The sequence below is a fragment of the Mobula birostris genome, chromosome 9 (genome assembly GCF_030028105.1).
Source record: "Mobula birostris isolate sMobBir1 chromosome 9, sMobBir1.hap1, whole genome shotgun sequence".
Lineage (NCBI taxonomy): Eukaryota > Metazoa > Chordata > Chondrichthyes > Myliobatiformes > Myliobatidae > Mobula > Mobula birostris.
Window position 1 is genome coordinate 113,564,580 of NC_092378.1, and position 111,817 is coordinate 113,676,396.

At 40.2% G+C, this 111,817-nt stretch overlaps 2 protein-coding genes across 6 annotated transcripts; one reads left to right on the forward strand and one right to left on the reverse strand.

Moving 5' to 3' along the window:
• Nucleotides 1-2,375: 2,375 nt before the first annotated feature.
• On the forward strand, nucleotides 2,376-14,427 carry LOC140202436 (NADPH oxidase organizer 1-like). The gene is made up of 9 exons (XM_072267302.1): nucleotides 2,376-2,416; nucleotides 8,869-8,947; nucleotides 9,090-9,170; nucleotides 9,259-9,334; nucleotides 9,579-9,759; nucleotides 9,909-10,111; nucleotides 11,371-11,469; nucleotides 12,447-12,579; nucleotides 13,047-14,427. The coding sequence occupies exons 1-9, from the start codon at nucleotides 2,376-2,378 to the stop codon at nucleotides 13,687-13,689; spliced, it is 1,536 nt and encodes a 511-aa protein (XP_072123403.1). The 3' UTR covers nucleotides 13,690-14,427.
• On the reverse strand, nucleotides 11,921-107,232 carry tbl3 (transducin beta like 3). Of its 5 annotated transcripts, XR_011887247.1 has the most exons (26): nucleotides 107,102-107,232; nucleotides 102,526-102,577; nucleotides 101,499-101,594; nucleotides 95,999-96,046; nucleotides 94,057-94,198; nucleotides 91,112-91,196; nucleotides 90,480-90,650; nucleotides 90,012-90,087; nucleotides 87,684-87,780; nucleotides 82,613-82,821; nucleotides 80,975-81,116; nucleotides 64,554-64,612; nucleotides 64,351-64,457; nucleotides 62,731-62,878; nucleotides 60,819-61,049; nucleotides 58,426-58,496; nucleotides 56,405-56,561; nucleotides 55,753-55,811; nucleotides 54,239-54,342; nucleotides 38,550-38,621; nucleotides 26,453-26,611; nucleotides 25,643-25,733; nucleotides 24,475-24,884; nucleotides 23,639-23,658; nucleotides 19,783-19,853; nucleotides 15,309-15,749 (listed from the first exon to the last, which is right to left on the reverse strand). XR_011887247.1 is itself a non-coding variant. In XM_072268636.1 (24 exons), exons 1-23 carry the CDS (start codon nucleotides 107,131-107,133, stop codon nucleotides 24,518-24,520), a joined length of 2,775 nt encoding a protein of 924 aa, XP_072124737.1. In that variant the 5' UTR covers nucleotides 107,134-107,232; the 3' UTR covers nucleotides 23,512-23,658; nucleotides 24,475-24,517. The 5 variants fall into 5 exon arrangements, 2 of the variants coding, with proteins under 2 accessions (XP_072124737.1, XP_072124736.1); XR_011887249.1 differs by lacking the exons at nucleotides 15,309-15,749; nucleotides 19,783-19,853 and adding an exon at nucleotides 11,921-12,186; XR_011887248.1 differs by lacking the exon at nucleotides 19,783-19,853 and having other exon boundaries at nucleotides 15,310-15,749.
• Between the last annotated feature and the right edge of the window lie 4,585 nt (nucleotides 107,233-111,817).

Below are 111,817 nucleotides of genomic sequence, written 5' to 3' on the forward strand. Positions count from 1 at the left end.
GCCGTATCATGAGCCCGCAATGCTGCACCGTGTCCGTGTGGATAAAACTCTCTGTGCTGCCTGTGTCAAACAGGCAGCTTGCCCTGTGCCCCTCCACCAGGATGTCTATCATTGACCTTACGAGCTGGTGGGGAGTGCTTTGGTCGAGGGTCACGGAGGCCAAGGTTGAGTCGCTGTCTTAGTCTGGTGCGGTGGGGTGCCCCGTGATCACCCTTTGGTGGTAGGCGGTGGGAGATGGCGCCGACCCAGATGGCCGCCCCCATGCCTCGCAGGTGGTGGCGGCGTGCAGGGAAGATGGTGGCAAGCAAGATGGCAACCCCCATGTCTCGCACACGGTGCTGCTCAATCCCGCTTGCTGTTTGGACTTACAGACCTTGACGAAGTGGCTCTTCTTTCCGCACCTGGACCTGGTAGCTTCTCCAGACGGGCAGCGTTTCCGGGGGTGCTTCTCGAGTCCACCAAGTGCTACTTCTGCGGACTCACGACTGCCAGCAGCCAAGGTCAATTCACCGGCGGGTTTCGAGGTCTGTGGCGCCCACGAGGCCATCTGGGGATCGCGTGCCTGGAGAGCCTCAAAGTTGTGCAGAGCGGCCTCCAGCGTGTCGGCCAGCTCAATCGCTGAACGCAAGGTGAGATCAGTTTTTTCCTGCAGCCGCTGGCACACATACACTGACCTGGTCCCTGTGACGAAGGCATCTCTCACTAGGAGCTCCGCATGCTGCTCTGCTGTCAGTTCTTGGCAGCCACAGGTCCGCACAAGCGTCTGTAGTGCCCGGACAAACTCAGCACTCGACTCCCTGGGCCGCTGGTGCTGTGTCGCTAAGCAATGCTGCGCGTAGACGGTGTTTACCAGCTGCAGGTACTGTCCTTTGAGGGCGCTCATTGCGCTGTCATAGCTTGGCTGGTCTCTGATCATCGAGTAGACCTGTGTACTGACCCTGGAAAGGAGAACTCTGCGCTTTGCTACGGGGTCAGTCACTTCAATTTCCTTGAGGTATGATTCGAAGCAGGCCAGCCAGAGTTCAAAAGCGTTTCCAGCTTCAGGTGTTTGCGGATCGCGGTCCAACTTGTCGGGTCTCAGGACATGTTCCATGCTTTAAAATTACTGCTAATAAAATTGATGCACCATTAATAACTCCAAAAGACTGGAAGTAGAGTAAATACTGAAAGGCTTTTATTCGCAGTAAAATGTGACCTCCATGCTGAGTGTCTGCCCCTGGACTGAGAGGGGGAGCCATGGCCCAACTGCCATTATTCAGGGGTCTGTGGGAGGACCCACAGGGGCAGTCAGCAGAGCGGCGTGTCCAGACAGGTAACCCAGTTACAACATATAAATATGGTTTACCACAGAGATTCAAGGCCTTTTAAAGCCTTCATCAACAAAATCCATTGTACTGACGAGAACAAATTCACCCGGATGTCAAGTGTATCACAAAAAGCATTTATATCTTTCAGTCAGTCAGTCAGTGGGTGCTGTCCCGAATCCGGGGTTGGCGGCTATGCTCTTCCATCTTCTTCAATCTTGCGACAGCACCGAGTACAGCCTCTCCTCCAATTCGTTCTCGCTGGCCGCCTTAGCACCCCCCGCCGCCACCCCAGCCAAACTCGAGCCCAAGGCTGTGTCGACCTCCAGCCACGGCCACTTCTTCCAGCTCGGCCCTTCCTTAGGCAGAGGCCCCGGGCAGGTCCAGACACACGGTGCAGTGCCCAACTTCATGATGTTTATATTTTTGGAAAGGCATAATTTAAGATGTATTGCGTCATCTTGTGGTGTTCTGGATGTTTTATTAATATGACCATATTAAATCAGCTTCATGTGAAATAGGGCTAGGTATATTCACTGACCAATAATTAAGATGACAGTAGTATGAATTTCTATATAATTTATTCTTTTTGTCATCTGTATACATTCATTGACTTGGAAAACGTCGTCAATAAAAACGTTTCCTTGCAAAAGTATTTTATTGTCACGAGGTTGTAACTCTGTTTCCTCTTCCACAGGTGCTGCCTGAACTGCTGAACATTTCCAGCACTTTTGACTGTTATTTCACATTTCCAACATGTGCCGAGTATTACTATTTGATTTTGTTTCGTATCTGCTTTTCCTGAGGAAACAGAACAGTTCTTGACAATGATCAGAAGCAGGACCAGAATCAGGTTTATTGTCACTGTCTTCTACGAGATGAAATTTACTGTTTTGCAGAAGCAGTCCAGTGCAAAGACAAAAGCTTGACTGCCAGTAAGAAGAACCATTGGGACTGGACCAGCAGTAGTTAGTTGCAGAATAAAATCTCGATCTCCAAAAGTGCGGGTTGACACTCTGCCCTCTTGGGATGTGACCAGTGCCAGACCACAGAAATTGCCCCATGTTAACAATGGCTCACCCCAAGGCTTGCTGGTTCACTCTGTACAAACCGTAAGTGGCTTCCTGTAAGTGGATTTTTCTTGGTAACTTGTGAATTATGAACACAGGAGCAGAAGTAGGTTCTTCGGCTACTCGAGTTTGTGCTATTTTAATAAGGTCATGGATGAGTTGATTTCAACCAAAATTCCCCATTCCCATCTGTCTGTAGTAATCTTTAATATCCTTCCTCCTCAAATATCTATTTACTCTACCTTGAAGTCTTGAAAAGTCAGTGATACTGCCCTTCAAAGAAGGAAGATGCATCAATATCATGAAGTGCATATGGAGGCTGGTCATGGCACACATTGACTCCAGTTTTCCAGAAGACCTTGACCCAATGCAATGTGCCTACTGCCAAAAGAGGTCTATGGTGGACACCATCTCCCTGGTCCTACTAGTCTCTGAAGCATCTGGACCGTAAAGACACCTACATTACTCTATTGTTGACTGACTACAATTTGGCCTCCTGTCGTACTGCAAGCAAACTTTTCTCTGAACTCTGGACCCTGGAAGTTAATGCCGCCCTCTACAACTGGATGCTTGACTTGCTGACCCCCCTCTGATCAGATTCTGCTGTAAGTTTATCTACCAATTTGCACTGACGGGCCGCATGAAATATCAATGAGCTGGACTACAAGAAGGAGATCAGAGTCTAATGAAGTACCATCATGACAACAGCCTTTCCCTCAATATCAACAAGAGCTGATCGTTGACTTCAGAAGATGGGGTGGGGAAGAGTGGTGCACATACTCCTGCCTATATTGACGGTGTTGAGGTTAAAAGTTTCAAGTTTCTAGGTGTGACCATCATCAATGGCCTGTCCCGGTCCAACCACATAGGTGTCATGGGCGAGAAATCTCATCAATGCCTCTAATTCCTCAGGAAGTTAGAGAAATTCAACATGTTCCCATCAACACTTACCAATTTTTATCAATGTACCATAGAGACTATTCTGTCTGGACGTAGAATGGCTTGGAATGGCACCTGCTCTGCCAGTGACCACAGGAAACTACAGCGATTTATGGACACAGCTCAGCACATCACGGAAACCAGCCTCCCTTCTATGGACTTTGTCTATATTCTATGGACTTTGTCTATACTTCTCGCTGCCTCAGTAAAGCAGCCAAAATAAGCAAAGACTCCACCAACCTCGGACATTGTCTCTTCTCTTCTTCCCCACACCCCCTCTCTCATTGGGCAGAAGATACAAAAGCCTGAAAGCACATACCACCAGGCTCAAGGACACCTTCTATCCCACTGTTACCAGACTCGAATGGACCTCTTGTACATTAGGATAGACTCTGAGCTTCACAATCTAACTCGTTATGATCTTGCAATTTATCAGTTACCTCCACTGCACTTTTTCAGTAGCTTTTATACTTTATTATTGTACTCATTGTTATTGTTGTACTCTATTCTAGCTCAATGTTCTGTGTGATCCTTTGATCCTTATGAACGGCACGCACAACTATCTTTTCACTATATCTTGGCACTTGTGACAATAAGAAACCGATACAGATACCAATACCAAAAGTTCCAAAGGCTCATAACCCCATTCATTCTTTGGAGCACACCTCTGTTTGCATAGATATCTGCAAAGAAAAAGAATTTCTGGATGTATATTGTATACATTTCTCTGACATTAAATGTACCTATGGGTGGGGTGGGGTGGGGTGGGGGGGGGGGGGCTTCATCTCACTTCTCCCTGAAATGGACAAACCTTCTTTCTACAACAGTAATCTCACTGTCCAGATTCATTTACAAAACACAACGTCTTGACAGGACCCCTCACAATATTATCTTTAAAAAAATGTCCCTCTTCATTTTTAATGATAGGTTCTGACACATAAGGAGCTTTTAAATGTCAATAGTACTCGACGTGCAATCTCATTAGAGCCCTATATAACCGAAGCATAACTGCTCTACATTTCATTTAATATCTTCAGCAATAAACGATAACATTCTACTAGTTTTCCTATGTACCGCCTATGTCAGCATGCTAGCCTTTTGCAAATCATTACCTATGATTGCTCTGCAATCTCTCATCATTTAGATAATATGCGTAATTTTTTAGCTTTCCTGGGAAAACATACAATTTCACATTTTCTTTTGCTAAATTATTGCCCACTCAGTTACCATGTTGACATTTCTTTGTTCCCTCCTTAGGCTTCCTTCAAATCTTTGTTTCCAGTCTTTCCTGGTGTCATGAGTAAATTTAGCACCCATGCCTTTTCTGCCTTTTCCTGATCATTTATAGAAATTGTAAAAATGATGAATCCAGCATTAAGACCTGTGGTACACCACTTGTCAACCATAATGAAATCCCTTTACAGGTTTTCCCTAGGCTATAAGAGCCTGACCACAAACAACTGAATGCCTACAATATTATTACATTTAGTAGTCCAATACCTTTCAACGGCAGAAATTGTTTCCTCTCTCTGTTCTTATAACTGCTTTCTTATCAGTTTTATTTGATTCTGATACCATTCATTACAATATTGCAGAGGTATGATTACCACTTGTGTATTTTCATGCTATGAACAAGATCAACTAATTTGCTGCTGTACAAACACAACCTGCTCATTACCCAGGGCTGGCCTGTACACTGGATTTCTGTTTCCTGTTGAGCAACCAATCTTCTCTCCACACTGTTACCTGTTACACTAACTATTTCCCACAAAAGCTCTTGGTACAGCACTGTAAGGAAGGCCTTCTATAATTCTAAGTGCATAGCTGCCCCAGGAAATCAGCCAACATATCATGGACCGTTCCCCCACCGCTTTGGTCACTCTGTCGTGTCCACCCCCCACTTCCCAATGGGCAGAGGAAGCAAAAGCTTGAGAATAACTCCCACCAGGCTCCAGGACAGCTTCTACTCTGTTGTGATAAGACTCTTGGATAGATCCCCTGTGAACATCTCTCTATCTATCTCAGCACGGCTCATGCTCTGTATTCGTCTACACGCTCTGCACTTTCTCTGTAACTGTAATACTATATTCTGCATTCTCTTTGTCCTTTTGTGCTCCCTCAATGTATTTCATAGGGAATGATCTATCTGGAAGGCATGCAGTCAGAAACTACGTACCAAGATAATAACAGCCTTCATTTCCTGTAGTAGATTAAGGAGACACAGGTTATATTTGTAACTTACAGTGTAGTATTAACAGAAAATTCCCATGACATATTTATGGTTATGACTGATCTAAATGCCCCTACTTCAGTAAAGGCAGATCAAAATAAATTAAAGCAGCCATTTCAATTTTGTAAAATGGTTGCTAGTGAATAAAACATTTTTGTTCTCCCTTTCACTCAAAGATGCATAACTTCGTGTACTGAAATATTGCTGAGTTGAGATATGTGAGAGAAAAAATGATTTGCTGTACTGTGGATTGGAAAACTGGAATTTTTTTATATTACAAAAACAAGCAAATTGTTAATCAGGAAAATAAAACAATGGTAACCTATCAGCTGCAGACAGAACTGAAGTGAAGGGTGTTGCAAGTACTAACCTAAACCAGATAGATATCCACGGGGACTGTCAGCAAAGGTTTACAAACAACTGATCACTAATACATTGAACTGAATTGTTGAGGTTACAAGAGTGGGTGATTTTGGAAAGATGTACCTACATAGAAAATATTTGCAGATTTCATGGAAATGGTGATAAATTAAAATCAGTTGGTTAATTAAATAAGTAAGGCAACAACGGAGGAGAAAATTATTATTTATGTATCTGTCATAAAGCCCATTCTTATTTCTTCTTTTGGAAATAAACCGGATTGGAGATAGCTTTGTGGCAAATGAGGCCAATATGCGAACTGCAGGCGCATCGCGAGATGGGAAGGTGGTGGTTGATGAAAGCAGGAAGCTTTCCTGCTAGTTTGTGCCGTGGTCCACTCTGTCCACTACTAACACAAAGGCATTTTGTGTTCTGTATGTATGGCCTTCAGGTTCTCAATACTATCTGGAATGCTCAATCGCCACTTCTTGTAATCATCTGTCTCAGGGGTCAGTGGAGTGGTAGCATTTCTTCAAGATGCCTTCGATGAAAGTTTTAAATCTTCTCCCAGACTACCTAATGACAGCTCAGAAGAGAATTCTCTCCTGTTCATACTACTTATTAAAGAAAAATCTGTATCATTGTTCTCACATTATCATATCAAGAAACCAAGTGGAACAATAAGTCATGTTCACAAAATTCCAGGTTACCAAATCAATAGACTAAGGAAAGTTACATTATTCCTTACAATTATTGAAGGTTGTTAGAATCAGAATCCAGTTTAATATCACTGCCATACTGTTTGTCATGGAACTTGTTGTATTGCAATACATAATAATAACCATAAACTACAATAATATATATATATATATATATATATATATATATATATATATATGAAAATTAAATTAAACAGAGTGCAAAAAGAGAGGGAGAAGTACAGAGGGAGTGTTCATGGATTCATTGTCCATTCAGAAAGCTGATGAAGCAGAAGAAACTGTTCCTGAAACATGGACTGTAAGTCTTCAGGCTCCTGTACTTCCTTATTGATTCTCCTTCTTGGCAGCAATGAGAACGGGACATGTCCTGGATGATGCCTGTCCTTAATGATGGATACCACCTTTCGAAGCATTGCCTTTTGAAAATGTCCTCAAGGTTGGGCAGGCTAGGGCCCATGATGGAGCCGGTTGAATTTACAACTTTCTGCAGCTTTTTCCGATCCTTTGCTGTGGCCACCTCTATACAAGATAGTGATGCAACCAGTTAGAATGCTCTCCACAGTACATCTGTTGAAACTTGTGAGTGGCTTTGGTGATGTTCCACTTCTCCTCAGACTCCTCACGAAATATAGCCACTGTTGTGACTTTTTTTAATTGCATCAATATGTTGGGCCCAGGCTAGATCTTCAGAGATGTTGACACTCAGGAAATTGAAAATGCTCACCCTTTCCACTGTTGATCCCCCAATGAATATTAGTATGGTACCTCAACTTCCCCTTCCTTAAGTCCACAAGCAATTTCTTCGCCTTACTGACGTTAAGCGCAAGGTTGTTGCTGTAACACCACTCAATCAGCTGTCCCACCTCGCTCCTGCCCACTTATGCATCACCACATGAAAATCTGCCAACAATAGTTGTGTCATCAGTAAATTTATAGATGGTGTTTCAGTCATGGGTGTAGAGAGAGCAGGGCAGTGGGCTAAGCATGCATCCTTGAGGTGCGTCAGTGTTGATTCTCAGCCAGGAGGAGATGTTATTTCTGATCTGCACAGACTGTGGTCTCCAGATGAGGAAGTCAAGGATCCAGTTGCAGATGATGGTATAGAAGCCCAGGTTTTAGAGTTTGCTGATTAGTCATGAGGGTATATTTGTGCTGAAGGCTGAGTTGTAAACAATAAACAGCAGCCTGGCATAGGTATTACTATGGTCCAAGGGATCCAAGGCCAGGTGGAGAACCAGTGAGACTGCATCTGCTGTAGACCTATTGTGGCAATAGGCAAATTCCAGCAGGTCCAAGTCCTTGCTTAGGCTGGAATTAATTTTAGCTATGATAAACTTCTCAAAGCACTTCATCACAGTAGATACAAGTGCCATTGGTCAATACACGTTGAGGCAGCTCACACAACTCTTCTTAAGCACTGGCATTTTTTTAAACTAATAAAGTTGAAATTTCTTCCTTTGAAGTATACAATAAGGCATGTTATATACATTTAAAATGCCAAGAGGTTTAATTTGTTCTTTGCCTGGAATGGAATTGTGAAAACAAATTTAGTTTAGGATTAAAATGATTTACAGTACATGAAATCGGGGTTTGGAAAAATCTTTCCAACCCTTAATTAGCTGGATGGCTTTCCGACTATCTTGGGAGATCTGCAGTTAAAGAGAACATTCTCTGGGAATGCAGTGTTTCACTTGCACTCTGGTAAGGTCACAGAGTCGGTAGGGCTGCCTTGTGTTAGTAACTGCCAAGAGTCACTCACAAGCAACGACATGAGCTGCTGAAATCACCGGGGTTGGCAGAGTGTCGGTCTCCAACCAGAGCAGAAAACTGCCAAGTTACTTCTTCGCAAAGGGCGCACAGGGTCATGTGCATCTCAGAGATCATTTGGCAGGGCATGGGGCGGAGGAATAACTGGACCATGTCAATGTCCGCCATTCCAGTGTTCCAATACTTCATCTCACACTGGTCCACAGCAACACAAGCCTACAGAACGGTCTCGGCCCGAAATGTCTTTTCCTTGGATGCTGCCTGACCTGCTGAGTTTCTAAGTAGTTATCGTCACTGTAGAACTTCCTTCCAGTTAACAACAGTAGACAAGAACTTCAGCACATGACTACGCAACGGGAGTGGAATGAGCATTGAGACTGTCGGCGGTAACGTCACTTTGCTGGGAAAGAGGGAGGAACAGGTGTCCCTATAAATACTCAGTAATCAGTCACAAACTCAGAGCTCTGCTGAAGCAACAGACTACTCGGAGTAAAGATGTACAGAAGATTTCCGCTCAATGTTCGAATCATTGGATTAATACGACACAAAAAGCAAAAGGTAATCTATTTCATAATTATCCCGTCCTGTATTATTCGAGTATCACGTTAAAATGTTGTCCTCCTCCCCGGCGATCTCTAATAGTTCTATCAGCTGTATGTTAGTATTTATACATAACTTACCTTTTTTTAATCATTGACAGTGTTACCTTGCCTCCGTTCTGTGGTCGGATCGAAATGATGTTATAGTGTATAGAACGTTTGACGAGTTTCAGAAACTCCATGTAAGTATTCCAAAGCTAGATGAATTTTAAACAACCCCTCTTCCGTTGTGCTGGCATATTTATCTATTTTACTTCTTCTGAATGACAGAAAACGGTTGTAAAGAAGTACCCGTTGGAGGCAGGGCGCATTAAAAAGTCGGATCGAATTATTCCAAAATTCCAAGGTAAGATCAATGTAACCTTGAGATCAAAACACAAGATTAAACTACGGAATTATGTGTCTTGGTTTTGGTAAATATTAATAAAACTATAAGAAATCATATTAATTCTTGAGATAAACTGTACATGCCTCGCGTTACTTTAAAACAATCTACGCGTAAATTTGTTCAGTAACTATCGCCAAAAGTGCTTTACTTATTAGACTGCTGACCTAAGTTCAGGATGTGAAGTATTCTGCTTACCTTGCAGATGTTTCCTGGAAGGAAAAACGACGGACCCAAATAGGTAAATCGATCCTCAGAATGGGCTTACTGGAGAATTACTGCTCGGAGCTATTGCGAAGCAGTGTTAAAATCTCAGAGGATCAAGATGTTATCCAATTCTTCCTCCCCACCGAAAGTGACTTGGCGCCTTCTTTCCCCTCGGACAGGTGAGCTTAAGTACAAATCAGTCCATCCAAAGAGTTATTAGGGGTTACTTGAATTTGAACCTGGTTACCCCTGTATCAGATCTCTAAAGATTATTCCCCAATGATCAGTTGGCCGGTTGTATTGATACAAACCTTCTCTTTGACTGTAGTGTTATCAACATGCCATCTGCAACTGGACGGAGAAGAAGCACATGGAGGCATACAGGCGCGAAATGTATCGAAAACATCACGCGGCCGATGGCCTCGGAGAGTTACAAATGCATTGCTACTTATGAAGGAAAAGATACCAGGAACAATCCGTTTAAGGTGTTGGAGGACGAAGTAGTTGATGTCATTACCAAGAACTCATCAGGTATTCTTCTTTTAAACAAACCCAGACATTCTCTTTGTAGTCACATCACGGGAGGAGATAGGAAATCGATCATTTAGTTCGAGGAACACACACACACAATGCTGGAGGAACTCAGCGGGACTACTGAAGGGTTTCAGCCCGAAACGGCGACTGTGCTCTTTTCCAGAGATGCTGCCTGGCCTGCTGAGCTCCCCCAGCATTTTTGTGTGTGTTGCTCCGATTTCCAGCATCTGCAGATTTTCTCCTGTTTGTGATTCAGTTTGAGGACCCATTGTGATACAAAGTGGTTTGGTTTGGGATGAGGAGACTCGATCAGCTCTTCTACTGGAGGGTTCCAATTCTGCAGTTTCAATGAAATGTATTTTGGAGAAGGATCTTAAAATTCCATCAGAAAATATTAATGATATAAAACAGCCCTGATTACGTGTGGTGTGGCAGAAACAATGTTATGTGGCACTATAGCTCACTCTAGTAATTATATAGAAGTTTCTAGAAAAAAACAAATCCAAATGATTTTTAGTGGATGGTTCCTACTAACCATTTGTGTAGCTGTTCAACATTTTAGCAAATGCGAGAACTAGTATGTTTTGTAATTCATTTTATTAAAATGACAGTGATAATTACCACCAAAGCAGTTAAGAAGTTTGATGGGAAAAAACCAGAATACAATGGAATTGTTCATCAGACCAGGCAGCACATGTAGGGAAAAGCAGAGCTAACATTGAAGGTTGATGACCACTCATCAGAAACTCTGTCTCCCTCTGCAGATCAAGTATCCAAGATAAAGTTAACTTTATTTGACACATGTACGTTGAAACATTCAGTGAAATGTGGTGTTTCATCAAATCAAACCAGTGAGGATTGTGCCAGGCAGCTGGCTGGTGTCACCACACTTCCAACACCAACTCAGCATGCCCACAATTCACTAATGCTAAGCGTACATCTTTTTGGAATATGGGAGGAAACTGGAGCCTCCGGCGCCCCCGGAAGAAACCCACGCAATCATGGGGAGAACGTTGAAACTCCTTACAGACAGTGGCAGGAATTGAACTCCAATCGGCAATTGCAAGTGGTACAAAGGGAAGCACTAACTGCTGGATTACTATGTATCTGCAGCTGTAGAGAATATTTCCAGAATCTTCTCTATAATTCCACTCCCTCCTCACTGTCTGTATTATTTGATCACAACAATACATGTTTGATGTAGATATTCACATGAAAACTTCTTGATCTAAAATGTCACAACATTTGTTTTGTAGGCTGGTGGCTCGTGGAAAATGAAAGGAAGCAGTTAGCCTGGTTTCCAGCTCCTTATCTCAGGAGTCTCTTGTCTAGGCCATTGGAGAGTGAGGTAGATGGTAAGTTCACTATGTCTAGGCATCTCTTTGAGTACTGGAGTGTCACCCAGAAGCAACAGAAGATTCTGGAGCAGTGAGTCAGGGACGACCTAAAGGGGAAACGGATAGCGGACATTTCATGTCTGCACTCTTCAGCTGCCCAGCTGACCATCCATTTCCCTCCATGTAGGCTGCTCTACTCTCTGAAATCTTCCAGTATTTTGCATTACTTCAGATTCCAGCATCTGCAGTCTCCTGTCTCCATGTAACACGGAAACTAGATTTAACAAAAGCAGCATGGCGCAATTTGGGATGAAATCAATTCCAAAGGACTGTAGGGACATCATTTATATACGATCTCTGCAGTATAATATCCAAATCTCTTGACAATTTCTAATTTGTATTCTAGAAAACTTTCATTATTTTGCATATTAACTAGAATCAGGTTTATTATCTCCAGCATGTGTCGTGAAATTTGTTAACAGCAGCAGTTCAATGTAGTACATAATATAGAAAAAAATAAAATAACAGTAATAATAAGTAAATAATGAAGTTACTGTGATAATATTTAAGGCAAGTAGACAGTTTGTAATTGCACACTTGTTAACTTGTAGACTTTATCTCTTCTCCTGAACCTTAATCACCTCTTCTATCTTTTTCTTAATTTGGCATTGTTTGGCATCTATGAAAGCAATCACGCTGTTAAATTCCAGAGTCTGATTCCGTGCTACATCCAGGCTGAAATAAAATGCAGAATTCAGACCCACATTTTGAGACATTAAACCAAAATATCAATTGCATTCTAGAAAATTGTCTTAAGTTGTCAAGATGTGCTTATTCTCTCCTCTTTTACCTTTATAATTGACAAGTGAAAGCCAATTAAGATCCCTGTATATTTTGTAGTTCTTATTTAAGCAGAAGGCAATGTCTTATTATATTTCAAATAATTATTTAGCAATGTCAACATGTTTGAAAAAAGTAATTTTGGTCTTTTTTAGTTTCTGTAGATTATGAATCTCCGTATTACGCTACTGAAAGCTATGATGCAAAGAATGAAGATGAACTATCCATACATGTTGGAGGCATGGTTGAAGTCTTAAAGAAATCTACTGATGGATGGTGGCTTGCCAGGTTTGTCTTACTTTCTTCTTAATTCTTCACCAATAGTGTCTGCGATTAATTGTGAATTACATCTAATCAACAAGATTTGTACTTGATTTGAAATTATTAATAACTATGTAGCTTCTAAATGTAGCAAAAACCTTTGATTTAAATTTGTGACAAAGTAAAATAGCTTTTTAAAAAGTTTATCATCATCCCATTCAGGATACCTCAAAATGCTTCATAGCAATTAATGTTATAAAATATAGTTCCCACTGTTGTTGTTTCAAGTGTTAATACTCAGTCTTAAAAACACCTTCATTATATCAAGGCTTAGCTAAATAGGAAAAGGCATCATGACTTTTGGAGTCTGGGAGAAATTCTAAATGTGCTCTAATTAGTATCAACAAGTTACAAAGCATTAAATTTACCACTGTGCATTTTGAAAACTGTGAAGCATCTTAAAGACTAATTTTCATGATTTTATTGATAAACAGGTATAATGGACGGTCTGGATATGTCCCATCTGTCTACCTTCAGCTGTACAGAAACCCGCATTCAAAATTCCAGTTCCTCACCAAGGCAACCATGTACAATTCTACCCCAAACCTCAGTCTTCCCGACAAAGATCCAGATATTCAATCAAGAAATGCAGATCCAGACAATGCTAGACATTATTTGACAACTACAAATACCAAAAATGCCAGAAAAAGACTGTATCGGCAAAAATCAATATCTATGAACTCTTTGAATGATGAAAACATATTTGACAATGAGTTAAACCTTCATGATGCAGATGAGTCAGAAAATTTGAGTGATGATGGTAGCTTGTCCACTGTAAGGTCAAACAGGTCACATTTATCTCAAGACAGCAGTTCAGACAGTCTCAACAGCTCTCAAAGTTCTGCTAGCATATCGGAACTGCTTGAAAAGAACCAAAATGGAGTTTCTCAGCTCACAAATAAAAATTTGAATGATTCTGGTGAGAAGGGGGGTGATTTAAGAAACATCCCTGAACCTTCAACAAGTGAGAATAACTCTACTACAAATCCAATACCCAAGATACCTCCAAGACCACAGAGAGAAGAAATATTGTTAAGATGTACAACATTAACCAAGAACATAATTATGGAACCCTAAAATCATTTTGCCATTAAACATTCCAAAAGAGTTGAAATCACTCATTGAGAGTTTCAGTGAGAAAAGAACTATTTCTATTCAAACAGTATGCAAGTTAACAAAAGTATGCAGAAGCTGCAGTTTTTATATATTCATTTGGAAAATTGGTAGCCAGATTTTCCATTATTAGTTTGAAGATTTGTTTCGGTTAATGTGCCATTTTTTATTTAAACAATTTAATATTTCAATCCTTAAATTCTATCACAAAGAACACTAACTACCATATTATTTTTTTAAAATTCTTCAACTGCTTTGCAGTCTTTATCTTGTACTAGGGAAGTGTAGTGGTTAGTGTGACACTATTAGAGCTCGGAACATCGGGGATCAATCCTGGCGTCCTCTGTAAGGAGTCTGTACGCCCTCCCCATGAAATGCCTGGGCTTTCTCTGGGTACACCAATTTCCTCCCACAGTTCAAAAACGAATTGGGTAAGTTAATTGGTCACTTCAAATTGTCCTGTGATTAGGTAGGATCAGAGTTGTTGGGCGTTGCTGGGTTGTGTGGCTCAATGGACCGGAAGGCTCTATTCTGTGCTATATTTCTAAATAGATAAATAAACTGAGATGGTATTTACATACTAGTGTAACTTCAATGAATATGATTATGTAACTCTAGAATTATTAAATAATAATTAAATAATTCTAGAAAATCATATAGTGAACTGAACTGGAATAATTTTAATAGATTAATCATAATGACTAAATGTACATAAATTTAATTACTTAATTGAGTAATTTAATTAATACAAGTTGTTCAATGAATTAAATTAGTTCTCAGTTAGAGATACCATATACAAGTTTGAGAATCAAAAAAAAACTCCAGACTCCAGAAATATGACATAAAAACTGAAAATACTCAGCAGATCAGGCAGCATCTGTGGAGCTGGAGACAGAGCCAGCACTCAAGATCAAAGACCCTCTGTCAGAACTTCCTTTGATCAAGATATGTGAGGGAAATACAATGGTGTTTCAATGAAGCTTAAATGTAAACAAGTGTTCAATTGGAAGCCTGCAGTTGCTGTAATTTTTTTTAGAAATGTGGATCTACCATCAGATACTTCTAAAAGGCAGCACACCATTACAATGTTTGTCAATGCTAGTGTGTAAACAACATAGTTCTTTTACTGCTCCCGAAACAGTCAAATATGCCATTTTACTGCATCAAAATTGTTAAAAGTTAGTTCAATAATGTCAACCAATACACTGTTAATGGATGACTGTCAATTGACAAAAAGCTACAGGATTTGACTACAATTCCCTCGTATGCTTTTTCTTTCAAAATGAATTAACAAAATATTGAGTATCCAGTAAGGGTTATACTAAACTTTCAGTAACTGTAACTTGTGCCTTCACCTGTAAAATTTTGTGGTACCTTCACTTTGTGCAGAAATCGGGCATATGAACAAACATTGTGTACAATTTACAGATTGCAAGAACACTACGTTGTCACCTATTGAAAGGAAAATCAATAGCGCTATTTATATCTGAATGCAGTCGTTAGACAATTGTTGAATTAAAATTTGAATGTATTGTATTTTCCATAATGGAAAAAAGACACTTTTTTATTATCTATCACCTACTTATATTAAGTCATGTTACCATGGAGGATAAATATTTTGTTTTGCTTCTTCTGTCTTCTATGTTTAGGTATTACTGGTTCCTTTGTTCCATTGTATACTTTCTTTACAAATATGTTAAATTTACCACGTATATTATATTTTCAAGTACAAGTATGTGTTATGTGTAAATATACTTCATTTATTGTCTAAAGGAACTTGTTTGACTTATCTTGGACAAGAAAACAACATCTCGTCTGCACACAGCGTTGGTTATTTAAATTATTGTAATACAATCAAAAGCTACTGCTCCGTCCCCATTTTCGATTCACGGCACATTCAGATTTTTGATTTTCAAAATCCCAGGTAAATGACCCATTAGCTTGGCCAGGGTTTAGAGCAGCTGTTTGTAGCCATGGATCCACAGCAAAATGTCTGTAGGCAGTATTGCATGCATCACAGAAACCTACAGTGTTAAAGACACATTTGATTTGTCAATGTTCATTCTGCTATTAAATGGTATATTAAATTCAACAGTAAATTAAGTGGGATGAAAATTAATTGCCCGAACTGAAACAAAATTTTTATCAGACACTTAATATTAAAATTTTGCTGCGGATCTTAGTCCAGTTTCCCTGTAGACTATTTCACACACCTTTTTCACTTTATGAACAACACACACAACTGGAAGAAGAACTCAGCAAGTCGGGCAGTCTTCATATGAACATGGCCAGAATCTCAGGGCAACCTATACATTGGTATTAAATTTACTTTGAACTTTAAACAGATCTGTATAGCCTTGAGCGGACTATTTATTCTTCTCTATTGATACTGCCTGAATTGCTTAGTTCCTCTGGCATTTTTGTGTGTTGCTTGAGATTTTCAGCCTCTGCAGAATCTCTTGTGTTCATTTATAAAGAGTAAATATCTCCTCATAGTATTGTGATTGTACATGAAGTCAACATACGTGCAGGCATTGGCAAAGTTGAAACCATACTTCTTTCAAAGTCTTTGTGAAATTTATTTTATTCCGAGGCAACACATTTGCCAATGTCCAATAATTTATTACTGTGTAAAATTTCTACGGCAAGCCATTCTTAGTTCTACCAATCACCTTCATTCTACACTTAGTGTCCACTTATCAGGTACAACTGTACACATTCTCACTAATGCAAATATCTAATCTGCCAATCATGTGGCAGCAACTCAATGCATAAAAGCATGTAGATATAGTCAAGCTGCTCAATTGTTATTCAGACCAAACATCAGAATGGGAAAGAAATGTGATCAAAGTGACTTTGACCATGGAATGATTGTGTTGGCGCTAGGCGGAGTGGTTGGAGTATCTCAGAACCTGCTGATCTCCTCAGATTCTCACACACAACAGTTTCTGGAGTTTACAGAGAATGGCATTAAAATCAAACAAAAAAATCTAGGGAGCATTATTTCTATGGGCAAAAATGTCTTGTTAATGAGAAAGGTCAGAGGAGAACAACCAGACTGGTTCAAGCTGGCAGTAATTCAGATAATCATACATTACAACAGTGGTGTGTAAAAGAGCATCCCTGAGTGCAAGACATGTTAAATCTTAAAGTGCATGGGCTACAACTGTAGAAGGCCAACAACATATGTAAATACACTTAGTGGCCACTTTATTAGGTACATCTTGTCCCTAATAAAGTGGCCACTGGGTGTTTGAACCCTGGTTCTTTATTGCCTTTAAAACAGTCTATTCCTCTGCTCATTTCATCCATTACTTAAAATAACTCTAAAACATTTTTTATGCCATGGACCCCTACAATTAACCAAGGGACCTGTGGACCCCTGGTTAGGAACTCCTGATCCAAGAGATCTCTTTGCCATCTCCACTACTCAAAAGATAGTTGTAGCTTCCCCAGTCCACCAACATAACTAAAATCCTAGAATTATTTTTATGCCTCAACCTTTCCAAGGTCTTCACACCTTTCACATCAACTGTGCTGTCCAGAATTGGACTTAATTCTCCTGTTCGCGCAGTTGTTTCATAAAGACTCAGTTTGGCTCCATTAATCTTACTTTATGCCATTATTTATAAAGTTAAAATCAAATACATTAGCCACTTTTTCAAATTGCCTTGAAGCTTACTAAGCACATATTGTGCATTCTCAATTGGCTCATTTAGAATTGTACCCTCAAACCTGATGGGTCAGGTATCTGGGATTTTGAAAACAAAACCTGTAGATGGTGGAAATCTGAAATCAGAATTTGGGGTAGGAGTGTAGCTTATGCATTTTATTACAGAATTTAAATTACAAAAGCTGTGCAGTTGAAGAGAAGTTATTTCTTCTCTTTTAGCATTGCACCCAGCACTTTGTACTTTCTTATAAATCCATACTTGTCTCAGATTTGGCAGATACCGTCTATTATTGACAGAAAATTGCCCAAAACTAATTCCCAGAAATTAGCTTAGTAAAACTTTGACGTAACACCTCCAAGACCAGTATATCTTTCATTTGATAAGATTAAAATTGCATGATGTACTCCAATCTTCAGGGAAGCCTTGTACCATTACAGCACATTTTGTACTCCATCCTTATAAAGGTCAACATTCCATTCCCTTTGTTACTTGCTGTATCTGCACACTAACTTTCTGTACTTCTTGTACAAACAAGGATCCTCAGCTCTCTGAACACCAATGTCTAATAGTATAAATCTATCAGTAATATTCTGCCTGCATTCTTCCTACCAAAGTGAATAGCTTCACATTTCTCCACATTATACTCTATCTGCCAACTTTTGTCCACTCTCTTGAAATCCTGTTGTATCCTTTTCCAAATTCTTTGTATCCTTACAACTTAAAAACTTTTGCCATTTATTGTTGTTTTGTTGGCAAACATAGAAACTTTAGTCATTTATGTAATTGAAAATGACTACGGTTCTAGCACTGATCATTCAGGCATTCCATTAACTACAAGTTGAAAATAACCTGTTGATCCCAATTCACTGTTTCCTATGCAATACCTATCACTGGCATATGTTAACTTCTCTGTATCTTCCTTATTCCCATAAATAATATTCTTGTTTATCTCTTACATTCTTTTTCAAACTCCGAGATTTTCCTTCATTTTATGTCAGCTCTTCGATTTTCATCAATCATCTTTGTAGGTTTCTAATACAGCACTTGCCCGTCCCCCAGGCTTACTTCTACGCTTTTAATTTTATTTTCCTTGCTCTCATACCACCCAAACCGCTTTTAACTGGCCAACTGGAAATGATATGACCTGTGGCGTTTTTATTTCTCAAGGGAATGTATATTCCTCAAAAATCATAAAACCTTTCCTTGAATATCTATTACTTTTAAAATATACCAATTCACACGAAGCATTAGGCAAAGTTTAATTACTTAATGTCTGAAACTGTCACCAGTATTGTGATGGGCCAGGAAATGCTTCACCTATACCCTCCGTATCTTATCCCCATGGTGACCAAATTCTTCACTTATTAGTACAATGTACTTTAACTGATATATTTAGAGCTACCACAGCACAGAACACACCCTTCTGGCTGTGCCACCCCACAACCTCCGACAACCCCAACTTAACCCTATTCTAATCACGGGACAATTTACAATGACTAATTAATGTACACAGTAGATGTTTGGACTTTGGAAGGAAACCAGTGTACCCAGAGAAAACTCATGCATTCCACAGGGAGGATGTACAGAGACTCCTTACAGAGGACGCCAGGTTTGAACTCAGAACCCCAAGCTGTTATAGTATCCTGCTAACCTCTACCATGGCACCCGTTTATCTCTAGTTTACATATCTGGAATTTGTTAAACATTGGCATCTCACTTCAAGTGATAAACTGTTTTTAAGAAATACTGATAATGTAGTTCACTTAACTTTTCTCTTTTTTTAAAAAAAACTTCTTTCTCTATTCTTCCTATTTTTCTTTTACTACTGCCTTGAGTCATAACCACAGCCACTACTTACTCTTGGTCACACTGCACCAAGAGAGGTGGATCCCAGATTGGACTCCACAGCCACCCGAGGACCCACCAATAGACAACTCCTTAGGAGAACATCACGCTCAACCCGAGTAGACTCTATATAAGATCACATCTTTCTGGTTTTGAGACGGCAGAACCTGATAAATTAGATAATCATTTAAGATCATGTTTAGGGACAGAACACATCATCGCCTATTTGTATGGCATCATAGACTACATAGACTACATTACTCAAAAGTAAGGATTCATAAAATATTCCCAGAGGTGTCCCCAATGTGTGAGAAATGCAAGTCCTCGGAGGCAAATTTGTTACATAGTTATGCTTTATGTCCCAGGATACAAGAGTGTTGGAAGCAAATATTTGAGGTCCTATCAAAGGTACTAAAGGTTCAGATAATACCAGACCCCACTTTAATAAATTTTGGAACTTCTGCGAGGTCAGATAAATTCCAGGCTACCCAGCAACAACTCCGGACCTATGGCATATTTAATGGAAAGAAACTCATACCGATGTTCTGGAAAAAGGAGGAAACTCCATCACTCAGACAATGGCTGGCTGTATTAATGGATACTCTGCATCTAGAGGGGATAAGATACGTTAACAAGGACAGACTCAAGGAATTTGAAAAAATCTGGCAACCATTACTGTTGTATTTAGAAGAGACTGACAGCTGAACTAAGTGTGGGGGTGGTTCGACCTAAACAGCACGAATGGGAGGGCTGAGGGGAGGGTAGGGCTGGGAAGGGGAAAGGAGACAGGGTGGTAGAGATTCCTTTGCTTTTTGCTTGTTTACTGTACATACATTCATTTGACTTTCATTATGTTGTTTTAAGAAAGAAAAGAAAAAAGAAGCATCGTACTTTAGGACATAGTCGGTTGCAGTTAAGCTGATGTTGCTTCACAATAAAAACATTTGAAAGCACACTTAACCCGAGTGATCGCACTACTTTCCTTTTGAAAACTACTACAGAATCTGTTTACACAATACTTTCAAGGCAGTGGTTTCCAGTTTGTAATAATTCACTAGGATTAGAAAGAGATCCTTATTCTCATCAGGATTGTTTTGCCAACTATATTTAGATGTATAACCTCTGGTTATTAATTTTCCTGCTAGTGCCCACTGCTTCACCTTATCTCTAAAAGCCAACATAATTTGAAAAGAAGTATTAAGCTTTTTGTTCTCTAAGGAAAACAATCCCTTCTTCTCCGATCTTGCAATGTTACTCAAGTCCCTCATCCTAGTAGTCTTCCAACCTTCACTAAAGAAGGGATATTCCAAAAGTTGCAGTGGTAAGGGAGATAGATGGGTGGGCTGAAAATTGAAAAGGATGAGATACTGGAAAAGTTACCAATGTTAAGCTTAAAGAATGCATCCCAGGTTGGAGGATGGCACTGCAGAAGTGGCTCAGGGTCATGTTTCTCAAGGTGGCACAGAGGTACAGCTAGTAATGCCACTGTCTCACAGCTCCAGAGACAGGCTTCAAATGTTAGCAAAGCCAGCTCTGACCCTGGCCCGGAAGAATAGATCAGGGACCTGCAACAATGGGTAAACACAAAAGGAAGACTGGACAAGGCTTAAACTACACAGGTAACCTCTACTACAGGTAACCTAAAGCACATTAAAGCTGTGCAACAATTTCATAGAGTGCTACAGCACAGGAACTGGCTCTCCACGATGGAAATGGCAATGCAAAGCGAGTGATCCGAGGCCCTATGCAAGCTGTAGAAGACACAGACTACCTTTCAAATTACTCAACTGGCATTATTGGTGTCAAGAGTCTGTGGTTCCCATACTGGGCTTATTAACCACTTCAGAATACACAAATTTTTTATCCTGAGAGATTGTCCACAAATGAAAACATATTAAGGCTCTCTGTGCACAACCCACAGAAGAAACAAGGAACTGCAATGTAATTTTGAAGCAAGCAAAGAAAGAGCTGTATAAGTTTTATAACTGGCTTCCAGTTGCATTATTCTTTAAAAATCTCTAAAAATCATTATAGCTTTTATGGTTTGAGAAGTCAGAATTACAGCTAAGACTCCAGCTCTCTCCTAATCAGCTCATCATTGTCTACACTCGGGGGCAGAACAAAAGAACATAAGAAATAGGAGCAGGAGTAGGCTACCTGACCTGTTGAGCCTGCTTGCCATCATAGCTGACCTGACCATGGACTCACCTCCACCTACCTGCCTCTTCCCCTTCCCCATAACCCTTAATTCCCCAACTACGCAAAAATTTATCCAGCCTTGCCTTAAATATATTTACTGAGGTAGCCTCCACTGCTTCATTGGGCAGAGAATTCCACAGATTCACCACTCTTTGGGAAAAGCAATTCCTCCTCATCATCGTCCTAAATTTACTCCCCCGAATCTTGAGGCTATGCCCCCTAGTTCTAGTCTCACCTACCAGTGGAATGCTCAGGAGATGAAAAATGTAAATTGCTTATTTGAAAAAAATATGAAAGTGACACATCTAATCATCAAGTAACATGAATCAGGATTACTGTAATGCTAAGGAATTCTGGTCAGCCCCACCAAGAACCACATTCAGATCTTCTGCAGGGGTTTGTGGATCAACTTTGCTTTTAAATGTATTGAGTTTGTAACATTATCTATTTAGTAGTTTAAACTAAGTAACGTGATTTAATGATGAGCAAAATCATCAACGTGAAACATTTTTTTGCAAATTACAAAGGTCATTTAAAGTCTTTCTATACCCGTAATTCATAAGGTTAGGAGGTCATTTGGCTCACTGAGCAATCCTGTTCTCTCTATATCGATATCAACTCTCTTCAGATTCTACCATTGAACTACACACTAGGAGCAAGCCATCTGTTCTTGGTTAAGAGCATTGCTTCTATTAGTTATGGGTTTCCTCACCAAAGTTTAGGGTGATAACCAAATGTGGAGATTTACTTGAGCTTTAAATTTCAAACATTTATTTGGTTGATACTCCTGGTTACCACTTTTGTATGGCAGTGTACTTGGTCAGGTCATGAGACTACAGCATGAGGTAGTCTGAATCTTAATACAAGTGATGGTTTGGGAGTCTCATCTGCTCCAGCACAATGTCCAGAAAGGTGTTTATGATGCTCATGCTTTTAAAGACAATTCTGATTCGTTATCTTGAAACCAGATGAAGACTCCTTTCTTTCTCACCCACTTTGCTTTTTGGTAATCCTGCTAAATTTTAATCATGGCTTTCCATGCAGATGGCTTGGAAGCTGCCTTGTCCTTGGGCACTTTCATGAGACTGTGGGTACATTTCAGTGTACCAGAGAGTAACAGGAGGGGAGGAGAAGATGGTGGCGCGACGCAGTGCGCGCGGCCGCTCCAAAATGATATCGTATTTGTAAGTAGGTACTGTGTACAATCCTGATTTGATGGAGACAGATGTGAGAAGCACGGAGGAACATCTGGAGAAACTTCTGAAATGCCTGCTTCGCTGCCGGTGCTACTGTGCGATCCAGAATCTCTGGAGGGGAAGGCCCCAAATCCTCGGCTTTGCCTATTGCCTGCTGTCGGGGCCGGTGTCGAAGCGCTCGGCAGAGATGGTGCTTGGTGCTGGAGGGCTGGTCGGAGGCTCTAAGTTTTCGGATGGACTCAAGAGTCGGCTGTGGTCGGGTGCTTCCAGGGTGCTGCATCGGCAAGTTTGCAGCGCTGGAAGCTCATGGCAGGGAGAGTTTTTCTTCCTTCTACCATCTGCGTGAGATGATGGGACTTTCGAGAGTCTTTGAGACTTTTTTTTACCGTGCCCATGGTCTGTTCTTTATCAAATTACAGTATTGTTTTGCACTGTTGTAACTATATGTTATAATTACGTGGTTTTTGTCAGTTTTTCAGTCTTGGTTTGTCTTGTTTTCTGTGATATCATTCTGGAGGAACATTGTATCATTTCTTAATGTATGCATTACTAAATGACAATAAAAGAAGACTGCATGTCCTCATAATCTAATCTAAAGACTTGCTCACAAGCCTATGGGAATCTTTCTGGTGGGGGGGGAAGAAATGATTGAATCACATTCTTCTCTGAAGAATCATGTTTCAGACCCTCCAAATCTTGGACATCTTACACGTATGCATGCAATTTACTCAGGCTCTAATGAACTCGTGGCAGAACTCACCATGATGGTCACATCTGAAAGTTACTGGTGTACTATCTAATCCCAAATGAGTCACAGAAAACTGCAAAATATATTTCAATTCCCATTCATCAGGGAACATCACAAATTTTTTTTTTTAAATTTCTCATTTACTGGAATTGGCATCTACACAAATTCATGGAGCCAACTGGATGCAAGATAGTGAACACACAACAATATGGTCTTACTCTGGACACAACTGATTGCTTCTCTGTACTTACTTGCAATTGCAACCTCTGCCCTGCAAAAAAAAAAAATGATGGGAATTAAAAACCATTACAAAGGCCAGAAATGTAAAATCTGAATCCAATTTCATGACAGTATGAAATTTGTTGATCAGAAAGAAACATTTTAGCTGGGACTGTAGTATTATTTCTCAATTAATGCCCAATGGTTCAAATTCTTGGAATGGTATCATTCAATAACAGAAGTAACTGTTAACATTCCACTGGCTTTTGATATTAACTTTTAATTACTCCATTTTAGCAGAACATCAAGATTATTCAAACTGAATTACCCCAATTTGATTACTCACCCTGTGGCCCGTGGAAAAGTTTTTTATAAGCTGAAGATAGAAAATGACCAGGAGAAGGTGATTCAACATTCACAAGGTACGTTTTTGATAACATTTAAGTGAATTCAAATGGATTCTTCATTATTTTAGAAATACTAACATTCAGCATGCCAATACACAAAACATACATATGGACAATTTATATTGTAGTTATATGGAGAAATTTTTGAATCCTTTTTACCATCGCTAAGGTTAAAATGAGCTGTGACAATACTCCACGCAGATACCCTTTGTAACATGAAAACCAACGTTTTGCCCAGTGATGATCATAATCATTAAAAAAATTGTGCTTTACATTCTGGAAACTTTATTGTAAATTTTTGGCATAGAAAATATAAAATTAAAATTGTCCTTTTTGAAGATCACATGCTTATGTTCATATGAAGGAAAGAAATTCACAAATTATATGGATTAAAACTCCAAATGCATACGTATTGCAAAGGTGGAACAAAATACAAATCAGTTAATATTAAGGAATCTTACAGTGCGCCACGAAGATTGCAGCATTTTGGAAGTTGATGGAGCATCAGTTCTTTTTGGCAGATTTTGATTTCTTTCTGATATTAGGTCGCTTTTGTTTCACTTTTACTACAGTTATTTTTTCTATTTGATCACCAATACTCTCATCTTCCTCCAATTCACTCTCACTTTCCTTTTGAGGCTCTAGATTCTCTTTGAAGTACTCCCCACGAGGCGGGAGACACTTTGGCTTGTTGCAACTTCCTTTGTCTGATGCAATAAAGTTAGTACCATCGTCGTCATCTTCTTCAGATTCGTACCTCTGGGTACAAACATTTGTTGGTATCATCATAGCCTTTTTACTCTCATTAGCTGTTTTGTCAAATGGAAATGATGGCGTGATCTCCATTGCGTCAGTTTGTAGATCAGTATCACTGGGGGTAAAATACCAAAGTGGCAACTCAATGACAAGATTATCTTTAGTTGATCAACAGTTCTAATTTCCTTAGTTGTTGTACTTTTGACAACTGTTGCTTACTCTCAAACTATCAGTTGTAAACATGCTACACACTCTGTTACACGCTGGCAGCATTGCTTAGCTGGAATAACATCAAGAATTGGTGGTAGAACTCAAAAGCACTGGTGGCTGTGGCTGGAGAACACTAGGGACTTAAATAAGGAATGTGATATAATTATTTCTGAAATTTATCTGCAGTAAGAGAAGAGAATGGGTGCAATGTCCACACAGAATTGTTGACAGCTTGTAGTGTGCAATGAGAAAGTACAAATGATAGGGGTGTGCAAAGGTAAAAGAATGGCAGTAAGAAGTCTTGAAAATGTTGCACTTACAATTAGTGAGGAAATAAGAGAAAAGAAAGAGATCTCATTTCAGCTAGGCAACACTAGAGATATGTTAGTCAAGCAGTTTCGTCATAAGTGATAAAGACTGCAAGGCAATTGAAGACCAACATTCAGAAATCAACTGCAGGTTTGGTTTGTTGTCTTGATGTCGTAATAAAGCAGAAACCCTTTGTGAGAAATTCAAAGTAGTTGGCGGTTATACAGGATATGTCCTTGGTCCCATTTACATTGAAATTAACAGTATCAATGGAATTTACAATTTACTGCAACTCCCTGATAAGTTCAAACGCTGCCATGACACACTTTACAGTTATATATGGTGTATACGTACTTGGCTTTCCCAGTCAGTCTCATATTCTGCCACATATAGTCCAAGAACATAGAAGCCTGCAACATCCTGCTGACTCTTTGGAAATGGCGCTCTGTAAGCATTCAATAAAAGGCAAATCAACTCAAGAAAGAAGAGTCAGTTCAAGCTAATTATCATCTATCCAAAATTGATGTAAAGTAATGAACATTTCAAGATCACTTGAGATTCAATAATGGAAATAATCACTATAGCATGACTCTGGGCTTTTCTGACTGCTAGTTTTAGATATGCATATACTGGTGCTAAGCAGTAAAAGTTTACAAGCATGGTAATTGCATACAACAAAACCATCATAAATTGAAAGAAACATTAACCGTTCTTTACAGCTCTGGGGCTAGGCAGTAACTAAAGCACAATCCATAAATCTGATTTGAATCTGAACTCATTAACTTAGATAACATTTCAGATAACGTTTCTCAGAAATAAAACATCTTGCACAATAAAATGAAATTAGTCATATGATAAAGCATGATAACAAAAATCAGAAGTAAAAACAATCATGAGCAATAAAATACCAAATGCTCTTCCTCTTGACCTTTCATACAGTCCTTGCTAAAATGATTTGCATGAAGTTTAATACCTTATGGGAATCTATGTCAATGACAGAAGTGACACATGATGGGAAGGGATGAAATTAATGGATTAATCACTCATATTTTATGCACTATCTAACTCTTCAATCTAGTAATACTGAACAGCAATGACAGCTACACCCAGTGAGACTGACTGAAATCAAACTAAATTACGTCAATGATACAATAGCAGAATTACCAGTATAGGGAATCAGTGCCTCCAGACCAGCCTTAATTCCACTGTACTGAAGAAGATGCTCAGGAGTTTCATTCCTTAGGAGGATCTGGATGACATGCTGAGCTTCATGGCAGTTTTTAGAGTTTGTGTTCCATACCATGCAGAACTTTAAAACAGACTCTAAGGAAAATAAGCACACTAGTTAATTTTTCAGATGCATTTACAGCATGCAACTTACAGTATATACAACATATACAGTGGAACACAGCTTTAGAAAAAATGACTGCAATAGTCAATCTTATCAGAGGAGACAATGCAACAAAATTTGTAAGAGCTTATAACTGCACATAGACATGCTGTCTCCAAAATTTATCTGTCTGAATTTAGCCAAATCAGTGCATAATATTAAACATAAGATCAGGTATAAATTTCACTCTATGGAAATTGCATTTAAACATTTTATGTTACTGTTAGATATTATTTTTGATTAAGTAATTAATTATAATATACCAACATAACCATCAGGTGGTCCAATGGAGTTCTTATAAATGCAATTTTCAAGTACTTAAAATCTTGTTATTGGTAGATGCTGGCTTAACACAGTAAAGATGGTGATGTTTGTGATCCATTTCTAGCTGCATTAATAAAACAGAACCAAGTTTTTAATAGAGCTTGAAAATGATAAAATGGTGTTACTAACGCTGAATGGTGGAACACCTTACACTTGGTGACATACAAAATAGTTTGATTGATGCCGGCTCCTGACCTGAAATGTCAGTTATCCTCTTGCCTCCCCAGATGCTGCTCGACCCACTGAGTTTGTTCGTTTTTCACCCCAGATTCCTGCATCTACAGTTTATTATGTCACCATATGATTGCAGCAAGATGTCTTTACTCTTGTTCTCTAATCTTTTTTGGAATAATGGCCAATAGATTGTTTGTCTTCCTAATTACCTGCTGCACCACATCACACTGATAAATGCACATTATTCCTGAGGTTCAGTGAGTAAAGATTCTACACAGCTCAGGAATCCATTCTCCGTAACATAAAAGCCAATAAACCTTTGTGACAACTTTTCTTTTACCTGTGGTCTATTGATGTGCATATGGAACAATGAAGCTCAAAAGGATTAAGGTAACCACGTCTCCCAATATCAAGAGAAAAAAAAAATTCTGATTTGACCTTCTCCCATCAAATTCGTACCTGAGGAGCTTTGGTTAGTTTATTACCAGCTTCTCCTCTATGGTCTCTGTCTACAGTTCTCACTTCCTCAATAAAGCAGCCAATGACACCATCCACTCTGGACAATCTCACTTCTCCCTCTCCTATCAGGCAGAAGATCCTATCTTAGAAAGGATGTACTGATGTTGGAGAGAGTTCAGAGAAGATTTACGAGGATGATTCCTGGAATGCAGGGGCTAACATATGAGGAGCGTTTGTTGGCTCTTGGATTGTATTCATTAGAGTATTGAAGAATGAGAGGGGATCTCATAGAAACATTTTGAATGTTGAAAGGGTTGGACAGAGTAGACGTGGAAAGGTTGTTTCCCTTGGTGGGCGAGTCCAGGACAAGAGGCCATAGTCTTAGAATTAGAGGGTACTCAGTTAAAACAGAGATGAGGAGAAATTTTTTTTAGCCAGAGGGTCGTGGATTTGTGGAATTCGTTGCCACATACAGCTGTGGAGGCCCGATCATTGAGGGTGTTTAAGGAGGAGATTGACAGGTATCTAATTAGTCAGGGTATCAAGGGATATGGGGAAAAAACCGGAAATTGGAACTAGATGGGTGAATAGTTTAGCTCATGGGGGAGCTGTGGAGCAGACTCGATGGGCCGAATGGCCTACTTCTGCTCCTTTGCCTTGTGATAAAAACCTGAAAACCATCAGGCTCAAGAACAACTTATACCCCACTGTTATAAGATTCTTGAATGGACATCTTTTACGACAAGATGGACTCTTGGCCTGACGATCTTCCTTGTTTCGATCCTGGGCTTTATCGCTTACCTGTACTGTACTTTTTCAGCAGCTTTTATACTATATTATGCATTTTTTTTCTAACCCAATCCACTGTGTAATGATTTATATGAACAGTATGCAAGACATGCTTTTCACTGTATCTTTTCACATGTAACAATAATAAACAAATACCAGTTTTATAACGGTAAAAAATAATTATCTACGCTTCAGCTCCAGCTTCTCCTACAGAAAATACAGTTGCAAGAAAAGGTGTGAACCCTTTGCAATTACTGATTTTCTGCATTAATTACCTAAAATGTGGTCTGATTTTCATCTGTCACAATAGACAAACACAATCTGCCTAAACTAATAACAATTGTACAAACCCCATTTCCAGAAAAGTTGGGATATTTTCCAAAATGCAATAAAAACAAAAATTTGTGATATGTTAATTCACGTGAACCTTTATTTAACTGACGAAAGTACAAAGAAAAGATTTTCAATAGTTTTACTGACCAACATAATTGTATTTTGTAAATATACACAAATTTAGAATTTGATGGCTGCAACACACTCAACAAAAATTGGGACAGAGTTAAAATAAGATTGAAAAGTGCACAGAATATTCAAGTAACACCGGTTTGGAAGACTCCATATTAAACAGGCTAATTGGTAGCAGGTGAGGTATCATGACTGGGTATAAAAGTAGCGCCCGAAGACTGCCCCTGTCTGCCAATGGAGTAGCAGTATTTTTCTGCTGCTCTTAGTTTTCTTTCTTTCCCCCTAGTTTAAGCTTTGAATTTAAAATTTTTACTTGTTGATTCTTGAGGGTGATCGATATGTCTATGTCTACAAGAAGTGGGAAGAATTTACCTGAACCTAGTGACAAAGGTAATGGGAAAGGAAAGGTGCAAAAGGAAAGATCTGATGAAATGCCATCGTGGGCTGAAGACATCATTCGGACACTGAATTCAATTAAGGATCAGAATGGATCAATTAAACACCAACTGGAAAAGAATAGTAATGAAATTAAGTCATTTCTGGGAAAACTTAAAGACCTGGAAACCCAAGTTATTTCACACAAAGAGGAATTGAAGATAACTAAGCAAAAGCTGTCTGAAGCTACAACTCATTTGGAAAGATATCAAAATAAGATTATAGACCTGGAAACTAGGTCTCAACGAAGGAATATAAGAATTGTTGGGCTGCAGGAAGGAGCTGAAGATGGAGATCTCACGACTTACTTTGGTAAGCTTTTCCACACTTTATTTCCTACCATTCTATCAAAGCCGCCTGCTATAGAAAGGGCACACAGGGCGTTTATCTCGAAATCGAAGGACTCTAGTAAACCAAGATCTGTTCTGGTTTGCTTTCATCACTTTAAAATTAAAGATCAAATAATACAACAGACAAGAAAACAGAGAGTTTTTAGATTTATGGAATCTGAGCTCCGCTTCTACGAAGATTATCCAAGAGAGATAATGGAACAAAGACCAAACTTTGCCCTGGTAATGAAACAAGCATATCATAAGAATCTTTTCCCGTCTCTGAGCTATCCAACAAGACTTAAAATTTTCCCTCCTAATTCTCCTCCTCGTACTTTTTTTGATCCAAAAGCTGCACTGGATTTTATTCAGGCTTTGCCTGCCGCTGTCACCAACACCGCTGTTGAATGATCCATCTGATAAACGCCCTGTGTGCGCTTTCTATGGTAGGCGGCTTTGATAGAATGGTAGGAAATAAAGTGTGGAAAAGCTTACCAAAGTAAGCCGTTAGATCTCCATCTTCAGCTCCTTCCTGCAGCCCAACAATTCTTATTGGCTATTTGTATATTATTCCCATTTTGGAAAGAAGATTTATGAAGGTCACTTGTATATTTCATCAAGAGACTAATTAAAGAACACGGGGAGTTGTTCTTTATTGCATATTATTGGTTTTCCTTTGGAAAGATTTATGGTTTAAGTATCTCTGCTCAAATGATCTCTGGACATTTTATGATTGAGGGAAGAAGATGAGGCGATTTGTTCCTTTAATTTAATACTTCGTAGCTAATTGGTAGTTTTTCCTACTAATAGGGCTTTTTATATATTTTTCTGTTCTATTATAACATTTTATAATTGAATTTAAAGCTTTTTTAGGGAATTAATATTAAACTTAAACATGGCACTGGTTTTTCTCTCTAACAGATAACATTATTTTGGTTCTTTCTTGTTTATCAGTCGATGGAATGTAAATACCTTTTTTTCCTGAGACTTTACTGTCTTTTTCACAAGGTCACTCTGCTTTTTTACTAACTGGGGGGAGGGAAAGAAAACACAGACAGTCAGCAGCTTTGAATTCTATCGTAGATCGCTTGCCTTTTTCAGGTTTCTGGGTGTGGGTGGGTGGGTTTAGAGTTAGTTTTTTTTCCACTGGGTGGTTCCGGAGCAAGCGTGTTTTTTATTTGGTTGTATACTTCATCACCGCCACCTTTGATCATCCTGTATTGGTATGCGCTTTGTGCATGTATAAAGTAGAATGAAATTATAGTATGCTGTTCAAACAGATTAATATAATAAGTTGGAATGTACGTGGTTGGAATCATCCTATTAAACGAAAGAAGACTTTTAAAATTATTAACCGATTCCAACCTGATATAATTTTTGCTCAAGAGACACATATCAGGGCGGGAGATCAAAGTAGATTTTTTTAGATGGTGGAATGGTTTGCAATTCCACTCTACTTCTCAGAGTAAAACAACAGGCGTGTCTATTTTCATTAAACCTAATATATTTATTCAAGAGGATATTGAATCAGATTCTAATGGTAGATTTTTAATTGTTAAAGGAACAATCTGTAATAGAAAAGTTGTTTTGGTTAATTTGTACGGTTCTAACTTAGATGATCCTTTTTTTTAAAAAGCTATTCGCTTTACTGCCTGATTTAAATGAATATATGCTCATAATGGGTGGGGATTTTAATTGTTGTTTAAATCCTATGATTGATAAGAGCTCAACCAATCAGCGACTCCCAAATCCATCCGCGTCATTTATTAATTCCTTTTTGATTGATTTTGGGTTGATTGATTTGTGGATGTACCTTCATCCCCACAATAGAGAATATTCTTTCTTCTCACACGTTTATAAAAAATATTCCAAGATCGATTATATTATAATCGATCCCCATTTCTTGCCTAGTGTTAAAACCTCACTTTCATTGAAACCCAGATAAAAGAATTTTTTCTTTTTAATGATATAGGGGTATGTCTAAATTAGTTATATGGAATACATTTAAAGCATTTTTACGCAGTCAGATTATTTCTTATTCAGCTAAACTTAAAAAACAAACTAAAGCAGAATTAGATAGAATTTCAAAACAAATTAAAGATTTAGATAATATTTATGCAATTTCCCCCAATACTGATTTATTTAAACAAAGGGTGGAAGTTCAATCACAATATAACCTGTTATTAACTCATCCCATTGAAGGTTATTTGCTTAAGTTAAAGAGCCAATTTTATATGTCTGGAGATCAAGATAATAAACTGCTAGAATCTCAATTAAAAATGGCTGCAGCCAAAAGGCAAATCATGAAAGTTCGTAGGAAAGATGGTACCTTAGCTCAGGAATATGAGGAAATTAATAAGATTTTTCAAGACTTTTATGCTGAGCTATATAAATCTCAATGTCCGTTAGATTCCTCTAAAATGAATGCTTTTTTATGAAAGACTGTTTTTCCTAAAATCTCGGCTGAGGATCAAAAGATTCTCAATGCTCAAATTACTGAAGCCGAAATTCATAAAGCTATTTTTTCAATGCAATCTGGTAAGTCCCCAGGACTTGATGGCTATCCCGTAGAATTTTATAAAAAAATTTGGAAAGTTGCTTTCTCCGTATATGTTGGAAATGTTTAAGGATTCTTTTGTGAAAGGTGACTTACCCTCTACTTTTTATGAGGCCTCTATTTCTTTAATTCTTAAAAAAGATAAAGATCCTACTGACTGTGCTTCATATAGACCTATTTCATTACTGAATGTTGACGCTAAGATTTTGTCAAAGATAATGGCCAATTGGTTGGACAATATTTTGGGTAAAATTATTTGTAAAGATCAAACAGGCTTTATAAAGGGTCGCTATTCCTTTTCAAATGTTCGGAGACTACTTAATATTATATATTCATCCTCTTCTAAAATTCCACAATGTGTTGTATCTTTGCATGCTGAAAAAGCGTTCAACCGAGTCGAATGGAAATATTTATTCAATGTTTTAGAGAAATTTGGCTTTGGTGTTAATTTTAATAATTGGATTAAAATGATATATAAAGCCCCTATTGCTACCGTTGTTACTAACAATGTAGGTCTCCTTTTTTTCAGCTTTCATGGGGGACAAGGCAAGGCTGTCCATTAAGTCCTTTGTTGTTTAATTTAATATTAGAACCCCTTGCTATTGCTCTTCGTGAGGCTAAAAATATGCATGGGATATTTGTGAATGAGACCATGCATAAGGTCTCTCTTTATGCTGATGATTTATTGGTTTATATATCTAACCCTGATGAATCCATTCCTGCCCTGTTAAAATTATTTAATGAATTCGAAGGTTTTTCAGGATATAAAATTAATTTTAGTAAAAGTGAATTGTTTCCCTTAAATGATTCTGTTTCCATATATGATAATACTCCTTTTAAAGTTTCAGACTCTTTTAGATACTTAGGTATTGTAATTACTAAAAAATATAAGGATCTTTATAAAGCTAATTTTGTTCCCTCAGTAGACTCTATGAAGTATTTATTTAGTAGATGGAGTCCACTTATATTTTAACTTGTTGGTCGTATTCATATAGTTAAAATGATGATTCTACCAAAATTTTCATATTTATTTCAGAATATTCCTGTTTTTTTGACTAGGAAGTTTTTTGATTGGATTGATTCTATTATTTTATCTTTTATTTGGAATAATAAAAGACCAAGAATTAGTAAATGTCATTTACAAAAATTGAAAAAGGATGGAGGTCTTGCTTTGCCTAATTTTAGAATGTAATATTGGGCTGTTAATCTGCGATATATGTCTTTTTGGTTATACTGGGTTGATAAGTGTGATTGGCCAATTTGGGTAGACCTGGAACTAAAAGTTGTAAAACAGTTTTATTTAACCTCGTTATTGGGGGCTCCTTTACCTATGCAATTAGGTAAAGTTGTTAATTTAAACTTATCTCCTGTGATTAAGTATTCTTTACAAATTTGGCTCCAGTTCCGCAATTTTTTTTAATCTTAAAAAATTTAAACTTTGTAGTTTAATTTACCGAAATTACTTTTTTAAGCCTTCTTTGAATGATCCAATTTTTCTACTTTGGAAAAATAAAGGTATTAATTCTTTTTTGGATTTATTTAAAGAAGATAGATTGATGTCCTTTGAACAATTAATTGATAAATATTCTCTTTCATACTCACACTTTCTGCAATACCTTCAAGTTAGACATTTTTTACAAAAATATTTAAGTAATTTCCCTTACATATTGGAGGCTGATCTGTTAGATACTATTATGAGTATGAATCTTTTGATTAAGGGTTCTGTTGGAAGAATTTATAATTTACTATTACAATGGGATAAGCGTACTTTGTCTAAGATTAAACAGGATTGGGTAAAGGAACTTAATTTGACTTTTATGACGGAGGATTGGATGTGGATATTGAAATTGGTTAACTCTTCAATTTGTGCTAGCCATTCATTGATTCAATTTAAAATTGTACATCGTTATCATTTGACAAAGGAGAGACTTTCTAAAATCTTTCTTAATGTTGATAGTCATTGTGATAGATGTAAAACTGAGATAGCTACACTGACACATATGTTTTGGTCTAGTTCTATATTGGAACAGTTCTGGAAGTCGGTTTTCTCAACAATTTCTAAAGCACTTAAAATTAATTTACAACCTAATAAATTAACTGTGCTTTTTGGAATAGTTCCTCAAAATAGTCATGGTATTTCTGTGTCTGACCAACATGTTATTGCATTTGTTACATTGATAGCTAGGAGGGCCATTTTGTTGAAGTGGAAGGATACATCAGCTCCCACTTTGTCACAATGGTTCTCTCAAGTGGTGCTATGTCTTAGTTTGGAGAAAATTAGAAGTCGAACCTTTGAACCTTTATTTGATTTTGAGAAAAGATGGGGCTCATTTGCTCGTTATCATCATTTGAGTTAATTGATATAATTTTTCCATGATCTAATTGTAAATTCTTTTAGTATATTTTCTTCTTTTGCTGGCGGTTTGATGTTTATTTTTAGAAGCTTTTTGTATGACGCATGGCTCCGGGGCTGTACACCTAATGGGTTCTCTTCTTTTATTCTCACTTTCCTGCTCAGGTTTTTTTTTGTTTTCACAAAATTTTGTTTTCAATCTTTAAGATGATGGTTTTTTTTGAGGCATTGTAAGTGTTGTTACTTTGATGTACTCATGTTATTTTTCCTATATATACAATAAAAAGATTTGAAAAGAAAAAAAGTAGCGTCCATCAAAGGCTCAGTCTTTGCAAGCAAGGATGGGTCGCGGCTCACCCCTTTGTGCCAAAATTCGTAAGAGAATTGTTAGTCAGTTCAAAAGGAACATTTCTCAGTTCAAGATTGCAAAGAATTTAGATCTTTCAACATCTACAGTACATAATATTGTGAAAAGATTCAGAGACATCTCAGTGCGTAAGGGGAAAGGTTGGAAACCACTGTTGAATGCGCATGATCTTCAAGCCCTCAGGTGGCACTGCCTAAGAAACCATCATGCTACTGTGACAATTATAGCCACCTGGGATCGGGAGTACTTCGGAAAACCATTGTCACTCAATACAGTCCGTCGCTGCATCCAGAAATGCAACGTGAAACTGTATTGCGCAAGGAGGAAGCCATACATCAACTCTACGCAGAAACGCCGGCCAGTTCTCTGGGCCCGAGCTCATCTCAGATGGACCGAAAGACTGTGGAACCGTGTGCTGTGGTCAGATGAGTCCACATTGCAGCTAGTTTTCGGAAAAAATGGGCGTCGAGTTCTCCATGCCAAAGATGAAATCGACCATCCAGATTGTTATCAGCGAAAAGTGCAAAAGCCAGCATCTGTGATGATATGGGGGTGCATCAGTGCCCATGGCATGGGTGAGTTGCATGTATGTCAAGGTACCATTGACTCTGAGGCGTATATTAGGATTTTAGAGAGACATATGTTGCCATCAAGTCAACGTCTCTTCCCGGGATGTCCATGCTTATTTCAGCAGGACAATGCCAGACCACGTTCTGCACGGGCTACAACAGTGTGTCTTTGTAGAAACAGAGTGCGTGTGCTTGACTGGCCTGCTGCCAGTCCAGATCTATCTCCTATTGAAAATGTATGGTGCATCATGAAGAGGAGAATCAGACAATGGAGACCACGGACTGTTGAGCAGATGAAGTCTTATATCAAGCAAGAATGGACAAAATTTCCAATTGCAAATCTACTACAATTAGTATCCTCAGTTCCAAAATGATTAAAAAGTGTTATTAAAAGGAAAGGTGATGTAACACAATGGTAAACATGCCTCTGTCCCAACTTTTGCTGAGTGTGTTGCAGCTATCAAAAACTAAATTTGTGTCTGTTTACAAAATACAATTAAGTTGGTCAGTAAAACTATTGAAAATCTTTTCTTTGTACTTTTGTCAGTTAAATAAAGGTTCACGTGAATTAACATATCACAGATTTTTGTTTTTATTGCATTTTGGAAAATATCCCAACTTTTCTCGAAATGGGGTTTGTACTCCTTCTCGTCAATAATCATTTCATCATTTCAACAATCACAGACTATGTTAAAAAAAAAGCATGTGAATCTCTGGGTAGTGCCTTCTACAAAAGCTATTTGGAGTCAGGTGTTCCAATCAATGAGATGAGATTGGAGGTGTGGGTTGCAGAGGTGCCCTGCTCAATAAAAAAGACACACAAAGTCAGGTTCCTGACACAGCCTGCTCTTTTCAAGAAGGATCTGCTTATGTACACTATGCTTCAATGCAAGCAACTTTTGGAGAAACTTAGAAGAATCGTAGAAATGTATCAAGCGGTAAAAGGCTATCAGAGCATTTCTAAAGACCTGAGTGTTCATCAGTCCACAGTAAGAGAAAATATCTACAAATGGAGGAAATTCAGTACTGTTGCCACACTCCCGAACTGCGGGCATCCAGCAATGCTGAAGGAGGTGAAAAACAAACTCAGGGGTAACAGCAAAAGACCTGCAAAAATCCCTAGAACTTGCTAAAGTCTCTGTTTATGTGTCCATTATAAGAAAAACACTGAACAAGGATGGTGTTCATGGAAGGACACCACGAAGGAAACCACTGCTCTCCAAAAAAAAAAAAACGCTGCCGCACGTCTCAAGTTTGCAAAAGACCACAACACTTCTGGGACAATGTTCTGTGAACAGATGAGACAAAAGTTGAACCTTTTGGCAGAAGTCCACACCGCTATGTTTGGAGGGAAAAGGACACTGCACAGTAAACCAAAACCTCATCCCAACTGTGAAGCGTGGCGGAAGGAGCATCATGGTTTGGCACCGCATTCCTGTCTCAGGGCCTGGACTTGGCCTCCATTGCAGTTTGTGGCAAAGCATTCCACAGATTCACTATTCCCTATCTAAAAAAAATCCTCCTTAAATCTGTTCTAAAAGGTCGCCCGTCAATCTTGAAGCTGTGCCCTCTAGTTCTGGATACCCCCACCATAGGAAACATCCTCCCCACATCCACCTTATCTAGTCCTTTCAACATTCGATAGGTTTCAATAAGATCCCCCAAATGTTCTGACAAATGTTCCTCATATGTTAACCCCTTCATTCGTGAAGTCATCCCCCTGAATCTCTTCAGATTCTCTCCAATGACAACACATCCTTTCTGAGATATAGGGCCCAAAACTGTTGGCGGTACTCCATGTGCGGCCTGATCAGTGTCTTACAAAGCCTCATCATTTTCTCCTTGCTTTGATATTCTATTCCCCTTGAAATAAATACCAACATTGCATATGCCTTATTTACCACAGACTCAACCTGTAAAACTAATCTTCTGGGAGTCTTGCACAAGGATTCCTAAGTTCCTTTGCACCTCGGATGTTTGAATTTTTTCCCCATTTAGATAACAGATTGCACTATTATTCCTTTTACCAAAATACATTTCCCAACACTGTATTCCATCTGCCACTTCTTGGTCCATTCTTCCAATTTGTCCACGTCTTGCTGCAATCGCTTTGCTTACTCAGCACTATCTCCCCCTCCAGCAATCTTCGTGTCATCCATAAACTTTGCCACAAATTCATCAATGCCATTATATATATCGTTGACAAATAATGTGAAAAGTAGTGGTCCCAATACTGATCCCTGAGGAACACCACTAGTCAATGGCAGCTAACCAGAAAAGGCACCCTTTAATCTCACTCGTCTTCTCCGGCCTACAGCCATTCTTCTCTCCATGCCAATTTCTTCCCTGTAACACCATAGGATTTTATCTTGTTAAGCAGCCTCATGTGTGCTACCTTATCAAATGCCTTCTGAAAATCCAAGTAAATGACATCCACTGCCTCTTTGCCCACTCTGCTTGTAACTTTTTTGAAGAACTCTAACAGATTTGTCAGGCAAGATCTCCTTTTACAGAAACCATGCTGGCTTTTGAGTAATTTTTATCATTAGTCTCCAAGTACCCTGAAACCTTATCCTTAATAACAAACTCAAACACTTTCCCAACCACTGTGGTTAGGCTAACTGGCCTATAATTTCCTTTCTCTTGCCTTCCTCCCTTTTTGAAGAGTGGAGTGACACTTGCAGAATTAATGCAGAAAACCAGGTTCACAAACTTTTTCATGCAACTGCAGGTGTTGTAAGTGGGAGAGTTGTGAGCAAAGATAAGGGGCCCTTTACTTAAAACTAAAGTAAAAAGAAATTATACTTCTTGCAATGGATGGTAAATCTGTGGAATTCTCTGCCTTGTTAGGTAGTGGGTTCTGATTAACTACAACTGGAGATGGATCAATATTCAACAGATTAAGGGATACAGCAATAAGCAGAAATAGCACAGAAGAGGTAGCTGAGGCCAGCACAGATTCAGCATGATCATAGTAAGTGTTTGAAGGATTGATGGCCTACTCCTTCAGCAACTTCCTTGTGCTCTTGTGTATCATGATACATCCATACCTTTCTGATCCTGTCGCAACTTGAGGATTGTTGACTCCAGTTTTTCTTTTCCATTACATTCAGCAAGAAGAGCTATAAGAAAATGTACCAGGAATTAATATTTAGTTTAATTATGTTTTATGTGCAAACAAGTTTATTTTATTGTTCAATTATTATTGACCATTGGATGGGTGTCAGCTGCATTTAGTTCAACTGTTATATAAGAAGCTATATTCATAATCATAGCTCTTTCCTGCAGTCCATTGAATTAATACCAGTTCCCCATGGAGGAATTCAGTCCATCCCATTCCCCTGCCTGACATTTACTTTCAAATGCCCATTCACTTCCCTTTTAAAATTCGTATAGTCTGAGAAAACTACAGCACAAAAACAGCCCTTTTAGCCCATCTAGACCATGCAGACTCATTTAAACTGCCTAGTCCCATCAACCTGCACCTGGACCATAGCCCCTCCATTCCCCTCCCATAACTGTACGTATCCAAACTTCTCTCAATGTTGAAATAGAAAACCCATCCACCACTTGCGGTGGCAGCATGTTCCACACTCATCAGCCTCTAAGTGAAGATGTTTCTCCTCAAGTTCCCCTTAAATGTTTTGCCTTTCACCCTTACGCTACGATCTCTAGTTGAAGAACCTTTTTCTAAAAATCTGACAGGGAACAAATTTCAGATGATACTCTAAATACTTTTATCATATTTGCACTATATATTTTTCCATTACTTTCAAATTACATCCAAACCATCAACCATCTGCTAACAGCATCATCCTTCTCTACTTACCCTGTCAACACATCATGATCCCACGCACATCCATCAAATCTCCTCTAAACCTTCTTTGCTTCATGCCAAGTAGGCCTACTTTATCCATTCTAACCTGAATCACTCCTCCATGGAACAGAACAATCAAGTACTTCATCATAGTTTCAAAAACTCTATGATAATTAATCTCATTTTTAGGCCTTTAACTGTTCTACCTGATTCAAATCTCTTATTTAATATCACTGATGTAATAATACATTTATGTAGTTAAATTAACAACAGGCAAGTTGCCATAACCATATAAAATGCTGAAATTTGTATTTTCAAGGAGACATAATGGTGTAAAAATTATGATTTTTATTAGTAGCTCTGAGAGGTCTAGACTCAGGAGGCCACTCAACAGTAACAGTTAATCACTAATGAGCTTAAGCACTCAATAAAAGGAGGGAGGAGGGAACATCGACTCAGACCATGCTCAGAGGCCTGTGTCGGACATTTTCATGCCTTACAAGCCGCAGATTGGAAGTCTGTGTCGGGCGCCACTCCTCGCACAGACACTAGAGCAATGTGTGATTAAGTGCCTTGCTCAAGGACACAAACATGCTGCCACAGCTGAGGATTGAACTAGCGATCTTCAGATCACTAGACGAACGCCTTAACCACTTGGCCATGAGCCCAACACAGTAAAACATGCCTATTTATTGCTAGTAGTTCAATAATTTACACTTAACTGAGCAGCATATTTTTTCCATGTCAAGAATCGTGTAGTTTCAATTTAAAGTTTATGATAATTAAGCTCAAGCAAATTAACTTGGTTTGCACTCTCTCTGACTAAAATGCAGACCGGGCAAACAGACCCAAAAAATTTCTAAATTAAACAGATCCTGAAGGATCTATACTGGGTCCAATGTTATTTGTCATATACATTAATGATCTGGATGATGGGGTGGTAAATTGGATGAGTAAGTATGCAGATGATACTAAGATAGGTGGAGTTGTGGATAATGAAGTAGGTTTTCAAAGCTTGCAGAGAGATTTAGGTCAGTTAGAAGAGTGGGCTGAAAGATGGCAGATGGAGTTTAATGCTGATAATTATGAGGTGCTACATTTTGGTAGAACTAATCAAAATAGTGCATACATGGTAAATGGTAGGGCATTGAACAATGCAGTAGAACAGAGGGATCTAGGAATAATGGTGCATAGTTCACTGAAAGTGGAATCTCATGTGGATAGGGTGGTGAAGAAAGCTTTTGGTATGCTGGCCTTTATAAATCAGAGCATTGAGTATAGGAGTTGGGATGTAATGTTGAAATTGTACAAGGCATTGGGAGGCCAAATTTGGAGTATTGTGTACAGTTCTGGTCACCGAATCATAGGAATGATGTCAACAAAATAGAGAGAGTACAGAAAAGATTTACTAGAATGTTACCTGGGTTTCATCACCTAAGTTACAGAGAAAGGTTGAACAAGTTGGGTCTTTATTCTTTGGAACGTAGAAGGTTGAGGGGAGACTTGATAGAGGCATTTAAAATTATGAGGAGGATAGATAGAGTTGACGTGGATAGGCTTTTTCCATTGAGAGTGGGGGAGATTCAAACAAGAGGACATGAGTTGAGAGTTAAAGGGCAAAAGTTTAGGGGTAACATGAGGGGGAACTTCTTTACTCAGAGAGTGGTAGCTGTGTGGAACGAGCTTCCAGCAGAAGTGGTTGAGGCAGGTTCGATATAGTCGTTTAAAGTTAAATTGGACAGCTATATGGACAGGAAAGGAATGGAGGGTAATGGGCTGAGTGCAGGTCGGTGGGACTAGGTGAGAGTAAGAGTTCGGCACGGACTAGAAGGGCTGAGATGGCCTGTTGCCATGCTGTAATTGTTATATGGTTAAAGACCAGATACATTTAATCTGGCTAACTGAAAATACTAGCCTCTAATCTGTGGCTGCACTTTATATGACTGGTCTAGGGAGTTACCTGGTGTGGGGAGTGGGGGATTTCAGTGATCATAAACCACCGATGTCAAGGGAATTTGTTTCAACTATTTCTGATTGTCCACTGAGAGGTTCAAACATTACCTGCTACTTATCAGAGCACACAGCTGCAGTTCTCACTGGTTACTAATCAAGATTTTGCAAGTCAGCTACAACACAGTAAAACTACCAAACTGGAAAGCTGCCAAGTACAGCACAGTGAAGGCGGGTTCCATCAAAGTCTTTGTGACACTTACCAAGGAATAGGGGCACTGACGTATGATTTGGACTCCAGATTACATTACAACCAATTTAGATTTTGGCTGGTTCGTGAGAAGTAATAACCATGGCATATAACCGCCAGTCAATGACCTTAAGAATGCCTTACCTTGAAACCTCCCCTTGGTATTTAATTGAGTTACCATTATCAAAAGCCTTATCGTCAACTGAGCAAACTCACCGTCAACGTGAAATTAACTAGATATATAAATGCTTTTGTTACAAGTTGATGTCAAAAACTGGGCACATATGCTGTGGGGTCCCAAGCCCCGTTCTCCCCTCCAAGTTGTGTGAATGATAAAATCTGGCCAACATTTCCAGAGGAGGAGAAAACACTCAAAGTTCATCACATTGCATGAATGAATTCATAAAAAACCACAATCAAGGTGAAAACAAAGGTCTGTAACAGCCTTTATGATACCTTCACTGTACCCAGTTAAATTCTGGGGTAGGGTATAGCAATTTGATAAAAAGATGGTTGCTGAGAAAGGGCTTCTGACACTCCCACATAATTGCCGATTAACACTGTACAGATTTACCAAAGCATGATTTAATTTCCTTAGAACTATACACAAAGTACACTTTAAGCACACAAGGTCAAAGCGCTATTCCCTAGAACAATTAACAGCCTCATTCCACAGGGATGAGTGAATGAATATCTGATACAAGTGTTTAAAATGAGAGATGGGAAAAGACGTGCCTACTGGTATGTCAAGAAACACTTCTGCCTCTGGCACTCCCATAACTATGTAATTCTCTGGGAGGGGCAAGCACTAGGAAATTGTTAATTCCCTAACCCATAAAGGGAATAATATAGCTTTGAATTAAGCTGTGATCTATCCACACATGTATCCTCCTAAATGGTCCTGTCATTTACTAGCGTTCAATGGCACACAAATTAATATACATTACACATGGTGACAACCTAAACATATCTGTGCCATCACCTGCTTCAGTGTACAGACTGCAAAGAGTTTGTTAATCAATTACGGTTTCTAATCTCAACTAAAGAGCATTTGTTACACTAAATATTTCAATTATGATGACTGATCTTGATCACAACTGACTGTTCCTTGCTCCAAACTAAACTGTTGAGGAATCTCTAAGTACATTACCAGATCTTTTTCATTGCCAGATCGATGATCATTTAAAGAAAATGAGCTTTGAGCTCAACTAACTCTTTCCTATTCGGATTGGAATTACGAGTTTGATATGCAGACCTTGTAGCTCCCATAAATCATACTTCAGTTGTTTGCTTGGGATAATATTTAGTAGGACTTAATCAAATTTGATTAGAATTTAGATATTTTCAGCTGTTTCTGTTTTATATTTTCATACTGCCAGGGTCAAATTGGTTGTAGACTAGATTTTACAAGGTGGTGACCCCACCAAAAGCCCAAGATTGATAATTAATTCAGCAATTCCAACTGAAAAAAAATCACTGCACAAATTGTCTTCTGCACTATAATGGATAGGGATACATACACACAATAAACCCCCACCCTACCTGTTTAATTGCTCACCACCTACCACCAGTAAATGTATTGGGATTATAGAGATTAGATGTCTGTAGAAAGCTGCACAGTTGATGAGTACATAAGGTCCAGCATTCTAAGAATCAGGCTTGATGTGAAGGGCACGTGAGGAATTTGCCAGTCCATGACATCAAGAATGATTGGCATATATAGCTTTGCTTCTTCTGCTTTTGAAGGCCATTGTCATCTTATAGGAGCCCAGTCTTTTCTTCTCATGCATCCATATTTCAAAATGGCGCCATGCATCGTTGCAGAGGCTTCAAACTCTCCCAATCAGGCAAACGTTCTACAATATAGCTGACAAGAACTTCTGAATATCAATATCAAATGTATTAAGAGTATTGATAGCTCTCAGCTCAGTATCACAGAACATATACCGCCAGAGATCGCCATTAACACCGAGGCAAGCCAGGCACCAGCCCCAGCTAGGAGACACTAGAGACAGCGCAGTAGATTGAGCAGCACTGCAATCTAGTTGTCCATAGCAATGACAATAAAGCTCTAGCTAACTAACTCTAAATACCAGTTATGAAGATATAACTTAGTTCATATTTCCTTCAGTACTGATGATTACTGGGTGATCTAAAGGCAGCCATTAAGATCACTAGCCAGTCTCTTAAGTTTGACTTTGTTAAAGGGGCCAGAACAGGGAGCATGATCTTAAAATAAGACCTGATCAATCAGGGATGACGTCAGGAAATACATCTTCATACCACGGAAAATGCTAATTTGGTATATACTCTTAAGCTGTTAAAGCTAGAACTTCGACCATCTGTGACTTTAATGGAGATACCAAAAGTAATGTAGCTAAGTTGCTAATGTCACAAAGGTAGTAGGAATTATAAATTTCAAAAATAGGATTGATAAATATTCACATGACAATGGTATTAAGGATTACAGAAGTAAGGATCATAAACTGTAGTTAAGATATCCATCAACCAAGATACAATCAAATGGCAGATCAGATTTCAGAAAGAGCAGTCTACGTTTAATACTCGCTTGCATGCTCCAGTTAATCACTGAATTATGGTTGAATCCATCACATCATCTGCACATGTACTTACAGTTGCATGATCAGAATTTGGCTGACCTTTTAAGAAATGTATTTGACTTGCTTTCAAGCATGGAACAGTTCTACTCCACCCAACTATACTGTGAGCAAGAACAATAGCTGGCTAACTCAAGCTGACAGACTACTGATGGTTGGGGAAATCTGCAGCTGCTAATTGTTTACACCCAGTTCATCTTGTGCCTGTATGGAAGTCTAATACTTCCAACCCATTGCTAACCTGATTCTTTATTAATTCTTGCAAGGTATCTTTAATGAAACATTTCTCTATATTACTTTATTTTATAACTTATTTAAATCTATTTGAATAGATTTTCAATGTCTCTGACCAGCAGTTGCATTTGAAACCAATTGAAAGGACTTTGACTGTATTAGGCTATCAATAGTTGTCAGGGTGTTTCAGAAAATGGGCCCAGGATTCAAGGCCTGAACAATACGCATCTCTCAGAGCCTACTCCGCCAGGCCACTAACTGTTTAGCTATGGAGGAGCAGCTCACTTAGCCACCTGAACCTGGAAAAGACTGAAAGCAAGACACTGTGGGCTGTGAATCTGTTAGATATCAATGAAATAATGCCCTGAGCCAAATGGATGTAAGAAAGATAGAAATCCCATTGTTTTGCACTGAGACCCTTCTTCACGACAGTGAAGGAAAGGGGAAGATGCTAGAAAATTCTACTTTTGTTTCTGTTGACTGTACTCACTCACTGATGATATATCCCATACAAAGTTCACTATTTTTCCAGTCCTCTCCCCCCCTCCACTTTTTTTTATCCAGACTGAGAAATGTTGAATGAACTAATGTAAATTGTTCCCAGCTTACACAGCTGCTAAAGCCATCAATCCTCAATAGACCACATTATTGTCGCTACACCTTCAATACCTTTTTTTTTCTTTTCCCAAAGGTTAAACGTAAAACGAAGCTCAATTTCTCCAAATACAAGCACCACATCATCAGTAATCAAGTGCAATGAAAGATAACCAAGTGCAATGAAAGATAACCAAGAATGTTCCAATTTTGCTAGGGAATACTGAACAAAGTTTCAGAACACAAAGGTCACATAAATCAACAAAGTCCAGGTAATTGAAGTTGAAAGATTGATAGGTTGGAGCCTCCACATATGGTAAAAGTGCCACATGAATAACAATATACTCAAGTGGGATTGTGCATGATTCTAACAGTGGGATTAGATATCTCCTATGTGAAGCTTTTATGGGCTCCAGTCCCTTGTGCTGGTTCCCCTTAGATTTAGAAATGGATGAGGACCGATACAAGTTAACAACACAAGTGTTAGTTGCACTATATTATGTAGTAAACAGGAACTTAAAAGATCAAGGATTACAGTGAGTTCCAACTGATTAGACGTGCAGGCCACAAAAAGAGTAATGAGGTGTTGTTCATGGACCATTCAGAAAGCTGTTGGAGGGGAAGTTCTTCCTAAACCCATTGAGTGTGGGTCTTCAGGCTGCTGCACCTCTTCCCTGATGGTGGTAACCAGAACACAGTATGCTCCAGATGATGAGGGTCCTTAATAATGGATGCTGCCTTCTTGAGGTGCTGCCTCTTGAAGATGCGGAGGGTCGTGCCTGTGATGAAGCTGGCTTAGTCTACAACCCTCTGTAGCTTCTTGTGATCCTATGCAATGGACAACCTAGACCGGGCTGTGATGCAACCAGTCAAATGCTCTCCACTCTCCACCTATAGAAATTTGCTGCTGTCTTGGATGACATACCAAATCTCCTCAAAGTCGTAATGGAGTAGAGCCACAAACGTCCATTCATTGAGAATGCACCAATGCATTGGGTCCGGGATAGATCCTCGGAGGTGTTGACACCCAGGAACTCAACACTGCTCACATTTCCACTGCTGACCTCTTGCAGAGGATGGGTGTGTGTTCTCCCGACTTCTTCCTGAAGCCCACAATCAACTCGTTGGCCATGCTGATGACACCGCTAAAGTAGTTGATCTAATTCGTTCATGTGCACCCTCTCGTTGGCACCTGAGATTTTACCAGCAGTTGCCATCTGAAAATTTACAGTTGGTGTTTGAGCTGTGCTTAGCCACACAGTCTTGAGCACAGAGAGGGTAGAACACACATCCTTGGAGTGTGTGTGTGTTGATTGTCAGTGAGGATCTATACTGACTGTGGTCTTATAATGAGGAGGTAAAGGATTCAGTTGAAGAAGGATGTTTAGAGATGCAGATTTAGAAGTTTGTGATTGACAATGAGAAGATAATGTTCTTGAATGCTGAGCTGTAATTGATAAAACAGCAGTCTGATGTACAGTGGCATGCAAAAGGTTGGGCACCCATGGTCAAAATTTCTGTTACTGTGAATAACTAAGCGAGTAAAAGATGAACTGATTTCCAAAAGGCATAAAGTTAAACATGACACATTTCTTTAATATTTTAAGAAAACTTTTTTTATTTCCATCTTTTACAGTTTCAAAATAACAGAAAAGGAAAAGGGTCCAAAGCAAAAGTTTGGGCACCCTGCATGGTCAGTACTTTGTAACACCCCCTTTGGCAAGTATCACAGCTTGTAAACGCTTTTTATAGCCAGCTAAGAGTCTTTCAATTCTTGTCTGGGGAATTTTCGCCCATTCTTCCTTGCAAAAGGCTTCTAGTTATGTGAGGTTCTTGGGCCGTCTTGCATGTACTGCTCTTTTGAGGTCTATGCACAGATTTTCGATGATGTTTAGGTCAGGGGACTGTGAGGGCCATGGCAAAACCTTCAGCTTGCGCCTCTTACGTTAGTCCATTGTGGATTTTGAGGTGTGTTTAGGTTCATTATCCTGTTGTAGAAGCCATCCTCTTTTCATCTTTTTTTTTTTTTTACAGATGGTGTAATGTTTGCTTCCAGAATTTGCTGGTATTTAATTGAATTCATTCTTCCCTCTACCAGTAAATGTTCCCGTGCCACTGGCTGCAACACAAGCCCAAAGCATGATCAGTCCACCCCTGTGCTTAACAGTTGGAGAGGGGTTCTTTTCATGAAATACTGCACCCTTTTTTCTCCAAACATCTTTGCTCATTGCAGCCAAAATGTTCTATTTAAAAGGTTCAAAGGAACATCTAAACAAGCCTGATGCATTTTGGAAACAAGTCCTGTGGACTGATGAAGTTAAAATGGAACTTTTTAGCCGCAATGAGCAAAGGTATGTTTACCTTTATTCCAGCAGGTTTACAGTCATTCAACGTTGGACTTTGGATGGAAACTTCCACGTATTGTTGGTAGTTTCCAGGTCTTGATATCAGCGGCTTCCAGCTCATACCTTGGCCAGCACACTATTATGGCTGGGTATCTGATGACTGATAGGGCGAATGTATTGATGGCTCTGATCTTGTTCTTCCCTTTTAGCTGGCTTTTCAGTATTGTCTCGCTCTTTCAAGGTACTTGGATGGTGCAGCCTTCCTTGTGTCCTCAGCGTGGCTTCCATGCACCTGCAGGATCCCCAGGTATTTGTAGCCATCCTATACATCTGGGATGTGGCCTTTGGGTAACTCGACTCCTTCAGTCTTGATGAGTTTGCCCCTCTTTACTATCATCCAGCTGCAATTTTCCAGTCCAAATGACATCCCGATGTCTCTGATGTACACCCTTGTCAGGTGGATGAGCGAGTCAGTGTCTCACTTATTTCTGGTAAACAGCCCAATGTCATCCATGTACAGGAGGTGGCTGATGGCCACTCCACTCTTGAACCTGTACCCATATCCACTCCTTGAGAAGATATGCTTAAGGGGGTTCAAGCCTGTGCAATATAGTAGTGGGGATAGAGCATCACCCTGTATATTCCATATCTGATGATCACTTGTGCTTTTGGCTTTGAATTAACGTCTAGCATTGTCCTCCAATGCCCCATTGAGTTACAGATGAAGCACCTTAGTGTCTTGTTGACCTTGTACAGACACAGGCACTCCAGGATCCATGCGTCAGGCACTGAGTCGTATACTTTCTGGTAGTCGATCATTATGTGCTTAGGTTAGTTTGCCTGATCACAGAGTCTTGAATGACTGCTTTGTCTACTGGCAGTTGGTGCATGGAGCCTCTGGCTTCATTACTAATCCCTCTCTGAGCAGGGCTCAGGAACTTACACCCGTCCTTTCAGCATTGTGGCTATGATGCCTGACAGGAGCTTCCACATTGTTGACGGGCAGGTTATAGGCCGGTAGTTTGTTGGTTTGATGTTCCTTTCTGAGGATCCTTCATTCTGAGTATTGTCCTTCCTTGAGTTTGTCAGTCAGGGTGGGAGCCTGCTTCAAGTAGCTGGTTCATTTGAGCTGCCAGATGTGTATGCAATGCTGTTAGTTTCTTTAGCCAATAGGCATCGATCATGTCAGGCCCTAGTGATGTTCAGTTTTTCATACTTGCTACCCATCTACTGCTGAGATGATGACTGGTTCTTCCTCAGATATTTCAGAGGCTTGCTTGTAGGATTTTCAGCCATTGGGCACGGCTGTTATGGGATATTTCTTTCTCCGATATATTCTTCCAGTACTCCCCGAACTGTGCTAATTACTTTTCTTGGTTCTTTGGAGAAAAGTGCATTTATTCACTTAGCCTCTGTGTCCTTAGTGTACCTCTGTAGTTTTGTAGGCAAAGCTGTTAACATTACTTCACAGTTTCCAGGGCTTCTGCTATAGGCAGTGAAGGGGACTGGACCTACTCTTGGAATGTGAGGGCTGTCCTTGCTGGTTTTGGAACATAACCTTATCAAAACAAAGTTGCTGATATGCTCGTTGCAGAGAAGCCCAAGAGTCTAGCACTAAATGTTTGTTCTCAAGATAAAACAGTTAACCATTTGAAACCAAAAAGAACAGAGTGTTATAAACACGAGAGAAAATCAGCAGATGCTGAGAACATTAGAGCATTAAATGCCTTTGTCATTCTCTACCCCTGCAGCATGCCCTGTCAAGGGGTGAGATAGATATATTTTTGGGGACTAAGAAAAACAAGGAACAGGACAGGGTGGGACAGTTTTGAGACAAGTTAACCATACAGGTTTGAAAGTTGAAGTACAAACTTGAGCAGTGGTTAGGTGTACTCCTCTTGTAAAATGACTGAGTACTTTCAGTTAGGATTTGGACAGATTTGGAGGTTGTATCACAGCTCCTGAAAATGAAGGGGATCAATAACTTTCATGGTGTGACAAAAAGCACAACTAGTAGTCAAATTTTAACTTGGAGGGAGGAATGGAATTACACATGTACAAGTTTATTTCACTCCCATGGTTGGCAACCTACAGAAACAGCATTCCAGCACAGGTTGATCTACATGCCACTTTTCAAGATAACATCACATACATTTTTCGCTAACTATTAGACCATGCTGAAGGAAGGTATATTTTGGGAAATACATTGATTTGTGGCTTCCTTGAGTTGGGTTGAGTGTTTTTAAGAAATATTGGACAGAGATATTTTGAACTAACCACAAATTTCTTTCTACAGGTGCAATTTGGTAGAAGTTATTGAACATATATACTGCCATGATAATCTTTCCTCATATAAACGATCCGAAGATATATATGTTTGACACAAAAATGTGCATTTTCTTGACAGCAAGAGGCAAAAATATTTACAGAGTAACCTCAGGTGATATTTGAGTATTGCTGCAAAGAAAGAAAAGTTTCAGAGAATTTGTGCAAACCTCCTCCCAAGACCTGCAATGTAATAATAGCCCAACTCATTTTGGAAATCTATTTTAACCAAGCACAGCGGCATCTCCACTTTCTGAGGAGATTTAGGCAGCGAAGATTCCACTCTGTCCCCTTCTAACCGATGATCACAGGAGTGTCCTGTCCAGCTGCAATATTGTTTGGTGTGGGAATTGCAAGGCATCTGACCACAAGTCCTTGCAGAGGATGGTGAGGACTGCTGAGAGAATCATCAGGGTCCCTTTTCCACCCATCCAAGACACTTATTAGGAGCCTTGTGTACGCAGGGCCCTTAACATTGTCAAAAATTCCTCCCATCCATCCCACATTCTCTGACTCCCTGCCATCAGGCAGGAGGTACTGTAGCATTAGGACAAGGACTGTTAGGATGGGAAACAACTTCTTCCCCCAGGCCATGAACTCCCTACCACCACGCAGGTCTCATTACATATGACGTGCCATACAGTTATACTGTTGACTTCTAATCTTGTGTTGTAAATGCACTTTATGCTAAATGTCAAACTTATGGAATATATATTATTTGTTAATTTATTTGTGATAACATTGTGTTGCGTGCTATATGTACTGTGTTGTGCACCTTGGTCTGGAAGAATGTTGTTTTGTTTGGCAGTGTACATGTATATGGTTGAATGACAAACTTGAACTTAATAATATTGGCTGAAGGGAACAGTGTGGCCAGCACAACAAGGTAAAATGCCTGGTATTGCATCCTCAGACCACCCCCCCCCCCATACTCCCCTTACTCCCCCTACAGTCATGTCAAGCTTACAAAGCAAGGCGCATTGCTGAAGCACAACATAAGCGCGAGCTGAGCAAGTCCAGAGCCACCAGTGCAAAAACTGCAGTGCCTACACATCTGCCCAACATGTGCCAGGACATTTCGTGCTCGAATTGGCCTGACCAGTCATCTTCGGACACACCGCATCCAGTCTCAAAGTGACTAACGGTGTCGAGCTCTTCATCGACGACGACGACAATGGACGAACTCTCCCTACAGCCATGGCTGCCATGCCTGATTCTGTTCTAACAAATGATACTGCCATAGAGGGTCACACCATAAATAAAGATGAATTGGAGTACTGGAAGGAGATAAGGAGCTTAGTAGCAGTGTCATGAAAACAACCTTTCCCTTGTACGCCAACAAAACAAGAACTGGTCATTGTCTTCAGGAAGGGGACAGTGCACATTCTCCTGTCTTCATCAACGGTGTTGAGGTTGAGAGAATTGAGAGCTTCAAGTTTCTAGGAATGAACATCACCAATAGCCTGTCCTGCTGCCAGCACGCAGACGCCACAGCCAAGAACACCTCCACTTCCTCAGGAATCTAAGGAAATGTGGCATGTCCCCATCGACTCTTACCAATTTGTATTGAAGCACCACAGAAAGCATTCTATCTTGGAAGCTCAATGGCTCGGCATGGCAAATGTTCTGCATGTGACAGCAAGAAATTGTACAGATACAGAGAATGATGGTAGCCAGAGGATGGGGTGAGGGCAGATGTATGGGAAATGGAGGAGATGCAGGCAACGGCAGCATTGATGGTGGTGGGGAAGAAAGGACATCTGCGAACAGGTGTGGCAGAGATGGAGGATGGTGTGACAGATTGGCAAAGGTATAGACAGGATACTGTAATTGTGAAAGTAGGTTTGTAAAAGATGTCAAGGGATAGTTTGCCGCCAGTGATGGAGACAAGGAGAGAAGGGTCAGAGATGGACCAAGTAAATTCATGGGAAAGGTGGTAAATGGAGGCAAAGTTTATGAAATTGATGAACTCAGGACGGGTGCAGAAAGCAACAGTAATGCAGTTGTTAATGTAATGGAGCATTACCAGTGTAGGCTTGGAAAATGGACTGCTTCACATAGCTGACAAATAGACAGGCTTAACCAGGGCCTATGCAAGTGCCCACGGCTACATCTATTGTTTGGAGAAAGTGGGAGGAGCCAAAAGACAAATTTCCGTCAGGGTGGTGGTGAGGTTGGGATTGGTACGGAGAGTGGAGGGCAGAGTGTTCAGTAGGGGTGAGGTTAGAATAGGAGAGAGGAGTGGTGAAGTTGAAGATTAGAATGGGAGAGAGTTGTCTCATCAGTAGTTAGAGGTGAAAAGACCCAGAACAGCTAAAAAAAAAAAAAAAAAAAAAGCAGAGCAGGGTGTCCAAGAGAGGAGGAGGGTTGAAGATGGGAGAAGGGGTTATCGGTGGGGAGGGGCAATGCAGAGTCCATGTCAAAGAAGTCGATTGATAGAGGTGGCGGAAGAAGAACTTGGCATCATGGCAGGCACAGATCTCCGAGGTGAGGGCACAGGGGACAAGGGCAAGTCCCTTGCTGAGGACAGAACCTTCCATTTCGGGCCACAGACAGTCCTTTCAGGTAACGTGACACTTCATCACCTGCAAGTCTGTTGGGATCATTTATATACCTGGTGCTTCCAGTGCAGTCTCCGCTACATCAGTGAGACCTGACACAGATTGGGCAACTTTGCTTTGTTGAGCGCCTCCGCTCTGTCCGCCAAAAAGGGCAGGATCTCCCAGTGGCTACTATTTCACTTCAACTTCCCATTCCCATACAGACATGTCTGGCCATGGCCTCTTCTACCAGTAGAATGAAGCCAAATTCAGGTTGGAGGAGCAACATTTCGTATTTTGTCTGGGTAACCTCCAACCTGACAGCATGAACAGTGATTTCTCGAACTTCCGGTGATTTTCCACACCCCACTTCTCTTTTTCCATTCCCATTCTGGTTACCCTCTCAACCCTTCTCTTCCCACCTGCGTATCACCACCCTTTGCTTCCCCTCCACCTTCCTTTTCTTCCATGGTGCATTGTCCTCTCCTATTGGATTCCTTCTTCTTTACCACTTTATTTCTTCCACCTATCCCCTCCCAGCTTCTTACTTCATCACCCCTTCCCTACCCACCCTAATCTTACCTATCATCTGCTAGATTCTGTCCCCCACCTTCTTATTCTGGTTTCTACCCGCTTTCTTTCTAGTGCTAATGAAGGGTCATGCCTCAAAATGTGAACTGATTATTCCCCTGCATCGATGTTGCCTAATTTGCGGAATTCCTCCAGAATTTTGTCTGTCTTCAAGATTTACAGTATCTGCAGAATCTTGAGATTAGAAACTGCAGACGGTTATTGACATAGCTAAACATGTTATGGAAACCAGCCTCCCCTTCATGGCCTCTCTATACTTCTTGCTGCCTCAGTAAAGTAGCCAGCACAATCAAAGACCCAACCAACTTTGGATATTCTCTCTCCTCCTCTCTTCCATCAGATAGAAGATTCAAAAGCCTGAAAGCACATACTAACCAGTTCAAGGGCAGCTCGTACTCAGCTGTTACAAAAATCAAAAGAGACTCTTTGCCTCACATTCGAATTTATTATGATCTTACACCTTACTGTCTGCCTGCACTACACCACCTCTGTAACTGATAGTTTATTCTGTATTCTGTTAATATTTCACCTTGTTCTATTTCAATGTATTGTGTAGTGATTTGATCTGTATGAACAGTACGCAAGACAAGATTTTCACTACCTCGGTACAAGTGACAATAATAAACCAATTCCATTCATGCCACAGGAACTTAGGTCAATCCAAATGACCAATTGAGGCCTCAGTTTGGTGCTGTACAAGGGGTGATTGATAAGTTAGTGGCCCAAGGTAGAAGGAGTCAATTTTAGAAAACCTAGCACAGTTATTTTTCAACATAGTCCCCTCCTACATGTACACACTTAGTCCAGTGGTCGTGGAGCATACGGATCTTGGACCTCCAGAAAGTGCCCACAGCGGGGTTGATTGATAAGTTCGTGGCCTAAGGTAGAAGGAGATGAGTTGTACAGTTCTCGTTACATCCACATGCAGTTCAACTCTTTGAGTGATTATGCAGAAGGTTTGAAGTTAATAATTCATCCGTCTACCTTAGGCCACGAACTTATCAATCACCCCTGATGAGTCATTAACCTAATGTGCTAGGTTTTCTAAAATTCACTCTTTCTACCTTGGGCCACAAACGTATCAATCACCCCTCATATAGTATTCACTCAATACTGTTAATGTTGTCAATGGAAGACTTTTATGCTTATAGTGAACTCACAATCTTCTGACAAGTGTTAGCTTTGGCTTAATTAGAAATCCTGGCCATTTTTCAAATAAACAATACTGAGACTAATTATGCATCTTCCGCACTGCAAATTATCTAACGTCCCTCTCAGTGATATTCCTTCAAAAATAATTCATTGACTGCAAGGCATTTTATGGGAATCAAAAAAGTGAAAGGCTTTGAACTGTGAGGTCTGGAGTATAAGAATTGAAAGAGGATTACTAATTACATTAGTTACAATCATTCATTTTCTGTTTAAATACATAGCAATTAAGCAAAAATCTGTGATGAAAAAAGCATCATATTTACCTTTAATCACAACCAGTACTGTCTGGGGCTGGTCCAAGGAGATGGCTAATCCTAAAGCTTTCAAGTATTTTCGCTCATGCAATAAATTAGATAATTCTTGTTGTCTGGAATAGAAAGATTCATTTTGATTAATCAAAGAACTATTGTAACACTAAGAAGAGCACCCAAGCTTAGTGTTCTAGTAAAAAGAATAAACAGAATAGAAAAAGTACACATTAGGACAGTATCATTTAAAGGATCTCATACCTGTTATCACTTCCAATAGAAACAACACCAAAAGTGAATACTTTCATCTTTGCTGTTTTCTATAATTTCAGACCAAAGAATTGATGGACCAATTCAACTATCTTTCTCAGACTTGGTTAGTATGCTCTATTAATGTTAAGTTTAATAAGGCTCCTTATTTGGAGCAAAAATCACTTTGACAAACATAGCATTTGGGATTTTTTAATAATACCACAATTTGTGCCAATTTTTAATCCAAGTTTAAAAGATACCTCCTATATAATAATGAATGCTACAGAATCACATTTTACTTTTATGCAGTAATATTTGATGACAAAATTTAGGTCTCCTCCCTTGTCACACTGCACTTTAAACAACAGATTAGATGACTTTTGTAGAACACCTTCATGCATTGTTTAAGTCATCTAGTCACTTAATTTTAATCCTTCGTTCTGTAACTGCATCTTCAGCATTCCACAGTAGGTCACAGTTATATAGCACTTGTGCCAGGGCCTTTGGCCCATGGAGTCTGTACCAATCACCAAACACCCTTTTATATAAAACCTACACTACGTTCTCTTTTTACCCTCCTGCTGAAAGGGACAAGAGAAACATCTCACTTTCAGTCAGACATAAAATAGCCTTCTAAACCAAATCACTGAGCTTAGAATCATTGCATTTCCAGTTTTACTTTCTCTGAACCTTTTTCTCGTTTCCTATCTTTTATTATTACACCCTGTTGTCTTGAACAGTAGACCCCTTTGTCAATTAATAAACTACTTCCCAGAAAGTTCTTTCTTCTCCTAACCCATTTCTCTGCATCATTAAATGTCTTTTTCCCACAAATTTTGCCGATTCAAGTTGACAGCCTTTCATCAGAAATGTTAACTCCATTTCCCTCTGCACTGATGTTGCCCAGTATTTCCTTTCAACATTTTATTAGTTTCTGCATAGAAGAATACAGAGTGCAAGAAGATATACAAGTCAAATGAAAAAAATAAAACAGTACCAAATACATTGTATTAAAAATGCAGTTACAATCACAAAACCCTGTATTCATAAAAATTAAATCGTAATATTGAAATATAATAATTTTGTTATACAGAAAAAAATCTAAACCCACTACCAAAGTCAGAGCTGTTAGGAAAAGAAAAAAGAAAAAAATCCTTATCATATAGTAAAGTATATTATTAGCCACCATCTGTACTTTTACAACAAAGGTTTTGAAAATAACTCAAAATTGCCCAGTAGTTCCACCGCCTTTGTTTTTAGTTACTTAAACAACATACTTTAAAACTTGCTCTTCCTGTTTGGCGTGCTCTTCAGCAAGCTCAATCTCTGTAACATCCTGAAACACACAAAAGAAACATTTTAATATACTTAAAGCAGCCAACATACAAAAAGCTACAGAAGCTTTATCTTTTGTCTCCCACAATGCCCTTCAGTTACAGGCTTGCTTGGCTGATAGAAAAGTTGCTGCTTTCAGAGATGTCAACAAAATGTGCCTAAACAGGTTTTGTTTGAGTCATGCAGTCATACATCACTTGTATAGCATAAAGGGGAAGATGAGTAAAGTTGAAGAATAGGGGGTGGGGAAAAATACTTCCCATGCTCAGCATCTAGTGCATGATATTAAACATTCCTGTCCATTCCAGCAAGACAAAGCACAATATAAAGCTTTGACCCAGCAACTTTGGAAGTGATACTGCAGAATCATTCTACTTCAAAAGATGTTTCTCCAAGGCCAGGTACAGCCTAGTACCAACAACTATTAAAACAGATTTTTCTTCACTCTGTCTCTCGCGGATTCAAGCAAAGGCCCAAAGGTAATAGTCTAGTGCCTAAGTGCAAAAATCTGAACAAAAGAACTCCTGAAAACACACTGTCTAGTTAATTGAAAAAGATGATAAAGCAGAACATCAGTGATTTCATTTATTGTACCTTCCAGATAATTATGCATGAATCTCCTGATCCAGTGACAACCAAGTCATCTTTCTTGTTACAGTGCAAACCCCACACTTTATCCTCATGAGCATCTAATGTTTTTACACACTCATTGGTTTTAATGGTCCAAAGCTTCAGTAAACCATCAGACCCACTGTGGGGAAAAAAGAAAATAAACTTAATGATTAAGAACTGTCAATTTACAATAGAATTGTTTAAATTATTTAATCAGAGATTAAAAATTGATGTAGTCAGATTTTACAGCATACATCTCTTGCACTGCAAACTTACTCCTCTTATTACTGCAATTTAAAAGGTAAATAAACTCCCCTCCAGAGTTCATAAAATCAAGAGATTTAGACCAAGGCAGGAAAAAGAATAAGGTTGGTTGGGTTAAAAAAAAAGGTTAAGATGAAGAAGAAAATTGGGGAGATGGGTGGAAAGAAGTGCAAGTAAGTTACAGGGAATCCGAAGGGAAGAATGTAAAGCAGGAATTTGGATGGCAGAGATGGAGAAGAAACATAGACAATCTTACAATTGTCAGAAGTATCCACCTTATAAAAAGAAAGATGCCTCTGTCTGCTGTTAATGTTTTTTTTTGTTCTGAAGGGCAGTGACTTCTCCAAATTCATCTTTAAGATATAATTAACTGCACACCAGGGATTGCACATAATTATGGCACTTTTGCAAATCAAACTAACCCTGAAGATGACACATTTTGCATTTTCACCAGAATAGTCTATGAAATTTCATAGACATCATCAATAGGAATCACAGTCAATTGCATTCCTGGGTAAGAAGACACAAGGGGACATGGACAGAGCTAACAAAAGGACAAATTTATAATAGATGAAGCTCAATGTGGAAAAACTGCACAGGCATCTACTTCTGAGATGAGAAAGACAAATTAAAGCTTATTTTTTCAAAAAATATGCTGTGGAAGAGTGAAAGGATTTGAGGGTCTATGTGCAACAATAAATATCAGCTTAAATAATATATAGTTTGAAAATTCAGTTGTAAATCTTGTGAATTGAGCGTGGATTTTTCCAAATTCCTTTCCAGGAACGTCAAGAAACAAACATCAATTTTCTTTCGTAAATGCTCTTGAAATGATGGCAGTGAGCCACCATTTGCTGCCCTTCCAGTGACCACACACCAACAAGGTTGTTGGGTTGGAGCCTCAGAAATGCCACTAAATGTTAAGGGGAGATAGTTAAATCCTCCCTTGGTGGAGATGACAAATGTCTGGCCCTCATGTGGAACAAATGTTGCTTCATAATGTTACTTCAAGTGCCTGAACGTGATGATACTGTAGCTTAAAAGGTTTAACTTATGGAAACAGGTTGTACAATTTTGTTGTGGGTTCCCATGTTTAGAGAGTTTTATTTTATTTTATTTAGAGATGCAGTGAAGAACAGGCCCTACCAGCCCAACAAGCCGCACAGACCAGCAATCCATCTATTTAACCCTAGCCTAATCACAAAACAATTTACAATGACCAATTAACATACTAACCAGTACGTTTTTGGGCTGTGGAAGGAAACTGGAACACCTAGAGTAAACCCACACACTGACAAGAAGGACACACAAACTTCTTATTGAGGATGCTTGAACTCTGAACTCCAATGCCCCGAGCTGTAATAGTATCACTGTCACTGAGCGACAATCTAATTAGGTTTCTAATCAGGGGCTCTGCAGGGTGGATACAAGACTATTTCCTCTTTTTAAAACTAGGCCAGAGGATGAACATTCTGTGTAAGACACTAGAAATCAGGAATTTAGTTCCCCACTCTGTGGATGCTGGGTCACTAGAAATTACGATTGAAAGGGATTTTTGTTAGATAAGTTATCAAAGAATATTTAGCACAAGCAGGAAAAAAAGTGGAGGTAGGGTAAGTCAGGTTGGAGGGGCACTAAAGCTTTATTTTTTAAACTTTTCTTCTATTTTAAATGCACCTTGAAAAAGAATGGTGAAACCCAATTATAATATTAATACCAATCTATTTTATAGACTGTACCTTGTTAGCAGCTGAGTTCCATGACTGACAAAAATAATCTTCAGTACCGATGCATCATGGCCTTCAAATGTCTGAGAATGCAAACATTTAGTTCAATGAAACGGGATAAAATGGAAACTATACCATGCAGTAAACTGGGGATTTGTTACATGACAGCAAAAAAAATACTATTCCGTTCATTGTTAACCTTCGCCATGTTTGTGGCCATTCCTTCATCTCAATTAAACTGCCTGTCTACTAAGCTAATGGACTACACTTGGAGCCGATTACAATTGAAGAACTGGATGACTACATCGTGATACTCCTGCATACTGTCTGCAAGAATGATCCTGAATTTCCAGTTGAGGTACTTTATTTCCTTGTTGAGGTATCTACATATTGCATCAAAAAGTTCTCCTGGACACACCTCAAAAATTCAGCTTTTAACACCACAATAATCTCATGTAACATTTAAGGAACTTATTATATCCCAGTTCAATTATTTTATTTTTATTGCATTGTTCTGTTATCTGCCCACATATCTGTTCCTGCTTCTCTTGTTTACTATTGGGAGGTCTGTAATACACTCCTAGCAAAATGACAAAACCCAAATGGCTTAATTTGAGGAGCCTCGTAGGACAGGGTCCATGGCATAAAAAAGGTTTGGAACTCCTGTCCTACGAGTCCATGGACGCTGGGTTGGGATTCCCTGTTCTAAGATACTCTCCCTCAATAATGAAGTAGTGCAATATCCTCCTCCCCTTTTAACATCATTCTGACTCACCTGAATATTCCATACCTGGAATATTCAGTTTCCAGTCCTGGCTGTCCTTCAACCATCTTAGTGATAGCAACAATATGGTAAACCCCAATGTTAATTAATGCTTTGAGTCTATTTTACTAGTGATTCCCCTTTATTAAAAGAGCTTTGAATTCCTTTGACAGACACACTGACTCTCTTGCTGTGCCTTTTGGTATTACTATTTCTCTTCTAGATGATTGTACCTTTCCACCTGGAGAGCTACTCCAGAGCCCCTCCCCCCGCCATCTCACGGAGACAAGGATGGAAGAAACGAGTGTGGTCAACGGTGCAGCTGACCAATGAGCTTGCACAATGGAAGACCTGCCTAATGTCTACAAGACTGTAAACAGTTTAGTCAGAAGATGAAGAGTAATCTCGAGTTTATGCCTTTTGTTGCTACAGCAAGGGGTCTAGAGACTGTTAAAGAGTGGACAAATACCTATCATGACAAATCATCAAAACTTCAGAGCCACGCTTGTTGACTGAATGAAGGTACTCCATGAAGTGGCCAAGATCCGTGTGACTGTAGTTTTTTCTTCTAGTATAGGGGTTCTCAAACTTCTTTATGCCATGAACCCCCGACCACTAACCGAGAGGGTCCATGGACCCCAGGCTGGGAACTCGTGATTGAGGAGAAGATTTCAGGAGCAGCAAATATATTACACTAACATACTGATTTATCCAGGGAGCTTTTCAGCACAGGACAGGAAGAATGCAGGCAAAGGGACGGGTGTTACATCTCTTGTGCTTTGGTGAAAAACTGCTACGCAGCCTGTGCGAGGCAAGAGAAGGAAGTAAATAAGCTCCCCTGTTCAGTTTTGCAGTATTTTGAGATTTTGAGGCATAAAATATTTCAAAAAAAGGCCCACTATTGGATCCAGAGGAACACACAAAAATGCCTGGAGGCATCTATGGAGACGAATAAACAGTTAACCCTTTAGGCTGAGACCCATCATTGGGACTGGAAAGTAGGGGAACAAAGCCAGAATAAGGTTGGGGGTGGGGGGAGAGAAGGTGGGTGGATGGAGGGGGGGGAATGAAGCAAAAAGCTAGGAAATGTGAAAAAGTAAAGGGCTGAAGGAGGAATCTGATAGGAGAGAAAAATAGACCTCCTATCGCTAAGAGAGAGGAGACCGTTGGACTCGTGTGATGATAAAAGTAATTTTATCAAAAGCATGATATACTGGCTATTGGATATTAGTGAAAGATCTCAGATTTAATCAGGAAGAGGGGCAAAGATTGGAGATGTTACTTCTAGAACTTTAATGATAAGAGTTTCCTGCTCAGCTGCCTGCTCCAAAAAATGTTAACAGTGAATTCTTCGTCCCACTTCTTGATGAATCATTTCGTGGAGCAATCCTTGAAACAACAGCTGATTGAAACAAAGCAACTAATATGAGCAAGAGCAACTGGATCAAAATTCTTCTTGACCACCCATCCTAAACCTTCCAATTCCTGCCCTGGATTTAAACTGGTGTAAAGGAATCTCATTGTGCTATGATACCTAATTACCATTGCCAGCATTGCTGATAAGGAAGCCAGATGGCCTTTATTCCACCTAACCACTACACACAAAGATATGCCTTCCTTCTCTTCAATTTAAACCTTGCACCTTTAAACAGTTGAAGTCCTTAAGTCCCCACAGTTTGACAGTGCCATCTGCTGATGAGGTAGCAAGGATTTGATCCATTGGCGAAAACTGGACAGACCAAATCCCACGTTTGTGGCCTCGAAATACTCCCAGGAGTGAGAAATTGGAAGATGACCAGAGCTTTGCTGTCCTATCCTGGGAGCCTGTTGCTATCAGCTTGTCATTTGGAGAAATGACCACACTGTTTATATCCTACAAAATAACAAAGAGGAAACATTTTTTAAAAATCAGCTTTGGTCATAACTAATTAAAAATTTCATTCAATATAGTTCATCATTACAAATGCATTTATATGGTATTCTGAAGGTCACTGTAAATTGAAAAAAAGTATTACAGTGTTGTACACTAAGCGAGAGATAGAGAAATAATGCACGTTGAAACCCTGGAGGGAAGTGGTTTTGAGGAGGGATTAAAGAAGATAAACGGGAGAGACAAAACTTCAGGGAGAGTGGATTCCAGAGCCTCGGCTGGCTGGTGGAGTTGGGGGTGGGGGAGGGGTAAGGAGAGAAAATGTAGAAATTAAATGGTGGGGATGCAGAAAAATGTGGGTGGGGAGTCTATGGAATGAAGTAGTCTTGAGGGATAGTGCTGTAGGAGGAGGTTACAAAGACAGGGAAGTGTTAACCTCATGAGGAGGTTTAGCTTAGCAATGAAAACTTTAGTCTTTGAGGCACCAGGGGGTCAAGAACCAATGCAATGAAGACAGCCATGATGTTTAAGCAAGTAATGCAGAATATAACATGAGCTACAAATCTAATGCCAAGCTAAAGGAAACAGAAGGGTGGAATTGGCCAAGTGGGAAGTGAAGCAGCTGACACTGAAGATACAAATGGAAGGATAGTTGGACTCATATAGCGCAGAACCAACATTTCAACCAGTCACACAAATACCATTTGTTAAAATTTTCCCCACAGTCCTGTCAACTTTTCCAAGATTCTACCGCTCGCCCACACACAGGGGGCAATTTACAGTGCCCAATTAACCTATCAACTACACATCTTTGCGGTGTTAAGAGGAAAATGTAGAATCCAGATGTACCCAAGTAGTGACTAAATGAACAAATTCTTGAGGTCAAAATTTAACCCGTCTCTGGAGCTGAAGTTGTCTCTCCCATTTATCTTTTCTAAATCCCTCATCACAACCACCTCTTTCCAGGATTTCAACATTCATTACTTCTCTACCTTCAGCTTAGCTTACAACTCCATGATACTTATTTCAATTTACAGCGATCTTTAATAGGTGCACTGCCCTTCAAATAGGAGTTTTAGTAGCAAAAGTATTGTCAAAGGTTAAAGGGATGTAATGGACATGGAAGTTAACTGCTCGCAATGAAATGGATATTGGCTCCAACATTTAGCTCCTAGTCAGAGTGGGCAAATTGAGTCAATTTGCAATGAGATGGATGGAATCGGTGGTGTGGATATGCAGAATCCAAATCCAATTGTTTTTCAACCTTCCCAACACTTAGTGGGGTGGAAACTGCTGCCTATCCAAGTAAAGAGAATAAGTAAGCAGTCTGACATCATTAGCAACAGATGAAGTGAGACAACTGGGATAGTAAAGTTAGTTATGTCGTTCCCAAGTCTGTGAAGGTTGTTTTCAAACAACAGTCAGAGAACACAGAAGCATTCTGAGGGACTTGATAGTAATATTTGGCTGCAGGAAGAAAATATGACTGTTGGTCTTGCCTTTCCAAAATAAACATGGAACCAATTGAGAAATTAGTAGGTTGTGTAAATTATTATAGATCAACCCAGAATCACCAGTCCCATCCACCACATTTCCTTGTTTCCCTCTTAAACACAGTCGTTTGGTGCAATTGTTCACTGTTGCTCTAGCATTAATCAAAAGACAAGAATATGCAATCTCTTACTTTGTCATGCGCCTTCTCTGTCAAACTAGCACGAAGAACTTCAAGTTCTGCAGATTTATCATCTTTCCTAGCGGCTTGGCATTTTGTAAGCTTCCACAGCTTTAAGGTGCAATCCTGGCTACCACTAACTATGAAATTTTCCTTCAATCTGTAATTAGGAAATAGTACACACATTCATCAGGTTGTAATGTAGAGAGATCTCTGAATCAGTAGACAGATGATGAGCACTTTATCAACTGGAGGTAACAACAGTCTTCTTCTAACTTTCAAATACGACACGATACATCTGCAAGTTTCCACATAAAGAAAAGCTGGAATACGGAAATTGTGCTACACAAAAAGGTGTGCTGCATCGTCAAGAAATAAAGTCTGAAAGCAATGGTCACACTACATGGAAGGCAGTAAAAGCCTATTGGCAGGAGGGAGCCCTAATTCAGTGCACAACAACCGCTATTTCAATTGCTGTAAATATTTAAATTTATATAATATGTTTAATGTAATAAAAACTTTTTAAATAATTTCACAGCACTTTGTCAAATAAAACTTCTAGGCACAAAATGAGCTGTTACGGCAGGTGTCAAATAGGAAAGCTCGAAGTTTTAGGAAGCATTTTAACAGGGGTATTAAGGTGGCAATTGTTCACAAGGTTTAAGGAGGGAGCTTTAGACGCACCAAGTGAAATTAAACTTCAGTCACGGCAGTAAGTATAGAGTGTGGACATTATATTGCAGAGGTGAGACTGTTTAAGGAGGGAGCTTTAGCGTCACCAAGTGAAATTAAACCAGGATGTAGACACTGTGGTGAAACAAAGGGCTAAGAACATTGGCCTTCAGTCAGGGAAGTAAGTATAGAGCTTGGACAGCATATACTTTATACTTTATTGCAGAGGTGAGGCTGCACTGGAAGTACCTGTATAGTTTTCGTCATCCTGCTGTACGAAAGACATGGTAAATTGGAAAATACTGCAGAAAGGTTTTATGCAGATGTTGCCAGGACTAGAAGGCTTGAGTTACAGGGAGAAGTTCGGGTGAATGAAGGGCAACCTTACAGAAATGTTTAAAATTATGATAGGCATAGATAGGCGGATGGTCTATTCCCATGATAGGGGAGTCCTAAACTAGACAGCGTAGGGTTAGGCTGAGAGGGAAAAGATTTAAAAAGAATCCGAAGGCAACTTTGTCCCGCAGAGACTGGTGAGTATTTGGAAAGAGTTCCCAGAGGAAGTGGTGCAGAAAGGTGCAATACTATCATGTAAAAGGCACTTGGACAGGTACATGGTGGGATAGGGCTTAGAATTCGGACCAATTACAGGAAATTGGAGATACCATGGTTGGCATGGATTCGTTGGGCCAAAGGGCCTGATTTCATGCTATACTGCTCGATGACTCAGTGTGCAAGAGTCTAGATTTGCAGAAATCATCCAGTGAGTTGGAGTTTGATGAGATTGCTAAATTAGAGCAGACACAGGTCTAGAGGGATGCGGAAACGAGGATGATAATTTTAAGATAGAACTAATTTAGTATAGGTTTCTTTATCTCAGTTCCAAACAAAGGCAAGTTACAGCAAAAGTAATTTTGAAACTAATGACAAATAATTGAAAGCTTTTGACAAAATTCTTACCGAGAACAAGAAATGATACCAACAGAGTTGGCGTGCCCTAACCCTTGCGCAACACATTTCACTTTGCCAGTCTTTTCATTCATTCGCCAGACTCGAATTGTTTTGTCCTGAAACATGGAGGAAAAAATTTAGAGGTGTTTATTGTACTGATTAATAACCTGTCAAATCCTTACAATTTTATTTTTTAAGAAAATAGATCATACCTTTGAACAACTGGCAAATGCGGCAGCATGTTCAAAAACATCCAGAGCTAATACTGTGTCTAAAAATAAAAACAAAAACAAAAACAAAGTGTTCTATGATTCACAGAACAGGTTTAGCAGACGTTACTTACTTATCATAATACAGTACACGAAAAGGCCTTATGACTCACTTGGTACAAGTCAGCTCCCAGCAGAGCAAATCCAATCAAACTCATTCATCATCTCCAGATTTTCTTTTACCTGTACAATTTATGCTCTCACATGCCCAACAACTCCCTCTGATTCTTTCTACCACTTGTACCAGGGGACTATTTGCAGTCACAGATTAATTCATCAGCACATGAGAAGATGCTGACCGCACAGATGAGCAATCTAACAGAAAACCATACAGTCATGGGGAGAATATACAGACTCCAACATCCAAAATCAGGATTGAATTGAATCTGGTACCCAGAGCCATAAGAAACCATGGTCCACCATTCTGACACTGTGCTGCTGCAGATTTATAAGAAGCAAATTCCTAACTTTGTCATAAACACAGGCTAATTTCTAAAGTTCTTTTTAAAGCGTTAAATGGTAGTATCCTTGAAAAGCAGAAGCATTCCAGATAGGAATCTATAAACAATTAAAACAAACATACAAAAAAAACCACAAAAACACTTAAATAATCAGAACAATTAAAATATAATTCACCTAATGCTTTATCACCTTTAGCAGCCCATCTCAAATCAATGATCTAATATGGCACAGATCAAATAGGCAGCTCCCCCAGTTTAAATTCAGGGGAATTCAATAAATTCATACTGTACTATTGAACTCCAGATGGAATGCAGCATCAGATCACAGCTGAGAGATTGCCAGTCTGTATGACTTTGAAGTTTGGGCCGGGGGGTGGGGGTGGGGTGGGGAGAGAGGCATGTTCATTTGCAAAATCTTATACATAAGATTAAAGTCAGATTAAAGATTAAAGTCAGCATTTCATAGTGGAACTGTAAAAAAAATCCAGCAAACACTAATATAACCTCAGATGTATTAGTGGTTTTTAAAATGCATCAAAATTCACTCTTTTTTTTTAGGACAACATGCTACAATTGGGCATGACTTCTTAGGACAATTTTAATGGATTACATGCAGATTTTCACCAAGACACGTATACAAAGAAGCTCTAATGAACTCAAGGTGAGGCACTGTGATTTACAGTAAATTAATTAATTCTCAAACTGTTTCAAAGCACAGGAAATATGGCAAAAAATTTGCAAGCATATTTCCATACAAAAACGCGATCATGAGAGATATAATATCTTTTCCCCAGAGATACAACACAGATTCCGGCCCTTTGACTTGCACTGCCCAGCAACACCCAACAACCTGGATTTAACCCTAATCTAATCACGGGACAATTTATAACAATCAGTTAAACTACCTGGTACATCTTTGGACTAGGGGAGGAAACCAAAGGTCATGGAAACCATGCGCTAAACTGAGACTCCTACAGAGGACACTGGGACTGAAATCCAACTCTGACGCCTGATCAATTATTGTGCCACGCTAACTGCTGTACCACTGTAGCGCCCAATTAACCAAGATAATACCAGTTCAATACAACCTTTTGCATACATTCTCAGTGATGATAGGATTTCAATTTAATATCTCATCTGAAATCTCATTCTCAGCACTGACCTACCCCCTTGGTATTGCACAAGTGTATCAGCCAACATTCTACTCGATGTCTGCAATCACATGTCTATCTTAAAAGACGACAGCATTATATGTTGTGTCGTAGATAAAATCTAAATACTTTTTTAAATCCTGTTACCTTGGAAAATATTACTTTTCAGCTTCTAAAAGGATTGCTACTTTCTTTTTATACAAGTTCTTACAACCCATTTTTGTATTCTTTGCTAGCTTACTTTCATGTGCCATTTTATTCCTTTTATCAATTCTTGAGTCATCTTTTGGGCTCTAAACTCCAGGTTTGACATATTCTTTGCAACATTATAATCCTTCATTTCATTCAAGGAAGGCCCTAGTATATTCTAATTAAAATAGATTCTCTCTTTGTGTACAATATTAGTAGTTGGCGGCACAGGTCCCTGTTGGGATTAATACTACTACTTTGCATACTACTACTAATCAACTGTCATACCTCTGAATTAAATTCCCAATCTGCTTTAGCAAACTTATCTTTTGTGCCAAGTAATTGTCTTCATTCAAGTCTGAGACCAGTTTCAGACTTATTATTTACCTCAAATGAATACACAATTCTGTTTTCTTCTATTCACACTTTGCACAAGGATCTTTAACTATGAGATTACTTTTGCATTCTGCTAAAGAGCTTCTACTTTTGAATTTTTACCATTTGTCCTTAATTGATATATTTTTGACCATAACACAAAGGAATACAATTATGCCTTTTGGCCCATCGAGTCTGCTCTGCCATTCCATCATAGCTGATTTATTACTGCTCCCAACCCCAATCTCCTGCCTTTTCTCTGTAACCTTTGAGGCCCTGATTAATCAAGAATCTAATCAACCTCCGGCTTAGATGTACCCAATGACTTGGCCTCCACAGCTGTCTATGGCAATGAATTCCACAGATTCAGCTCTCTCTGGCTAAAGAAACTTTTCCTCATCTATTTCAAATGGATGTTTCTCTATTCTGAGGCTGTGCCCTCAGGCCTAGACTCACCCACTCTTAGAAACATCCACTCCACATCCCACTGTATCTATGCCTTTTAATAGTCAATGTTTCAATGAGATTCCCCCACCATTTTTCTAAACTCCAGTCAGTACAGGCCCAAAGCCATCAGACATTCCTCATATGTTAACACTTTCACTCTTGGGATCATTCTTGCGAACCTCCTCTGGACTTCTCCAATGCCAACACATCTATTCTTAGATAAGGGGCCTAAAACTGCTCACAATACCTTGTCTCAGCAATGCCTTATAAAGCCACAGCATTGCATCCTTGCTTTCTTATTCTAGTCCTCTTGAAATGGAAGCTAACATTGCATTTGCCTTTGTTACCACCAAGTCAACCTGCATTAACTTTAGGGAATGCTGCACGAGGACTCCCAAGTCCCTTTGCACCTCAGATTTTTGAATTTTCTCCCCTTTTGGAATAGGCCACACCTTTATCTTTCTACCAAAGTACCTGACCACGCACTTCCCTATGCTATATTCCATCTGTCACTTCTTTGCCCATTCTCACAATCTATCTGTGTCCTTCTGTAGACACACTGCTTTCTTAAAACTATGTGCCCTTCCACTTACCTCTGAACTGTCCACAAACTTGGCCATAAAGCCATCAATTCCAAAATCCAAAACATTGACATGTAACATGAGAAGGAGCAGTCCCAACACCAAACCTTGTGGTATACCACTAGTCAGTGGCAGTCAACCAAAATGTGTATTCCCATTCTTTGCCTCCTACCAGTCAGCCAATCTTCTATCCATGCTAGTATCTCTCCTATAATACCATGGGCTCTTATCTTGTTAAGCAGCCTCATGTGCAGTACTTTGTCAAAGGCCTTCTGAAAATCCAAATATACAACATACACTGACTTTCCTTCGTCTATCCTGACTTATTTGCTCAAAGAATTCCAACAGATTTGTCAGGCAAGATTTCCCCTGAAGAAAACCATGTGTTTCCAAGTACCCCAAAACCTCATCCTTAATAATAGACTCCAACATGTTTCCAACCACCGAGGTCAGCCTAAATTTCCTTTCTTCTGTCTCCCTCACTTCTTAAAGAGTGGAGTAATATTTGCAATTTTCCAGTTCTCTGGAAACATTCTAGAATATAGTGATACTAGAAAGATCATTACCAATGCCTCCATAATCTCTTCAGCTACCTCTTTCAGAACCCTGGGATGTAGTCCATCTGGTCTGGTCTAGGTAACTTATCTACCTCCAGACATTTCAGCTTCCCAAGCACCTTCTCCTGCAATAGCAATGACACTCATTTCTGCCAAACATACTAGTACCTTCTACAATGAAGACTGACGCAAAATACTTATTCAGTTCATCCGCCATTTCGTTGCTCCCTATTACTACCTCTGCGGTTTCATTTCCCAGCAGTTCATTATGCACTCATCTCTCTTACTCTTTAAATATCTGAAAAAACTTTTGGTATCCTCTTATATTACTGGCCAGATTACCTTCACATTTCATCTTTTATGTCCTTATGGTTTTGTTTAGTTGCCTTCTGTTGGTTTTTAAAGTTTCCAATTAATTTTTGTTATATCATATGCCATCTTTTTTGTTTTTATACTGTCGTTAACTTCCCTTGTCAGCCAAGGTTGCCTCATCTTCCCTTCAGAATACTTTAGATTTAGAATGTATCTTTTCTGCACCTTTCAAATTGTCTCCAGAAACTCCAACCACTGCTAGTGACCCCTTTCAATCAACTTTGGCCAGCTCCTCGCTCATGCCTATAATTCCTTTTATTCCACTGTAATAATGATATATCTGATCTTAGCTTCTCCTTTTCAAATTGCAAGGCGAATTTCATCATTATGATCACTGCCTCCTAAAGATTCCTTTGCCTTAATTTTCTGATTAAAGTGTAGGTCATTACACAACACCCAACCCAGAATTGTTTTTCTCCTAAGGGGCTCAATCACAAACTGCTCTAAAAAACCATCGTACTGGCATTCTACAAATTCTGTCTTGAGATCCAGCACCAACCTGATTTTCCCAATTCACCTTTACAGGTTTCCCCCGCCATCCGAAGGTACAGCGTTCCTATGAAACAGTTCGTAAGCCAAAATGTCGTAAAGCAAAGAAGCAATTGCCATTTATTTATACGGGAAAATTTTGTGAGCGTTTGCAGACCCAAAAATAACCTACCAAATCATGCCAAATAACACATAAGACCTAAAATAACAGTAACCTATAGTAAAAGCAGGAATGATATGATAAATTCACAGCCTATATAAAGTAGAAATACTTTTCCACAATCATTACTGAACTGTTCTCTGTAGCAAAAATCTCATGCAAGCGCCGTCAGCAGAAAATCTCACGCAAGCGCTCTCCAGTAACCTTTAAGCTATGAAGCTGCCAAATCATACCAAATAACACGTAAAAATACACAGCCTATATAAAGTAGAAATAATGTATGTACAGTGTAGTATCACTTACCGGAATCGGGACAGCGCAGAGCACACTGATAATGGTGTGTTAGGCTGAGTCGTCGCAGGTTGGGTGGTGCAGTGGCCCCCACCCTCCGGGCCACCAACCAATACATTGCCGTGAAGCATGCAGGGGTGCAGCGGTAGCCAGGAGGCACACAGCAGATCTTTAAGAAAAAAGCCGAAATAAACATGCTAATTAATTACATGCCGCCCGACACGTAATTGTCGGCCCAGATCAGTGCCAATTGCATCGCCTCTGATCTTGGCTGACAATTACGTGTGGGGCGGCACCTAATTAATTAGCATGTTTATTTCGGCTTTTTTCTTAAAGATGTGCTGTCTGCCTCCCGGCTACTGCTGCATTCTCCGCGAATCGGTATAGTATCTGTCCGCGGCCTGGGTGTTGGGGTGGTGGGACACTGGGGTGTCATCTCGTCGTCTGTTTCCATTAGAGCAGGCAGCTCATCTTCTCCTATGACTGCCCACCTTGATATCGAAGGTCGAGGTTCGTCGTCTGCTGTGGCTTGCTTGACTGCTGAGCCGCGCACATTTTTCTATCATACAGTTCTTTGTAAGGACTTAAAGAATCTTGCAAATATCCCCCAAACCTACGTACCCTTTCAAAATTAAAGTCGTACTTTATCATTACTCATTCAGTTTCGATTGTTATCCTTTCCTCTTCCAATTGCATCAGCTCTTCATCTACCAGTTCTTGGTCATGGGATGCCAAAGCCTCTTCAACACCATCCTCAGCTTCCACAAGCCAAACTCACTTTGTCCTTGCTTCAGTCACCACGATCGAAATGCTTAATTATGTCTAGTTTTACGCTAAGTGCAACACCCTTACGAGCTCTTTCAGGCTTTTCCGACACCATAGAACTCATCTTGCAAACAGCTGCTCACAGGCTTGTGTTAAAGCAATGCTGGCGAGAATGCCGTTCCGAATCCGGGGAGAGCGGCTGCTCGGGGCGCGTGCTGCTTTTTATCGTGCGCTGAATTTTTTTTCGTAACAGTGAAAACACCTTCTGAAAGCGAAAACAGGGTACTAATGTAGGTCTTTCGTAACAGTGAGGTTTCATAAAGCGAACGTTCGAAAAGCAGGGGACACCTGTATATTGAAATTCTCCATGACTATCACAATATTGCCCTTTTTACATGTCCTTATCTTCCATTTTAATATGTAGACTACATCCTGACCACAGTTCAGAGGCCTGCATATAACTCATCAGGGTCTTTTTACTTTCTTAGCTCTACCCACAAGGGTACTACATCTCCTGATCCTATGTCACCTCTTTTTAAGGATTGACTTCAGTTTTTACTAACAGAGCCACCCCACACTCTCTCCCTTTCTACCTATCCTTTTGGTACAAGATGTATCCTTGGATGTTAAGCTCCCAACTATGATCTTCTTTCAGCTATGACTCAATGCCCTCAACATCATACCTGCCAACCTCCAACTGTGCTACAAGATCATCTGCCTTATTCTGTATACTGCACGTATTCAAATACAACATATCCAGCCCTGTGTTCATCACCCTTTTCAGTTTTGCCCCCATGTTACACTTCAAGTCATGCCACTGACTGCAATATTTCCTTATCATCTGCCTGACCTTCCACAATCTTACTACACACTGCATCGACTTGTATACCAACTGCCCCATCCTCAGCCCTATCATTCCGGTTCCCATCCGCCCTGTCAAATTAGTTTAAATCCTCACCAACAGCTCTAGTAAACCTGCCCACAAGGACATTGGTCCCTTTCAGGTTCAGGTGCAACGCATCCTTTTTGTACAGGTCATACCTTCTCCAGAAGATCCTAAAGACCCAGAAATGTAAAAACCTATTCACTGCACCAATTCTTCAGCCATGCATTCATCTGTGAAATCATCCTTTTCTTACCATCATGGGCCCATGTCACAGGCAGCAATCCAGAGGTTACTACCCCAAAGGCTTTGCTTCTCAGCTTTCTCCCCAGCTCCCAATATTCTCTCCTCAGGACCTGAGGAGGTAAAAATATGTACCACGACTTCCGGCTCTTCATCTTCCCCCTTCAGAATGCTGTGGACTCGATCTGAAACATCCCCAACCCTGGCACCTGTGAGCCAACATACCATCCGGGTGTCTCTTTCATGTCCACAGAGTCTGCTGTCTACTCCTCTAATTATGGAATCCCCTATCACTACTGCACTACTCTTCTCTCCCCTTCCCTTCTGTTATCGCATTCTCATTGATACCTATTGCATTTTAACCACAATTATATTGTCATAGCACTATTATCTTGACTTTGCTCTTTAACATTGTTTTTTTTTCTTTCCTGAATGCTCCCCATCTACAGCTACATTGCATCATTGAATTTAAAGCTCTATCTGAGCTCTTGGTTCTCAGCCCACTTCAGGTGAAGCTCATTTTTCTCCCCACCCCTCCTAGCCACACGTAACCAATTCCTCCAGTTGATGTTATGTCAAGATTTACCCAGCTCAGGTATTATGTATTTCTAGCTGTCAGTCCCCAACAGATACACCAGCAGAAAAGAAAACTATTAGCGAGCAATGAGAATTAGAACAAAAGGCTGCCTTAAACAAGGTAGAGAAGAAACGGCAATTTGCCCAGTTGATGCTTTTCTTACTGTAAGATCACGTGAGGAAGATGAATCACCATTGACAATCCATTCACAAAAAAACTCATGGATGTGGGATTTAGTACTGAGCTCAATGTACAGTACAGCATTTATATTATATCCATGAGCATTGCAATCAAACATTCATAACCGTCAATACACTACACTAGCAGTTTTGGTAAGTTTTTTTCAATTCACTCACATGTTCCAATATTAATTTCTTCAGCTGTGAAATAATACTTATTTTAAAAATGAAGACAGCATTTTTTTAAATAAACATCCTATGTTTCACTGAGCCCTCACCTCCTGAAAAGAAAACAATGTACTGTTTCCAGTTTGATATGGGGCCGCATGGCAGCATAGCGGTTAGCACAATGCTTCACAGTATCAGTGATCCAGGTTCAGTTCCTACCGCTGCCCACAAGGAGTTTGTATGTTCTCCCTGTGACCATGTGGGCTTCCTCCTACCAGGCCTACCAATTGATGGGTTAATTGGTCATTGTAAGTTGTCCGTGATTAGGCTACAGCTAAATCGGGGATTGCTGTATGGCACGGCTCGGAGGTCCTGAAGAGACTACTCTGCACTGTATCTCAATAAATAAAATTTTAAAATATCAACTACACCATATCACTACTTTGGCAATTAAAAGAAGCTAAAGCAAAAATGGCCAACATGCTGAAATAAATTTTCACTTTTTCTTTACTTTTGGTCTTCAGGGTTAGTGTGGTCTGAAATAGGTTCATGACGAATCAACATGCATGATTATCAATCATTACTGTTTGAAAAGTATTTTCCAATGATACTTTTTAAACAGTAATGATTGATAATCATGCATGTTGATTAGTCATGAACCTATTTCAAACCATACTAACCCTGAAGACTACTTCACTTTAAGATGTTGAGAACACAAAAATCAAAGTCTCTTTTTTGCCAATTATACTAATTTGGAAACATTTAATACAAGTATACATTCCATTGATCTTTGACCAGTGACCAATCTGGACATCGGAAGTTTGAACAGAGGTGATTTCACTCCAGTCCACTGCCCAAGCAGAAAAAGGGAGCAGCGGGTCACAGCAGCTTAAGAGCTTTGACAAACGACCAATCCGCATTGAAGATTGATTGGCAAGGGCAAATTAAAGGAAGGCAGAGACAAGTGCAGTGGTCCTCATCGCAGCAACCATCGTCTGAGTGGACAAAGTCAGAGTGGTTAATCTTGATGCTTTAGCTCTTTGAGGTTTCAGCCAAGAGAGGCTTCAGTCAGAGAAAGCAAAGGAAAAAAAGGCTCTAGGTTAAGTTTTGTTTTCCTCTCTTCTTTATAGCTGCTCAGCTATGACATTGAGATGCCAGGCAGGATTTGCAGGATGTGGGAAGCCCAGTGTTCCTGATGGCTACAACTGCAAGAACTGCATCCAGCTGCAGCTTCTAACAATCCACATTCAGGAGCTGGAGCTGGAACTGGAACTGGATGAACTCCGAATCAATTTGGAAGCTGAAGGGGTGACAGATAGGATATATGGAGAGGTAGTTACACTTAAAGTGCAGGATACAGAAAACTGAGTGACAGTCAGGAAGGGGAAAGGGGTTAAGGAGCCAGTGCAGAGTGGCCATTCCCCTCAACAACAGGGAAAAACTTTGGATACTGTTTGGGGGGGAAAGGGGGAAATGACCTAACAGAGGAAAGTCACAGTGTCAGGTCTCTGGAATCGAGTCTGGATCTGTGACCCAGAAGAGAAAAGGGTTGAGAAATATTGCTGTGGTGCTAGGTGATTCGTTAGTTAGGGGAACAGACAGGAGGTTCTGTGGGCGAGAAGGAGATTCCTGGATGGTATGTTGCCTCCAGGTGCCAGGGCCCGGGGCAGCTCCAATCAAGATCTCAACATTCTTAAGTGGGAGGGTAAACAACCAGAAGTTCAGGACCATGTAGGTACCAATCACAAGGGTAGGGCAACTGATGAGGTTCTGCACAGGAAGTTCAGGGAGTTAGTTGCCAAGTTAAAAGGCAGGATCTCCATGGTTTTGATCTCAGGATTGCTACATATGCCAAGTGCTAGTGAGGCTAGAACTGGGATGATTATACCGTTTAATACATGGCTAAGGAGTTGGTGTAGGAGGAAGGGCAGAGTATTTTTGGACCATTGGGCTCTCTTCCAGGGAAGGTGGAACCTCTATCAAAGGGAAGGATTGCACCTGAACTGGAGGGGGGCTAATAGCTTAGTGGGAAGGTTTGTTAATGCTGCACAGTACGGTTTAAACTAGAGTTGCGGGGACTAGACTGCCAGGACAATTAGTGGAGAGGTTGTGGAGACAGATGTTGGCAAGACCTCAAAGTCAGCAATCAAAAGCATGGTGCAACTAGTGTCATGAACTGTGCATGTAAATATTGTAGGAAAGGCAGCTGAGCTCTAGGCATAGAATTATGACATAGCCATTAGTGAGACCTGGTTCCGGGGGACAAGACTGGCAGCTAAAAATTCCAGGGTTCCAATGCTTTAGATATGACAGAGCAGGAGGGATTAAAGGAGGAGGGGTGGCATTACTAGTCAGGGAAAATGTTACAGCAGTGCTCTGTCAAGACAGACTGGAGAACTCGACTAGTGAGGCGTAATGGGTGGAAATGAGAAATAAGAAAAGAATGATCCCGTTAATGGGGCTATATTACAGAGCACCCAACAGTCCTAGGGATTTAGAGGAACAAATTTGTAAACAGAGTGCAGATAGTTGCGAAATATAAGGTTGTTATAGTAGGTGATTTTAACCTTCCACATATTGACTGGGAATCCCATACTGTAAAAGGACTAGATGTGACAGAGTTTGTCAAACCTGTCCAAGAAAGTTTCCTTCATCAATATGTAGCGGTCCTAATGAGAGAATGTGCAATACTGGATTCGATATTAGGGAATGAGACAGGGCAGGTGACAGAAGTTTGTGCAGGGGAACACTTTGCATCCAGTGAACACAGTGCCATTAGTTTCAAAGTAATATGCAAAGAGGTAAGTCTGGTCTGCTGATTAAGATTCTAAATTGGAGAAAGGTCAATTCTGATGATATCAGAAATGATCTGGCAAGTATGGATTGGGGAAGCTGTTTTGTGGAAAAGGTTTACTTGGAAATTGGAAAGCCTTCAAAAACAAAATTTTGAGAGCACAAAGCTTGTATATGCCTGTCAGAATAAAAGGTAAAGATAATAAGCATGGGAACATTGGTTTTCAAGAGATATTGAGGCTCTTAAGAGGAAGAAAAAGGAGGTACATAGCAAGTATAGCCAAATAGGAACAAATGAGGTGCTTATAGAGTATAAGAAATGCAACAGAACACTTAAGGAAGAAATCAGGAAAGCTAAAAGAAAGTATTAAAGTTGTTCTTGTAGACAAGGTGAAGGAGAATCTACAGGTTACGTTCAGAGCAAAAGGATTGCTAAGGACAAAAACGGTCCTCTGGAACAGCGGTCCCCAACCACCCGGCCGCGGACCAGTACCGGGCTGCAAAGCATGTGCTACCGGGCCGCGAGGAAACGATATGATTTGGCAATATGGAACAATATGAGTCAGCGGTACCTTTCCTCATTCCCTGTCACGCCCACTGTCGAGCTTGAACGCACACAAGGTCATTACGCATGCGAGGTCGTGACCTACGCGCCATCTGTGTCAGCGCGGGAAGAAAATCAACTCCTCGAACTTGCAAATGACGACGGGCTGAATGTATGTTTGACATAACATTTCTGCTGGCATTCTGGATCAAAGTCAAGGCTAAATATCCTGAGATAGCCACGAAAGCACTGAAAATGTTGCTTCCATTTCCAACATATCCCTGCAATGAATGCAGTGAAAACTAAATTGTGGAATAGACTGGACATAAGGAACCCCGTTCGAGTATCGCTGTCTCCCATCACCCCTCGATAGGACCGTCTTGTTGCAGGAAAACAAGTCCAGGGCTCCCACTGATTCAGCGATATTGGTGTGTTGCAATGATTTTATATGTTCAAACAGGGAAAATATGTGCTGTGTGTTTAACATCCAACGGTTACTTAAACTGTTATGATGCTATTGGCTTATAAGTGACATATAACCATATAGCAATTACAGCATGGAAATAAGCCATTTCTGCCCTTTGAGTCTGTGCCGAACGCTACTCTCACCTAGTCCCACCGACCTGCACTCAGCCAATAACACTCCATTCCTTTCCTGTCCATATACCTATCCAATTTTTCTTTAAATGATAATATCAAACCTGCCTCTACCATGTTTACTGGAAGTTCGTTCAACACTTACTTCAAGCTCCCCTGTCCTCCCCTGATAATTGACTTATCACTATATTCATACGAGGAAAATATGTGCTTTGTGTTTAATATTAAATTTGTTAGATAAACCTTTTTAGAAACGAAATTGAGTGTATTAGCCACTTAACACTTATATTCCGGTCGTGATTAACACCCCCCCCCCAAACAGAATCGCCAAACTCGTGGGGAAAAATCGGCATGTACACGCATGCGCACTGGTGCCCGCGCAAGGCTTCATAGTCATTGTAGTATTTCTCGGGGTAAACACCGCGACTCTTGTCCATTGGCAACCCTACCCCCCCCCACCCCCCCCAGTCGGCCGGTCCGCAGTGCAAAAAGGGTTAGGGACCCCTGCTCTGGAAGACCAGAACATAATCCATATGTTTTCCCAAAACACACGGGGGAGATCTTAAATGCATTCTTTGCATCTGTATTTACTCGGGAGACAGATACATAGTCTATAAAAGTGAAGTAAAGCTGCATCAACTTCATGGACCCTGCACAAACTATAGAGGAGGAGGTGTTTGCTGCCCTGAGGCAAGTGAGGGTTGATAAATCCTCAGAGCCTAACAAGGTGTTCCCTCGGGCCCTATGGGAGGCAAGTGCAGGAATTGCCAGGACCCTAGCAGAGACATTTAAAACATACTTAGCGACGGGGGAAGTACCAGAGGACTAGAGGATAACCAATGTTGTTCCGCTGTTTAAAAAGGCTCTAAACAGAAACCAGAAAAAGCCAGTGAGTCTGACATAATTTGTGGGAAAGTTATTAGAGGGTATTCGAAGGGACCGGATATATATTTGGATAGACAGGGGCTGATTAAGGGTAGTCAGCATGGCTTTGTGCGTGGTAAGTCACGTCTAACCAATCTTAGAGAGTTTCTCGAGGAAGTTACCAGGAAAGTGGATGAAGGCAAGGCAGTGGATGTTGTCTACATAGATTTTAGTATGAAATTTGACAAGATCCCACATGAAAGGCTGGCCACTCATATTCAAGATCAGGTCGCAAATTGGATTTGACATTGGCGGCTAGTGGTGGGCTGCAGGGATTGGTGTTGGATCCTTTGCTGTTTGTCATTATATCAATGATCTGGATGATAATGTAGTTAACTGGATCAGCAAATTTGCAGATGACACCAAGACTGGGCGTATAGTAGACAGCGAGGAAGACTATCATGGCCTGCAGAGAGATCTGCATCAGCTGGAAAAATGGGCTGAAAAATGGTAGATGGAAATTAATGCAGGCAAGTGCAAGGTTTTGCACTTCAGTAGGGCCAACCAGTGAATGGTAGGCCACTGAGGAGTGCGGTAGAACAAAAAGATCCGGGAATACAGGTCCATAATTCATTGAAAGTGGTGTCACAGGTAGATAGGGCTGTAAAGAAAGCTTTTGGCACATTGGCCTTCATAAAACAATGTACTGAGTACAGAAGAGGGGATGTTCTGTTGAAGTTGCATCAGATGTTGGGGAGGCCTAATTTGGAGTATTGCATGCAGTTTTAGTCACTTGCCTAAAGGGAAAGATGTAGACAAAGCTGAAAGAGAGCAGAGAAAATTTACAATGATATTGCCAGGTCTAGAGGACCTGAGTTACAAGGAGAGATTGAATAGGTTAGGACTGTATTCTTTATGACATAGAAAGGAAGAGATTTGATAAGAGACATACAAAATTATGAGGGGTATAAATGGAGTAAGTGCAAGCAGGCTTTTTCCACTGAGGTTGGGTGGGAGTACAACTAGAGGTCATGGGCTAAGGATGAAATGTGTATAGTTTAAGGGGAACATGAGGGGAAACTACTTCACTCAGAGGGTCAGAGAGTGTGGAATAAGCTGCCAGCACAAGTGGTCCATGCAAGCTCGATTTCAACATTAAAGAAAAGTTTGACTAAATACATGGATAGTAGGGATATGGAGGCCTATAATCCAGGATAAGGGAGTTTTAAATGGTTTCAGCATGGACTAGATGGGCGAAGGGTCTGTTTCTGTGCCGTTCTTCTCCGACTTTATGACACTAGTTATATTCAACCGATTTATTCATTCACTGGAATAAAGTAGTTATTGATCTCAGTAAATGGAACTCTAGAAATATATACATGCAGTTATCTAAAGGATATTTTCTCATAATTCTAAAGGAAATGTTGACCTTGATGGATGTATTTGCAGCCAAAAATGGCTAGTTAAGAACTTAGGATGTGCCAGTAGGAATTTTTTAAAGGACTTAAGTTACATATGTTGTAATTTAGTATATTTATTCAATTCTCCAAATAGTTTCATGTAATGTTAAGCGTACATTATTAATTAAATGCTGAATTTCAAGCAAATCCTTCCAGTCAGATTTTACTGCCTGACTGGACTAATTGTGATGAAAAAGCTTAGCCTAAGGAACGTGGGAATTCCAGAAAGATAATTTGGGGCAACAAGGAAAAGAATAACTATAACTGAGACGGATGCTTTATCACATGCTCTCTGATAGTAACCGTGAATGAAGGCTAACAGATCATTGTTCCGTTTCAAATAAATTCGCACAGGAGGAAGGACATTTGCATATCCTTTAAAAACAAAGAGAACCACAAGTATTTTAACAATGCAAACACAGGGAAATCTGCAGATGCTGGAATTTCAAGCAACACACATAAAAGTTGCTGGTGAATGCAGCAGGCCAGGCAGCATCTCCAGGAAGAGGTACAGTCGACGTTTCGGGTCGAGACCTTTCGTGGTCTTAGCCCGAAATGTTGACTGTACCTCTCGCAGTATTTTACCAAAACAAGGTTCACTTATCTTGCAACAATGTTAAACTTATAATTAAAAACTAAACCCATGCTTACAATTGCTCTTGGTTGCCCTCCTTTCACTGGTCCTAGGAAACCGAAGCAAAATGGTCTGAGCTAGTTCATAAAAGTAGTTATAGAAAAGAAATAAACTATTTAATTCAGCAGGTCCACACCAGTACATTCCACATAGGAACTCTACCCCAGCCTTCAACACTTTATTCTAACCCCAAAACATTTCTGTTTTGGCTCTTCTTTGTGATTTTTATCTCCAAACATCATTGATATTTGACTGAAGGCATTCATATAGTACTAAATACTGCCTTCTATTCCTCCTTTGAACAAAGATTTTTCTCAGGATTTATTTGTATTCAGGTAAACAGTGAAAGAAACCTTAACTCAGTCATCAGGCACGTTGAAAAGCAGAGAGAAAAACAAGGAGCTAAAAGAGGGTTAAAATGATCGATTCAAATGTATGGAGTGAGCAGCAGTATTTTTGCAAAATCATGTGTCATACGATTTTCTACAGAACTCAATTTAGCAAAGTGCCATATGAAGTGAATAGATTTATATTAGAACTAAGACAATAATTAGTATTTTTTGGCACCCATGTCCATATGAGGGAATTTCATTCTCTGAACTCAGAACCAATAAATCCTAGGTATTATAAACACAAGAGGTTCGGCAAATGCTGGAAATCAGGAGGAACTCAGCAGATCATGGAGAGGAATAAACAGTGAAAGTTTCAGGCTGAAATTTGTCATCAGGACAGGAAGGGGGAAGAAGCCAGAATAAGGTGGGGGGATGGAAGGAGCACAGGGTAGACGAGGCCAGGGGGAAGGTGGATGGAAAATGAGGTAAGAAGCTGGGAGTGGATAGGTGAAAGAGGTAAAGAGCTGAAGAAGAAGAAATCTGATAGGAAAGAGGATCGTGGGGGATAAGGAAGAAGGTGGGGCAGCAGGGCGAAGTGACGGGCAAGTGAGAAGAAAAGGGGTGAGAGGGGTGCCAAAACAGGGAATGGAAAAAGAAAGGAGGGAAGGAGTAGAAATTACCGAAAGTTAGTGAAATTGATGAGGCTAACCAGACGGAATATGAGGCATTGCTCCTTCAGCTCGAGTATGACCTCATCGTGGTAGTAGAGGCCACCATGGACCGAAATGTTGGAATGGGAATGGAGAATCAAATTGGAATGAGCAGCCACTGGGAAATCTGCATTTTGTGGCAGACGGAGTGAAGGTACTTGATGAAGCAGTCTCCTGTCTACAGTTGCAAAATAAAGTTTGTGAACCCTTTGCAATTACCTGGTTTTCTGCATTAATTACTCAAAATGTGGTCTGATCTTCATCTAAGTCACAATAATAGACAAACACAATCTGATTTTTACTCCCTTAGATGTAATAAATAAAATAAATAAACAAACAAATAAATAGATATGGTGGAGGCAAAGGAATTGAGAACTAGAATGGAAAACTTCATCCTGAGAACAGATGCAAAGGAGATAATGGAGAATTAGAATCCCACATATTAGACTTAATACATTTGCTAAAATGGGAAATCCAGTATTTCTCTCCTTTCTACTTCCTTAGGGGAAAAAAAAAACAATTTCCCCACACAGTCCACTCACCTGTATGACCATACAAGACTTGACAATTTAATGTTGCAAGTTCAAAAACTTTCAGCTGCGGACTGTTTGTGGCTACCACAATGTGCGTGTCAGAAGGTCCCAGGAATTTTATGTCCAGCACCTCATCATTATAACCAACAAACTAAAAAGAGAAAAGCATAAGAACTTAATCCTAGCACTATAATTAATGCAGAAACTTAACAAAACTTTGACAGTCGTGTACATTTAAATACTGGTGGTCTCACATTACAGTATCTGCCCCATGGCTCAGAAAACATTTAGGACTCACTAAATCTTTATCTTCATTAAGTAACTTACAATGTGAAGAAACCAATGGTTGCTTAAAATGTTAACCTCCTGCATCTGAATCAAAAGCAAAAAGTATTTCACTTTCTTTATCTTGTCCATTCCATACTAACAGAACAAATCCCACTGCCCTGCTAATGTCCTGAAATTCCTCTTCTTTTTAATTGATTCCAATTTCCTTAAAAATGCAATGGTCTTGTAAGTTGCTTCTATTCTGCCAAAAAGACTGGGCAAAGAAATTTCTTCTTCCTTGTAATGGAAGTGCAGACTGAAGAAAAGGCCAAGGTAGATTTTACCTATCTTCATTAATATGTGTATTAGTAATTTCAGAGATACTGGGTTCACTTTAATCATCCAGAGACTGATGGCACGGGTTGATTGTAGAGGTCAAGTTAAAATTCCAAAAGTTGAACAAAACTTTCTCCCCACTTTAACTCAGCCATTTCCTATTATAGAAACTGACTGCAAGTAGGCAGTCAAAAGCCAAAATACTACAGGTGTAATCCTGAAATAAAAATGTAAATGCTTAGCATGTCTGACAAATCTGCAGGAGGGAGAAAAACAGGTTAAAAAAAAACCTCCAACAGTGCTCTCAACGTCTTCATCAGAACCCTTTAATTTGATAAACCATCCACAGAAATGCTCTGATGAAAGGTCAGCAACCTGATCTGTTAGCTCTTCTGCTCTTTCTTCAGGTTCTACCTGATGGGCAATCAATCTGTTTTCTAGAGTTGAAATTGAGGAACCATATACTATGTCACCAATCCATTGTAATTTTCTCATTAAATCGGCTAACGTTGATTTCTTGGATCAAGAAATCCAAACATTAGAGGTAAAATATAAATTAAGCAAATAAGGGTCTTTACAGTCCTACTCCAGAGTCAAAGAGCAGATGGCTTCCTTTTTGGTCCAGCAAGTTAACCAGTAAATCTCAACAACTTTACCACTATGATTTTCACAGTTCCCACCTCCACTATCCATTGTCATTAACTACCTGATTAATTGTTTTGCATCTATCAATGTCCAGCAGATTGTCAATCCTCCAAATGTGTTCTGTTTACCAGACACCCTCCTCCCCAATGTGCACTAAACTAACCTTTCCTGGAACATCCCCTACCACACAAGGAGCCTGATTTCTAGATGGGGAAACAACTTAAAAATAATAAAAGTGTCATGGGACAGCTAATAGGTTATTTAAAACATCAAGAGCACTATGCAAATCATAACAAAGCAGCAGAACAGCAAATGAAATTTATATCCCATTAAAGGTTTGAATATTTCATAAGTAATTTTATGATGCCTGTGGCAAGTCATTCTTTAAGCATTACTTACCTGTCGTGCAAGTGTCAAAGTGCCCAGATCGTAAGTGAGGATGTTATGTTCAGCAGTTACAGTCATTAGCTTCCTTGTTGCCGGGACAAGCATGCAGTGAGTCAGAGACTGTTCATCAGCATCATCTTCAGTTTCCTTTTTAGGTTTACCAGGCACACACTGGGAATATATGCATTTTCCAGAATTAGCTTCCCAAATTCGAAGGATCCCTAACAAAAAAAAAAGTTTCAAGCATTAGATCTGAAAGAGTTAAAATCATTATGTGGAGTAGTTCATGTCTTTGTCGTTTCAGGTGTTATGGATTGAAAGCTGAATTTAAAATTAGTTAACCTGCTTTAATTTTTTAATGAAATTTATTATGGAACACCTCTACTCTGAAAAAATATCTTCACAGAGACCTAGTTAATACAGGCAGAAAGCCAAAGGAGATGCAGGTTACCCCCACCATCTGAAGGTACAGCGTTCCTATGAAACAGTTCGTAAGCCGAAATGTCGTAAAGCGAAGAAGCAATTACCATTTATTTATATGGGAAAATTTTCTGAGCGTTCGCAGACCCAAAAATAACCTACCAAATCATGCCAAATAACACATAAGACCTAAAATAACAGTAACATATAGTAAAAGCAGGAATGATATGATAAATACACAGCCTATATAAAGTAGAAATACTGCACTGTTCTCAGCAGCGAAAATCTCACACAAGTGCTGTTGGCAAAAACACGGCACAAGCGCTCTCCAGTAACCTTTAAGCTATGAAGCTGCCAAATCATACCAAATAACACATAAAAATACACAGCCTATATAAAGTAGAAATAATGTATGTACAGCGTAGTATCACTTACCGGAATCAGGACAGCGCCAAGCACACTGATGATGGTGTGTTAGGCTGAGTCGTTGCAGGTTGGGGTAGTGCAGTGGCCCCTCACCCTCCAGGCCACCAATTGATACCGATCCGCGAAGCATGCAGGGGTGCAGCGGTAGCCGGAAGGCACACAGCACATCTTTAAGAAAAAAGCCGAAATAATCATGCTTATTAATTAGGTGCCGCCCGACACGTAATTAATTAGCATGTTTATTTCGGCTTTTTTCTTAAAGATGTGCTGTGTGCCTCCCGGCTACCGCTGCATTCTCCGTGACTCGGTATCTGTCCGTGGCCTGCGGGTTGGGGTGGTGGGACACTGGGGTGTCATCTCGTCATCGTCTGTTTCCATTAGGGCAAGCAGGTTATCTTCTATCTCTGCCCGCCTCAATGTCGAAGGTCGAGGTTCGTCATCTGCTGTGGCTGATGTGGAAGGTTTGCTCGACTGCTGAGCCTCGCGCATTTTTCTATCACATAGTTCTTTGTAAGGACTCAAACCATCTTGCAAATATCCCCTAAACCTACGTACCCTTTCAAAATTAAAGTCGTACTTTATCATTACTCATTCGGTTTCGATTGTTATCCTTTTTTCTTCCAATTGCATCAGCTCTTCATCTATCAGATCTTGGTCATGGGATGCCAAAACCTCTTCAACATCATGTTCGTCAACTTCCACAAGCCAAACTCACTTTGTCCTTACTTCGTTCACCATGATCGAAACGTTTAATTATGTCAAGTTTTACGCTAAGTGTAACACCCTTACAAGCTCTTTTAGGCTTTTCCGATACCATAGAACTCATCTTGCAAATGACTGCTCATAGGCATGTGTTTAAGCAATGCCGGCGAGAATGCCGTTCCGAATCCGGGGAGAGCGGCTGCTTGGGGCACGCGCTGCCTTTTATCAGGCGCTGATTTTTTTTCGTAACAGTGAAAACACCTTCTGAAAGCGAAAGCACGGTACTAACGTAGGTCTTTCGTAACAGTGAGGTTTCGTAAAGCCAACATTCGAAAAGCGGGGGACACCTGTATTCAAATTAAACAAAAGGCTAGCTTCATGCAATATAGGAAAAGGAAGTGTAAAGCAGATAATGTCATTTCCCAGGAGGGAAAATACGAGAAAATACAACCCAAATTACTGAAATGTAGCCAATAATACCAGTACGTGGGTCAACTAAATCAGTCAGATGAGAGCAGGCGGGAGTTGCGAAAGTTTAGGTAAGGCTATATCCATATTTAAAGAGCTGGATAAGAATTTTAAATTTAAACAATTAGAGAATAAGATGGGTTTACAAGATTAGAATGAATAAAACTTGCTGCAGAAGATGTTGAACAACAGAAATTTAGTTTATAGTTTGGCCAGAAAGATGTCACGATAATTCAGGGATCGCAAAAGTACAAAAAATGATTTCAGCACTGTAATCTTGCGGGGCGGGGGGGAATACCTACAAGAATCTGAACTGTTCCATTGCAAAACAGCTGATGAAATGGACAAACACACCAGGTCAACTTAGTGAGAAAATGGATTGATGCCCTTTGTATACATCAATCTGTACTAAGATGTGACATTAAAGTGAGATAGTAACGTTATGCAAGTATTGGAAAATGCTATTTTTCCTGGCAAACAAAAACTTTCAAAAGTTTGAACCCTTTTTCAACAATGCACACCCATGATGTAGAGAAAAGCAGGTTCCATGTTAGAATTAAACATATGGCAAGAACAGTTGCAGTCACCTGTTCACTTTGCTGATCTTGTTCTTCAACTTCACGTTCCCATCCAACCTTCATGTCCCTTATCATGTCCAAAAATCTACCATATTCAGCCTTGAAAATTCTCAACAACTCAGTTTCTCAGCTCTGCGGTGCACAGAAGTCTAAAAGTTCACAACCGCCTGACTGAAAAGAATACCTCTGGATCTCCAGCTACAAATCACACCTCTTATCCAGAGACTACGCTCCCCGATTCTGATCTTTCCTTCCAAGGGAAGTAACCTCGGTGCCTATCCTGTCATGGTCCTATGTGTCGATGAGATCCTCTAAATTTGAGTAAATATGGGTCCATTCTACTCAACCTTTCCTCATGAAACAGGTCTTCTTTATCCAGGAATCAATTATGTAGACCTCTGCTGTTCAATCTTAAAGGCAACCGTATCCTTCCCAAGATGAGATCAAAGCTGAATTGTGTTCTCAGAACAGATTTAACAAGACTTTCTTCACGTGCTTCAATGCCATCCCTTCCCACCCCACCCTCGTGCAATTAAAGAAAAATTTCCTGATAGTTTGTTGCAGCCGGATACTAATTTAGTATTCACATACAGCACCTAATCTCATTTTACAGAAAAATTAGTTATATGCTTCTCGACATGTATTGTTTTAAAATTCTTCCTATCCAATTGAATAACCTCACCTGCTCACATTATTACATCATCTGCTTTTAAGTCCATTTACTTAACCTGTCAATATCCAAAAACTAAGTCTTTATAATTCAAGAAATCCAGTTACATTACAAATTAGTCTTGGTGGCTATATTACAGCACATTTTTAAAATCAGAAATTTCCTGATGACATTACATGAGTCACTTTATTCAACACAACTTAATTACATCAACATAACTTAAATTGACAACTCCGCAGATACAAATTTCCTTTCCTGTTTCTTAATGTTATTCTATCAGTATTGTGTGTCATCCTGCCATAGAATTGGCTTTGCCCTGGAAGATATGGACACTCTCCAGCCTTAGGATAATTACTGGATGATGCTGCTGATCAAAGCCACAGCAAGGTTTTCTTCTCCCTGTTACAGGAGTAAAATTAGCTCAAAATTCAAACTCAAGGTTAATTCAAAGTTTATAATCTAACATGAGGGGATGAGAAGAGCTTTGTTGAATTTCCATAGTGCCAAAGATGCACAGCACCAGTTCCACCCAATTACAAGACCTCGCAGATGCAACTAGCCTGACAGCTGATCTCATAGTTTCCTCGGGAGAAAACCCTTAAGGAAACATACGTTGAATCCAAGCAGCACACTTTTAGATCTTGGACTGTGCCTCTGATGGGAGATGGGAGGCAGAGGAACATCCAGGAGCCCAGGGGCCTTTTGTTTGCTTTGTAAAGGATATTACATGCTCTTGGGACTGATTTCTTTTGAGAACGGAGCTTAGGAAAAGTGACCCGCATATTACACCAGTGAGAAGGGAACTATCGGATGAGGCATATAACAGCACAGAGTGACCCCAAGGCTGAGGTGTGACTCTAACCTTGACCTCTATGGGTACAGCAGTACAGCTGTAGGGGGCCTCAGATCTCAGTAAAAATCAGCCTGAAGCATTGGTCTCTGTCAACCCTAGATGGACAGAGTATTGAGCAATGAGCCCTATTCTCAACCTGTGGCCCGTTGCTGCTTATGAAACCTGACACTATGACCTACCGAAGGGTCTCGGCCTGAAACGTCGACTGTACTTCTTCCTAGAGATGCTGCCTGGCCTGCTGCGTTCACCAGCAACTTTGATGTGTGTTACTATGACCTACCTCTCAAGTATCCAGCAAGAGTGTTAGATAAAGACAGATACCCACTGAAATTCAGCTTGAAATGTAGATACACTTAAGATGCAATGTTAAATATAAGCAATATGTAAACATTGTGGCCAGAGATAATATGAAGCAGCCTGGCGAAGAACATAGTTTTGAGTGTTGGTTCTCAAGCATTATTTAAGGGGGGGGGGGGGGAAAACGGGTTGGCAAAAGCTTGTTTTTCCATGAATAAATGAGCGTTGTTTTACGTACCAACAAAGTTCACAATCATTTTAGAGAAAGAGAGTACACATTGCATTATTGATAATATTTTTTGGACTCGTACTGGAACAATGTTTCTAGTGGTATTAAAAATCCCATAGAAACGCCGTGGGTAGAATTCCCTACCAAGAACCAGGAATGAGTATGATATTGCACCACTACAGATTAACGCCATTTTCCAACAAGAGCTGTTTCTTTAAAAAAAAACAAACATATTCATTTACAATCAACCTGCAGATGAAATAACATCTTAAAATAAAACCTGGAATTTTCACCATAACCACTTACGTCCTTTTTTTTTTAAATAAGCAGGATAAGCACGCTGGTTGACTGCTTTTAGATGCATTTTTGGCAAAAAAAAAGCCATTCAAAAGTTCAGAGCAATTTTTTCCATCAATGCTCTCCAGCTTCCTGCAACTTACCTTTGCTACCAGCTGTGATAAAATGCTGTTCTTTGCTCATCACCCCCAGCGCAGTGAAATCCTCTTCTTCTGGCAATAATATCACTGCTTCCACAGCCTATCAAGAATCAAATTAGGTTTACAAAGAAATTAAAATATTACTCTTACTAATGAAATTAGACAGCCATTCTTTTGGAGAGAAGTTGCTAATTTTTAACAAAGCAAGGCACAGAAGGAGACTACTTAACCTTTTGTGCCCACACTGTAGACTAATCACAGTTCCCAATAAAATCTACAGGCTATAAAATCAAACATTTATCCAGGTACTTTTTAAATAAGATGAGGGTTTTGCCTTCAGTGCTCCAGGCCCATCACCTGTCTGACTGGGCAAAAAGGAAATTCCCTCAACTCCTCTTTGATTATTCTCATAGTTACCTTGAATCTATCCCCTTAGTTACAAAACTCCCTTAGGGAAATGTGTCTTTCTTAGTTCAATCGAACTGGGTGCCTGGTGATATTATGAACCTCAGCCTCCCCTCCTCCAAGCAAAACAACTCCAACAAAGCCAACTTCGACTTGAACCCCATGTTCTATATGCCTGGGGATAGAGACATGCATCTTCTCGATCATCTCTCTGATATCACAGCCTTCTTGGAAAGTTATGATCAGACCTCTACACAATGATCTGACAGTTTGATACAGTTCAATCTTGCTCCTATTTTGTACCTTAACCAAAAAGACAAGTATCCAGCAAGCCTTTTTAACCATCTTATTTGGGTCCTTTAGGTATGTGGGAATACTTACCCACCTTGTTTTCCCACCCAATTGTATCATCTTATCATTCCCTAGATCGGAATTCTATTTAACATTTTCCCATCCCCGACCAATCCCAGCAGTTTCCTCTACTATCAAACCAAGACAGCCAATGATTGCATTTCAAACATCTGAAAAATGATATATACCACAAAGCGAGGGGCTAACACCGTCTTGCAGAACTCCAGTGCAATCACTAAAATATTGATCAAACCTGATCATATTTTGCCTTTTGCTTTGTCCCTTGAGCCAGAAAGTTCAAAAAAAAAAGTTAATATCTTTACTTCTGTACAAAACGGTTTCAGGACTCGCTAACAGATTGTGCACATGGCCCACGGGGTCAATCCCAATTACCCCCATAAAACTGGGACATGGGGTTGGGGTTTGGGGGGGGCGGATGGCAAGGAGAAAATACTGAGAAGTGTATTTCTACTAGCTAGCATCCAAATGGATAATTTCCCTGAATTTGTTTTCACTTCTTTACTTGCAGGTGGGTGCCACAAGAAATATGGGAAGTTTTTGGGCATGAGAGCAAAAAAAGACATGTCATTTGGAAAGAAATGAGAGAATGGATGTGTTTCAAGACTTGGCAAAGATTTGTGGGCTGGATGATCTTCACATCTAGGAAATACGAATATATAAAATAACGACTCTAAAAGGGTGGTTAAGGCAAAACTGTACAAGGAGGCCATCTAATGAATAAAAGAGGCAATTACACCATCTGCTGGAGAAACTCAGCAAGTCAGACAGTATCTATGAAGCGTAATAAATAGTTGACGTTTCAGGCCGCGACTCTTCACCAGGACCACACATCAGATCTTGGCCCAAACTGCCGACCGCCGATTCTCCCCTCCCTCACAGATGCTGCCTGACTTGTTGAGCTCCTCCAGCATTTTGTGCATTGCTCAAAATTCCAGCATCTGCAGAATCTCTTGTGTTTATCAATTACACCATTTGCAACCTGGCTTAACTCATTCACCAATTTGCATAATTGGAGAGCAAAGGAGTAGTTTTCAAAAATTTGTTCAAAATTACCCTTTTACCCTCAAAGGCTGCCTGATGGATCTTGAACTGAAATTAAGGTGTTGAATGCAAAACATCATGGTAAAAGATATGAAGCTTACGGAAGGAACCATCACTCAGAAGCTTGGCAAGGTTGCCAAGGGTAGACTGTCAGCTGAATTCTCTATCAGAGCTCACTGGAGTTGGGGTAACATGACAGTTTACTGTCAAGAATTTACCCTTAGACAAGTTGACAACTTTAGGCAAGATTGAATTACAGTAATCAACAATTAGGTCCAAAGCAGTGTATTAAGTTCGGATGTTCAAATAGGAGTATTTTATTCTCAGCTCTTGAATACCTAATGCCTGTTTTCACCTTTTGACCACAATTGACAACCCATGTGCACATCTGAAAGAAAAAAATCTACCCAGCTGAAAGTCACATGGTGAGGATAATAGCAAGAATTTATGTTGCAGAAAACATTTCACACTTCAGGAATTACTTTAATGTTAGAAATACTTGGTTCAACTCACTTCAAACACAGGAATTGTTCTCTGAGATTTGTAGGTCGTCAAGTCCCACACAGTGCATATTTTATCTCGGCCAGAGCTATGGAAAAAGAAAGCTTTATTAAGCTAGAGTGTTAGACTAAATCTTCACTCTAGTTTGCATATCATCTTTTAAATTTCATGGTAGCTACAGTGCATTAACATCATCAAGATCTGAGATGTCATCGAGCAGTAGTGCATGCACAAAAGATCGATGAGTAAATGCTTAGAACAAACATGGTATTTCAAAGTTTTTTAAATGGCCACACATAAAGGAAAACAAAGGAGCAAATTTATTCAGCTGTAAAACTAAACCCTGTTTATTGCTTACAAAGTACAAACATTTTTATTTCCAGCAAACATCCTGTATTGTCTACTGATTAACTCAAAACACAGGACTAGAACAGCAAGATACACTGTACATTACATAGCTATCACTAATGTTGGCAGTACCTGACAAGCGTGTTTCCATCCAAAGTGAAAGCCAATGAAGTCACAGCACTGTAGTGAGCATCCAGTATCATCATACACTTGCTGGTGTTCAGATTCCAAACTCGTATTTTATTGTCCATTGCAGAGGAGAAAAGTTGGAGACGTGATATGTCAGGATGAAATTCAACAAGGCTGCCAGCGAAGAGTAGCATGGGGAAAGAGGTAAGTTTAAAGTTCAAAGTAAATTTATCAAACTATGTTCATGTCACCTTATACAACCCTGAGATTCGTTTTCTTGTGGGCATGCACGGTAATTCCAAGAAGACAATAGAACCAATGAAAGACTACACCCAGCAGGGCAGATAAATGTGCAAAAGACAACAAACTGTGAAAATACATGAGAAAAAATAATAATAAATAAGCAATAAATATTGAGAACACGAGATGAGGAGTCTTTGAAAGCATCAAGGACACAAAGAGTAATCAGTTTCATCCTATTTCAATTTTAACAAATACATAACCACCTCACCAGACAGACCTCAGAGTAATTATATTTTAGACTTTTTGACTTTTAATGCAGTGTTTTTTAAATTCTTAAATCATTGCAGCCAAGTGTAACAAGTTTCAATATTAGGTCAGTTAATTTTCCTTACTGGACAACTCCAAAAGAGCCCTTCAGATTGTGGGTACAATACTGCTTGATAACATCCCAGATCTTGATGGTGCTATCACATCCACCTGAAAAACAAAACCAGCAAATGTAAGTATCTTACATAGAACACAGAGGATTACAGCATAGTACAGGCCCTTCCACCCACGATGTTGTACCGACCTTCTAACCTACTCCAAGCACCTCTTACATAACCGTCCATTTTTCTATCATTCATGTGCTTATCTTGGAGTTTCTTAAATGCCCCTAATGTATCTGCCTCTGCCACAACCCCTGGCAGGGAGCTCCACACACCTACCAATGTGTTAAAAACTTAACTCTGACATGCCTCAATCACCTTAAAATTTCGCCCCCTTGTATTAGCCATTTCCATCCTGGGAAAAAGTTAAGTTATCCGCTCTATAGAGTCATAGAAAAGTACAGCACAGAACTGGCTCTTCAGCCCATCTAGTTAGTGCTGAACCATTTAAACTGCCTACTCCCACTGACACCTGCATCAGGACCATACCCCTCCGCACTCCTGGCATCCATACACCTTTTCAAAAAGTTCTCAAACATTGAAATTGAGCTCAGATGCACCGCTTGCACTGGCAGTTTGCCCCATACTCTCACGACCCTCTGATGAAGAAGTTTCTCCAGTGTTCCCCTTAAACTTTTCACCTTTCACTCTTAACCCACGACCTCTAGTTGTAGTCTCGGTGGAAAAAGCCTGCTTGCATTTACCCTATTTATACCCCTTGTAATTTTGTGCACCTCTGTCGAATCTCCCCTCAATCTTCTATGTTCCAAGGAAGAAAGTCCTAGCCTATTCAACCTTTCCTTGTAACTCAGGTCCTCCAGACCCGGCAACATCCTTGTAAATCTTCCTCAGTTTTCAACCTTGCATCTTTTCTGTAGATAGGGGACCAAAACTGCACACAAGACTCCCAATTAGGCTTCACCAACATCTTGTATACAGTAACTTCAACATAACAACATCAGCCATGATCACAGTGAGTGGTGGTGCTGGCTCGAAGGGCCAAATGGCCTACTCCTGCACCCATTGTCTATTGTCTGTTACATCTCAACTCCTGTACTCAGTATATTGATTTATGAAGGCCAATCTGCCAAAAGCTTTCTTTACGACCCTATCTACCTGTGATGCCACATTCTATCAATTATGGACCTGTATTCCCGGATGCCTCTTTTCTGCACCAATCCTCAGTGAGCTACTGTTCACTGTGTAAGGCCTACCCTGGTTACTCCTACCAAAGTGCAACACCTCACACCTGTCTGTATTAAATTATATCCGCCATTTTGTTAGCTGGTTCTGATCCCACTGCAAGCCACGACAGTCTTCCTCACTGTCCACTGCATCCCTAACCTGCAAATTTGCTGACCCAATTAACCACATTATCATCCAAACGGTTGATATTAGATGAGAAACAACAACAGACGCAGCACCGATTCCTGCTGCACTCCACTAGTTACAGTGCTCCAGTCAGAAAGGCCACAACCTACTGCCACTCTCTGGCTTCTCCCATAAAGCCAATGTCTAATCCAATTTACTACCTCATCTTGAATGACAAGCGACTGAACCCTCCTGACCAGCCTCTCATGTGGGATCTTGTCAAATGCCTTGCTAACGTCCTGTAGACAACATCCACTGCCTTGGTAACTTCCGCGAAAAATTCTATGATTGGTTAGATATGACTTATCACGCACAAAGCCGTGCTGATTATCCCTCATCAGTCCATGTCTATCCAAATAATTAAATATCCAGCCCCTTAGAATACCTTCTAATAACTTTCCCACTACTGATGTCAGGCTCTCCAGCCTACAATTTCCTGGTTAATTTTTAAGAGCCTTCCTAATACAGCAGAACAACATTGGCTATCCTCAAATTCTCTGGTATCTCACCTATCACCAAGGACGGTTCAAATATCTATGCTAGGGCCCCTGAATTTCTGCACTTGCCATCCACAGGGTTCAAGGGAACACCTTGTCAGGCCCTGGAGACTTATTCATCCTAATTTGCCTCAAGACGGCAAACACCTCCTCCTCTGTAATCCGCATAGGGTCCATGAAGTTGATGTCGCCTTGCCTAACTTCTCTATACTCTGTGTTCGTCTCCTGAGTAAATACAGACGCAAAAAAATTTGTTTAAGATTTCCTCCATCTCTTTTGGCTCCATGCATGGATTACCATTCTGATCTTCCAAAGGACCAATTATGTTAAGAGCAAAAGGATTGCCAGGCACAAATCTGTAGAGTCCCTTCGGACTCTCCTTCACCTTGTCTGCCAGGGCAACCTCATGCCTTCTTTTAGCCCTCCTGATTTCATTAAGCATTCTCTTGCATTTCTTATACTCAATAAGTATCTCTTTTGCTCCTGCCTGTCTACACCTGCTAAGCACTTCCTGCCTATGCCTATTATTGTGCATACTTCTATCATGTAACCTCTCATCCTCCTTCACTCCAGAAAAGCCTTAAATCACTCAACTTAAGTCATGCCCTTAATAGTTTTACATCTATACAAGTCTAACAAATTGACAACACGACCTAAAATGATACTTAGTGTATATACACATACATATACATACACACACACATATATATATATACACACACACATACATACACACGCATATATACATACATATACACACACACACACATATATAAATATAAAACACACCATACCACCTCCCCCACAAAGGAGGAGGAGGACAGCAGCAGTACATAGACACAAAATCACTTGTATATTGCTCTCCAAATTGCATCAATACCCTAACGCTCACCACTTCTGGATTTCAGTCCTGGAACTCCCCACCCACTGCACTAGCACTACAGCAGTTCAATCTAGCAGTCACTATTACCTTTTTGTGGACAATCATGATTGGGCAAGCCTGAACTCTGAAAGTGAATAAAAACAGGTAAGGAGTTGTACCTGTGGCCAACAAAGTTGAGGTAGAGTCAAAAGCCATGCTAGCCACTGGACTAGTGTGGATAGCTTTCCATGTACGAATACACACATTCTCTTTCCAGTTCCACTGTTTCAAGAGTAAGGCACGACTGCCAGTTACCAGGATCTGTCAAGCAATATGTAAGAATCAAAGTTCACAGTAAATTTATTATCAAAGTAAATGTATGTCACCATATACAACCCTGAGATTCATTTTCTTGTGTACATACTCAATAAAGATCAACAGAGGACACCATCTCCACAGCACTTCACTCTGCCCTGGCCCACCGGGACAGCCCCAACTTTTACCTCAGAATGCTGTCCATTGACTTTAGTTCGGCATTCAATACTGTGACCCCCTCCAAGCTGATCGCTAAATTTCACCAGCTTGGTATCAGCTCATCCCTCTGCAATTGAACTTTCTGACTAACAGACCCCAATCAGCTAAGTTAGACAACCTCTCCTCCTCCACTCTCACCCTGAACACTGGCGTGCCTCAAGGCTGTGTGCTGAGCCCTCTTCTGTACTCCCTTTTCATCTGTGACTGCGTTCCTGTACATGGTTCTAACTCCATAAACAAGTTCGCAGACGACACCACGGTGGTTGGCCTGATCAGAGGGGATGTCGAGACGGCCTACAGGGATGAGGTCCAGCACCTGGTCACATGGTGTGCTGACAATAACTTGGCCCTTAACACCCAGAAAACCAAGGAGATCATTGTGGACTTCAGGCATGCTAGGAGCCACACTCACATCCCCCTCTACATCAACGGAGCTGTAGTGGAGCACGTATCAAGCTTCAAATTTTTTATTCGCAGTTACTTAGTAAATAACACTATTCTTTTCATTTCTGGTCAGATGATAACTGCATTTCATTGGCTTTGTATCTGTACTCGGCATAATGACAATAAAGTTGAATCTAATCTAATTCCAATAGCCTCAATAGAAAGAATGAAAGGCCGCACAACCCAGTCTGCAAAAGACAAACCATGCAAATACAAAAATGAAGAAGAAATAATAAGCAATCAATATCGAGAATAGCGAAGTGGGATTAAGCATCATCTAGCTGCAGCAGGTAGGTTTACATACAGTAGGTTACAGACCCTCATTGATATTTGCATATCTTATCAAATCCAATAGTCAGCAAAGATGGGAATGCAGCTTTGCCGTAGCTTGTAGCAGATTCAGACAACATGTTTGCACAGTCTGTAAACAAGACCTAGTTAAACTGCACAAGGCTCAGTTGCTAACTGAGTCTATGATGCTCTCAACCAGCAATTTCAGACTTACAGATCCGAATCATTCACTTTCAGTGTAGGACAAATGGATATCTAAGTGGTAACTGGAAAACAAGCCCCACTCAACAATTTCTAGGTAACATACCCATCCTAGTTTTCTACAGAATGACTGATTATGACTGGCAGTGCTACAGTCACCATGCAACACAGTGAAGTAAATCACTGTGTTCTAATCGGGAGGTACAGATCAATGTCTTCTCATATGGGTAATATAATGGATCAACTGTTACACAGGAAAGCAGATAGACTTCCTTCAATTAGTTAGCTTTATGTCGGAGCTTTATATTTCAAACCCCTCAGTTCAAGTAGGATTCAAAGGTTTCAGAGGTACATTTAATGTCAGAGAAATGTATACAATATACATCCTGAAATGCTTTTTCTTCGCAACCATCCACGAAAACAGAGGAGTGCCCTAAAGAGTGAACGGCAGTTAAATGTTAGAACCCCAAAGCCCAAGCTCAGATTCATACTCAATACCTGCAGAAACTTAGTCGATTATCATAGTTGCTGTTACCACAACAATACACCAACGCAGGCTAGCACAGCAAAATATGAGAACTACCATAATCATACATTTATTCCTAAATTATGGCTTGAAAGTGTGTAAAACATTTCAGTTCCAATAAATACCTCATCATCAGGGCTTAAACTGAAGCAGGTAATATCTTCTTGATCCTCCTGCAAGGAAAATGAGAACATTGAGTCAATTCAAAGCAATATACACTCATGAGACCAGCTAAAGATACCCTGTAACATAAAAATACTACCAAGTAATTGTAAACTATTTTGCCGCCAACACAATTTATAAAGAGGTATATTATGAGCCTTTATGTGTCCTTTTGATTAAAGTGATGACCAGCTTTGTATAATACTCCACAACTGTTACCCTCTAACATAGTGGTCACCAGCTTTTTTAAGCCCAAGATCCCCTACCTTGACCTTAGTGAAAGGCAAGATCTACCCACTAAATCGTTTAGAGAAAAAACAGCTCAGATTGTACTTCCAATTTGAGGCCTTTTATTTGGGCTAATTGTATTTGAATTACACAAAATACTTTTGTCAAACTTCCAAATTAATTCAAACAAGAAAACACTGTAACTAGCATATCAAACAGGCCATAGGTGTCTTTCTTTAAGAATATTACAATACTTCACACCTTTAATTCTAAGTTTCATTATTTAATTTTATTTCAACACGAAAAATAAATGAATAAAAATTGACTGTTGCACTCAGTGTGATGACTCAGGCTGAATACTTTCTGTTAGTTCCCTGAAATCTGGCTCATAACTAAAGATAGCCAGTCTGACACAGTCTGTGAGCTGTCTGTCAGTAAGACAGCTCCTGTACTTAGATTTAATAATTTTCATCTGTGAAAATGCAATTTCACATAGATAAGTTGACCCGAAGTAGACACTGACTTTTAGTGCTATAAAACCAACGCGCACACTGCACATTGCTGGAGTAGTAATTGCCACCAGTTTATGAATGGGGATGTCATTTCCATGGACATTTTTTTAAATTCATTGTAAATATCCTCACCTCTCGTTCTCTCCTTTAATTGCAAAAGAGTGAGGAAGTCCTCCTTTGCTGTAAAATCCTGGAAAGCCATTCTGACAAATACAACAAACTGAGCTGTTTGCATTACATCCAGGGATTCATCGAACTGCAGTGAAAAATATTCACAGAGTGACAAGTCCTTTAACACTTGTCAATCCGCGTCCTCTGACAGTGACTCTAACCTCCTTGTCACTGTTGCAGGGTCAAGCGGTATATTATGTATTGCGGTTGCGATGTTTTTGTTTTTAAAGTCACTAAAAACAGTCTCTGCGGTAATGGCCATTGCTTCCTTGAATAAATCGCCATCTGTAAAAGGCTTCTTGTGTTTAGTCAAGAGGTACTTACACGAAATGATGCTTCAATAGCAGCCTTATTTTGAGCAGCATGTTTTGCGAAAAATGATTGCTGGGCCTTCAACCCCGATTTCAGCTCAACTTTCCTGGCATGAATTGCGTTCTTTGGGGGGTAGGTGTCTTTAAATTTCTGGTGATTGATGTTGTGGTGCCGCTCCAGATTCCCTCTTTTAGTCAGTGCTTGTGTTTGGTGGCACAACATACATGCACACTTGTCTTTCACCAAGGTAAACAGAAATTCCTCTTCCCATTCTGGATGGAATTTGTACGTTTTTGCCCTCTTTCATGGAGTCTCCGCCATGGTATCAGGATATCATGAGCGAGTGCCGTATCCAACCTCCGGGCCGTGGACCAATACGGGGCCGCGAAGAATGCAGCAGTAGTTGGAACACACCCAGCACATCTTTAAGAAAAAAGCCGAAATAAACAACCTATTCAATTAGGTGCCATCCGGCATATAAATGTCGGCTCAGATCAGAGGGGACGCAATCGGCAATCGCCTATCGCCTCTGATCTGGGTCAACATTTACCTGCTGGGCGGCACCTAATTAATTAGCTTGTTTATTTTGGCTTTTTTCTTAAAGATGCGCTGGGTGTGTTCCGGCTACCGCTGCGCCCCTGCATTCTTCGCAGCCCCGTATCAGTCCGCGGCCTGGAGGTTGGGGACCATTGGCGTATATTGATGGTTGCGACAGTCTGTACTCTAATCTAATTGGTCACTTTGATGCAGCATAAGCTACGCTGAAAACGTGGTGCATGGCAGGGGAGCTACACACATACGCACTGGGCAGAAAGAACGGAACTAAACCCCACAACCTGGAAACAATCTCTCTTTACAAACAGCTTTCAGTAGCGAAAGTATTGCTATATTACCACTATCCTAATTAGTATTACTTATTTTTATAATGCTCACATTACAACAGTATTTGTGTATTTATTTTTGATTTTTTTTTCAGGATCTATTGGGAAAGTCTCAAAGATCGAACGGTCGATTGCAATTGACGGGTTGGCGACCACAGAATAAATAGTACTTTCAAGGATTCAAAGTACATTTATTGAAAATGTATGTATGCAGTATATAACCCTGAGATTTGTCTTCTCACAGACAGCCGCAAAACAATGAAACATCATAGAATCTGTTCAAAAAAAAACATTACCACGCAATGCGCAAAGAACAAACCGCGCAAACAGCAGAAAGCGAGCGAAAAATGCAGAATATAAAACATCAACCTACAGTCATTGAAACAGTCTAGGAACGTTCAGTTTAGTTCAGTTCAGGTCAATTTAGTGCCGTGTTGTTTGTTGGCTGCAGGCCACACAGCCAGTCCGCCCCGATCAAATTGCACAAAACAATTAAAAAGCATACCAGAGACACATAACATGAACTTCAGAGTCCAATTCACAAACGGCGTCAATTACGGCTTGCCCAGAACCCAAGACGCCAGCACCATTGAGCGAGAAGGAGAAAGAGAGACTGGTCAAACGCAGGCAACTTCTTTCGGGAGCAGTGCGCGAAAGGGAGGGAGAGGCCAGTCAAGTACAGGCAGACTGCACTGAACACCTGTTTGCCTTCTGCTCTTATCCACATTGATCTGAATCATGCTTGACACTTTCATCAGGGAGAAATGGAGTCTCTAGGCTTTTGAGGCTCCAGATCACACACTCCACTTGAAACCTCACCCAACTCCCTCAGAGAGAGCGAAGCCCCAGATTGCTCAATTGGCCCAAAAACACACCATCAAAATATAACTCCCAGGCTCCAACAGCAGCAGAGTCATATTTGAAAGAAGTAGTTTCGTGAACTGTCTGTTGGATGTCGCCTTTGGTCGCATTGTTCACGGGCGCCATCTTCTTCAAACCTTTTAGATAGAAACCAATTAACAATGCCAAGTATTCCAGAAGTAAAATACCTACAAGTTTCACCAATCTCCTTCTTCAACTACAGTCCTAACATAACTTTGTGAGTCAGTACGTTGTAGCATGGAAAACTGAAATGTGCAAGGATCTGACTTCCTGCTACAAGTCCAGCAGTAGTTCCCAAACACACTAAGACAAGGGGCCTGACTTATTCTGCAACCAGCCAACATGAAAACCATAAAACAGAGGAGCAGAATTAGGCCATTCAGCCCAATGGGTCTGCTTGACCATTCCATTATGGCTGACTTATTGTTCCTCTTAACCCATTCTGTACATGGCCTATCAGCAGTGTCAACAGAGCTTTACCAAGAGGTAAAGGGATTTCTCGCAGGTTGGCGGCGGTTATTTAAAAAGGGAGCTTTGAGAGCATCTGGCCATTGTACGTGGCCTATCAGCAGCTATAACTGGAGCAGAAATCGTGAGATAGATAGCAGGGAAGGTTCAGGCATAAAAGGGAGACACTGCGTATCGGAGTGGTCATCGACAGAGTGATCTGAGGCAGAGTGGTAGGGCTTTGGCTCATTCGGGCTGCGGTGATAATCAAGAACCGATCAAACTCTGCTTTAAAAATACCCAGTGACTTGGCCTCCATAGCCTTCTGCGGCAATGAATTCCACAGATTCACCATGCTTAGACTAAGGAAATTCCTCCGCATCTCTGTTCTAAGGGGATGAACTTCTATTCTGAGTATGCCCTCAGGTCCTAGACTCCTCCACTATTGGAAACATCTTCTCCACTTTCACTCTATCTGGAACTTTTCAATATTCAATAGGCTTCAATGAGATTCCCTGCCCCTCATTCTTCTCAACTCCAGCGACATACAAAGCAGCATTTGAATCGGGTATTTACTGTTATTAAAAAGGTTATATGTTAAGCTTCTTTTTTCTCATTTTAACCAGTAACTAAAGCAGTAAAATTTAGATACAAATAAATAGATTTATTTGTACCTAAAATAGAAAAATTACACTGAACTACTTTGAGATCATAATATCCATCAATTTGAATCAACAAAAGCAAAGCAAACACCTTGGGCAGTTGTCACAGGACAACAGTGTGATGCTGAAGATGGGACCTCCCGGTACCCTGGCCAGTCTGTCTTGCAAAAGGCTTGATAGTGCAGGCCTCCAAATCAATAGGGCAAATCATATACAATCTGACCCATTGTCCAATCTATTGCCATTTTTTAAAATAACCCATGGAAAATGTTAACAGAAATACTAACAGTACTCTTTCACATTGAAGGCAGACTCTGAAACAAAATAGTGAAGGATTCAAGATGGTTATAGCTCATTCAATGGCTACCAGCTACGCTTAAATTGACAATCACATCAAATGATGGCCAAAGCAGTGACTTTAGAGAAGGACTTTAGAGAATCTCAAAAACAGCAGACTTTGACTTTTACATTCAAAGCTGGAGCTTGGACACTAGGTTCGATTTTTGTACACTAAACTATGAGCACAACAGTAAAATAGAAGATAAGCTACTTCTAGTTCTGATGAAGGGTCATCAATGTGAAACAGTAACTCACCTCAAATATATTGCTTAACCTGCTAAGTATTTCCTGCGTTCTTTGTTTTCTCTTCAGATTTCCAACATCTGCATCTTCTACTTTTCAATCTGTGTTTCGTCAAGGCAGCATGAGATATATGAACTGCACCAGACAGGACAGGAGGTGCTGGGGTGGGTAGTTTAGCAGGTGATGTGCTCCTTCCATGGTTTATGCAGAGCTTCCACATGGTCCTAACATACAGAATCTAAGCTCGCAACGTCATCCCAAATGCTCCACTTCCACTTTTTGAGTTATCATGAGCCAAAGGTACTGATGTAACAGTGAGGATTTTATAACTCCCTGTCCCCAAGCATGTTTGGAGAACATTTTGAATAATATCCTTTGTCTATCTATTGGGCAAATGATAAAATTTAACCATTGGACTTCAATGCTGGGAATCATGGCCTGCTACCGGACATTTTGGCTTGTTAGCAGCAGACTGAGGGAACATTGCACATCTCTTCAGGGCCAGCAGCATTTATTTTGGTTATTTTCCTCAAATGCGCAGAGGACATGCTGGCAAATCACTGTCTTTAGGGCACTCATGGTCAAGCATGTGTTCAGGGGTGGAGACAAGTGTGCAATACTAATGCTTGTCAGCCACTAGGTCCTCTCATGACATGAAGGCAAAGTTTGTCATGCAGACTGTGTCTCGTTTTGCAGTAATAGATTCCCAGAAGTAACAGGTACGGGGAAGAGAAATCATTCATACTAAAAGATGAATAGTCCAGCACCCCATCAGTTATTCCCTACCTGTTCAATGCTCTTTAAGATCTTTCCTGTTCCAGTGTCTAAGATATTGATCTTAGTTCCACATGAGCAGAACATATATGTTCCATGTTTATTCATCTGTATTGGAAGAGAGAAGAATAGCATTTTTTTAAGAACATGGCAAAACTCATTACAAAATTTCAAATTTTTCCAATGGAGAACAGGAGATTAAAGTGTGGCAAAATAACACAAAATTAATGAAAAGAGATCTGGTGCTTTCCCAGTGTATATGAGAAATAAACTCTTCTCTGGCTTCCAGCCAGGTACAGGCAGCAATTATAACCTGAGTTTCGATGACAAATTCTGCCATCTTCATTGCTGATAAAGATGTCAGAGCTTGTCTTCGCAATCAGGGATGAAGATGGCAGAATTTGTCATCGAAACTCAGGTTATAATCGATACATACCCAGCTGGAAGCCCAATAAGAGTTTTTTTTTGCCATAAAGTGGTTGTTCTGATGAAACTTGCATTTGTAAAAGCTCTAATATGAAAAAAAGCCACAGAATCCTGGAAGTACTCAGCAAATGATGCAGTATCAATGAAAAAGGGAAACAGGGTCAATATTTCGGGCCAAAGATGTTTTAATAGAACTGGTTCTTGACCTATGACGCCAACTAAGTTTCTCCCTTGGCTAATGCTGCTTGACATGGTGAGCACTTACAGAACTCTGGTTTTGTTTTGGATATCCAGCATATGCAGCTTAATTCAAACTTCGAACACAGGTCTACTGACTTGAAACAAAGCGAAATGTCTTTCTCTCCACACAGCAGCTGTCTGATTATGTACAGCAGTTGTTTTTTTTAATTTTAGAATGTTGACATCTGTAGTATTTCACTTTTAATGGAGGGTGTTCTGTTTGCATTACAAAAAAAAACAGAATTTATGTTCCAATTTCATTGTGTTAAGTGAGCAAACATTGGGAAAAATGACAGAAGATGGAGAAAAGAGAATCAATTGGTAACTACAAATATTAAAGCACAAATCAAAATGTCATCAAACTGAAAAATACCTGTACTTTTCCTCCTTTGTAAAATGGCTCAATTTTGCTGGAAATAGCATAGCTGGAAGAGATGCAAATATTGTATTAGTCATAGTCATACTTTATTGAGCCCAGGGGGAAATTGGTTAAAATTACACAGTATTTACACAGTATTATACAGAATTACACAGCAATCAAGAAAATAATTAAAAACTACTAAAAAAAACTAAATTGGATTGGAAATAAAGTAAACATTTATCACATGTTCATCCAGTAATGCATCATGGCCAGAGCAGCAGGAATACCCATGCATAGTCCTGGAAGGGCTTATCTGATGACCAATCCTGTCATTTATTAAGTAAATCAATATCATTTCACCCATCAGCGGAGGATCCACAACTTTGAGGGATGGACACAAGATATAATTACAGCATTCTCACTATATGAGCCATACATCAGATCTCTATCTGCACTGTATTCTGTGCTAGGCATTTATTGTGTGTATTATTGTAACTAGTCAGGTGAGTGGGGACGCGGTAAATGCATAGGGAACAAGCTATGTATTTATGCTTTTTTCTGGGCTGCTTGGAACTGGGGACCGATGGATGTCACATCTTTTGTTGGCCTCTTGAGTATGCTGTACGTCTTGCTAGTTGCTAGTAAAGGATCAAATAAATTTCTTCGACTTTGTGGAACATCATTACTGGAAAATTGCGGGGCATATCATACAAGAATAATAATCCGTGGGGTCACCAGCAGCGGGATTGGTTTGTTACGCTCTGTCAGCAATGATTGGCTGCTACACCCACCCCTCAGTTTACATTCATTGCTTGCTACCTGCCCATCCCTCACTTTTCTGCAAAGACTTCCAGCATGGACTCACGGCATCATATAATTCCACTTACGAGCACTAAGGCACCCAAAGTCCTCAGTAATGCATAAAACCGATCCAGTTTTAATGATTTCCTCACTACTCCATGATCCAATTAATCTTGTATAGTGTCACAACTAAGATCACATACACTTAATAGCTCATTTCAGATTATTTTTTGCAGAAACTCAGCTGGACCAGCCATATAAATACAGTGGCTACAAAAGCTGAGAGGCTGGATGTCCTGTAGCAAGTGACTGTTCCCCTGACTACCCAAACACAAGTTAGGAATGTCATGGAATACTCTCCATTTGCCTGGATGACTACAGCACTGACAATTCTCAAGCTCAAAACCTTCCAGGACTAAGCAGCCTGGTTGATTAACACCCATAAACATTCATTTTCTCCATCAGCAATGAGAGTAATGCGTACCATCTACAGAATACAATGCATTTATCCACGACAGATCCTCCAAAATCTACAACCTGTGCCACCAAGGATAAGGATACCAGGTATACAGGAAAACCACCTGCAGGCTCCCTTCCAAGTCACACATGACATGAGTCTCCTCAGGGACTCAAGTGTGTTGTAGACAGTGATAGCTGTAATTTAATTGAAAACTGGAAATAGTGTATATTATGAAGCCTAAATATTGCATAATACTGCGATATTGTAGTTATTTGAATAATCTTTTACATAAAAAATTGACTGAAGTACAGAGTATTCTGATTAATTGAGCTATTGGTTAATTGGAACAAATGCTTATTTGGGACAACTCTTAAAGAACAAAAACTAGTTGTTAAAATAGCCATGATTCCCTTCTTTTATTTGGGACACGATGCTGCTTAACTGGGACAGGAGACTATTGCCATACAGTTTCTAACTAGCATCAGTCGTGTGCACTTGAGTGGCCATTAGTCACTGCACTGCGCTTAGAGTGAACAGTTTTTAAGTAGCGTCAGTTGCATGTGTTGTGTGTTCAAAAAGCAGTGATTTTTAAATACTGATAGCTGGCAAGAAATTAGCAGTGAGACAATTTAAAACCGTTTTGCTCACTGCAATTTCAAGCTTGGAGATGCCAGAAATGCACAGGAGTAAAAAATAAACAACTTCACTACTTCAACAAGTTAGAAACTACGAAGAATTTGAAGGTATCAACAATAATCTTGAATAATACAATGAAGGTGAAGATTTGGAGGATGCAATATTCAAAAACATTGCATGAAAGCAGTGCATTACCTACACTAGGTGTTGGCGCTGATTGTGCTAATTTACAGTCAGTCAAAAGGACATGGCAGTGAACACTGGATGAATTCTATTGATAACTATTTGGAAATAATACAGGTTTATAGTACTGTAGTAGTTTTGGTAGTGTTCTAATTTGTTCTGTATTTCATTTAAATGTATAATTTGTTACTCAGTTTGTCTCTTTTAAATACATTTTTAACCATTTCCATGAAACTTCGGCTAATTAGGACAGCCACTTAATTGGGCCAAATAACCAGAATCCACTGTATATTGCTAATACTTTATAATACTGGGTCTTAATGCAAAACATTGACAATTCCTTTGCCTTACAGATGCTGCTCAACCTGCTTAATTTCTCCTATGGTTTGTATAACTTCTCTTGATTCCAGCATCTATAGTCTCATGTTTCTGTATGGAGAAACTTCCTACTAAAAGCACTGTGGGAGTATCTTAATCAGAAATGCAGCTATTCAAAATAGCAGATTACCACCATCTTCAAAGACAATTAGGGAAGAGCATAAATACTGCCCTTGCCAGCAATAATCGATCACCAAAACTAATAAAAACACTAATTCAGGATTCACAATAGTACAAGTGTAAATCCAGTTTGACTCAGTACAGAGTCCAGTGTCACATCAACCTGTTTTTGCACCTATACCAATCCAGTTTCAAATTAAATACTGAGAGGAGAGTTTCTTCTCCCATACTCTGGTGAAGAAATGGCAGAATAAAGCCACTAGCATGTCCACAGATATACTTTTGCTGGAACCCAAAATGCCTTGACCAGCCACGCTGTGAATACATACTCGTCATCAATTAAAATACTTATTTGTATTTTGTCTCGTTATATAAATTAAGCCTCTGCCACCTGAACTGGACAAAATGCTTTTCCACAGCAAAAAAAAAATGAGCTGCTGAAGGAATACCATCATCCCCACAATCCTGATTGAGAAATTGCAGAACCTGGGCCTCTGTACCTCCCTCTGCAATTGGATCCTCGACTTCCTAACAGGAAGACCACAATCTGTGTGGATTGGTGACAATATCTCCTCCACGCTGATGATTAACACTGGTGCACCTCAGGGGTGTGTGCTTAGCCCAAATGCTCTACTCTATACACCCATGACTGTGTGGCTAGGCACAGCTCAAATACCATCTATAAATTTGCTGATGATACAACCATTGTTGGTAGAACCTCAGATGGAGATAATAGGACGTACCAGAGCGAGATATGCCAACTAGTAGAGTGATGTTGCAACAACAACCTGGCACTCAATGTCAGTAAGATGAAAGAGCTGATTGTGGACTTCAGGAAGGGTAAGACAAAGGAACACATACCAATCCTCATAGAGAGATTAGAAGTGGAGAGAGTGAGCAATTTCAAGTTCCTGGGTGTCAAAATCTCTGAGCACCTAACCTGGTCCCAACATATCAATGTAGCTATAAAGAAGGCAAGACAGTGAATATACTTCATGAGGAGTTTAAAGAGATTTGGTATGTCAATAAATACACTCAAACACTCCTATAGATGTACCGTAGAGAGCATTCTGACAGGCTGCATCACTGTCTGGTATGGGGGGTGGGGGGGGGGGGCTACTGCACAGGACAAAAAGAAGCTGCGGAGGGTTGTAAATTTAGTTGGCTCCATCTTGGGTACTAGCCTACAAGCACCCAGGACATCTTCAAGGATTGGTGTCTCAGAAAGGCAACGTGGATTACAGTATTAAGGACCTCCAACACCCAGGGCATGCCCTTTTCTCACTGTTACCATCAGGTAGGAGGTACAGAAGCCTGAAGGCACACACACTCAGTGATTCAGGAACAGCTTCTTCCCCTCTGCCATCCGATTCCTAAATGGACATTGAACCCTTGAATACTTTTTAAATATGTGTTATTTCTGTTTTTGCACAATTTTAATCTATTCAATATACGTATACTGTAGTTGATTTATTATTTTATTTTGTTATTTTCTTCTAGATTATGTATTGCATTGAACTGCTGCTGCTAAGTTAACAAATTTCACGACACATGCCGGTGATAATAAACCTGATCCTGAACTCCACGCGCCAGGCAGCATCTGTAAGAATGGACAGTCAACGTTTCACGTTAATACCCTTCACGTAAACACATGAAGATATTCGCGTCTACAAGAAGGGCCTGGACCAGAAACGTAGACTGCTAATTTCCCTTCATAGATGCTCAATTGCTGATTGACCAGGCTGAGTTCCTCCAGCACTTTTTGTCGTTTTCAAAGACATGTGAAATATGAATATCCAATATAAAGAATGCTTATTTATGAAATCCTGAATTCAGTAACCTTAAAGTCACGTTACATGAAAGATTACAGCAACAGGGTAACAGGGGAGCAGCGTTCATGACCGGATGAAAAAAAAAGCTGATGGCAAACCCACTTAAAGCATGCAGCGGCACTCATCTCTTAACAGGGCTTGCGGGGAAACGGGAGAAGGGTTTGCTGGCGGCACTCACTTTGTCTTGAACTGCACTCCACCGGCAGCCATCGTTTCGGCCCCTTCACTTCACGCTCACACCACATCAGCAGAAAACAAGCAGATCTCCAGCAGGCTGCTGCCTCGCAGCACGTTTCCAGCAACCGGACACTTCCGGTGCGCTCTGATGACATCACGAACAGCGTCCACATCATTTCGTTCCCTCGTTCCCATAGCAACAGGTCCGTCTGCTCCTTGTCAGCGTCCAACTCTGGTTCAAGCTGTTCACGTGAGGGGTTTTGTTTTGGCCAGGTGAGTTTCGTTTTAACAAACACGAGACAATCTGCAGATGCTGGAAATTTAAGCCACACACACAAAATGCTGGAGGAACTCAGCAGGCCAGGCAACATCTTTGGAAAATAGTAAGCAGTCGACGTTTCGAGCCCAAACCCTTCTTCAGGACTGAGTTTAGTTTTATAAACACGTTTGCCAATAATATTGCACTCATTGCCATTGTCTCAGCCCCATGAAGCAACACACCAAGCTGGTCAAGCAGCATTTGTGGGGGCAAATAGACAAGTGGACATTTCGTGTCCAGACCCTTCATTTGGACACCCCTCTGAACATGGGAGCACAAGTAGGAACACAAGGAAAATATTGTCCCATTCGAGCCTGCGCCCCCATTCAAAGTTCAAACTAAAATTATTCTCGAAGTACATACATGTCACCATATACAAAACATAATAGAATCAATGAAAGATTGCACCCAAGAAGACAAACAAACAACCAATGGGCAAAGGACAACAAATTCTGCAAATACAAAGGAAAACATAAAAAATAATCAAAAATGAGAGAAAATGAGATGGCAGTAGTTCAGTGATGGGGCAAGTGAAGTTGACTGAAGCTGTCCCCTCTGGTTCAAGAACTTGATGGTTGAGGGTCGTGACTCATAGCTGTTCCTGAACCTGCTGGTGTGGTTCCTGAGGCTCCTGTACCTCCTTCCTGATGGTGGCAGCAGGGAGAGAGCATGGGCAGGGTGGTGGGGGTTCTTGGTTGATGCTGCTTTCCTGCGACAGCACTCTATAGATGTGTTCAATGGTGGAGAGGGCTTTGCCCATGATGGACTGGTCGTGGACAAGAAAATCTGCAGACACTGCATATGCAAGCAACATACACAGAATGCTGGAGGAACTCAGCAGGCCAGGCAGCATCTATGGAGAAGAGTAAACAACAATGTTTTGGGCTGAGACCCTTCAACAGGATTGGGGAGGGGTGAAGTAAAGAGCTGAGAAGTTGATTGGTGAAAGAGATAAAGGTCTGGAGAAAGGGGAATCTGGTAGAGGGTGGGAGACCATGGAAGAAAGGGAAGTGAGAGGAGCTCCAGAGAGAGGAGATGGGCAGGTAAGGAGATGAGGTGAGAGGGGGAAAACAGGAATGGGAATGGCAAAGGGGAAGGGGCAATTACCAGAAGTTCGAGAAATCGATGTTTATGCCATCAGGTTGGAGGCTACCCAGACAGAATACAAGGTGTTGCTCCTCCAACCTGAGTATGGCCTCCTCTGCTGCAGCCATGAGGCCATGGACTGACATGTCAGAATGGGCATGGAAGTGGAATTGAAATGGGTGGCCTCTGGGTGATCCTGCTGTTTCTGGCGGGAGGAGTATAGGTGCTTGGTGAAACGGTCTCCTAATCTACATTGAGTCTGACTGAGGCCACATCGGGAGCACCGGATATAGTAGGTGACCCCAACAGACTCACAAGTGTTGCCTCACCAGGAGGGACTGTTTGGGGCCCTGAATGATAATGAGGGAGGAGGTGTGGAGGCAGATATGGCACTTGTTCTACTTGCAAGGATAAGTACCTGAAGGGAGCTCAGTGGTGAGGGATGAACGGACAAGGGAGCTGTGTAGGAAGCAATCCCTGCAGAAAGCGGAAAGTGGGCGGGGAAGAAAGGATGTGCTTGGTTGCACACACCTGTAGAAGTTTCTCAAAGTTTTAGATGTCATTCCAATCTTCACAAACATCTAAGGAAGTAGAGGCACTGCCATGCTTTCTTCATAATTGCACTGAGCCCAGAACAGATCTTCTAAAATGATAACACCGAGGAATTTAAACGTTACTGACCTTCTCCACCTCTGATCCCTTGATGAGGTCTGGCTTACGGACCTCTGGTTTCCTACTCCTGAAGTCAATAATCAGCTCCATGGTCTTGCTGACATCGAGTAAGAGTTTGTTTATTGTGGCAGCACTCAGCCAGATTTTCAATCTCCCTCCTATATGCTGATTCAGCCTTAGATGGGCCTATGACACTGATGTCATGAGCAAACTTAAATATGGCGTTGGACCTGGTTTAGCCTCACAGTCATAGGTAATACAAGTAGAGCAGGGGGCTAAGCACACAGCCTTGTGGTACACCTGTGCTGATGGAGATTGTGGAGGAGGAGATGTTGTTGTCATTCTGAATCAGTAGGGTCTGCAGATTAGGAAATTGAGGATCTAATTGCACAAGGAGGTATCGAGCCAAAGTCTTGAAGCTCATTGATTAGTTTTGAGGAGATAATAGCATTGAATGCTCAATTTGTAGACGATACAGAGCATCCTAATGTATGCATCTTTGCTGTCTAGGCGTTCCAGGGTTGAGTAAAGAGCCAATGAAATTACATCTGCTGTGAACCTGTTGCACTGGTAGACAAGTTGGAATGGATCCAAATCACTTCTCAGGCATGAGTTGATGTGTTTCATCACCAACCTCTCAAAGCACTTCATCACTATGGATGTAAGTGCTACTGGACAATAGTCATTGAGGCAGGTTCTTCTGAGGCACCAGTGGGTACCTCAAAAGCTGAAGCAGGAAGTTAAAGATCTCAGTGAACACTCCAGCCAGTTGATCAGCACAGGTTTTTAGTGCTCAGCCCTATATCGGCCGGATGCTTTCCGTGGGTTCACCCTCCTGAAGGATGCTCTTATGTCAGCCTCAGGACTGAAACCATAGCGTCATTGGAGGCTGTGAGAGTCCGTAAAGGTTTCTCCATGTTTTAATGGTCAAAGCAAGCATGGAAAGCAATTGTCAAGATCAAAAAAAGCTTCTGGTAAACACTAATTAGATTCATTAATTAATTCAAATAATCAGATTCATGACTTACAAAACAGTGTAAACTACAATTACTTTATTAGATATACAAGTACCTGTACATCACATCTCTAGACTATCCAATTCTGTCAACATATTGGAACCATGTTAATTGCTGAGAAAAGCAATTTGTTAAGATGAAAATTGTATACAATAGTTGCTGTTGTTGAGCGCCGTCGAGTTGTCTTTGACTTGTGGTGACTTTATGGTTAGTGTATTTGTCCATAGGTTTTGTGTGGCAAGATACAGAAGTAGATTGCCAGGCTTTTCTTCTGTGCAGATATTGCTGCTGCCCAGGTTGGGACGCAGCCAGATTTGAACTCAGGACCATCCACCTTGATCCAGTGACGATGCCACTACACCACTGGCTGGCCCATACAATAGTTAGTAACTATTATTTATTTAGAGATACAGCCTTCCACCCTTTGCACCACACTGCCCTGCAACTGACTGATTTAACCCTAGCCTAATCATGGAATAATTTACAATAACCTACTGTCTTCAGATTTTGGAAGTCTCTGAAGCACCCGGAGGAAATCCACATGCACATGGTAAGGAACATACACACTTGCTCACAAAGGATGTTGAAATTGAAGTTCGATGCCCCCAGCTGTAATTGCATCACACTAACTGCTATGGGCCTCCCCAGATTACAACAGGGCTCCATTCCCAAAAACCGTCTGTAACCAAAACAGTTTGTAAGCTCCCTGAAAATATACTTACACAAAAATAAGGGCCAACCAGAGCACTTAACTCAATCTTTCAAATGTCTCTGCAAAATGCAGTGATGTTGCCTCCAACATAATTCTTACACAGCACATGATGCCTGAGGCCCTGGAGCAACTGGCAAATCCATCCTGTTCTCAAATGCTTGTCCGCATGTACAGGTTGTCCTTAAATCAGGCATTCATAATCGAGGGAGGACCTGTATATAAATAATACAAAACAAAAAAGAATTGCAAGTGAATAAAAGGTTGTCATAAAGTGCTTTACAAACAAGTGAAATACAGCATTTTCTAAACTGCAGTCACTGTTGCCGTCTAGAAAATATGACTTCCTATTTTTCCCCTAAAGAAAACTGAAACAAGTTGCAACAAAATAAGTAGCAAAATCATTTTGCATATTAGGTGTTGGTTAAGGAGTAAAAGTTGTCCAGATTATGGTAGGACTCCCTCCTTCCTCTCCCCATTAATGTTCAACAAAATAAGTAACAAAATCACTTTGCATCTTAGGTGTTGGTTAAGGAGTAAAAGTTGACCAGGTTATGGTAGAACTCCCTCCTTCCTCTCCCCATTAACGTTGTCCAGCCAAAAGCAATGGAAGATTGCAAAACAGAAAATAATAGATTTTATAACACATAACCCATAAAAGTTTAAAAAAACAATGTAGGTAGGTGAAATTATAGATTGGCCATGATGCACTTCATATCAGAACTGGCTCGGTTGGGATTGTATTATCTAGCCTATGCACCAAAGAACGAAAGTGCATTTAACCACAAAACCTTTCTAAGCATAGATGTGTTTTGCCTTTTATTGCAGTCAGCTTCCAACTCAATCGGTTCTAGTTCAGTGTGTCCACGACTGGCCCGTGCGATTCAGCTCTTTTTGATTACAATTCCATTCACT

Coding starts and splice junctions, on each gene's coding strand:
- tbl3 (XM_072268636.1), bottom strand. CDS start 107,133: ATGGCTGCCGGTGGAGTGCAGTTCAAGACAAA. Junction 56,562..58,425: donor GGAACTCAGCTGCTAACAAG/GTACAGTCTATA, acceptor TTTTCCCCACAG/TGGGTCTGATGGTTTACTGA. Junction 38,622..54,238: donor AGTACTGGTTGTGATTAAAG/GTAAATATGATG, acceptor ATTTTCTTATAG/CTCTTCTTGCTGAATGTAAT.
- LOC140202436 (XM_072267302.1), top strand. CDS start 2,376: ATGGCTCACCCCAAGGCTTGCTGGTTCACTCTGTACAAACC. Junction 2,417..8,868: donor TGGTTCACTCTGTACAAACC/GTAAGTGGCTTC, acceptor CTGAAGCAACAG/ACTACTCGGAGTAAAGATGT. Junction 9,335..9,578: donor AATTATTCCAAAATTCCAAG/GTAAGATCAATG, acceptor CTTACCTTGCAG/ATGTTTCCTGGAAGGAAAAA.